General features: G+C 46.4%; 2 protein-coding genes across 9 annotated transcripts; one reads left to right on the forward strand and one right to left on the reverse strand.

Moving 5' to 3' along the window:
- Window positions 1–2410: 2410 nt before the first annotated feature.
- On the reverse strand, window positions 2411–40419 carry BRD9 (bromodomain containing 9). 7 transcript variants are annotated; one of them, XM_066585219.1, is made up of 17 exons: window positions 40278–40419; window positions 33621–33844; window positions 30874–31006; window positions 29039–29099; window positions 25648–25792; window positions 24122–24232; window positions 21660–21778; window positions 19476–19496; window positions 17789–17921; window positions 17619–17691; window positions 15807–15902; window positions 12981–13113; window positions 11125–11236; window positions 7436–7538; window positions 7125–7292; window positions 4766–4857; window positions 2411–2729 (listed from the first exon to the last, which is right to left on the reverse strand). In XM_066585219.1, the coding sequence occupies exons 1-16, from the start codon at window positions 40360–40362 to the stop codon at window positions 4769–4771; spliced, it is 1806 nt and encodes a 601-aa protein (XP_066441316.1). In that variant the 5' UTR covers window positions 40363–40419; the 3' UTR covers window positions 2411–2729; window positions 4766–4768. The 7 variants fall into 7 exon arrangements, with proteins under 7 accessions (XP_066441316.1, XP_066441319.1, XP_066441318.1 ...); XM_066585222.1 differs by having other exon boundaries at window positions 2411–4857; window positions 21660–21775; window positions 29039–29096; XM_066585221.1 differs by having other exon boundaries at window positions 2411–4857; window positions 29039–29096.
- Window positions 40420–40479: 60 nt separating this feature from the next.
- Window positions 40480–84813, forward strand: TRIP13 (thyroid hormone receptor interactor 13). Of its 2 annotated transcripts, none has more exons than XM_066584624.1 (14): window positions 40480–40503; window positions 49175–49286; window positions 50979–51144; window positions 53004–53133; window positions 54836–54891; window positions 55628–55718; window positions 58835–58907; window positions 62447–62510; window positions 68304–68390; window positions 70487–70593; window positions 79284–79437; window positions 79517–79629; window positions 81789–81858; window positions 84449–84813. In XM_066584624.1, exons 2-14 carry the CDS (start codon window positions 49195–49197, stop codon window positions 84542–84544), a joined length of 1299 nt encoding a protein of 432 aa, XP_066440721.1. In that variant the 5' UTR covers window positions 40480–40503; window positions 49175–49194; the 3' UTR covers window positions 84545–84813. The 2 variants fall into 2 exon arrangements, with proteins under 2 accessions (XP_066440721.1, XP_066440722.1); XM_066584625.1 differs by lacking the exon at window positions 40480–40503 and adding an exon at window positions 40528–40546.
- Window positions 84814–144179: the final 59366 nt, after the last annotated feature.

The raw sequence follows: 144179 nt of genomic DNA on the forward strand, positions 1-144179 counted from the left end.
AGATAATGAGATAGTGAGAGGGGGAGTAACATGACTATCGGGGGGGGGGAACATAGGGATGTCCCCACTGCCGTATACCACAAGCATGCATGGGCTAAAGATACTGGAACGCAACGTGCGCTCTGCCATGTCATGTGACTCACCCCCCTCTCCCCATAAAACAGTCGTAAAACTTTATTATGGAACACAGAGGAACAAATAGATAAATCTAAAAGACTAAACATCGACATAATTGAACTCTCTGATCCCAACACTGACGGAAGACACATTTCAAGATGTATTAGAATCTCCTTTGTCTCGCCCTCAGTGCTACCTCACCCTGGCGAGACTGCATAGGATGGGCAGGAACCCATCTACATACTGTATCCGATGCACATGCATATATGCTGATTTCTGGCACATGATCTGGGACTGTCCAGCGAGCCAGTCGTACTGGGGTGACAAACCTGCTGTCTGTAATCCTTAACGTCCCGGTTCCCGCTACCCCAGAAATCTGTCTTTTCGGTATCCTCAATGAACAATGGCAACACTACGATAGAGTTTTCCAACGAGAGGTCCTGTTTCTAGCTAGGAAGGTTATTGCACTGCGCTGGATGGATCCGAGGCGCCCGTCCTTGATGTGGAGAAAGCTCACTAACTCAACCATACCCTACAACAACCTGGTCTATAAGGCAAGCAAGTGCCCGGACAAATTCCATAAAGTGTGGGGTCAATGGTGCAACTCATCACTTACCCTGTTCCCTCCGTGACCACTCACCTCAGCCATATCAGCGCTACAAAAGGCTACATCCGTAATCAGAGAATATTGAAGATGAGTTAAGGGATCTTATTTCCACCCTTGGTTGTCTCATATGTGTTACTTTGGTCAGAGTATCCTGACAACTTTGCTTCTCATCATGCTTTGTTCCATATATACACATACATTTTATTTAATATATATATATACACACACACACACACACACATACACACACTTTATATATTAATTACATATACACACATATATGGTATACAATTTCTATTTTGCACCCTATTGCTGCTTCTTTTCTTCTCTCCCCTTCTTACTTATGACCTGTACTGTACTCCTTAGACACGGCGAGACATGTGGCTGGTCGATCTCCAATATCCATACATGACTTTATACTGCAAATGTTTTGGCATGTAGCTTATCTTTCAATAAAAAGTTTAAAAAAAAAACCCCAAAAAACAAAATCGACATGATTGATTGATTGACATTGTTATTAATTAATATAATAATCATATTACGACCAGTGCAAAATTTTGTGGCTTGGTTACTGGGTGTCTGCTCTCCTCTCCCGATTGAGTACTTTCCTACTCTATATGTTTGGAGCGCAACTTGTGTTCTACTTTCTGGTGATTTTCTGACCTTGATGGAGGGTTTATCATTTTCTAATACTGCAGCTCTCCACGGAGTGGATCGCATATGGTCTGGAATTGGCTCTCCTCGATATTACTTCTGTTGGATTTGGACCTACAGCACATTTTCTCTTCCCAAGGCGCTGTCCCGTTTCTTCTTCAGATCGTGGTATAATGTAATACTGGGGCATTACATCATACTGCAGGATCGATCAACAAAACATAGCAAGTTCTTATCCCCTAGAGGGACTTAAAAGAACTGTAAAAAGTTTTAAAGTTAAAAAAAACAAAAACAAAAAAAACACCTTTTTCCATATTAATAATAAAGAATCTCAATGGGAAAAAAAAAATCACATACTTTGTATTGCTGGGTCTGTAAAAGTCTGATCAAAGTAATGCATTATTTACCCACACAGTAAACGGTGTCAGAAAAGAAAAAAATACCAGAATTAAACTTTTTTGGTCATTCTGTCTCCAAGAAAAAATGTAATTAAAAAAGCGATCAAAAAGCAGTGTGTACTATAAAGTAGTAACAATAGAAACTACAGGATTTGACACAAAAAGCGAACCCTCAGTCATCCATGTCAACAGAAAAATTAAAAAAATTATGGCAGTCAGAAGATGGCGGCAGAATATAGCGTAAAAAAAAAACCAAAAACAAAAAACCTCTGGAAACGAAAAATAAAAGTACAGCAAAAAACCTCCACAAAACACAAACCCTGTACAAATGTGGTGTTGTAGTAATCGTACTGAGCCATAGAATAAAAAGTTATCAGGACATGTTTGTTGCAGTGTGTATGCCATAGAAAGAAGATACACCCCAAGATGGCGGGATTTTGTTGTTTTTTTTCCATTTCACTCCAAGTGTTTTGATACATTATATAGTAATATTGAAAAGTACAACATCACGCGAAACACAAGCCCTCAGACATCCACGCTGGGGGTTAAATAAAAGTTAGCATTTCTTAAAAGGGATGGGGGGGGTTACCTGGATAGAAGAAAATGTAATTAAAAAAAAAACTAGTTGAGTAGCTTTCAGAAAAAACAAAGTTTATTGTGCTGTCCAGTTATTATTGCGGATACAAACACGGGAACAATCAGAATCATCCAATATAAAAAAAATAGCTGTTCCACAACACATACAAAACAACGCGTAATTGTCAGGAGACGTTTTCTATAAATCATTTGCAAAGTAGAAAACTAGCAGCTTCCAGCGGCATCCGGAGAGGCAGCGGCCGCACAACCACTCTTCCCGTAAGGACTATGACGAGGCCTGTGATCGTACAGACTCGCAGTGAAACATAAAACTGCAGCAGTCACATGATGAGCATTCCGGGGGTTTGGGAAGTTGACTGCCGGAGAAAGTAAAGGAATCTCTTAAGATGATGAAATTCCCTTTAAATTGCTCTGAACTAATACAAATCCCTAATGATGTGGATCCGCACTGAAGATCTTCAGCTCCCTAATCTATAGTTGTGGGCTCCCAGGAGCCTAGCCGCCCAGCAAGGTGACGCTTGCAGCCCTTTTACACAGGGTGATAAATTAGTTGCGATCGCGCATCCAGCTGGAATCTGAACGATCAGCGTGGAGTGTAAATGCTGCACCGACCGAACGACCAACGAGAATTTGTCTGCTTATCGTTCGTTGCTCAGGCTTCTGCATGCATAAAACTGAAGGGATCAGCCGTGTAAGCAGGCGGTATTGCTTATGAAGGACAACCTGCTTACTGTGGAGGCGGGCGGACTGATCCCAGGCTCGCTGCGCCTCCATTCACTATGGAGGATTGTTCCTGCGTAAAAGCACAGGTCTGATTATTGCTGGGACGAGCATCTGCGACAAAAACTGGTATGCAGCGCAACTTTCTGAAAGAACACGAAGAGTAAACCTAACTTCTCTTTTAGGGCTCCTGCACACTGGTGAGAGTGATATCAGGAGGTGATTGACACCCCAATATCGCCTTGCGATCCTTCTAAAGCCCTGGATGCGAGGCGTTGATGCAGGGAAACAGCCTCCCATCCCTGCAGGGCTGAAGGAATCCCCTGCTGCAGTGGTCGCAGCCACGGCAGGGGATAGTGATTTTCTCCCATTGATTTCAATGGTGCCAGTGGCAGCAGCGCCAGCTCCATTGGAATCAATGGGACATGATTGTGATCATCTGCCACTGCTGTGACAGCAGAGCAGGGGACTCTCGATGGTAATGCTGAGCGCTGCCTCCGATTGGTCACGGCTCTCAGCCAATTAGTGGCAGTGCTTTCAGGAGGTGGGGATTTTCAATCCCTGGCCAGAAGAGCAGCAGAAGAGTGCTGGGACCTGCAAGAAGATGCGCCAGAGATGACAGCGCTTCCCAGGTGATGTATTCTTATTTTTTTTTCTACAGTTAATTATTTTTAGAAGGGAGTTCTATTTCAAGCCCTCCTCAAAAAATTCCTTGTCGTGGAGAGTCCCCCCCCCTGCCACTGCTGTCACATAGGATTGATGTCAATGGGGCTCGCGCTGCTGCCGCCCCTGCCGGAAGCAATGGGGGGAAAAAAAAAAAAAAATAGACATGCCACGATTTTGTTTTAACACTGTATCACAAGCGTTAAAACCGCAAATGTGCATGGAGCCACTGGCTTCATAATTTTGTGATTTATCGCAGCACTGGGAAATCGTGTGATTCCCTCGCAAGTGTGAAGCCGCCCTCAGGCTAATTTCACACAGGTGAGTGAAAGCTTTTAAAGGAATCTTTTCAACAACAATGAATTTTCCTGAATGAATCAAAGGTTTTATGTCCATTTAAAAAGCCTTTGAAGGTTCTTCTCCGGTGCGAAGTCCGTGACGCTCCATCTGACCGCTGTACATAGGGATTCAGATTTATATCCATCTTTAGATTTCCCTTGTGTTTCTTGCCGTTTCCCCTTCTTCCTTCCCTACTTTGTCTTCTATACAATCCACATGTTTCACGTATGTTGTAGGTATCTGTGTTCCTCCCAGAATTACGGATGAAGGGGCTTGTTGCCTCAAAACACCTCTATTGCTTATATTCATAAGCTTCCTGTCTGTTTCCACTGGAAAGATGCGCCAAATAGTAGTTTTTGTCTCCCACCATCATAAGCGCACCCACTGCCCGTTATCCTGGATTGGCAGCACTTCTGTAAACACTCACAGCCATCCTCCCATTTGGCCTTTTGGGCCGGCACTACTCATTTCGAGGGGAGCTCCACCCTACATTTTTCGCCTGCACCACTTCTAATCTGACTGTAGGATTCATAATCCGGAGTTTCCTAGACAACTGTAGGACTGTCGGCCGGGAAGCGGGCGAGTTGCAGGAAGGCAAGAATGGGCCACTTTCTAAATATATTAATATCATGGACATAAAAATAAGATCAATAAATACAACTTAAGAAACTTTTTAATTATTCTCGGGCTCCGGAGACTGCAGGAACTCATAGGGGTCCGGAATGTCTTGCTGTTCTCCAACACTGAGACGAGAGGGGCTACCTGTAGTTAAAATAAAACAGATTTAAACTGAATGCATACCAAAGGCTGCATGTTGTTCTGTAATGGCTGACATGGCCACTTCTATCCTGATACATTTATGTGGAGGTCACATATAAGACTTTGTGGCGAGTTTTCCATTTTAGCAATGACGTTACACTTGCCATCCACAAGAGGGCAGTAAGCTGCATGCAACTCAATGAGGCTTCTCAAAACTATACAAGAGAAACTGCCAGTTGCCCTACAAACCAATCACAGCTCAGCTTTCATTGAACCACAGCAATTTAGAAAATAAAAGCTGCACTGTGATTGGTTGCCAGTTGGTCTTTTGACAAATCTGCCTCCATCTATTTCTGTGGTCGGCAGCTGTAATGAGATAATCTGACCACAAAGCTTGTGTGCGCAGCCTCCGCCCACGGCCACTCGCATGCTGAGTATTTAGCATCAAGTGAAAATTAGAAATGGAACACACGCAGTCCAAATGTAATGGAGAGACTAGTGCCGTCCGTGCGTCGGACCCACTCTAAGGTGCCAACAGATACTGCTGCGTGAAAATGGCCCCAGAGTGCAGACAGCGCCTCGGCTGCGGGCGGCACATGCTTCACCACTAATTGTTGGGTGGCACCTGCAAGGTAAACAGGAAATACAGGTGCAGCCCAACATGCGAGCCGGGTAGTCTGCGACTTCATCATTTTTGTCAGGCAGACATGCAGCTGTTCCCTATTTTTTACCTTTCTCACAATCTGCGCAATTCTCTTAACCCCTTAAGGACCAGGCTGTTTTGTACCTTAAGGACCAGGCACTATTTAGGGATTTTACCCATGTGGCGGTTTTACTGCTCCATTTTTTTTTTCCTTTAGCTACCAAAATAATTTGTGCTGCGTTTTTTTTCCCGTGACATATAGGACTATTTTTTAAATATCTTTTTCACTGACTTTTTTTCCTGTTTTTTTAGTTTTATTGGTGGTAAAAAAGCTTTAAAAAAATCATTTTTTAAACATTTATAGTTTTTTTAAAAATTTTTATATTTACACTAAAATAAAGCACAGGAACGGGTTCCTCTATTTGTTTCGGACGTTTTGATATATAGTATGTATAGTTTTGGTTTACAGGGCGCTTATAGCAGCGTTTTTGGTTGGTGTCGGTTTTGGGTTACTTTCTTTCTTATGTATATATTATTGTTTTATTCTGTAATTTTGTTTTACTGATGTCTGTAATTGTGTTTTTTTACTATCTATGTCCCCCATGATGTCATATAAGACCTCTGGGGGACATATATATATATATATATATATATATATATATATATATATATATAAATTTTATTTATTTATTTTCTTTATTTGACACTTTCCCACTGTAGCTGGGGCGTCCATACGAGCCCTAGTTACAGGGGAAAGCAACCCCTGTGGTGACAGTCACCTGCAGAGCTGCCAGGGTCTAGTCTGACCCTCCAGCTCTGCAGTAGCAGGGAATCCCGGGAGGTCACATGACCCCCGAGGCTCCCGTAGTGAAAGTACATGTTACTTTCACTTTCCCCACTGTATAATCGGGGAAGCAGAAGGCGGAAGGGTTAAAAACCCCTCCTGCCTTCTGCTCTGGGTTATCAGCTGTCACTAACAGCTGATAACCCGTTCCTGCCCTCTGACTGATGGCAGAGCAGGAGACTTAAAGTACCGCCGTAATTTTACTATCGGCGGTGCTCTAAGCCCAGGACCAGCCGCCGTAAATTTACTATGGCTGGTCCTAAACAGGTTAATTAACTTACTAGCACAAATACACATAACTAAATCTTCATCTTTTATCTGTAGTCGTTGTATAGCTTCCATATTCTTCCTCCACCAAGTTACAGATACTGCTAATTACTAAATTACCATTTAAAGGAAACTCTGAAATAACGACATTCTATATGGTGATATTTAATATCTACAAGCTTGTGCTAGAGAGGACCTGCCAGGCCGACAAGCAGGGAGGCCTTACATCCGTAGCAACGACGGTTCATCTGATGCCTTCATCACTCTTGTGGACTCCCGTACTGCCTGTTCCCCCACCTTGCCCTTATCTCTCCAGACCTCTCCAGACAGCAGGACCTGCCCTATGCGCACCAAGACTTGGGTTATGGGGTGATGATAAGTGAGGACAGGTTGCCTTGAAGAATAAGTAATGGCAGAAGTAGGCCTACAATATCAGGTATCAAGTTTTTTTTCATTTCAGTCAGCAAAAGCAGAAATTCACATTGAGAGAATGAAATAAGAAGGCATAAAGCTAACCAAGATGATGATGATCTCTTTCCGAGTTGTTGGATAAAGAACTTATATTGGAAGACGGTCTAGATCCAACTCTGTCATTGTGTACGTCATGAAAGTCGTGCAGGAGTTTAGCTGCGTCATCTAAGTTAAGATGACCATCATCGTGGTCAAGCTCCTTCTTCACTTTTCCTAATGGTTTACATAGAAAGGAAAAAAAAAAAAGAAGTTCCTTTAATATCAAACATGGACAAAGCCTCACAGTTCATGGAGACTCAAGAACTGATCAGAAAGAGTTCTAGAGAAACGTAACCCTGTAAATGTGTAATACATACCCAACGAGTTCAGCATCGACATTTCAAGGGACACGTCCGAATAGGACTTCATGGACATAAAATCAAGAACAGAATTGCTGCCATCACCCACAGAGTCTCCAATCTACAAGTAGCAAAAAGGTAAATCCGTTTTACAAGCAGAAGACACTAAATAACAGCCATAATACAAAGGCTTATTCTGGGTTTACGTAAGTAATCCTCCATCATCGTTTCCTTTCCAAACCATTTAAAGACACCCGTTTGCATCCAATAAATAAAGTCCCTCCATTTTATCCCACCTGTGATGACTGGGGTTATCTGGGGTGGGAAGCCATGACATATCGTATCACATACTAGGTGTTATTGTGTCTGAGAGCTAATGTGGGAATGGGCCTTCCTAATGTAACTGCATACAATCATGTCTCATACATTGCGAATTATAGATTGGTGTAGAGGGGGGGGGGGGGGGGGGGATAATAAGCAGTGGGTCCCCCGTCAGCAAACGTTTACTGGATATCCCCCTGGCAGCATGGCCTTGGGTAATTGACATTAAATCCGATCTTAGGTCTGACCCTGAACGTTGCATCCCGTGTGCTGCCCAGATCGGACATCTGACCGAAACGGTCTCCAATTTCAGGAAACCCAGCTTTTCCCCCGGGATTGGAGTGTGGCCTATTCCGGAACTGCACCCATGAATAACAGGTTTAGAGCCCAGTGGGGTTGGGTTTCTTTTCACTTTTTGGCCAAAGTAAATTATCCCCGTGCACCAACGACACGGTAAATCCTCTAACCATCACTTCCTGTCCTCTCCTCCTTCATTAAGCTTTAAAAGCACAATTGGACGCAATTTGAACACCTGTTAGAAGCCGGGACCATCCTACATGCTCTCTCAAGTCTATTATGGGCTATTGACTTTAACCCCTTCCCAAACAGATCTGATCAGAAAAGGGACTTAACGGGTGGCTTTTTCAGAAGATCAGAAAGCCCGTATCTACACAATGACTCATAGTGGCGCGCAAATGTTAACACTAAGTAATCTCTTATAGGTTGAATATCATTATGAGAATTTTTAACTATTGGAAGTGGACATCAACTGACTGTGTGCAACATGGAAGGGAGAGCAGCCATATGGTGAGCTACAATGTGTGCTACATGTTTACAGACCGACCAGAGGAAAAGCCAAACTTCACCGGCCAGAAATGTCAGTTTGTGTCTCTACTGGAGGAAAAGGTGCAACATCTTCAGGAGAGAATAGCTATATTATATAGAATATTTTGACCTTAGTAAAGCATTTGACAAAGTATCTCATACCATACTTATTGAAAAAAATGACCAAATCTGGGATTGACAAGACAACTGTTAGGTGGATTCACAACTCACTGAGTAATCGTACTCAAAGAGTGGTCACAAATGGCTGCACATCCAAGTGGAAGAATGTATCAAGTGGGGACCACAAGGCTCTGTCCTAAGCCCAGGGTTGGTCAACATTTTTATAAATGATCTGGAGGAGGGAATTGATGGGAAACTGATCAAATTTGCAAACGGCACGAAGCTGGGTAGGATAGCTAACACTAGGGAAGAGAGAGTATTCAAAAAGATCAAGAAAAGCTTGAACAGTGGGCAGCGACTAACAGGAAAAAAATGGAAGGTCCTTAATCTGGGCAAGAGAAATGGAAAATGCACATACAGAATGGCTGAAATGGCAGCAATAGAGGTGAAATAGACTTGGGTATACTAATAGATCATAGACTGAACATGAGTCAACAATGTGATGCAGCAGCCAAAAAGGCAAACACAATTCTGGAATGTATTAAGAGAAGCATAGAGTCTAGATCACATAAGGTCATTATCCTCCTCTACTCTTCCTTAGTCAGACCTCATCTGGAATACTGTGTTCAGTTCTGGGCACCACACTTTAAAAAAGACAAACAAAGTTCAGAGAAGAGTTACCAAGATGGTGAGCGGTCTGCAAATCATGTCCTATGAGGAACGGTTAAAGGATCTGGGAATGTTTAGTTTGCAGAAGAGAAGGCTGAGAGGAGACTTAATAGCTGTCTACAAATATCTGAAGGGCTGTCACAGTGCAGAGGGATCAGCCCTATTCTCATCTGCACAAGGAAAGACTAGAAGCAATGGGATGAAACTGAAAGGGAGGAGACACAGATTAGATATTAACAGTGAGGGGGATCAATGAGTGGAACAGGTTACCACGGGAGGTGGGGAGTTCTCCTTCAATAGAAGTGTTCAAACCAAGGCTGGACAGACATCTGTCTGGGATGATTTAGTGATCCTGCACTGAGCAGGGGGTCGGACCCGATGACCCCGGAGGTCCCTTCCAACTCTACCATTCTATAAATCAAGTATCTGTATTCTTTACAGCTCTACCAAATGTAGCACCGACCGTGAGCATATAGCTTTGGCATAAGGTTGTCGCCCAGTTAGCAAACTATTGGCCTGGCAACTAATTACTACTTGAGCCAGTAATTAATTTTTACCAACAATATTTATTACCAGTAAAAGAAAAAATAATTACTGCCTTATGGCACGAGGTCACATGACCCAACCCTACTGCTGCCTCGCTGGGATCCGCTCCCCAATGTCTGGCCAGGCAGCAATATTTTCACAAGCGCCTCTTACTCACGCTGTCACAAGTTCTGGTTGTCACACCATTCTATAGGGATAATATTGTTTCTTCTACCCATAGAGCAGACCATAGCTTCAGAAACCTCTGACAGCGCGAGTCCGGAGAAGGTGCTTGTAAAAATCTTGCTACCAGGCGAGAGGTTCAGTGAGTTTGAGGACGATTACTAAATTGGGGCAGAGGGCACGAATACTAATTAGGGGCACTGGGTGCAATTACTAAATGTGGCCAGAGGGGGCCGTGATGTTATTAAATGAGACAACAGAGACCCCCTTCAATGGAAGTCTTCAGAGGCCGGACAGACATCTGTCTGGGATGATTTAGTGATCCTGCACTGAGCAGGGGGTTGGACCCGATGACCCTGGAGGACCCGATGACCCCGGAGGACCCGATGACCCCGGAGGTCCCTTCCAAATGTATGATTCATGGGATTTCTACTGCTAGTAGAGCTCAGCAAGCAGGATATACGGTTCTCTCCCTCTATATTGCATCTTCTGATGCCCAGTTTCCCCTTTGTGTTGAAGATGCGGACAAGAAGAGGGCACGTTATTAGACTGCCCTTGGTTGGCAAGCTTTTGGTCAGAGGTGCGGCACTTATCTTCTAAATTTACAGATTTTCTTCTACTGAAACCCCCCGCTGTCTTTACGCTCCCTCTCTGTAATACCCCCATACGCTCTGTGCTACATCACTTCGTTAATGTCGCCCGGGTTCCCATTCCAGCCCGGTGTCTGGGTAGTTAAACTACAGGAGGAAACTATGAAGATGGAGGATCTCGCCGCAGCTCGTTAAGGCACTGTGAGAGGAGCAGCTCTGCAAAGTGTGATAAGGGGCTTCCATCTCGCTGTCCACTGGAGTTTTCTACACACCGCACTTTATCTTCCTTTTTTGCCTGTCAGTTACATGTGAACAGACCCTAAACCAATGGGTCGGCTGCACTTCCCTGCCGTGTGGCTGTAAGCACTAAGGGGAGCGGTGGCTTATTCATGCTCAGCATGGGTTGGGGTCCCAGATATCGATCTAACAGATATACCATGAGTACCCCTTACAAGGAGTATAGAAGAACCCCACCTGTTTTAGTTGATACAGGATTTTGGAATGATCCCCTTCGGTTATCTGATCCAGCATGTCGTTAACCATTTTCTTTGCATAACCCCCGCAGTCCTTAACGAACTCCTGAAGGCTAAAATAGAAATGCAAAACCAAATATAAAGCAAACCGTGTATAATGCTTATTCCTCTGAGAAGTAGGCGACATGCTGGTTCCGATGGGTGCTTGCTAATCCCTCTGCTAGTTCTCCCTGCGCCCCCCCGATGGGCGCCTGTTGGGTTACGAGCACTACCAGTCGTTGCCAGCAGGTGGTGGAGACAACTTACAAGTAATAGGCTCTGGATCCATCAGTGAGGACCTGGCGGTAAAGAGGTGCGCAGCAGCTACACCTTACAGAAGAGTCCATCAGTAGTAGAGGAGAGGGGTAATATTAAACTAATAAAGTGCACATGATGATGGACGAGGACCCCGCTGGAGACATTAATGTTATTCGGAACAAATGTGACTATTGGTTGACACTATCCAGTCCTCAGAACGGTCCCGCGGCAACGGTGGACACGCATGTACACCACTGGTTATTAAAGGGGTCTCCTCACAAGTATATGAAAGCTTTCCAGCAGCTGGGCCAGTTCTAAAAAAAACCCCAAAACATATGATACCTGCCTCTCCTCGGACCTCCGAAGAGGAGCTGAGCGGCTCACGTTGCCCCGGCTTCTGGGTAGATGGCCGAGCGGAAGAACATGACTGCTGCGGCAAGTCTGAGGTCGCAGCGTTGCCACTTACCCTGCTGGCATCAGCGCTCATATCCTGGACGGCATGGTACTGGGAGTTTCGGGACGTGATGCTGCAGCCTCTGATTGGCCACAGCGGTCACGTGCCTCCACCCAGCCATTTATGCAAAAGCCGAGGCAGTGTGAGCAGCTTCAGGGGGCCGAGGAGAGGAGAGTATTAGGTTTATTTTCAAAAAACGGGCAGAGCTGCTGAACAAATTTCTATAATCCTGAGAAAACCCATCGAAACAAGAACCGCGACTCCGGATTATCTTCGTGTCTGCCACTCAGGCCAGCTTCACACTGGTGCTAAAAATTGCACAATTTTTTGCAATGCAAAAGTGAAAACGCAGGATTATAAAACCAATGATTGTCAATAGTTTCATTCTCATTTGTGATGTTTTCACTCAAGCCAAGCTGGGATAAAAAGAAAGCTGCGCTATCGGCCATTGTTTTTAACAGGGGTGGAGGCAGCAGCGCCGGCCCCACTGAAATCAATGGGAGAACATCGCCATCCTCTGCCGCGGCTGGAACAGCTGCAGAAGGGGATTCCTTCAGCCCCGCAGGGATGCAAGACTGTTTCCATGTGAAACCGCCTCACATCCAGGGGATTTCAGAAGGATGGCGAGGGCGATATCAGGCCGGGAATCATGTGAAGCCGGCCTCAGGCGCATACATCAGCAAGAGGCCATTTGGAGCCTCTGGGTACAAAATCCCAGATGCAATGCCGCAGTACACTGCGCCACTTTGTCCCAGGCGGCACGCTAGGGGCATGAATGAGGAACTGAACTACAGAAAAATTAGCAAAGATATTGACAAAGCCTGAGGTTAACGTGTCCTGCAGGAGTCGTCACCCTCCTTTTCCTGTATTGTTTCATTACAACCTGGAATTGCATTGGATTTCGGGGGAATTGTACCGTGTAATACCCACAACATGCTGCCAGGATAAATGTGGGTCATTGGGTGCTGTAAACTCTCTGCCCGCGTTATGGGGGCCCATGGTGGTCAGCCTAATCCGTACACCGCAGACCTCCTATACACTCACTAAGAGATTACGGCTTAAGTCAGCCATATGAAGACCCGACGACATGTTAGCCAACGTCTCACCTAAGAGCGCACTGGATCCCCGTGTCATCGCCGTACGCCGCATACATTAATTCCATTTCATCCGGCTTCAGATCAGTGAAGAGTGTGTTGTTTTGTAGGGACAAGGCGGTGCTGGTACTATTAAGAAATGTGACTACAAGACAAACATGAAGTCAGACAAGTGCTGCAGAATCAGTCACAATACACAAACACACAATTATAGGGGTTTCCGGCCTTACAAAGTAACAGGCTAAGAATTGTGTAAAAGCGGCTCCCTGTCGAGCGATGGAGCCCCCATAACCGCCGCTCAGAGCCCAGAAGCATCAGGCTGGTGGTCATGCGCCATTCCCTGCGCCCATGACCAGACAATGCCAGTGGCTACGGAAGAAAAAAAATAAAAAAATCACTGCTAAAGCGCGAGATGGCCTGAACATTCATGTGCACAGGGAGCGGCATGCGACAGCTTGTTCCGGGTTCAGAGCGTGGGGCTCCAGAGCTGGACGGGGGCTGCTCAGACAGGTGAATGTCATTTTTACTCCTTTTAGATGAAAAAAATTGGCCGTCTTTAAATTAAGTTCCTGAAGCCCCTGTAGGAGAAGTACGTATGTCATCAGGACATGCAGTGCCATTCAAGGGGGTTGTGCCATGATTGAACGTTACCCTCCAATCACATTGAACAATTTATCGGCCCGTGTACAAGAGCCCTTAGTTGGGTTTTCCCTTCCCTGGTTGAGGGCGGATCAGATAACATTTGTCCAACATTAGCCAGGAATGAGCCCAGATTGTTTAATTCCATCAGGATCTGTTATATTGGCCATGAGAGTGAATGGGTATTGGGGGGGGGGGGGGGGGGCCCTCCTTATTCTAATGCCCCAGAAAATGATAAGATCTTCTTTGATCTTTAGCAGGAGCGACGTCAGGCCACGGTCTGCACCAGAAGGGTTTCGACAAGGCATAGCCCAACTGCAAGATATCATTTTTGGCGACAATGACCCCGTGTCCTGGAAATCTATCAAACAAGGATATTGGCTTAATAACAGACGTGATGGAGAATCAGATAGGAATGTAAGGACGTTGTCAAATAATGCAAGTTTTACTTCTCCCCCCACCTGAACTCCTTTGTATAGGTAGAGAGTCATCAAAATATCTAGCGAGGATTTCTGAAGCAAGATTGAGCAACACAGGGGATTATGGACACCGCTGTCCAAGTTACTTTGTGTAAGGTACATGGGGCAGATAAACTTGGGTGTGTATTTGAACTGTGAGATTATGGAAATCTTCTGACAATAGATTATGGACGTGCCTTCCACTCCCATCCCGTCCGGTATCAACTGCAGCCAGCCTCATTGTACATCAATACAATTGGGCAATAGTCTAGCTGGGGCTGGTATTGAACCCCTTCCAATACAGATAAAACTTCACAGATGTTGGCCACCACTAATCTACCCTTAACAAACCAACCTGGGTGGCCCCAACAAGATCCGGCATCATCAAGGCCTATGTTGACCCTGATTTTATACGGACCCAGAGGCGACCTCCATTGAATAACGCATTGCACATGTGCTATTTTCCAGTGCGATGCACAGCAATACCGGAGGCCACTGATGGACGGGTCACGTCACACCATCTGTGATCATGTTCTGCATGGGACCTCCGTGCTTACAGCGAGTCAGCCGCTAAAGGGGCGGCGCTCCACAAGTGAGAACTACTCGGCCGTGCTGGTAAATCCCATTTACTCTGCTTACCAATATGGACTTGTTCCTGCAGGTCTGTGAAAATGAGTATAAAGATGAATGATTCTCGTTAGGCTTTCAGTCATTGGCTCGCACTTAGACCCAACGATTCTTCACTTCCGTTCATTTGAATGATAATCGTTCCGTCTAAAATCCCCTTTAGTCAATCTCGGTAGCAATGTGCCCGCTGTACTCCTGTACTAGAACAGTCCTACACAACTGCTCTCCGATCCACTACCCCATTTTCATGAGATTGAGGGGAGACCATCTGAAACGCAGTACAGGCAGCCGGTTTGTGTTTCAGTGATGTTGGGTACCACTAGTAGGCGACCTCTTCCAGTCATAGGTGTGGTCCAGTATATATTAGTGTGGCTCTGGTAATAGGAACAGGGTTCTTCAGTGCATGTCCCAGTATGAACCAGTCAGGCCAGTGCATTCCCAATTCCCATCAGGACGCTGCAGTCCAGCCAAAGTCTCTTCAGCCTCCTTCAAAAACTAGGAAATCCTTGGGGTGGCAATTTCACAAACAAGGACTGCTGAATACAGTGACGGTCCCCGTTCAGGAGGTTATCGATAGTCTTCATGTATTGCATTGATCCTGTGATCGTACAATGCCGGAGAGCCTTTACTATCCATTGGTGGAGCGGACGACCAGAAGTGCATTTATAGGTGAGCAAGGATCGGCAGTGTGGCAGCCTGTCGGCGACGGGCAGCTCACACACCTTCTACAACCCTCTTCTGTGGCGCAGTCCTCTAACTGTGCATCTATACTCCATGTTTTCCTTGACTATGGCAAGACCTAACAGGCTTATACCTATGGCAGACCTGGGTGCCCATATTAAGCCCCCTGTTGCCATCAGTACACCCCTGAGACGTTGGGCGCTGACAGGCAGAGGGAGCCCTTCTGTCGAGCTCATAACACATCCTGTTATTCCTGTAGGTACTACGCCACCGATATTATCTACTTGGGGGTCATTCGGTTAATTCGCTTTGCTTAAGAATCTTCATAACAAACCAAAAACTTCAATAAACGATTGTCAATGTAGAAAAATAATCCCAGCAAATGTGGAAGCCGGAATAAGTACAACCGGTAACGGTCCCGCGGGTCGCTTACCTTTATGTCTGCGATCGTCTTTAAAGCCCAGCGTAGTAAAGCTAGGTAGAAGTTTACTCGACAGCGAACTTAAATCCACTGAATGCGTCTCTTCCTCTAGAAAAACAGAAATGATGATGAGGGTTATAATGTTTAAACACGATTCAGAGAGCAGCCTGTGGGGTACGGCCAGATTAAGGACATATTTTGGGCTCAAACATGTATCTGCTGCTGTAAAGGTGATGGGGTGGTACGGGAACTCCGATGCGCCAGTAGCGATCATGTGACAACAGAATGGAGTTCTTCCGTTGGCCTGATGAGATAAGGAATAATCAGACCTGCTGAGTGTCGCATGGAGCTTGGTCTTCCCCTTCTACAGCAATATGTCTATGGACTTAAGAGCACAAGGAGGGAGGGGGACGTATTGTGCAGCCGCTCACACGATACTGTAGCAGGAATCTGAGTACCGCACCGGTGACCCACAGCTTCAGCCTTCAAGTAGAGCCTTTTTGCAAGACTTGTCCAGATGTGGGCAAGAGCTGGTCATTACCACCGACGACTAATGATCTGCAGACACGGACGTGGTCGCCACGGAAAACGCTGCATCTGATGACACGCACGAGAACCCACCACATTACAGGTACAGCAGCAGCTACATCAACCTCGAGAAGTCTTTTAAATAACGTGTCCCATTATAGTCGCTCATATATTGATGCAATTATCTGTATTTTTAACCACAGGCACAAGATCCCTCAGAAATTGCAGAAGACCGAAAAACACTTGAGCCTAGGTGAAGATGAAACCATCAGTGGACCCATCCTAAGCGCCCCTGTTACTTTTGAGTCTTAAGTTCAAACTATTAAGAAACTGTTTTCTGAACCTGTACAGGTACCAGGGGCGGACAGGAGAAACTAACCCATATATCACCATTCTGTGCCGCAGATGGAGGACAGATCCAGAAAGAAGAGCCGAGAGGTTATGACCCCTAGTGGAGACTTTGCTTAATGCAGCTTCAATAGCCTGGCGGGTCAGAAACTAGACTGCAGCTGAAGTTCAGAAAGTGATGGTAGATGAAGGGAAGGTTGGATGAGAGGCAAGTCGGAAAGGGACATGCTGTGCAAGGACTTCAAGGCAAACAGAAGTAAAACTGGGGCAAGAGCCGGACAAACAACGCTCAAGGGATTGCTGCAGGAGGATGGTTGTGAGGATCACACACTTAAAAGGCTTGTACAAGACCCACATGTCAGCCGCTGTATCCTTAGGGGACCGGGAAAAAAAAAAAATCAGTTGATACATCTAAACCGAAGGCGATTAGACGCACAGGGACGTAGAACGCCTCGCCGCCAGAGGACATAAAGGTACAAGAATGTGACGGGTCACCAGTGTGCCAGGTGGAGCCGCGGCATTTAGTTGCCTACTAGTAGAGACATTTCCACATCCTGTGGACGGGGCGTCCTACAACAGGAATAATGAGATCACATACTGGAGGATTAGAACTTTATGGAGGGGAAATAATCCAGCATCTCCTAAGACAAGATGGAAGAATATTACATTCTATTAGAAGACAGGATTCTCCCCTCATCGAGACTTGGTTGAGTTATCCATGACATGCTCCGCCAACAGAAACATGGAGGACATCAGGGTAATTAGAGTAACTACTACAAGAGGCGGCATAATGGATACATTATATAACAGTGGTAGCCCACCCTGTAAAGTGATGTAAGACTATGGGACTTCGGTCCATCCCTCACCGGTACGGCAGCAATCCCGGCCACCGGGACGTAGAGGGAACGGCAGTCGCTTCCACATCATACAGTAGAACCAATAGCTTACCCTCTGCCTCCGGGTCGGCGTTCACTACGGTGTAGATTAAACTGCCATCCACGGTCTTCTTTAGGTAGCCGATCTGAAGCAAACACAGTAACCGTGATAGAACCGGACACTTATGTCACCTACTAAAGACAATCAGAAACACCACTTCCCATATGGATTAAGGGATATACCTTGCAATTTGGAAAGTATCTGTTGACCTTGTCTCTGGCTTCATCTGCGGCGTGTTCTACGAGCGCCAGGACGTGTTCTTCCGCAGTGCTGTCCGTTAAACTGCATGCATTGCCTTCTGGCTCAAAAATACAGCTAAAGAATAGAAATAAATGGGCATCAGACCTGGAGACCGCTCATACAGACAACATTCAAACATGTTTTAGGGAAAAAAGCAACACCCCGCAGTCAGGGGTCACGTTATAGTCTAGAAGAAAAAATTTAATAAATTTAAAAAAAAAAGTCTACAAAAAAAAAATGCATTTTTGCTTCAATGGCATTTTTGTCAAAAGGGCGCACGCTCTCGGCATTGCGTTTTTCTAACATTTTTTTTCTACATAGGTTTCTGTATGGACTGTATAAAAACACCAGAAATAATGCAAGTGCGACAAGATGTAAGAAACACAACAGTAAAGAAACGACTGGAAAGTGAGAAATCTGTATTTGCATGAAGGACTTTTGAAGTGCATCTTCCATAGGAGTACAGAAAACAAAGGTCAGCCTTAAAGAAAACTTCAAAATGACAGAATCCTAGTGGATGTTTTATTGTAGACTTCTCCTTATATATTGCAAAAGTGTGAAATCCGCTGCTTTTCCTTAAAGAAGCTCTCCAGGTTGTTTTTTTTTACATTTTGCAGAAACCCATCCCAGTATCACCAAGCTCCGCTGTGAAGAATCCAGCCCTGCAGCCGGTGTATTCTGCACGGTTCCCCTGGGTCACATGACCAGCACTCTGACAACACTCTGGGTCCTGCTGTTAAAGGGTGAGCTTTAGGTCAACCAAGAAAGAAAACACCACAAAACTGTCTTCTTGCCCATAACAACCAATCACAATGCAGCTTTCATCTTGTACTCCTTTTTCTTTGTGGTAGTTAACAAAGATGCCCCATTAACTGCAGGACAACAGAGTCAGAGTGCTGGTCATGTGACCGGAAGGCCAGAAGTAAGGAGGGGACGAGCTACAGAACTGGATGCTTCACAGGGGAGGTCACGGATATTGTGAGGATTGGTGCGGATATGAAGAACCCGCTTCCTCACTGATGCATTTCCATTACATGTATGTGGGTCAGGCTTAGAACACCCCATCCACACGTCTAGTACTGGAAATTGTTCCAGATTTTCAGTATGGTTTACACCCCCAATATCTGTAAGCATAACCTCACTCGGTGCTACGGCTTATACTTGGCCCCACCACGATCTCCTCCCCTGTGGTTTAATAATCAAGCATTCCTATCTGGAAATTGCAATTAAAATGTACAACGTATCTCAGCTTTTTCCTTCCTCCCCCCCCCTTTGGAAGCTGGACCCAAGTACTTGGCAACTAAATTCACTTACTTTTCCGTACAATATCGGGAGTCACAGCAATATATGGGAAATTCAGGAAAAGGTATTGCTGATACAACCTTACCCCAAGGAATCTTAAAGGGTTGTATCTAGAATCCTCAATTCTAAAGACCCCTTTAAGACATCCTAAGTCTACAGAAGCCCCAGATTGCAGAGCTCATCTTAGCCAGCGCAGAGTGCGGCTACAAGGAGTCTCTCTAGGAGGGGATACTCCTGGGATATCGGACGAGAGGTGGGAACAGAAGCCAACACGGCCCGTGGACAGGCGGCCTCATACAGCACATATTTAACTAATGAAGTGCCTACCTCTGATCATCTTCAATGACCCTGCAAAAGTAGGGAAAAAACAAAATGTCAAATATCTTAACATATAGAATGGAAATCAATGCAGAATTGGGGACTTATTTACGTAGAAGAAAAAAATAACAAAAAACTTAAGTGAATGTAAAACCTGCAATTTCTGTAGCAATGAAAGCCAGATAGTGTGAAACATCCCAATTTACAATTAGTTTTCACTTTGTTTCTACATTTATCCATTCTCTGTACATGACCTTGGGGGCGGCCATCTTGTCTGAGCTGCACTTTACAGCATTTACAGACTTGCTCTACAGCACAACTCATGAGCCATAGACACAATAGACAGGAGAGGACTCAATAAGCTCTATGGGAGATCTGCACACGTCACATAGTATGCCTAGAACATGGGTCAACATGCATGGGGAGGAAGTAGATAATATGCGAGTTATGAACCCTGGACCTTGTGTCATATGGGTGTAATCTTCATTGTAATCCTGCCGTTGATAAGGAGATGACTGCTGAACACGAAACCTCAGAATATTATTAAGTTTAGCAGTTAGTGAAAACAGCAGAATTTTTCTTACGATATAGTGTGACATTGAAAATTTAAAAAAAAAAAAACACCACACCAAAAATTCTTAATAAAATATGCTTATACATAAAAACTTGATCATTTAGGTCGTTTTCTGATGGCACATTCCATTTAAAGTGACCCCACTGCCAGAGGCTCAAAAGTAATATGCGAGTCATTACCTACGGGGAATGACAAACTTTGAAAATTCCTGGAGAACAAGAGAATTCCCAGAAAATTGGAGAAGGGCAAATGTCCCTATCTTCAAAAAAGGGAAGAAGGTGGATCCTGGAAACTACAGGCTTGTGAGCCTGACTTCTATACCGGGAAAGATCTTATTAAACAAATTATTAAACAACATGTATGCAAGTACTTTTGGATAAAAATGGAGTAATTAACCAGAGCCAGCATGGGTTTGTAACAAACAAGTCATGCCAGATGATTCTAATTTCCTTCTATGACAGAATCACCGACTGGGTTATCAGGGAAATGCAGTAGATAAAGTATATCTTGACTTTAGTAAAGCATGTGACAAAGTATCTCATACCATACTTACTGAAAAAAATGACCAAATATGGGATTGACAAGGCAACTGTTAGGTGGATTCAGAACTGGCTGAGTAATCGAACTCAAAGAGTGGTCATAAATGGCTGCACATCCAAGTGGAAGAATGTATCAAGTGGGGAACCACAAGGCTCTGTCCTGGGCCCAGTGTTGGTCAACATTTTTATTAATGATCTGGGGGAGGGAATTGAGGGAGGGAATTTGTAACAATTTGTTGATAACAAAAGCTAGGGGGGATAGCTAACACTAGAAAAAAAAGGAGTATTCAAAAAGATTTAGAAAAACTTGAACAGCGGGCGGCGACTAACAGAATGGTATTTAACAAGGAGAAATGCACAGTCCTACATCTGGACAAGAAAAATGAAAAAAAAACACATACAGAATGGGAGGAATTGGGCTAAGCAGCAGCACATGTGAAAGACTTGAGTATACTAATACATCACAGACTGAACATGAGTCAACAATGTGATGCAGCAGCAAACAAGGCAAATACAATTCTGGAATCTATTAAGTGAAGCATAGAGTAGCTTAAACGGTTAAAGGATCTGGGAATGTTTAGCTTGCAAAAAAGAACGCTGAGAGGAGACTTAATAGCGGTCTACAAATATCTGAAGGGCTATCACAGTGCAGAGGGATCAGCCCTATTCTCATCTGCACAAGGAAAGACTAGAAGCAATGGGATGAAACTGAAAGGGAGGAAACACAGATTAGATATTAGACAGTGAGGGGGATCAATGAGTGGAACAGGCTGCCACGGGAGGTGGGGAGTTCTCCTACAATCAAAGTGTTCAAACAAAGGCTGGCCAAATATCAGTCTGGGATGATTTAGTGATCCTGCCTTGAGCAGGGGGTTGGACCCGATGAACCCGGAAGACCTTACCAACTCTACTATTCTATGAGGTCTTGAAGCACATAGCAAAATAAAATAGCAACAAACTGGTAAATAAGTGAAAACAGCAAGAAAAGAAATGATGCAATCTACAGTATTACAGAAGAGATTTTTGATTAGACGTAAATACATGTAATTATCCAAAGACAGGAGACTAGTGATATTTTACCTAATCACTTCCTTGCTTGGCTTTTTAGATTTCTTTGTAATTTCTACAGGAGCTGGAAGAGCAACTTCTGGTACAGGTTCTTCCACTGTGGTGTCTTCATCCCCCAATATAGCAGCCTGCTGAGAAAAATCCATGTCCTGCATAAACGACATACTGCGCTTCAAAGCTAAAAGCCGTTCCTAGAATCAAAAAGGACAGAGCAGCAGGAGCTTTACACTTCCCTTCATAGCAAGAGGTGCTATGATGGATGAATGGATGGGATGGAGATGGTGGGACCTCAAGTCCTAAATGTTACTCTTCAATGTCCATGTAGCATGATTGTGTCATGACCATTAACACTAACATGGCAGGCAGACCAACTCAATGCTTCCAAATGAAAAGCGCAAACTAAGAGGTAAGCCGCACATGCGAAACAGAAATACGGAAATAGGAAAATATATATATATATATATATTGGAGAAAAAGGAAGGCTGTCGGACCTAACATTGCTTAGACACAAAAAGTGTTGGGACACTGATAAAAGGAATCTCGCAGCGATTACGTGTTGGGGAAAGCGGTAGGCAGGCTTCAGAAATACGTTCCTGGCCCGAATGTCATACTTGTCAGTGTACCTCCATCATAAAACAGGCATGTGCCGTCCAGGAATACCGTATGATGCAAGAGTAACAGCGGCTGGCCGCCACATGACCATCTGTAGTGTACACTGAGAGGACAAGACGACTATGTGTTTGGGTGGTTTGCTCTTGGAATCCGCCTTCCTTAAGGCCGTTTATACCGCACAGTCATCATGCAAACTGCTCGTTAGATCAAGCGATTTACAGAATAATCGTTAGGTGTGAGTGGGTGCAGTAAAAGAACGATCAGCGATAAAACCACTGAGCTGATCTTTCAAGCAGACCCAGAAATAGTCATTGGTCTGCAGTTTCATATAAACAGGCAGTCATTCATCTACGAAGGATCGCCTGTTTACTGTGATTGGAGGCGGGTGGTCCGGGACGATCCCCTACCCGATGTGAGAAAGCACAGGAGTGACCATCCCTGGACAGTTGTCCCATGTAAAAGGGACCTTAAAGACAGTTAAACCCAAGTGTTCTTGATGGATCGTCGTTTCCCCATGGACTTCAATAGGACTCGGCCTGCGGTATCAGCCCGGCCGCTGTGCGACGTACGGAGTGGTCGGCTTCATACAGCAACATTTTTTTTTCTTGAACTAAATAAAACCAAATAGTTAAACTTATTCCACTCTTCTAATCTGTTTTTCTATTCTATTGTCTCTACGTGACTAAAGGGGCTGCCATCTTCTGCGAGCTGCAGAGATATGCTTTACAGCATCTTCATGGGCCACACAATAGGCAGGAGCGGACCCTTTGACTTCTATTGGAGAGTTTTGTGGGCATGGGAGGTCACTGGGCAGGGAGGGGGAGCAGATAACCCGTGAGGATCTTCTATTTGAATGGTGAATCCTAGGTCATCTCCCTCTACATACATGACCGCTGAAAAGTTCTCAATACTGAATAAAGTTTGTGCTTGAGGAGAGCTCCAGTTTGGCATGGGGGGGGGGGGGGGGGGGGGGTCATATAGGTCATGGAAATCCTCCCTTTGAAAAAGGTATGCAAAATAGAGGATGAAAGTACCTCCAGAGCATGACCTAGAAGGCGATATCCCTATAAGCTGGCCTTCAATAGGCCTTGGCAACATGACCAAGGATAAAACAGTTATGGCGTCCATCTTCCGAGACGACTCTAGTCTGGCTTATACCCTTGTGCATCTTTTACACGGGACGACTGCGGCTAAACCACTGCAGGAGCGGGTGATGTCACTGCTGGTTGTTGGCGTTCTGACAGGCAGATCACCGCTGACTTCTCGCACTTTACACACAGGGATAAGCCAGCGGTCCAGCGATGATTTTATGCTAGTGAAAGTGATCGAAAAACGAAAAATAAGTGAACAGTAAACGATGGCTTTACGTTCATTAAAATGAATCTTGTGCGATAATCGGCCCGTGTAAACGGCCCTTTACCCATGTTGACAACGCCTGTTGAAAAGCCAACTGTTCACTGACAGGGATGCGACTTTCCACTATGTGGTGCTGTGGAGGTACTTTGCCGCCCCCTATTGGCACTCTAGAGAATAGGAAGTATCAGACTATTCAGCTCAGTGGTTCGTGTAACTGGAGAATTTTAGGAGGTCTTTGAATATAGAAGCGGGACATCGAAAATGAGAAGAAAACTAAGAATAGTTCAAAAGTTGTTAACACAAATGTTTAACATGAAAGTGCTTTATCCAATCGGTGGTTCTCGGACGACACAATCCCTTTAAGAAAATGCTTCAATATAACTGATAAAAATGTGTTCTTTATTGCTTCCTAAATTTGCTAATGACAAACTAACCGAATGAAGAATGAGAAAAAGAGAAAGAAAATCAGAAATATGCCGATGCTTTGGATTAGCGTAAACTCTTACCTTACTCATCATCTTGAAGCCCGTGTGCAGCAGCTTCTTGGCCAACTTATAGTAGACCGTCTCGGGGCGGTTGTAGGTCATGGCATTATCACACATCAGCTTAAAGTCGGCCTGTGAACACAGTAATATCACCAGTAAGGTCGCTGGCAGAGAGCGGTCGGGGTCGCTGCTGCCTGACAGACAAACTTAGTTTTGGAAAGCAATGAGCACTTTCTCCCGGCATCATTCTGCGAGCGGCGTGGGCGCACCAACCGGAGACTCCCCGTCCTACAGGGACAACCATTTAAGGAACCCCTCTAAGGGTATTACAGCTTCAGCAGGTCAGGCTGCCTTACTGAACACAAGGTCATTTCACTTCCAAAAGATTGTCTGAATTCCTTGTTTCTGCAGCCATCACATGACCCAGACGGATCCTCACAGCCCTGACGTTACGGCTGACAACACGGCCTGAAATTAAAATCTCTTTTTTTGAGGATAATGACAATTGTTCATTTTAAATCATTACTTTTTTGTGTTAAACAAGCTGAAAGAATAGGGAGTTATGATTTAAGAAAAAACAAAAACAGAGTTTTACGTAAAGCAATGGCTTAATACAATTTATGGATGTATCATTATGGGGCAACCAGACAAGTATGAAGATGTATCCACCGTCAGTCATTGTGCTTCTTTACTAACCTGTTCTACTCCCTACACGAGGATTATGAAGGAGTTTACCATTAGGCGTTGTGAGCGGATTCCTGCAGCATTTCCCTCCTCCCATAAACCACAATGCAGATAGGCTCTGGCATGGGGCCTGAGAATATCCCACATAGCAGGGTATATTATATATAAATAAATGGGAAAGCCCTCACTGACTGACTCACTCACTGACCGACTGAGTGACTCGCCACTAATTCTCTAACTCCCCGATGTCGTACAAACATCACATTTGGCATGACCATTCTTTAGGTCCTAAATAGGAAAAGTAAAGGAGTCACAACTTGATTATTCAATGCTAATCACAAAAGTAATTGCACCCATATATTTTGTAACTTCCTGGTGTCATACAAGCGTGAAATCTGGCACTACAATCTAACTGACCTCTGTGTGTATATACTGAGGAGAATATAACAGACCTCTGTATATACCGAAAGGCTGTAAAGTACATAAGGGAAGTGGCCATGGACTGCAGGGATGGAGTATTTAAGGCTAAGAAGGGACAGCAACCTCCAGTTTAGGGGTAAGTTTGAATAAAAGGAGCGTTACCTTAAGGGTCTAAAGTGAGGAGAGTGGGAGGGGTGGCACATTCTGCAGAGGGACATTGGTACATGCAGTCTGAGGAGAATCTAACGCTTCTCTATATGTATACATATTTTATTCCTCGGTTCCTCTGAATAAACTTGACTTCATGAAAATTCTCCATGCGAACATTAACTCTCCTTATATAATGCAGTTCTATGGTTTTAGAGGTACCCATGTCTTGTTACACTGGCCGATATATGAGCAATATTAAATGTACACATATCAGTGACCGCTGGCGCATATACCTTAAATTCTGTGATGGATTTGTATTCATTTGCAGCTATTTTGTCTTTCATGGTACTGAAGTCCATGGGATGCTTTATGATCATGAAGTAACCGGGGGCAATCTGATCCGTGACCGGAAAAGCAAAGAACCCGTGAGGGTCCTTCCTGAAAGGCAGAAAAGCAGGACCGTCAGCAATACCCAGAACCCACCAAGGCGGCACACGCAAGCGGGATGTAATTGTGATGTCGTGCGCATAACACGCGGTGAACGGACTCACTGACCGTACGATGATATTGATCCATTCACGCTTGTGCATATTCACTGTGTATTATACGCGCGTAAAGAGAGCGCCGCACGGTCTATTTTACAAAGAGAGCGCAGCACGGTCTATTTTACAACGAGAGCGCCGCGCGGTCTATTTTACAACGAGAGCGCCGCGCGGTCTATTTTACAACGAGAGCGCCGCGCGGTCTATTTTACAACGAGAGCGCCGCGCGGTCTATTTTACAACGAGAGCGCCGCGCGGTCTATTTTACAACGAGAGCGCCGCACGGTCTATTTTACAACGAGAGCGCCGCACGGTCTATTTTACAACGAGAGCGCCGCACGGTCTATTTTACAACGAGAGCGCCGCACGGTCTATTTTACAACGAGAGCGCCGCACGGTCTATTTTACAAAGAGAGCGCAGCACGGTCTATTTTACCACATATTATGCATGCTAGAGCCCTACTGTTCTCTAGAGGTGCGTATGAAGACGCTGTAGATACACAATCACATTGCTCATGTACGGCGTTTTATACGCATGTTGCTAGGAAAGAGGAGGGGAAAGCTTGGGAAAAAAAAAAACAGGCAGCCGATACAGGATGACGGCGTGCGTGAGATGCACTGTCAAGGGCAGACATAACGCTTCGTTTTATACCATACAGCTGTGAGAGCGGACTTAAAGTGAAACAGATTTCACAGTTCAAAAAGAAGCAGTGCCGGGGCCGTCCCACAGCCAGCCCCCCCACCCCGGGGCCATCCCACGGCCAGCACAGCCAATCATTATAAGTGTTCTGGCAGGCACAGACAGCAGTCCCGATAGTTTACGCTAAGGCCTCCCTCACACAGGGCGATTACAGAAACGCAGCGTTTTTCAACGCTGCGTTTTCTGCAGATTTCGCCCGGTTTCAGCAGCGCTGGCATACTTTATGCCAAAACGCAGCCAAGAAAAAAAAAAAAAAAAAAAGAGTAATACTCACCTAGCCGCTGCGGTCCGGGTTGCGGCCGCTGGTCCAGGCTTCCTCTGCACTCCCAAGTCTATTGCCGTAGGCCAGGTTTGAGAACCCCGCCTCCAGCAATAGAGTGCTGTGATTGGTTGTCGCCGCTGGCTCGATGCCCAATTACAGCCCTTCATTGACTAGCTCCGCCAATCAGAGCTTGCCGGTGTTGATTGGCTGAGACAGTCAATGAAGGACTGCGATTGGTTGTCGGCGCGCTCGATGCCCAATCACAGCACTCTATTGCTGGAGGTGGGGTTCTCAAACCTGGCCTACGGCAATAGACTTGGGAGTGTTGGAGAAGCCCGGATCAGCGGCAGAGACCAGCGGCCGCGACCCGGACTGCAGCGGCTAGGTGAGTATTACTTTCCTCTAGCCTAGCTGGGACTGATTTTCGGGGTAGGGCTTCTATTGCAAGCCCTCACCCCAATAATCGGCAAGCGGTTAAAGCCGCCAAAAACGCGGCACCAAGTGTTGCTGCGTTTTTAGCAGTGCTGAAACCGCTGCCCATTCATTTCAATGGGCGACGCAGGGCTGAAAACGCCCCAAAACAGAACATGCATCACTGTTAAAGCGCAGCGTTGCAAGGCGCTGCGTTTTCAGCCCTGTGTGAGCAGCCCCATTGAAATGAATGGGAGTCTTGTACAGCGTTTAGCGCTGGGCTGAAAAGACAGCGCTAAACGCTGTACAAAACGCCCTGTGGGAGGGAGGCCTTAGGGCTCCCACCCACTGGCGATATTTTCTCCACTGCGATGCTATTCTAAAGTTAAAGTCTCGCATCGCAGTGCGAGGAAAAAAAAAAAAGGAAAAAAAGCGCATGACAGGATATCGGCATCACGCCAACATATCGCCAGTCTTTTCAATGGGGCCAGTGACAGCAGCGCTAGCCCCGTTGAAAAGAGATTGAGAATGCCGGGGACTTCTGCCACAGCTGTGGCAGGAGTTTCCTTCATCCCCGCAGGGACCACGGGGATGAAGAAATCCTCTGCCACATCTGTGACAGCTGTGGCAGAAGTCCCCGGCATTCTAGCCCATTGCTTTCAATGGGATCGGCACTGCTGAAAGAGCTTAATAGCAGTGCCAGGGAGCCAGCAGGAGGACGCGGCTGACAGCAGGAGAGGTGAGTAATAATTAAAAAAAAAAATTTTTTTTAAAACACACTTATTGATGATTATCGGGGAAGGGCTTATATTTCAAGCTCTTCCCCGATAATCATTCTGCGGGGCTTGGCTGAAGCCATTGATTTCAATGGGATCGGCAGCAGTGCCGATCCCATTGAAAGCAATAGAATAGCATGCCGCGGACTTCTTCCACAGCTGTGACAGCTGTGGCAGAGGATTCCTTCATCCCCTTGGTCCCCGCAGGGATGAGGGAAGCTCCTGCCACAGCTGTCACAGCTGTGGCAGAAGTCCGCGGCATTCTCCCTATGCTTTCAATGGGGCTAGCGCTGCTGTCGCTAGCCCAATTGAAACCACTTGTGATATGCTGGTTCTATACCGGCCTCTTTCTTGCACTGCGATGCGAGATTTTTCTCGTGCTCTCGCAGCGCAAGAAAGAAAATATCGCCAGTGGGTGGGAGCCCTTATTGTATCGCTCCTGCGTACACAAAAAAAAGACGTACATGTTCTCTCTAAGGCCTTGGTCACACCTACAATGAACGCTCTGCTCAGAGCCTCCAGCGCAGATCTGGAACGAAATTGTCAGCATGCTGCACTACTTCAAGTGGGGAAAAAACGATGGACGGGACAACGACCGAAAAATAAGACATAGGACCCAGTCATTGGATTGTGCGCACAGGCTTGTTTTCTTTTGCTTTTTAAGCTACGACTGATAGTCTGAGCAAAAAAAACCTTGCAGCCGGTATTATCTTTGTCAACATGCGGCATTCAGCACACGGATGGGATGTCCAAGTGCTGTCCGGTGAGATCTGCGCCCGGGAATCTCAGGGGACAACTTTTATATCGCTGGTGTGAAAGCAGTCCAACACTGATGTGAACTCCGTCTTAAGTTCTGTTCACATCACCACCGTTGCTTCTGCTTGTTATGATCAATCAACTATTCTTGCCACAAGTGAATGAAACCCCCATAGAATTCCCAACGGAGGCTCGGCACAAACCAGTTCAACGCTCCCTCCCACCCCATGATCTTACCGCTGGAGCTGGCGGAGGAAATATTCCAGAAGCTGCTGGATTGGGGTACTCTCATTTTCTGCTGCAAGACAGAACAACATCCTTATCATCGGAAAAGGGGCTGTTTAATTAAAGTCGTTGGCATTTAGCAGTGACTGCACAGCACCGTAGGACTTAACGGGGTTTTCCAGGCACAAATACTATTGATGACCTGTGTACCCCGTGTAGTGGTGGTGCTTGTAACTGCAGGTGCTATCATCATTCAAATCCATGAGGCCCCAGCCTGCAGTTACAAGCACTGGCCACTACGCAGGGGTGGTAGCAGCAGCTTCCGCGCCGACCGGTGTATACCCACCCTGCCAACATGAGCTTGCTTAGCTGATCAGCCAGGTTCTTGAGCAGCAGACTCCTGCAGGTCAAGTATGACATAGCCTGAGGATAGATCATCAATTGTATTTGCGCTGGGAAACCCCTTCAAGTGCAGCCTCTGTCCCACATTGTAACCCAGGGTCATGTGATACTACTGACCTGACCTACTGACTGCAATCCCTGCTAGCCATCATAAACCGCTCCTGCAGTCATACTGTTTCTGCCGTCACACGGCTTATGTCTGACCATGTGTATAGCATCCCTCACTCTCCACCTCGCCATACCGGGCACATCTCCAGCCCGCCATACTGTGCACATCTCCAGCCCTTTACCTTCTGTATCACCCCATTACTTGTAGTATGTAAGCTCGTTGGAGCAGGACCCTCACCCCTGCTGTTTTCACCAACTGATTTCTATGTAACCGTGATTCTGTAATGTTTGTACTTTTGTCTTTCTGTATCCCCCCTGTCTATGTAAGCGCTGCAGAATATACAAATAAAGATTATTATATGATGCCAAGACTGCATGGCACCTCAATGTCTGCCTGCTGATCATGTGATCTTCTCACCTGCCCGCCCTACCACTCCAAAGGGATGAGACAGCAGTACAGACAAACTGCCGTCAGCGGTCACGTACCGTCTAATGCCTCTCTCACACAGGCGTTTAACGCTCTACAAGGCTCCTATTCATTTCAATGGGGCGGCTCACACAAGGCTTTAAATGCAGGGTTACCAATGCTGCGCTTTGAAAGCGTTGCAGTTCTGTTCTTGGTCGTTTCCAGCCATGTGTCTCCCATTGAAATGAATGGGCTACGTTTTCAGCACTGCTGCAGCGCGGCACAAGTCTGTACAGCGTTAAACGCAGGTTGCTGTGCCAGTTGGCTCAGTTGTGGCATTTCCATCTTTCTTGGCTACGTCTTCAGATGTGCTGAAAACACAGCCAAAACGCATGCCAGCGCTGCTGAAAATACAGTAAATGCAGCATTTTGGCAATCTCCTGTGTGAGGGGCGCCATACTGAAGAGCGCAGTTGGGAAGAAGACAGAATTGGCAGAGACGTCCCGACACAAACACTGATCCCCACACTCTTTGGCGCACATGACCCTGCGATACAATGGGGGTCAGACTGCACTAAAGATAAAAGGTCATTGCTAAGGTACCTATAATCACTGCCCCATATTTGTTTTTTCCCCATTAAAGCAGACAACCCCTTTAATTACTTAAGGACATGGCATCGGGTCATTTATCAGCCGCTGTCAGAATTGACGGTGGCATTTAAAGGGTAAACGGCCACGATCAGTTCAGCATTGACTGCGTCTGTTTTCGGTGGGTGTGAACTGTGGGGAAGAGCAGACGCCCACATTGTATGCAGTAGGATCGGCTCGCGATCCCCCTCCATATAAATCCCCCAGACCCAGGAAGTGACTGTACGCCCCGCAGCGTTAAGGAGTGAAGGAGCATTCACTACAATCAGCAGGACTGGCCTGACCTGGATGCGTTCTGCACGCTCTGACCGGACGGTCGGTGGGGGTTTCAACTTCCACTTTTTTCTCCGGTTCAAAGTACTCGGCCTCCTCATCGGAGTCGCACTGCTCCTTCTCACGCTTCCGCTTTTTCTCCTCCTAAGAGAAAAACAAAACGGAGTTTTCAAAATAAACAAAACCATAATAACTACATACGAACGATGGGATCTCCAAAGCTGCGGCAGCACAGACCCTCGCTCACCTGTACCGCAACATAAGCAAACCTGAAGTCACTATTATTACTGCAGGACGGCGGTTTATTATAGTTCTTCTAAAATTATTAAAAAGTGCATAAAACTCAAGAAGCTCTTTACCACCATCTATTATACCCAGGACTGTAACAAGGGGGCGCTCTAATAACTATATATAGATATATCAGGTCAGTACAGAGATCTCTCCCATCATCTATTATACCAGGACTGTAACAAGGGGGCGCTCTAATAACTATATATAGATATATCAGGGGTCAGTACAGAGATCTCTCCCATCATCTATTACACCCCGGGCTGTAACAAGGGGGCGCTCTAATAACTATATATAGATATATTAGGGGTCAGTACAGAGATCTCTGCCATCATCTATTATACCCAGGACTGTAACAAAGGGGCACTCTAATAACTATGTATAGATATATCAGGTCAGTACAGAGATCTCTCCCACCATCTATTATACCCAGGACTGTAACAAGGAGGCGCTCTAATAACTATGTATAGATATATCAGGGGTCAGTACAGAGATCTCTCCATCATCTATTATACCCAGGACTGTAACAAGGGGGCGCTCTAATAACTATATATAGATATATCAGAGGTCAGTACAGAGATCTCTCCCATAATCTATTATACCCCGGACTGTAACAAGAGGGCGCTCTAATAACTATGTATAATATATCAGGGGTTAGTACAGAGATCTCTCCCATCATCTATTATACCCAGGACTGTAACAAGGGGGTGCTCTAATAACTATGTATAGATATATTAGGGGACAGTACAGAGATCTCTCCCATCATCTATTATACCCAGGACTGTAACAAGGGGGCGCTCTAATAACTATGTATAATATATCAGGGGTCAGTACAGAGATCTCTCCCATCATCTATTATACCCCGGACTGTAACAAGGGGGCGCTCTAATAACTGTGTATAATATATCAGAGGTCAGTACAGAGATCTCTCCCATCATCTATTATACCCAGGACTGTAACAAGGGGGTGCTCTAATAACTACGTATAATTAGGGGACAATACAGAGATCTCTCCCATCATCTATTATACCCCGGACTGTAACAAGGGGGCGCTCTAATAACTGTGTATAATATATCAGACGTCAGTACAGAGATCTCTACCACCATCTATTATACCTTGGACTGTAACAAGGGGGCGCTCTAATAACTATGTGTATATATCAGGGGTGAGTACAGAGATCTCTCCCATCATCTATTATACCCAGGACTGTAACAAGAGGGCGCTCTAACGCAGGGGAGGTTCCATTGCAGATGTAGAACCACCCAAACTCAATGGAAACAGTAACCAACCTCCAGTTTGCACCCTGTAGCGGCTGTATTTAGCAATGTATTTAGAGTATTACAGAACAGGAGTATAATCAGGCCTGGCCTGACCCAGCAAGGAACGGCAAATTCCCCTTTGGTAAGCTCATAGGGAGGGTGAGCACCTAGGAACTGCTAGTCCAATACTGAGTCCGACCCCCTTAGGCCCCCCTCACACAGGCGTTTTCGTATAGCGTTTTGCTCTGCGCTAAACGCTGTACAATGCGCCATTCATTTCAATAAGGCTGCTCACACAAGGCTTAAAACGCAGCATTTCCAACGCTGCGTTTTGAAAGCGTTACATGTTCTATTCTCGGCTGGGAGTCTCCCATTAAATGAATGGGCTGCGGTCTCAGCACTGCTGAAGAAAGGGGAACGTTCTTTTGCACCCATGTGGCAGCGAGAGCTTCTGCTGTAGCTTTCAGCACCACTAGTTGGGGACTGCAGATTGGTAATGATCAGCCCCTTCGGAGGGTTGGAGTAGCTAATTCTGCCATGTCTACATTTCCTGTTTGCACCGGCGGTGTGGGGGTCTCCTTGTGGGACGGTTTGGTTACAATACAAGTTTATGGAGTTTTCAGCACTTACTATTTCTGTGCAATCATTTGTTTGTTTTCGTGTTCCCGTCTTTAGAGCCAGAGGTGTCTGCTTCTGTCAGTGGAGCGGTGTGAATTACATTGGCTCCTGGGACGTCTCCAGGGTTATATGCATAAGAGGAGGACGCGGTCAGTAGCCACCAGCCATGTGGCTAATACTGTGTGAGAGATGTCCGCTCCAAAGCAACAAATCGCCGGCGCTGTAATGTGCCGCTGTCTCTAACGAGATCACAGTACAGACACATGCGATACATCAGCCAGATTGGTGAGTGGGGCCGCACGCACCGCCAAGGGCGCGGAGCCGCACAGCTCCGCTGTGCTGGTCACCAGCACCAACATAAACCAGGACAATCGTGAGCTAACAAGTAGCATCCAGGCGCAGTAGACAGTGGGCGCCGGGGGAGATTCATCAACTGTCTACACCAATCACTGCACAGCTTCCATGCCCTATAGTGCTGTAGTAACATGAAAGCTGCCCTGTGATTGGCTGCGAGGGCCGACAAGGACACTTCTATCTCTGCTCCTCGCCACAGATCCCATTAGCAGCAGTGCTGTAGGTGCGCAGTGACTAACCTTTCTCCGCCTCCGCTCCTCGTCATCTACGTGCTTATCCTTCTCTTTCTCCGACTTCTTTTTTTTCTTCTTCTTCTTTTCCTTATGGCGCTCGCGCTGCTCGTGATCCGACCGGTCATCGTAGTAACTGGAATCATGTCCCGATCCGGACAGCTCAGTCACCTCACTTCCTCCGACCTTAAGAACCAACTTCAAAGGCTTTTCTGAAGGTTTACCCACATAATCTGTAATAGTAAAAATATATTAGCAGAGCGGCCAGTGACCGCTGAGTGCGGCTGCAGCTATGTGACCCCTGGAGCAGCGCTCACCCAGTGACAGCTATATGGAGAGTAGCAGGGCTCTGCCTCCGGGGTCCTACGTCACGTATGAAGCAATCAAAGACTAAACATGGGAGGTCTAATAATTTTGTGGGCGCTACTAAGGAGTAATCCTCGTACCCAACGTCACAAATAACTAGAAGAATGGCGAGCCGACCTTCTACTGGCGCCAGCAACACGTGTTCGCCTGAGCCGAGCGCACATTTATGTCACCGGTGAGAGCAGCGCTTATGTCTCGCTTACATGAAGACTCCAACATGTCTAACCTGCGTCTCCCCGAGAGTCAGGACGCCCCAAACACACCGGTGAATTACGGCCCATTTACAGCTAAGAATTGGTGCTCAAAATTCACAAAGGAACGAACGTGCGCGATAATTGTCAGATCTAAACGGCGGTCATCGCGCACTTTTCGCTCAGTTTCAGCCTGCATAAAAACCCTCTCCAGCTCGCTCCTCGTCACGTCCGCACGCTCCCACCTGTTCACATAGGATCGTGAGCGCTGAACGAGATGTGAGCGATTCTCAGCGATGATCTGCCTGTGTAAACACTCCGCACGGCGCCAACAACTGTGAACGGATTAGCGGAGACGCCACTCGCTTGTTCAAATGAGAATGGTCCCGTGTAAAAGGGGTGTTGGGCGATCTCTTCTAACTACCTGATCAGCGGGGGCCTGACTGCTAGGGCCCTCACTGATGACTAGAACGGGGGGTCCCATGTCCCCATGTGCAACTGGAAATTAATAGAGCCGCCGTGCGCACGCCAGTCCACAACTTCATGCATTTCAATGAGACTGCTGGAGTGGGACAGGGGAACCTATAACCAACAGTGGGGTCCGGGCACTGAACGAAGTATAGGGAATAACGAGATATTAGTGGAATATCCCTTTAAGGCCGTATTCACACGGGCAACCATATCAGGCCAACAAACTTGGCCCAATACTGCGCTTGCCAAAGTGCGTTCTTCACACCGATGTGAGGCCTTTTTCATTCAAAGATGCCTCATACCGCCTCTGTGCGATTGTGATCCTCGGGTCCGTGCTTCACGTGTGTCAGAGGAGCGGCAAGTATTTCCCAAGGATTTCAATGGCACTTGCAGGTACGTCACACGGCACGTGATGTCTTAACCCTTTGCAATCCAATTTTGGATTCAGGGTTTCCTAGGGGGCTTTCTCTTCCTGCCATTATACAATGGCGCCATCTGCTGGTTAGAGCCAGTACTGCGGTATGGGACAGGCTGGAGAGGCCCCCCCGACAACCGAGCGGCCAGTAATATACAGTAAGAATACCCTGCGGACGTCTTCCGACATCAGAGCTGTACAGCCTTCAATCAGAATGTCTTCAGACATTGGAAAGGGTTAAAGGTCCCATTGAAAACAACAGGCAAGGCGTTCCAAGGGAAGAACCAAAGACAGAACACGCTGCCGGGAACATCGAAGGTAAAACCATGAGTTGGATAAGCCCCACGCCCTCGCTACACCCCGACTACAACCCCTTTTTGATTGGGGTGAACCACAGTAAAATAAATTTCCCAGGGTGCCCAAAGGCTGAAAAGGTTGAATGTAACCAGATCTTCACCCCCGGGTTCCAGAACTACTAGTGCTGCAGGGCCCAGTCAGGTCCTGTGAGCACAGAACGGGCGCTGCGTTGGGCGGACTCATCTCTACTGTCACTGCTGATAGGACAGCAAAAGAACTGGCAGCCGGGGAAGTATAAAACGCCCCCCAACCCCGCGCCAGCTGTACTGCGTGCCCATAAACCTCATCGCTGGTGCCCGTAGAACAAGACCGATTCCATTAAACTTCTGACATCCCCTACCCAACACAATCGCTAACAATCCCTGAAGGAAGGAAGGAATGAGAAGCATTTAAAGAGACCAGCATGGATGAACACAGGACTTACTTGAATGATTGGTCAGAGTGCTCAGCCAATCAGAGGCAGCGCTTTCAGAGTTATGGTTTATTTTCGAGGTAGGGCTAATATTTCATCCCCCCCCCCCTCCCCCCCAAAAAAACCTCACTGCAGGGAGTCCCCTGACATTGTTGTCACAGCAGTGGCAGAGGATTGCGATCATCTCCCATTGATTTCAAGATGCCGCTGGTCCCAATAGGGGAAGATCACATCTCCTGCTGCAGGGATAGGAGGTTGTTCCCCTGCAGAAACGCCCCACATCCAGGCCTTCAGAAGGACTGTGAGAGCGATATTGGGGTGCCAATCACATCCCCATACCGCTCATCAGTGGGGCCTGAAAACCACAGAGCAAGTTCAGAGAAGAGTTACCAAGATGGTGAGCGGTCTGCAGATCATGTCCGATGAGGAACGGTTAAAGGATCTGGGAATGTTCAGCTTGCAGAAGAGAAGGCTGAGAGGAGACTTAAAGGGGTTGTCCCGCGGCAGCAAGTGGGGGTAAGCACTTCTGTATGGCCATATTATTGCACTTTGTAATATACATCGTGCATTAAATATGAGCCATACAGAAGTTATTCACTTACCTGCTCCGTTGCTAGCGTCCCCGTCTCCATGGCTCCGTCTAATTTCGCTGGCTTCTTGCTTTTTTAGACGCGCTTGCGCTGTGCGGTCTTCTCCCTGGTGAATGGGGCCGCTCGTGCCGGAGAGCTGGTCCTCGTAGCTCCGCCCCGTCACGTGTGCCGATTCCCAGCCCAATCAGGAGGCTGGAATCGGCAATGGACCGCACAGAGCCCACGGTGCACCATGGGAGAAGACCCGCGGTGCATCGTGGGTGAAGATCCCGGCGGCCATCTTGGTGAAGGAAGAAAGAAGTCGTCGCAGAGCGGGGATTCGGTTAATATATATATATATTTTTTTAACACATCCCTTGGGGTTGTCCTGCGCCAAACGGGGGGCCTTTGGAAAAAAAAAACCCGTTTCGGAACGAGACAACCCCTTTAATAGCGGTCTACAAATATCTGAAGGGCTGTCACAGTGCAGAGGGATCAGCCCTATTCTCATCTGTACAAGGAAAGACTAGAAGCAATGGGATGAAACTGCAAGGGAGGAGGACACAGATTAGATATTAGACAGTGAGGGGGATCAATGAGTGGAACAGGTTACCACAGGAGGTGGGGAGTTCTCCCTCAATAGAAGTGTTCAGAGGCTGGACAGACATCTGTCTGGGATGATTTAGTGATCCTGCACTGAGCAGGGGGTTGGACCAGATGACCCTGGAGGTCCCTTCCAACTCTTCCAGTCTATGATGGATGTCACTCTCTCACCTGTGACTGTCGGGGGAGCTCATCCCTCCGCTGCCGTGTACATTATCTTACACATATGTGTATTCTGCGTGGAGGGAACGATGCTTGAATATTGGGGCACAATGTACAGCCCCGGTGGCCCGGCACGTGTCACTGAAGGTATTCGGCCCTCCACATGATTGTATGGGGCCCTCTACGTTTTCCACAGGACGCGGCCAGCTGTTGGCAGAGGGGGCGGTACTAGCACAAATGGGCACCCTCTATAGTCCCGTACAGACACCCCCCCCCCTTATAGTCCCGCACAGACCCGACGTCCCCCCCCCCATAGTCCCGCACAGACCCGACGTCCCCCCCCCATAGTCCCGCACAGACCCGACGTCCCCCCCCATAGTCCCGCACAGGACCCGACGTCCCCCCCCCCATAGTCCCCGCACAGACCCGACGTCCCCCCCCCCATAGTCCCGCACAGACCCGACGTCCCCCCCCCCCATAGTCCCCGCACAGACCCGACGTCCCCCCCCCCATAGTCCCGCACAGACCCGACGTCCCCCCCCCCATAGTCCCGCACAGACCCGACGTCCCCCCCCCCATAGTCCCCGCACAGACCCGACGTCCCCCCCCCCATAGTCCCGCACAGACCCGACGTCCCCCCCCCCCATAGTCCCCGCACAGGACCCGACGTCCCCCCCCCCATAGTCCCCGCACAGGACCCGACGTCCCCCCCCCATAGTCCCGCACAGACCCGACGTCCCCCCCCCATAGTCCCGCACAGACCCGACGTCCCCCCCCCCATAGTCCCCGCACAGACCCGACGTCCCCCCCCCATAGTCCCGCACAGACCCGACATCCCCCCCCCCATAGTCCCCGCACAGACCCCGACGCCCCCCCCCCCACCCATAGTCCCGCACAGACCCGACGTCCCCCCCCCATAGTCCCCGCACAGACCCGACGTCCCCCCCCATAGTCCCGAACAGACCCGACGTCCCCCCCCATAGTCCCCGCACAGACCCGACGTCCCACCCATAGTCCCGCACAGACCCGACGTCCCCCCCATAGTCCCGCACAGACCCGACGTCCCCCCCCATAGTCCCGCACAGACCCGACGTCCCCCCCCATAGTCCCGCACAGACCCGACGTCCCCCCCCATAGTCCCGCACAGACCCGACGTCCCCCCCCCCCATAGTCCCGCACAGACCCGACGTCCCCCCCCCATAGTCCCGCACAGACCCGACGTCCCCCCCCCATAGTCCCGCACAGACCCGACATCCCCCCCCCATAGTCCCGCACAGACCCGACGTCCCCCCCCATAGTCCCGCACAGACCCGACGTCCCCCCCCCATAATCCCGCACAGACCCGACGTCCCCCCCCCATAGTCCCGCACAGACCCGACGTCCCCCCCCCATAGTCCCGCACAGACCCGACGTCCCCCCCCATAGTCCCGCACAGACCCGACGTCCCCCCCCATAGTCCCGCACAGACCCGACGTCCCCCCCCATAGTCCCGCACAGACCCGACGCCCCCCCCCCCCCCATAGTCCCGACGCCCCCCCCCCATAGTCCCGCACAGACCCGACGTCCCCCCCCCCCATAGTCCCGCACAGACCCGACGTCCCCCCCCCCATAGTCCCGCACAGACCGGACGTCCCCCCCCCCATAGTCCCGCACAGACCCGACGTCCCCCCCCCCATAGTCCCGTACAGACCGGACGCCCCCCCCCCCATAGTCCCGTACAGACCGGACGCCCCCCCCCCCATAGTCCCGTACAGACCGGACGCCCCCCCCCCCATAGTCCCGTACAGACCGGACGCCCCCCCCCCCATAGTCCCGTACAGACCGGACGCCCCCCCCCCCCATAGTCCCGTACAGACCCGACGTCCCCCCCCCATAGTCCCGCACAGACCCGACGCCCCCCCCATAGTCCCGCACAGACCCGACGCCCCCCCCCATAGTCCCGCACAGACCCGACGCCCCCCCCCCCATAGTCCCGCACAGACCCGACGCCCCCCCCCCCATAGTCCCGTACAGACCCGACGCCCCCCCCCCCATAGTCCCGTACAGACCCGACGCCCCCCCCCCCCCCATAGTCCCGTACAGACCGGACGCCCCCCCCCCAGTCCCGTACAGACCGGACGCCCCCCCCCCCCAGTCCCGTACAGACCGGACGCCCCCCCCCCCATAGTCCCGTACAGACCGGACGCCCCCCCCCCTCATAGTCCCGTACAGACCGGACGCCCCCCCCCCCCCCCTATAGTCCCGTACAGACCGGACGCCCCCCCCCCCCTATAGTCCCGTACAGACCGGACGCCCCCCCCCCCTATAGTCCCGTACAGACCGGACGCCCCCCCCCCTATAGTCCCGTACAGACCGGACGCCCCCCCCCCCCTATAGTCCCGTACAGACCGGACGCCCCCCCCCCCCTATAGTCCCGTACAGACCGGACGCCCCCCCCCCCCCCTATAGTCCCGTACAGACCGGACGCCCCCCCCCCTATAGTCCCGTACAGACCGGACGCCCCCCCCCTATAGTCCCGTACAGACCGGACGCCCCCCCCCCCTATAGTCCCGTACAGACCGGACGCCCCCCCCCCCTATAGTCCCGTACAGACCGGACGCCCCCCCCCCCCCTATAGTCCCGTACAGACCGGACGCCCCCCCCCCCCTATAGTCCCGTACAGACCGGACGCCCCCCCCCCCCATATAGTCCCGTACAGACCGGACGCCCCCCCCCCCTATAGTCCCGTACAGACCGGACGCCCGATTTTCAATGGCAGCCGTCCCTGCAGGATCCGTGGCAAAATGAAGCATGCGATTTGTTTTACGGACGACAAGATCCGCATGCTATAATTCGGGCCGCGGCGCCCATGATTTTCTATACGCGGCTTGAACCGTGGATCCCCGGCGCAGGTACACCTGGGGGCACGAGCGCTGCAGGTAAACTCACACGGCAGAACGCACTGCGCAATAATCCACATGAAGTCTGCCTAGTAACGGGCATGTCCTCGGCCGGCGCGGTTCTGTTGCGGATTCTGCATCGCTTCTTCACGTATCAGAACTCTGCAAGCGTAGCGCTGTCCGCAGATTGTGCGTCAGATGTCCGAGGACACTCCGCGGTAAGTACCCGGGGCGCACTCACACTGAGACTGGTCCGGCGGGGAGCTCAGGTCTCCGGCGTCGTACGACCTCCACTCCGACCGGTGCTTCTTGTGTTTCTTCCCCATCGTCGGGCCGTCCGAGGGGGAGCCGCTCCCGTCCGCTGGAGGCCGCGCTACTGCGGGAGAAGAGGGCGCCGACAAAATGGCCGCCGCGCGTCTTCCGGGACGTCTGACGTCTGACGCAGGCACTTCCGGTTACATACAAAGGTGAGCGCGGGCTGCGGAGTGCGGGCGCCGGGGCAGGAGGCGGGTTAGTTAGCGAGCCGGTGAGGAGTCCCCAGAGGAGAGGGTGCCGGCCGCCCTCAGCAGCAGCTCCCTGGGGGTTTGCCCTGTGAATTCTCCCATGAGCCTTACAATCCGCATCTCTTCACAGACGTCTTGGTGTACTGGCACAGCCTGGGCAGCGGCCGCCCGGTTGCCGGCGGTGGTTCGGTGGGCGCCGGGGCTCTCCTTCTCCTTGTTAACTCTGGGGGTCAAGTGGGGAAAAGGGAACCGCCACAGGTGTAAAAGTAGCCTAACGACCCCGAGGCAGCGCCGTCATGTGACCACCGGAGAACCCCCAACAACGGGCAATGGCTTCTGTGTCCTGCCGTGTCCGGTGTAACTGTACACCCCGGGGGTCCCGTCCGCAGCGGGGGGAATATTGGGGTGTTCAGGGAATGTTTAACCCCTCGGTGACCGCTGCGCCTTCTTACGGCGGTCACTGCTGGACCTTATGCTGATGCTTGCACCTCTGCAGCGTCCATCAGAATACGGAGACCCCACGGGGGCGGCCAGCTCATAACAGCGGGGACTGCAGAAACCGCCAAGCCCCGCTGTTCAACCCCTTAGGTGCCGCGCTCAGGTAAAAGCCTGACATGGAGGGGCTGCCACCCACCGGACCCCCCACCATGTGACCACGGGGTCCCCATGTGACGCTATGGCACCCGGAGGATAGAATATGGCCTAGAACAGGCCAATCAATGAAAGCCCAAACCTGCAATTTCTGTCCCCCTCCCTCCCCCTTGCCAAAAAAAACCAAAAACCCTTAAACCGCCCCGTTGGGGAAATAATGCTGGAGGGCGGTGATTGGCGACCAAACGGGAAAGGAGGAGGAAGATTAAAAAAAAAAACAGTATGTTTGGTATTGGTGTAATGGTGCTGATCCACTGAGGTAATTCACCACCATGCCTGCCGCACGGGGAGCGGCGGTAATAAACCTGCGCCGGAGATGTGTGTGGGGCCTATAAAAGTGATGGACATGTTGCATGAAGAGGGAGCTCGTCGGTCCGGCGGTGGGGACATGTGCTGGCTCTTGGGGGGTCCGCTGGTGGCATAGAAGACAATATGGTCGGTCCGGCGGTGGGGACATGTGCTGGCTCTTAGGGGGCCGCTGGTGGCACAGAAGACAATATGGTCGGGTCCGGTGGTGGGGACATGTGCTGGCTCTTGGGGGGCCGCCGGTGGCATAGAAGACAATATGGTCGGTCCGGCGGTGGGGACATGTGCTGGCTCTTGGGGGGCCGCCGGTGGCACAGAAGACAATATGGTCGGTCTGGTGGTGGGGACATGTGCTGGCTCTTGGGGGCCGCTGGTGGCACAGAAGACAATATGGTCGGTCCGGCGGTGGGGACATGTGCTGGCTCTTGGGGGGCGGTCGGTGGGCACAGAAGACAATATGCGGTCGGTCCGGCGGTGGGGACATGTGCTGGCTCTTGGGGGGGGCCGCCGGTGGCACAGAAGACAATATGGTCGGTCCGGCGGTGGGGACATGTGCTGGCTCTTGGGGGGCGGTCGGTGGCACAGAAGACAATATGGTCGGTCCGGCGGTGGGGACATGTGCTGGCTCTTGGGGGGCCGCCGGTGGCACAGAAGACAATATGGTCGGTCCGGCGGTGGGGACATGTGCTGGCTCTTGGGGGCGCGGTCGGTGGCACAGAAGACAATATGGTCGGGTCCGGCGGTGGGGGACATGTGCTGGCTCTTGGGGGGCTGCCGGTGGCACAGAAGACAATATGGTCGGTCCGGTGGTGGGGACATGTGCTGGCTCTTGGGGGGCTGCCGGTGGCACAGAAGGACAATATGGTCGGTCCGGTGGTGGGGACATGTGCTGGCTCTTGGGGGGCCGCCGGTGGCACAGAAGACAATATGGTCGGTCCGGCGGTGGGGACATGTGCTGGCTCTTTGGGGGCCGCCGGTGGCACAGAAGACAATATGGTCGGTCCGGTGGTGGGGACATGTGCTGGCTCTTTGGGGGCCGCCGGTGGCACAGAAGACAATATGGTCGGTCCGGTGGTGGGGACATGTGCTGGCTCTTGGGGGGCCGCCGGTGGCACAGAAGACAATATGGTCGGTCCGGCGGTGGGGACATGTGCTGGCTCTTGGGGGGCTGCCGGTGGCACAGAAGACAATATGGTCGGTCCGGTGGTGGGGACATGTGCTGGCTCTTGGGGGGCTGCCGGTGGCACAGAAGACAATATGGTCGGTCCGGTGGTGGGGACATGTGCTGGCTCTTGGGGGGCCGCCGGTGGCACAGAAGACAATATGGTCGGTCCGGCGGTGGGGACATGTGCTGGCTCTTTGGGGGCCGCCGGTGGCACAGAAGACAATATGGTCGGTCCGGTGGTGGGGACATGTGCTGGCTCTTTGGGGGCCGCCGGTGGCACAGAAGACAATATGGTCGGTCCGGTGGTGGGGACATGTGCTGGCTCTCTGGGGGCGGCCTAGACAACCGGGGGGACAAAAATATCCCACTGAGACAGGAAGACCAGACACATAATCTGCCCCCCCCCCCTGGAATCTGGAGCCGTTCCATCCGATATATATATACATATACACATACATATATACAGACCCAGTACCGTAGAGGACATCTACAATCACTTGTGCCCACGGCCGTTGCCTCACCCCATGTGACTGTTTTGCACGGATGTGTCATACGTGGTGGATGGAGGCACCGGATTGATTCAGGTGCGGGTCGATGCGCAGGAGACATAACTGCCACACACGCTGTTTCTCGGCGTACCGCGCGGCACACTGGTATACGCTGTATACACACACTACGTTGTTGTCATACACATCCTCGCCCTGAACAGGGCGCGAAATGTAAAAAAAAACCCCGCGCTGCATGAGATACGCGCCCAGCCAATCGCAGCCGTACGTGGTCTCCGCCGGCAGACCCGCTAGTTACAAACAACAGTAAACCGCTGCAGGGAGACCCGACATGGACACGAGGCCAGAGGTACAACCAACGGCCCCGATAACTACTAGTATAGTGCAGATGACAAGTATCGGGGCTCCCCATTCTACGTGCTGCCGGCAGACCCCGTGTATGGCGCTGCGCATGCCCACGGATCTCACGGACGGCGCGGTGTGACCTTTATCCTCTTAATTCCCTGCTGTGAGAGCGAGGATGTGTATGAAAACAGCGTATTGTGTGCGGGCAGCGTATCACACGCAGCGTATACAAGGGTAGAGCGCTCACGCCGAGAAACCGGGCTGCCATCTACTTCTCATGCGTATCAATAAACTGTCCGCACGCCGGTGTGCTGCATCAATGTAAGGGCATTGCCCCCATTGGCCGTGTATCGTGCGTCCGTGCAACGCACACGTAATACATGGTGAACACACGGGCGTGAGCCCCAAAGATCACAGCAGATAATAACAAAATATCACACCCAATATCCACAAAGGAATCTACTGGACCTCATCCAAACCCCGTGGTAAGGCGAGAGAATACAGCGGGCCGGGACCCCGCGTATCGCTCTCCTGGGGGGGCTGCAGTGTATGGTGGGATGAATGGGGCTGACCGGCTAAAGAGGCTTGGAAAGCCAGCAGTGCAGAGGTCCCAGCAGGGGCTGAATAACCAGATCGACTGAAAGTGCGAATAAACGGAAGCGCAAATGTTGTTCTGGTACAATTAACCTCAATCACATTCTGTCCAAAGACGTCTGACCGCGCACCATGTATAACACAGAACTGTAAGTGATGGCGGCATAAAGGGCCCGTTCCTCCCGCCGCATGCCTGGGCATTGGCGAGTATTTGATTTGTATTAACCCTTTAAGGACCAGACACTTTGTAGGGATTTTACCCACGTGGGGGTCTTACTGCACTTTATTTTTGTCCTCTGTTATTTTTGCTGCAGTTTCCCCCGTGACAGACGGCTGTTTTATTATAACTTTTTTCACTGACTTTTTAAAAGTCAGTAACTGTGCACCTAAGTGAAGTACAGGGACGGCTCCTCGTTGGGTTTTGGTATATAATATTTGGTGACGCATACGGCGTCGGCTTTGGGTCATTTTCTTTTTATGTATATATTTTTCTTTTATTCTGTAATTTTTTTTTACTTATTTTTGTAAGTTTTTTTACCATCTCTGTCCCCCAGGGAGTCAGATAAGATCTTTGGGGGTCCTTCACATTGTCTATTTCACCCTTTTCCCCTGTAGCAGGGGCATCCATAGGAGCCGCATCCATAGGAGCCCTAGTTACAGGGGAAACATCCCCCTGTAGTTACAATAGTCACTGGCAGAGCTGATCAGGGAGTGCGAGGACCCCGCAGGTCTGCCGTAACGGGAAAAATTCACAGAGGCAGAGGGAACTTATCGCGTAGTACATTCACAGAAGAGAACCCTAAAATTATATATTCTTTATTACAAAACAATTAAAAAGTCCAAGGACAAAAGCTAGTAGGACAAAACAAACATATGAAGACCTAACCCAGCTGTGTGATAAGAAGCGTATCCCACTCAGTAGTATATGGACTCCCTTACTGCATGCTCACACCAATCACTGGATACTTAGGTAATAGCTAGAGATGAGCGAGCGTACTCGGAAAAGCACTACTCGCTCGAGTAATTTGCTTTATCCGAGTATCGCTGTGCTCGTCCCTGAAGATTCGGGTGCCGGCACGGAGCGGGGAGCTGCAGGGGAGAGCGGGGAGGAACGGAGGGGAGATCTTTCTCTCCTTCTCTCCCGCCCGCTCTCCCCTGCTCCCCGCTGCGACTCACCTGTCAGCCGCACCCGAATCTTCAGGGACGAGCACAGCGATACTTGGATAAAGCAAATTACTCGAGCGAGTAGTGCTTTTCCGAGTACGCTCGCTCATCTCTAGTAATAGCCCTACTGTACAGGGTCCCCCAATATACTAAGATACCCGTACAGAGACTTGTAGCCCTTATAGGTAGGCCTACATACCATAGAGCTGAACACCAACAACCTGATGCATATAAGCTTGTGAATCCTAGGCTCGATGGGCTCACCCCGTTTGGATGACACTTCGTATGTTAGCCAATTTGGTTCTGGTTCAATGCATTTCAGTTGGCCCCAGCAACTCTTCAGGAATCGGGGGGTCAAGTTACAAAGAGTTTAGAAGGAAGCGGCCAATCTGGTCCCTACATCTTCAATATACAACACGTGTTACGTGACCCTGCGTTGTGGAGAATTCGGTGAGCAGTCAAAACTGTCAACCCAATTAGATTATTTAGTGGTCGTTACAGCAGGTTAGCTGATGGCGGACTTATTCTTGCTTCAGTGGATCAGCGGTCCACTTTGTTGAGGAGGGGTACACACATGCCGACGTCTGATATTGATTCACCCTACCCTTGGAGGAGTCCCCTACTCAATTACAAAGGTACACTTGTGCCACTGTATGCCAGGGTGATCTGTATGTGCCAATATATGTGGTAAATATGGCACCAGAGTTGTCCCCTGATAGGTTGCTCACTCGTACGGCTAAAAAAAGCCTCAAAGAGGTCTAAGATGGACACAACCTCAAGGCTATCACATGGCTACCAAGAAGGGGCAACAAAACCAGATGGTGTAGATGATGTTTCCACGCTATCTATAGGTGACTAGTGGTTAGATCAGCCCTACATCGTGGGGGGTGCAGCTGTTGTTTCCATATCTGTATAGTTTTCTTTTCAGCCCGCTGTGGCAACCAGACTGCCTCCACTTGCGGCCTCCCAACTGCTAAGTACTAGCAAGGGACGATCAATCCCCTCCTATTGTAGTTCACAAGATAAAGGACAGCACCCCAACCCGTGTCCCATTGTAGCGAGAAATCAAAAATAAATGATAAATAGGAGCAAGACCGCCAGCCCTGATGGTGGAGAGGCGGACGTATGTCTGCAAGGCTGTTTGTCCGCTCTTAAATAGCCCATAATGCACCAGGTCCGGCCCCAGGGCGTATGCATCCCTCCCCCTTCATAGCCAATGGAAAGCTGTTCCCATGGTTACCAAGAAGTTTATCATCTCTGCCTGCTCATCGGATTGTAGATCCAAATGATTACTTGAAGATCCGAGGGTAATCATTATACCTGAACCAAGCGGGCGATAAGTCCTTCAGATCCATGATGTAATCAGCAAATAATACATTGTGTTCCAGAGAGAGAGCCCTTATTTATCTGGAATCCATTGAAGCAAGAATAAGTCCGCCATCAGCTAACCTGCTGTAACGACCACTAAATAATCTAATTGGGTTGACAGTTTTGACTGCTCACCGAATTCTCCCCAACGCAGCGTCACGTAACACATGTTGTATATTGAAGATATAGGGACCAGATTGGCCGCTTCCTCCTAAACTCTTTGTAACTTGACCCCCCGGTTCCTGAAGAGTTGCTGGGGCCTACTGAAATGCATTGAACCCGAACCAAATGAACTAAATTGGCTGTATTTAACATACGAAGAGTGTCATCCAAACGGGGTGAGCCCATCGAGCCTAGGATTCACAAGCTTATATGGATCAGGTTGTTGGTGTTCAGCTCTATGGTATGTAGGCCTACCTATAAAGGCTACAAGTCTCTGTACGGGTATCTTAGTATATTGGGGGACCCTGTACAGTAGGGCTATTACCTAAGTATCCAGTGATTGGTGTGAGCATGCAATAAGGGAGTCCATATACTATTGAGTGGGATACCCTTCTTATCACACAGCTGGGTTAGGTCTTCATATGTGTTTGTTTTGTCTTACTATTCCTTTGCTGTAACAGGGGATCCCGGCTCTCACGTGATCACCGGGTCACTTAGTGGAAGTAATACTCTCGCAGTGGTGCCTTGGGTTGAGGGTTCCGTGACGAAGCTCTTAACCAAAAACACTCATATGTCAAAACCATTTTCCTCATTGAAATGAATGGAAACGGAATTAATCTGTTCTGCCATTCCTTTTAATGGTGCTGCCGCTGACAGCCCTGCAGTGATTTTTCAGGGAAGGGCTTTAAATATAAGCCCTTCCCTGAAAAATTACCCATAGCTGGTGTAAAAAATAACAAAAATATATAGTCACCTCTCCGCCGCTGCCGGGGCTCAGGCGCGTCCAGCCGCGACTTCTCCCTGCACTGTAATTAAGTTCTTTCAGCCAGCGGGTATTTAAAATCCTTGCCTCCTGAAAGAGCTGTATCTGATTGGCTGAGCGCTCAGCCAATCACAAGCAGTGCTCAGCCATTCATTGAATGACAGCTGCCTGTGATTGGTCACAGCGCTCAGCCAATCGTTGACTTTAATAGTTATGACTCCTGCAATGTGATGACAGCAAAACCTAAAGAATTGGTTGGCCGTTAGAGCATAAAATGGTCACTAAGGAGTTAAAGGGGCCCTTCGGTTCCAGAAGTGGCGAAGTTATATTACCTGCCATCTCTTGTCCCTTGGGTCCTCTGGCAGCCTAGACAGTTTTGAGTCTGCCAAGATGGCTGCTATAATCTTGTGACTACCTAATGCACACACCGGTAGTCCGAGGCACCTCAGGCTGCTCTTTGGCCAATCGGAGAGCTGGTGTCGTCCCTTAGTAGTCTGCATTAGCTGGTCAGCGCTCTTGGAAGACAGTGGACGGCCAGTGACATAACGACCCCTCCGCTCCCTGCATGGAGGTCGGCCTGCAAGGTGCTTTAAAGGGGTTGTCCCGCAGAAGCAAGTGGGGGTATACACTTCTGTATGGCCATATTAATGCACTTTGTAATATACATCGTGCATTAATTATTGGCCATACAGAAGTTATACACTTACCCCTCCGGTGTTGGCGTCCCCGTCTCCATGGCGCCGACTAAAGCTGCCTTCTGCCGGGATTAGACATGCTTGCGCTGTCTGCTCTCTTCTGTCCGGCTCCGGTGTGCTCGCGCTGCAGAGGTCTTCTGCGCATGCACCGGGGGGGTAAGTGAATAACTTCTGTATGGCTCATATTTAATGCACGATGTACATTACAAAGTGCATTAATATGGCCATACAGAAGTGTATAACCCCACTTGCTGCCGCGGGACAACCCCTTTAAATCACTTTTTATTTTTTAAACCTTTTTCATTGTAAAAGATGGGACTGCCTGAAGGCTCCTTTCCTGCCCCCGTCTAGGTACCCGGCAGACATTACCTGCCAGGGCTGGGGGGACCTAAAGTCTGAGAAGCACTTGCATTGTACCTACGTTACTGTTCCATCACCTTGTACTGGTGGCTGTAGTAGCGGCCATGTCTGCCACGTTGGGTTTGTGGGAATCTTCCATACTAGCACACGCTGCCTGGGCGCTACAGAAATGCGTGCGCACGCCGCCGACTCGTCTTCACTTGGCGGCATAATATTTGGGTTCCCGGTTGCAGAGCGTCTGCTGCTTGCGGAGTTCACGCAGGGGAAGACAACATTCTTCTGCATGAACTCTGCCTCTAAAACCGTGGAAGAGTCTCATGTTTCGTCTCCCAGACTTGCATGCAGATTTGGCCCCGCGAGAGATGTCACTTCTTAATGTGAAATCGCATCAGAAGTTCTTCATGCGGATTTTGCTCATTCGCAGGGCTAAAGGACGCACGGATTTGCGGTGATAGCGGACTTCTGCTGCAGTTCTGGAGGTGGACGCCGTCCCGTGAGCCTCCAGCGAGACTAGATAACTCCTAACACTTTTCCATCTTATGTTTTACCCGTTTAGTCGGAATCTCCGGAAGGAGAATGGATGAAGCTGCCGGGGAGCTCAAGCAGGCCCTTCCCAACCTACTGGATCCTCTTCAGGTTCACGTAGAAGTACATCAGAAGTCCTGCAGGTTTGTAACGGATGCCTACTCACTGTCTACTGGATGGCGACGGCGGCCGCAATGTGTGACTAATCTGCCGGGTCATGGGGGCGGTCAGACCAATCAGTGACTAACGTGTTGTACATCATAGTGTAGACGTGCGTTTCTTTACAAGGGCTCATTCACACCAACACGTCATCACCGTGTATTAGCTGCAGATGGAGTCGGTGACAGCACACTGATCCTCACTTTTTGGTTTTATTGGGTATAACACATGCATAAAAAGGAACGCAGCATGTTGTATTTTACCGCGTATTGCGTGTGTACCGCCCTATTGTTCTCTGTGAGTGGCGTATTAAGTGCTGTACATACATAGCACATCGCATATATGCAGCGTTTAATGCGCAACGCCGTTAGGAGACAGAAACTAGTCGCACAGCATGATAACGTGCGCGGGAGATGCTGTCATGCGCAGAGCACAATCGCTGCCCTGCGCAGCAGTAGCCGGCTCACACAACAGTAAGATACCGTGGTTTACGCATACGGCTGTGTGAACGAGCCCTTAGGTGTGCAGCTATGTCCTCGCTTAGTGTACTACATCAAGAGATGTGGCACAAGACGAAGCATGTGATGAATGTCGCCCGCCCACGACCGCACTGCCCGTTTGTTGGGGCGGCATCACACCCTCCAGGTTTTGTGCATTTCTGAACGGTATCAAAAATCTGCATGTGCGCTGAAAACAAACTGCGTTTGTGAACATCCACATGCAGTTTCCAGGAAGCAGGCGGGTCCTGATACATGTGCCTAGTTAGCGAGACTTGCATTTAACACAAAAAAAAGCAGTTTTTTTAATGCATTTTTGTGCTGCGGCTCAGAAGCCTCAAAATTGTCGCAGAGAAGATATTGCAGCCTGAAAAAGAAAAGTGTTTGGCGCCCGTTGCCTGAGAGACGCCTCCAGGGGGTTCTTATGTTGAATGTAACATAAACCTGTAACTTCCCTGTGTCCCACTGATCTGCCCCCTGGCACAGAGTAGGGAGAAGCTGTTTTCTGCTGATGACAGCTTCTCCCCCAGACCCCTCGCACAGTCAGCGTCTCGCTGTATCAGGCACTACTACTATTAGCAGACATGTTAACAGTTGTCTACCCCTTGGCCTTCTCTAGACTCCCCTGTATAGTCTCACTTTAGCTGTGATCTCATCTCTGGGTGTTTGGTAATTGCACCGCCCATCCTACTCATTGGCCGGGTCTGGTTGGTCTTTGGTTTTTGAATTTTGTTGAAAAATATTTAGTGTTGTCCAACTTCACACTATTGAGATCTACCCTCGGGATCGACCAGCCCGGACCCCCCCCCCCCCAGTGATCCGCGGTTTGACGGACCAGCAGGCTTCTGCATGCTGTGTTGAGCAAACACGCGGTTCAGATACAACTGTGGTGGTCCCTGTTGATATTTGCTGGCGTAGCTGCTATTAATTCAAAGGCAGCTTTGCCTGCAATACCAGCCCAAGCCACTGCAAGGGGTCAGTGCTGTGTATTTCTGACAGCGCTGTTGCTCTGTGCAGTAGGCACCAGCGAATAGCTGATTGCCGGGGGTCCCGAGCTGCAAAACCCCAAAATCTTTTTTTGCTGATGGTCTATCCGCAGGATAATAGTGGAAACCTGGACAACCCCGTCAATAAACAAGATTATAAATAATATACTAGTTTTATGTTTTCACGCTTCAGCTCAGCGAAGAAGGAAGATGTAACGGCCCACGCGATGCAGCTATTAAGTAGGCACTGCGTGGTGTTTGGCGATTACACCTGGACAGAATTTGATGACCCTTTTTTGGTGAAGAATGTGAACTCAGTGGCGGTTGTAGATACAGAGCTAAAACTAAAGGACAGAAAGGTAAGAAAGTGTTCAAAGACCCGTCTGTTACCAATAAGAAGCTACTGAGAGTACGAGGGAGATTTATTAAAGGGGTTGTCTCGCGAAAGCAAGTGGGGTTATACACTTCTGTATGGCCATATTAATGCACTTTGTAATGTACATTGTGCATTAATTATGAGCCATACAGAAGTTATTCACTTACCTGTTCCGTTGCTAGCGTCCTCGTCTCCATGGTGCCGTCTAATTTCAGCGTCTAATCTCCCGATTAGACGCGCTTGCGCAGTCCGGTCTTCTCCCTTCCGAATGGGGCCGCTCGTGCCGGAGAGCTGCTCCTTGTAGCTCCGCCCCGTCACGTGTGCCGATTCCAGCCAATCAGGAGGCTGGAATCGGCAATGGAGCGCACAGAGCCCACGGTGCACCATGGGAGAAGACCCGCGGTGCATCGTGGGTGAAGATCCCAGCGGCCATCTTACTAAGGTAAGTAAGAAGTCGCGGGAGCGCGGGGATTCGGGTAAGTACTGGACGGTTTTTTTATTTTTACCCCTGCATCGGGTTTGTCTCGCGCCGAACGGGGGGGCTATTGAAAAAAAAAAAAAAACCCGTTTCGGCGCGGGACAACCCCTTTAAGGCTGTAAGACGAGGTGAAGCCGTTGGCCATTGTGATCCGTCCAGGTCTGCTGTGGTTTTCTTAAGGACGGCTCACACAAGTGGATTTCATTTGCACTTTACGCGCATGATGTACGGCAATTCAAACAGTGGTTTTCGCTGTTCCACTCACACTAGTGTTTATTCATTGAGTGTACAAAAAGCGTGCAGCATGTTCTATCTCACCCATTACTGCGCCCGTTAGACCCCTAGTGTTCTCATTGGGTGTGTAGTAAATGCTGGACATCCGTCTCCACTGGAAATGGAATCCATTGTGTTCCTTGTTGCAACTGCACCACTTCTTACACCAGTTTTTGAATCCCTCCTTATTGCTTAGACTTGGGGTCCTTTTAGATGCCCCCGTTCTCGTTTGAAGGAGTGACATCACTGCTGGCTCGTTCGCTCTCGTGCGGCCCCTTTAGACAGGCAGATATATCGTTGGCTCCTGCTCATGAGAATTTTCCAGTCCTTCACATTCGCTGTATAAGTGACAGGGGGGACGGAACGAGCGCTGCTTAAACCAAACGGTAGGTGAACGAGCGACAATGGGGTTTACGTCTGCATAACAGGAACGATGAGCGAAAAGGGAACAATGTTCATTCGTTGCTGGCTGCGTTTAGACCGAGCGATTCATCATTCACTTTCGCTCGTTTGAACCATAATCGTTCCATCTAAAAGCACCTTTAGTTATTCATGGACATTAGACTGAAAGATTCTAATCTCTGTGGGGACGGCCGCCGGACATCTGCCAGGGGGTACGGAAATCCCTCCAACCCTTCTAAGTCCCAGCGATCCAATCTTTCCCCTACCCGGTAGATAACAGTCCCCCAACTACTGGACGGTCTCTTTAATCTTTGGGTCGCTGTCCAGTTGTTTTGAGGGTGTGGACTCTAAACACGGAGTAGAAGATTGGCAATCCTGTTGGGATGAAATTCTTCCATTAATTACAAAATGTGGCTGATGTTTCATGTAACATCTCATTAGACGAAGTCTGGCCGTCCTGCTTGGCTTGTGACGGCCAGTAGGGAGCGATCTGCCCTCACTGGGGATTAGGATCACTCATGTTGTTTTGTGGGTAAACTTTGTTTCAAGATAAATTTTTTGTTCTGAATTTAGTTGGCTTCTCTCGCCTACATCATTGTGAAGTGAGTATCTTCTAATGCAGGCCTCTGTGATTGCTGCTGCTGTAGTTGCTATTCCTGACTTCTCCTCTCTGTTTTTTTGTATTTCAGCCCTTTGACCTTGGGAAGTGCAGTATACGTGTTCACGTATTTCAACTGAATGAAGAAGGACCGAGCACGGAGAACTTGGAAGAGGAGAACGAGGAGCTTGTGGCAGCCAGTCACTGGCTGCTGCCTGCTGGTAAGAACTTTATTTTGGTAAAAATATCATTTTTCTTGCCTGCACCTTACAAAACCAGATGCATAGATTTCAGATTCATTATATATAGTAGTGCTGTAATATCGTTATAACTTTTTGTCCTCAGCCCATTCCTCCTTTGAATACCAATTGCCGAGTGAATTCAATTCAAAATCTTAAAGGGTAATTCTGGCAAAAACACACTTTTCCATCTCTGCCCCCCTCACCTGACTGCTCGTCATACACTAGAGGTCTCCTTTGTATATAGCAAAAGGAGAGTCCCACAGCACACCTCCGTATGCACAAAAAAGTGCAGAGGCCACGGTAGATACATGAGGCAACAGCCACTTAAGGGACCACGGATCCTTAGTCCCCAGCGTAGTACATCCAGTAGAGAAGCAAATGACAGCATCAATGGTGTAGCAAAACAATATAAAGTTTTATTGCTCCATACAGCAGGCAACGACTTTAGCTGGCTTTATCAAGCCTCAGGCTGGATAAAGACTGCTAAAGTCGAAACGTTGCCTGCTGTATGGAGCAATACAACTTTATATTCTTTTGCTACTCCATTGATGCTGCCATTTGCTTCTCTACTGGATGTACTACTTTGTATATGGCAGTCACTTCCATACAGTACAGACCCCTCTCTAATGCTTGTCAGGCACCATTGTGATGCTGATATATAATATATATAATTTTTTTTTGTTTTACTTTTTCACTCCCCACCCATAATGCATTAGCCGAGGCTATACAATTTTTGCCTGCTGAGGGGAACCGTTTAATTATCATTAGCTTCTATTTTCACCTATATAAGCTACAGTCCATAAGTATACAGTCAGGAGGATGAGCTGTGATCTCCTCTCTTATAACTGCGTGACAGGAACTGTGTGATCATCGTAGGTAACTATAAGAGGAGTATCTGTCTGCCTCTGTAGGCAGGTTCTGTGGTAGCTTCAAGTAACTGCATCACACTGACTGTGAATCTGACAATTTAAGAACACAGAAAGTGAAGCAGATCTGAGACGGTCAGAACTGAGATCACATGATATCCGTCTTTTCCTCTCTAAGAGCCAGGATAAGATGTCATCGCCACATAATTAGAGAGGGAAAGACGGAATCACCTGTGGCAAAACATTTTTCTAGTCATGGACAAAACATGGAACAGGTGAGAGTTATACTGAAGGGGAACTTCAAGTCGCAGAAGAATTAGGGAGTACAAATTTATGGCCATTTTTTGATAACCTCAAGAATGGAATGAACATCGGAGCGGGGTTATTGCATCAGTGGAGAATATGAAAGGTCTGAAGGAGGTCAAGAGGGGTGTCTTTAGGGAGAGCACCCAGGGGGTGTGTAGAGACACCTGGGGGGGGAATGGGTCGGGGGATGGCATTGTCTCTCCCCAAGGAGAGTACCCAGAAGGGATGCTATTCCCAATCATGGTTTTACAGACTTGGTAAAAAGTCATACATTGATTTGAAGGAATGCTGCGATCCAATAGGTGGCGCTGCAGACGTATTGTTTCATCTTCCATATTTCGCAGAGGAGCATGGATGGCCTTATAAGTCTCCTCACTCACCTTATAGGTGCTCTCCTTAATGACAGATGATACCTTTGACTGAAGCAGACGTGCCAAGAGCAGTGGCCGGTCTTCAGCTCTCAAAGATGTATGTCATTGCTGTTTTCATTCTGAGTTTTGTCTTTCCAGCTGAGTTTCATAGACTGTGGGAGAGTCTGATCTATGACAGCAAAATAAAGTCTAACGTAAGTATTTTTAGGAAATGTACTAGGAAAAAAGTGAGAGCAACATGGTGGCTTAAAAATGCCCAGAAGTCACATTTGGCTTCTGTTGTTTCCCAGTTGACTGTTCTCGGCTCCTTCCAGCAGATGGCGCTGTATGGGGCCGTCTTCAGCTGCCAGAAGGACCCCAGAACAGCCGACGGAGCAGGCGCCCCCGTAGGTGAGAGTGCAGGTACTCTGTAAGAAGTGATCACCTTGGGAATGCCTTAGGTTGCATGTAGTCTGTGCTGAGTAATAGGGGTCTTGTAGGACGTGTAGCTGTGTGTTCCTCGGACGCTCCCGCTGTGTGTTCCTCGGACGCTCCCGCTGTGTGTTCCTCGGACGCTCCCGCTGTGTGTTCCTCGGACGCTCCCGCTGTGTGTTCCTCGGACGCTCCCGCTGTGTGTTCCTCGGACGCTCCCGCTGTGTGTTCCTCGGACGCTCCCGCTGTGTGTTCCTCGGACGCTCCCGCTGTGTGTTCCTCGGACGCTCCCGCTGTGTGTTCCTCGGACGCTCCCGCTGTGTGTTCCTCGGACGCTCCCGCTGTGTGTTCCTCGGACGCTCCCGCTGTGTGTTCCTCGGACGCTCCCGCTGTGTGTTCCTCGGACGCTCCCGCTGTGTGTTCCTCGGACGCTCCCGCTGTGTGTTCCTCGGACGCTCCCGCTGTGTGTTCCTCGGACGCTCCCGATCTGCATCGTATCACTGACATCTTCTCTTTCAGCTTTTAGATTACGTTACGACGACGCTGCTGTTCTCTGACAGAAATGTAGACAGCAATTTGATTGCATGGAACAGAGTGGTCCTTCTGCATGGTGAGTCCTTACCGGATTGTGATCCCTAGTACCGGTCTGTAATGGGATGTATATATTGGGCACAAGAAACAAGTAGGGCTACTGTGGGCTATTTAACCCATTCACTCCCAAGCCATTTCATCCCAGCCTTCCAAGAGCTGTAAGTCTTTTATTCTTCCATCAGCCTCGCCATAAGAGGGCTTGTTTTTGTGGGCCAAGTTGTGCTGGGCTGAAAAACGTACAAATTCTTACGTTGGGTGAAATGGGAAAAATGTAATCGCTTCATTGTTCTTTAGGTTTTGTTTTTGCAGCGTGATGGTGCGGTCACAATGTTCGGAGTGTGTGTGAGTGTGTGTATATATATATATATATAATAGGATGTATGTGTGTATGTGCAGCCAGAACTCATGAACGCCTGGAGCAATTTCAACCAAACTTGGTACATATCTAACTCATCCCATGGGAACAAATTTAGGGGGGGATAAGACAGCCCCACTACCCCTGGAAGGGAGAGTGGGGAATGCTGGAATTGCACTTTAGCAGATGGTTTTTATTTCACAGTCTTATCTAACACAGACGACCTCTTCCTCAAATACTACTCTATTACACAGACCTCCAGCTCCTAAGATAATATCTTACACAGACAACTTCCCCCTCTTATATACTAATATATTACACAGACGACCTCCTCATATACTAATATATTACACAAACGACCTCCTCATATACTAATATATTACACAGATGACCACCTCCTCATGTAGTAATATATTACACAGACGACGTCCTCCTCAAATACTAATATATTACACGGACGACCTCCTCCTCATATACTAATATATTACACAGACGACCTCCTCCTCATGCAGTAAGATATTACACAGATGACCACCTCCTCATATACCAATATATTACACAGGTGACCTCCTCCTCATATACCAATATATTACACAGGTGACCTCCTCCTCATATACCAATATATTACACAGATAACCTCCTCCTCATATACTAATATATTACACAGACGACGACCTCCTCATATACTAATATATTACACAGACGACCTCCTCCTCATGCAGTAAGATATTACACAGACGACCTCCTCCTCATATACCAATATATTACACAGATAACCTCCTCCACATATACTAATATATTACACAGACGACCTCCTCCTCATATACGAATATGTTACACAGACAACCTACTCCTCATATATTAATATATTACACAGGCGACCTCCTCCTCATATACTAATATATTACACAGGCGACCTCCTCCTCATATACTAATATATTACACAGACGACCTCCTCCTCATATACTAATATATTACACAGACGACCTCCTCCTCATATACTAATATATTACACAGACGACCTCCTCCTCATATACTAATATATTACACAGACGACCTCCTCCTCATATACTAATATATTACACAGACGACCTCCTCCTCATATACTAATATATTACACAGACGACCTCCTCCTCATATACTAATATATTACACAGACGACCTCCTCCTCATATACTAATATATTACACAGACGACCTCCTCCTGATGCAGTAATATATTACACAGACGACGTCCTCCTCAAATACTAATATATTACACAGACGACCTCCTCCTCATATACTAATATATTACACAGACGACCTCCTCTACATATACTAATATATTACACAGACAACCTCCTCATATACTAATATATTACACAGACAACCTCCTCCTCATATACTAATATATTACACAGACAACCTCCTCCTCATATACTAATATATTACACAGACAACCTCCTCCTCATATACTAATATATTATACAGACAACCTCCTCCTCATATACTAATATATTACACAGATAACCTCCTCCTCATATACTAATATATTACACAGACGACCTCCTACTCATGCAGTAAGATATTACACAGACGACCTCCTCCTCATATACTAATATTTTACACAGATGACCTCCTCCTCATATACTAATATATTACACAGACGACCTCCTCTACATATACTAATATATTACACAGATAACCTCCTCCTCATATACCAATATATTATACAGACGACCTCCTCCTCAAATACTAATATATTAAAACAGTACACACACACACACACATTTAAATTCTTTTCGTGTCTAAAAATAAAATACACGGACAACGCCTGATAATCAGCTAGTATATTATAATAGAAAGTTGTATTTAATTATTGAGTTTTTTACAACTTAGAAAAAAGTGTTTGTTTTTCTTCTTCAAGCAAAATTGCTTTTTGTCCTCATATTCTGAGCCCCACAACATTTTTAAAAAATGTTCTTCTCTATTCCTCATAGGGGGCTTGAGTTTACAGTTGTTTGCTTTTATGAAATACTGCAATACTTCTGTATTTCAGTATATGGTACCTTTCAATGTAATCCTATTAAAGGGGTTTACCAAGATTTTTTTGCATGCCATAAAACAGTAATCATGTATTCTCCGCTGTGTCCGGCGCCGCTGCTCAGTCCTGCTCCTGCTGTTTGTTTACAGGCTGTTCCCCTGCCCGGTCTACGAAATGTCACAGGAGTTGCAGCCAATGATAGAGCTGATAAATCAATCACTGAGCTCTATCATTGGCTGTAAAGTTCCATAAACAGGCTGGTGAAGCCTCTAAATGTGACACCAGAGGGGAGACCCGGTGCAGGAAGCCGCAGGGAGAAGTGAGGATTTTTTTGGCAGGAGTAGCTGGGTTTTATGTAAAAAAAAAAAAAAAAAAGAAAACCCTTTTAAGTCCTACCTTAGGCAGGGCTTAATAGACCTGTTTCCATGGCAAGTGCGGGAGCCTTTACCAGGCCAAGGGTTGCCATGGCAATTATCGGCATACCTGCAATCATGTCGTCTCCTCCCATCTATTGGCTTAGATGCCGCAGTCAGTATTAGCCGTGTTGACTGGTCATAATCAAGTCTAGCTGCAATTGCTGCCATTGCCAGCAGGTGTCATCTGTTTAACATAGCTGTCGCCTGCCGGGTATGGAGCCACTTTAGCTACTTGGCCACCCCCCCTTGCGCTGAATGATTCAGACACCGGCCCGACTTACGAGAATAACATGTAAATCTGCCATTGTGTCACATTCCCTGTTTTTTCATGCCTTCTGCTAGGACCGCCTGGTACCGGGAAAACATCCCTCTGCAAAGCATTGGCTCAGAAGCTGTCAATCCGACTGTCAAGCAGGTATTGCTATTTGTAATATAAAGCCGGGCTTCTCAAGCTTTGATTTTCTCTCCAGTGCCCCCCACCTCAATGTGCATGGCAATATGTATAAACCCTGACTTTTTTATCTCTTGAAGCCAATATGGCACGTGGTTAGGATGCTGAGACCTATTGCTGCAGCTAGAAGGAGCACTGTGTAGCTTATCACCACAGTTCTGCCTTCCCTGCCAACCCACTAGGGGGCGCCTTCCTTGTACAAGGAGACTTATCACATGAAAAATGCCATTCACTCTGCAGGCAGCCTGTTAATTGGAGCTGGAGGCAGAATGATATTCAGCTTAACTTGTAATTTATTGATGTAAATCTCTGCTCTTTCTGCCCGCAGGAGCACCGTAGGTGGCTCTTGGTGACAGTTCAAGGGACCCTCCAGCCCTGCGCAAGCCAAGATGGCCGCTCGCTTCTCTGTATATACATCATTGGTCTAAGACAATGCAGGCTAATCTGACTGCTCCACACGGGTCAGTAACAGCATGTAGTGTCTCAGACTAACGCGGAGTGCACCAGGTGTAAGCGGTCGCCGTCTCCGGAGCGGCGCTTTAAGATGAATACATTACAAGTTATATTGGATCTTTTTTCACAAAACAGAGTATTAAACCCTTCAAGTCTCCCCCTCCACAACCCGCTGCCTGCAGAATAGACTATTTCCAGCATGACGGTTCTCTCCAAGTCAGACGCACATTGTGAAAGGTACTAAGTTAATATAGAATATTATTGTAAATGCTGAGATGTTTGTTTACAGATACAATGTTTGTCAGCCGACTAGTATGTAGATACAGGTTATCTGGCCCGCAGTCTCCCCTGTGAATACGGGATGTGCCGCCCGCACTTCTGGAAAGGAACAGCCGCATGAAGAATCACTTGTGTGGCTGCTCTTCCATCAACAATCGCTTGGTGTATAACTGCCTTTATCTTTCCATTCAAGCACATTGCTTTATTGCCACATTCCCTGTTCTCTTTACACAGTATCAGGCAGAAGTTTGGACACACCTTTTCATTCCAAGGGTTTTCTTATAGATAGTTTTTCTGCATTGTAGATTCATATTGAAGACCTATAAACTATGAAGGAGCACATATAAAATTAAAAGGTTTTTCCAGGCAGTACCCACTGTCAGCAGGGATGGCCATGGTGAGAGCAGAAGCGGCTGCTCCGACCTCTGTGCAGTGGCTGGAGCTCATAATTTCAGGTGCAGCTCTCATTGAAATCAATACGAGCCGCACCTGCATTTACGAGCGCCGGCCACTGCACAGAGGTCGGAGCAGCGGCTTTCGCTCTGACCGCAGTGTGCCCTGGCCGTGGGAAACTCCATTTTAAGTACTAAACAAGAAGTGTTAATGTTTTTTTGCTGTATTTTAGATTCTTTGACTTGGATGACAGCTTTGCATGCTCTTGGTATTTTCTTAGTCAGCTTCTTGATTTGCTCGCATGGAAGGCTCGTACAACAGTCTTGAAGGAGTTCCCAGAGGTCCTGAGCACTTAATAACTTCACTCTGCGGTCCAACTCCTCCCAAACCATCTCAGTTGGGTTTAGGTTGGGTGAGTGTGGACGCTGTCAGCTTCACTGCCACTCGCCGCCTCAGTAAAATACTACTTACATAGCCTGAGGGTGCATAGAAATACAAAAGATGGCCCCACTAAGTGCCAACCAGGTGGGATGGCATGTCGTTGCAGAATACTTCTAGTAGTCATGACCCCAACAGTGTCACCAACACGCACCCCCACATCATAACCCCTCCACCATGCTTCACGATGGGAATCACACATGTAGACATCATCTGGTCGCCTCTTCTGTGTCTCACAAAGACATGGCAGTTGGAACCAGAAATCTCTCATTTTGATTCATCAGACCAAAGTACAGATTTCCACGGGGCTAATGTCCATTCCTTGAGTTCTTGGCCTAAGTGGTTCTCACCAGTATTGGCTACTTTCACCATAAAGACCTGATTCTTGCAGTCTCCTCTGAACAGTTGATGTTGAGATGTGTCTGGTACTAGATCTCTGTGCAGCATTCATCTGAAGAGCTGTTAATTTGCTGTTCCTGAGGCTGGTAACGCTAAGGAACTTATTGTCTGCAGCAACTCTTGGTCTTCTTCTCCTGGGACAGACCTCATTAGTGCCAGATTAATCATCATGTTTCATGGTATCCTCAAGTACATTCATAAAAACCATCAAAGTTCCTAAAGGTTTCTGGACTTGCAAACCTTCATGTCTTTAAGTGAGGATAGATGTTGTTTCTTTTAGTTGGGGGGTTCTTGCCATAATGTGGGTTAGAACAGTAGTAGAATAGGGCTAAGCACTGAATATGCCAACCCAACCTCTGCACAACACAACTGATGGTCTAAAACACATTGAGAAGGCAGGACATTCCACAAATTAGCTCTTGACAGGGCAGACCTGTTAAAACCATTCCAGGTGACGACCGCAGGAAGGGCATTGAAGGAATGTGTTCAAAGCTGAAGCTGCCATCAAAGCTAAAGGGGGCTACAATGAAAAGTCTAAAATATAAAAGATTCTGGGTTGATGAACGCTTTTTTCTTTACTACTTCATTCCTTATGGTTTCCTTCAGGTGTTCTTGGCTTCAGTACGAATCTACAATGTAAAAAATGAAAGGAAGAAGAAAAAACAGGGGATTGGTTCTGTATAAAAAAGGTTATACAAGAAATGATGTATAGTTGCCGTTACCACACTGCAGAATGCAGATACCCTGTTTATACCCAACACTGTCCATCACTCATGGCAAGCGCGAACTTATGTTTCTTTTTAAAATGTACCATTAACCAAAAAAATCCTTAAAGGGAACCTGTCACTGTGAAAATGCGAGGGGAGCGTGTTATAGAGCAGAAGGAGCTGACCAGATCTATATAAACTTATGTGGGAAAAGATTGGGTAGAGCTGGTAATCAATTTATTCATTCAGACCTCAGGGTGTTGTCGGCATCGGCCGCACTGACATACACCTGATTATGTTACCCATAACTCCCTATATTACTCATCAGCCCCCTATACACCTTCCTCATGTCACATTTAGGAAACGGTTCTCTAAAGCTAGCTTGGACAATCCTACAAGGCCCTTGCCATTATGAGAGAAGGGTGGTCCCCGATGTGTCACTTTTTTTTACCTTCGGTTAAATCGGATCCCACACGGGGTTAGTCTTGAATGATACGGGATTTGCATATTTAGAATGCATCTACCCCAAGTCATGCACTAGTTTGTGTGGCCTTGTATCTGCCCATAGACTTCTCCAGCCAGCACAGAACCATTCTATTTTTCTCTACACCCTGCCTTACAAGCATAACTATCTTCTAACTCCGGCTAAGCAAATGTGGGCGGCTTTGTGTTTCCTTTCTGTAATCTTCCCTGGAGGTTAATAAAGCGACTCGCCCCTCTTACAATATACACATGTAAGCAGCCCTGGTGTGTTGGGGAGGGGGGGGGGTGTCTGCATATAAGATTGTAATATCTTGTGTCTGGCTAATTAACGTATCACATGTTATTTCCTAGGTATAGATGTGGCCAGCTCATAGAAATCAATAGCCACAGTCTGTTCTCAAAATGGTTTTCAGAGGTAAGACTCTTAGAAGTAAAGCCGGTGACTGCGGTGGGTGGAGTGACTGTGGGGGAGACAAGTAATGTCTTGAAAATGTTACATAGAATTCAAAAACAGTGTGAAATCAGAGTAAAGCTGGTCAGCTGGTCATACATCATACTGTAGCTGTTGCTTAGTTGGTCGATGACTACTTCCACCCCCGACTTCCCAAAGCATGCATGTTGCAATTGCAAGAATAAGTAAGTGAAGCATTTGGAATTATCTGGACTTCTGCATTGATTACTAATAAAAGGTAGTCTGATTGCTCCCGAATTAACAATTACAGACATACACAGTCTAACTAAGCTAATAACGTGAAAACACTGAATAAATGTGTACAGTGCAGGGAGAACACAATAGGGGAACCCTTGAATCTGTAGATCTGCACCCCTTCTTGGCAACAATCACTTCAACCAAATGTCTCCTGATACTGCAAATAGGCCCCCTGCTAATGTGTTTCAGTTCATCACTATTTCTTGGTTGCCCTCTCCAGGCCATGCCACAGCATCTCAATAGGGTTAAGGTGAAGACTCTGACTTGGCCATTCCAAAACACATCGTCTTCTTCCATCAAGCACTCTTTCGCTGATTTGCTTGTGTGTTTTGGGTCATTGTCTTCTATCAGCCCGATGTCTTTTCGGCTTGGGGTTGGGCTGCTGACATTCTTCTGTAAAATGTTTGTACACCTTGTCTCTCCAGGCCCCAAGGTGGCAAAGCAGTCTCCAACCACAATGCCCCCGTTGTCATGCCTCACAGGTGGAAGGAGGCTTTGATGTTGATTTGTATCCCGGAAAAGGAAATATAAAAATAAACACTGAAAACGGCCATATACTTACTGACACAGGAGGGCAAACATGTGCACCACCTCAGCATGCAGGCAGCCAAACTACCACATGAGGGAGCCAGTTACACCTGTGGAGGACACCGATGAGACAGCTACTCACACAAACCTCCTATATAGAGGGAGTGGCTGCTTGGTGTATACTCCTGCACAATGTAGATACAAAGTGTCAGACCATCCTGATACATGTAGTGCACCATGCAGACTAGCAACCTATTAATGACGCCATAATAGTTCGATGAGCTGCCCTGCACCTCAAAAAGTTAACCATATTGGCACTGCCACCCTGGGCTCCCCGGTGTTTAAAAGCCGCACTGCATGTGAATAATACATAATAAATGCGAGGTATTAGTTGGATTTTGGCCAAAATACTTGAGCTCACAAGCCAATTGTCAAGGCTTCTTGCGTTTTGTGAGTCCCTACACTAATATAAATGTCTCACAGAAAGGGAAATACGAGGGGCTGCTGCTAAGTCTTTGGCTTTGTGTTCTTTTTTCATTTCTATGGTAACGAATGTTACATCACATGAAAGCCTTATGTGTCTAATATATGTGTTTGTAGCTTATGGCAACAGTGATCTTGGCACGTGGGAAAACAAAAAAAAAAGATATCTGCAAAGTGAGTCCCCAAATGTTTGACAGCAGATCAGAAAAGCATGCGAGTGAAAACTTCCCGGTCCATTTGTCAGAGTTTCCGGACTGATGAGAACTTCCTGGATCGACTGGTCACTATGGATGAGACCTGGATTTATTTGTATGACCCTGAAACCAAGAAGCAGTCAAAAGAGTGGAGGCACTGTGGTTCTCCTCGCCCAAAGACGTTCAGCCGCTAAGGTGATGGCGTCTGTGTTCTGGGACAAAGAGGGCGTGCTGCTAGTGGACTTCCATCTGGTTGACCACCCACCTTATTCACCAGATCTAGCTCCCTCCGACTATCATCTGTTTCCAAACCTGAAGAAACACCTCAAGGGGACCAAATTTCACACCATTTCTGATGCCATGGCTGCTATGGATGACTGGTTTGAGGCACAACCAAAATCCTTCTTTCTGCAAGGCTTACAGAGCTTGGAATTCCGATGTAAGAAGTGTCTTGGCATCAGTGGAGAGGATGTGGAATAAATGAAAAGTTTCATCTTCCTATCTCGTTTCTTTCTGGGTAAAGACAAAGACTTATCAGCAGCCCCTCGTATATTGATTTGTAATGTTCTTTTCCCTCCAAACTCAGCATTGTGCATTTGTGCTAAAAAGTTCCACTTTTGTCTCAACTGTCCATAGAACATTCCCCAGAAGCACTTTGAAATGTCCAGCTGATGTTGGACAAACTTGAGATGGGCCATAATATCTCTTTTTTTCCCTTAGGTGGCAGCGATTTCCCTCCATTAACACCCTTCCTATTCAGTGTTTAATAGTGGACACATGAAGAGGTTTTTGCAGTTTGCAGCGTCTTCTGTTCATGTCTTGCTGTTAACCCTTGGGTGCTCTCTAACCGGTTTCAGCCTTGCTGTTAAGATCACTTGGTACTCCTAGAGAGAGTAGTACCAGTCAAGAACTTTCTTTATTTGTAGATAATTTGAGGCTGCATTCACACTTGACACTTTTGGTACATTTCTGAACTACAGCAAAATAGAAAATCCAACAAAAACCGCCTGCCTGCGTTGGTTCAGAACAGATTTGTCAGTAACCAGGTTTTGTATGCTTTTATTTAATGGGCAAACCATGTGTGAAACCCACATCTCCAATTCATCTCATTAACTGAAACATTTATTGCTGGTTAGCTGCTGCAGAAGTCATTAACACAGAGGTTCACTTACTTTTCTCCCTGCACTATGCATGCTCAATAAGACATGAACACTGTAACGGAGTTGTTTAAATTGTTCTCCATCTTACAATTATAGACAAACACAATCAGATCAATGTTATAAGTAATCAACGCATAAATCCAGGTAATTCCAAGGGGTTCACTTACTTTGTCTTCCAAGTTTATTGACTAGGAGAGAGAGGCCAGCTGATGCCAGACATTTCTGGTCTTGTGTAATTATCTGGCAGAACAAAGGATTGGGGTTTTGTGAACTCCGGCATGCCCATCCTGTTGGGACGTAAGGCGGGAGGCGCTGGTAGTATAGGTATAGTGTAAGCACAAGGCTCAGGTACAAGTTATTAGCCCGGAACATATCTATCCCTAAAAGGTAACCTGGATTGTGGGTTTTACTGTATTTGCTGATCCTTGATTAGTCTATTGAGAAGAGTGAGACACAGACAGCGTGTGGGAGATGCTGGGTGCGTGCGTAAGACACGGACGACGTGCAGGAGATGCTGGATGCGTGTGCGCGTGAGACACGGAGGGTGTGCAGGACATGCTGGGTACGTGCGTGCGTGAGACACGGACGACGTGCAGGAGATGCTGGATGCGTGTGCGCGTGAGACACGGAGGGTGTGCAGGACATGCTGGGTGCGTGCGTGCGTGAGACACGGACGACGTGCAGGAGATGCTGGATGCGTGTGCGCGTGAGACACGGAGGGTGTGCAGGAGATGCTGGGTACGTGCGTGCATGAGACACGGACGACGTGCAGGAGATGCTGGGTACGTGTGCGCGTGAGACACGGACGACGGGCAGGAGATGCTGGGTGCGTGTGAGACACGGAGGGTGTGCAGGAGATGCTGGATGCGTGTGCGCGTGAGACAAGGACGACGTGCAGGAGATGCTGGGTGCGTGTGAGACACGGAGGGTGTGCAGGAGATGCTGGGTGCGTGCGTAAGACACGGACAGCGTGCAGGAGATGCTGGGTGTGTGCGTAAGACACGGACAGCGTGCAGGAGATGCTGGGTGCGTGCGTAAGACACGGACGGCGTGCAGGAGATGCTGGGTGCGTGCGTAAGACACAGACAACGTGCAGGAGATGCTGGGTGCGTGCGTAAGACACGGACGGCGTGCAGGAGATGCTGGGTGCGTGCGTAAGACACGGACGGCGTGCAGGAGATGCTGGGTGCGTGCGTAAGACACGGACAACGTGCAGGAGATGCTGGGTGCGTGCGTAAGACACGGACAACGTGCAGGAGATGCTGGGTGCGTGCGTAAGACACGGACGGCGTGCAGGAGATGCTGGGTGTGTGCGTAAGACACGGACGGCGTGCAGGAGATGCTGGGTGCGTGCGTAAGACACGGACGGCGTGCAGGAGATGCTGGGTGCGTGCGTAAGACACGGACGGCGTGCAGGAGATGCTGGGTGCGTGCGTAAGACACGGACGGCGTGCAGGAGATGCTGGGTGTGTGCGTAAGACACGGACGGCGTGCAGGAGATGCTGGGTGCGTGCGTAAGACACGGACAACGTGCAGGAGATGCTGGGTGCGTGCGTAAGACACGGACAACGTGCAGGAGATGCTGGGTGCGTGCGTAAGACACGGACGGCGTGCAGGAGATGCTGGGTGCGTGCGTAAGACACGGACGGCGTGCAGGAGATGCTGGGTGCGTGCGTAAGACACGGACGGCGTGCAGGAGATGCTGGGTGCGTGCGTAAGACACGGACAACGTGCAGGAGATGCTGGGTGCGTGCGTAAGACACGGACAACGTGCAGGAGATGCTGGGTGCGTGCGTAAGACACGGACAACGTGCAGGAGATGCTGGGTGCGTGCGTAAGACACGGACAACGTGCAGGAGATGCTGGGTGCGTGCGTAAGACACGGACGGCGTGCAGGAGATGCTGGGTGCGTGCGTAAGACACGGACAACGTGCAGGAGATGCTGGGTGCGTGCGTAAGACACGGACAACGTGCAGGAGATGCTGGGTGCGTGCGTAAGACACGGACGGCGTGCAGGAGATGCTGGGTGCGTGCGTAAGACACGGACGGCGTGCAGGAGATGCTGGGTGCGTGCGTAAGACACGGACGGCGTGCAGGAGATGCTGGGTGCGTGCGTAAGACACGGACGGCGTGCAGGAGATGCTGGGTGTGTGCGTAAGACACGGACAACGTGCAGGAGATGCTGGGTGCGTGCGTAAGACACGGACGGCGTGCAGGAGATGCTGGGTGCGTGCGTAAGACACGGACAACGTGCAGGAGATGCTGGGTGCGTGCGTAAGACACGGACAACGTGCAGGAGATGCTGGGTGCGTGCGTAAGACACGGACAACGTGCAGGAGATGCTGGGTGCGTGCGTAAGACACGGACGGCGTGCAGGAGATGCTGGGTGCGTGCGTAAGACACGGACGGCGTGCAGGAGATGCTGGGTGCGTGCGTAAGACACGGACAACGTGCAGGAGATGCTGGGTGCGTGCGTAAGACACGGACAACGTGCAGGAGATGCTGGGTGCGTGCGTAAGACACGGACAATGTGCAGGAGATGCTGGGTGCGTGTGCGCGTGAGACACGGAGGGTGTGCAGGAGATGCTTGTGTGTGTGTGAGACACGGAGGGCGTGCAGGAGATGCTGGGTGCGTGCGTAAGACACGGACAACGTGCAGGAGATGCTGGGTGCGTGCGTAAGACACGGACAACGTGCAGGAGATGCTGGGTGCGTGTGCGCGTGAGACACGGAGGGTGTGCAGGAGATGCTTGTGTGTGTGTGAGACACGGAGGGCGTGCAGGAGATGCTGGGTACGTGCGTGCGTGAGACACGGACAGCGTGCAGGAGATGCTGGGTACGTACGTGCGTGAGAGACAGACAGCGTGCAGGAGATGCTGGGTATGTACGTGCGTGCGTGCGACACGGACTGCGTGCAGGAGATGCTGGGTACGTGCGTGTGTGAGACGCTCTCATGTGCATGCAAAAGGTGCTGCAATACGTGGCAATACTCTGCTCCACACGGCGGTATAACAATGTGTTACCATATGTTGGCGGACCCCGGCCTCGGTGTAGGTTCACAGCTGGAGGCGGTTTCCGCTCGGTAGCCGCACATGTATATAATGCACTTTTTTTTCTATCTCTGGTGTTTTCAGAGTGGCAAGTTGGTAACAAAGATGTTTCAGAAGATTCACGAACTCATCGATGACAAGGAGGCTCTGGTGTTTGTCCTCATCGATGAGGTAAGTGGTCTTCAGGTTGTGTGTTGGCTTCAGGAACTCTACAGCCAATAAGCAGAATTATCTCACATGTAGCAATGCAAATGGAAAAAGCCCTATTTGCCCCCCGGTTGCTAAACTAATTTGTTTTCAATTATTGGTGCGCATTTTAAAACGAGAAAAGCAGCGGTACTTACCTGTCCTGGCGCATGGCCGGGGCGATGTGTAGGCAAAGATAGGTGCCCGCCTGCAGTGCCACCTCTGCCAGGCTGGGCACATGTTTAATGGGGAAAAAAATTAAACCAGCTGAACGTTATCAATAAAGTTCTGCACTGTTTGGCGCGGTCTGTCCCACATTAGTCCTGCACCCCCCCCCAGCCCTGACATACAGGTATTATATCAGGGGCTTACCTCTCTGCCCCCCAGCCGTCCAGAGCTTCAGGGGTCACTTACCTGTAATATCAGCGATGTCTGTCCCCTCACAAGCAGTCACCTACCTGCGATGTGAGTACAGGGGTTATGCAGTGTGTATGGCAGGGTACATGGCATTTGTCTGCCCATACATTCTCTTACCTTTGAGTGACCGGGCTCAGCTGCGCTCACATTGGTGTTGGAGAATGCTGTGCGGAACCCGATTGGACCCCATTATAGGTATTGGGGTCTGCTCAGCGCCAATCTTTTCCATTGTAAGATGGATCCGTTAACTCGATGGAGCAAGAAAGCGGAATACAAAATGCTGTGAACCCCGCCTAATTTTGGCATTTATGATATTTTTAGTAATTGCGTATTCGGAGATTATACATGATTTGTGTTTATTAAACAAGAACTGGAATATTTTATCTTTTGTCACTGGTATTTTGAATAGATTTTTCATGTCCGGGGGAGGGGCGAGAGGTGCAACTTGATGTATATGCCTAGGACACCAAATGCCTTATCCCAGCGATCCAGCACTGCAGCCTCACGGTTCTCCCACTCTTTGTAGTGGAACAGCTACCACCTGACCACTGCAGCCAATCAGAGGCCGCAGCGATTATATGCTGTTCTCCGGGCATCACTGCTCAGAGATGGGAGCCATGCCGCCAGGAGACTGGCACATGACCGCTGCGATCTCTGATTGGCTGCAGCAGTCAGGTGGTAGGCGTTCCACAACTAAGGCTGGGAGAGGACTGCAGTGCTTGATCACCAGGGTAGAGGCAGGTAAGTACAAATGGGCACCTATAATTAGAAAAAAATCATCCTGCAACTGGATTTTAAGGTGCCTTTAAGTTTTGTTCTCAACCGGCCTCTCATGGTTGGGGGTTTTATTAAGAAAATATTTAACTGGAACTAGCCTGTCTGAGGTCTCCGGCACGAGGCGTTCACTTTCGGCAGCGGCTGACGGCGGAGTTTAGCATACGTCATCATAGATGAGGTGCACTCAACAGCCAAAATAGAACAGACTCGAAAATTGCAGCGCAGCCGAGTGTCTGTCTGAGAGGCTCAGATGAAAACTATGGGACTGTTTTACCACAATTGGCGCAGCACTGAAAACGCTGCGCTAATCGCAGAAAACAGCGACTGTGTGAGGGGGGCCTGACCCGGGGGGCAGCTCTTATTATTTTTGGATATAAAACAATCTTTGATTTCGAATTCCACAAGTCACATTGAAAATCCAGATTTTGTTATGGAAAGGCTTTTTAAAAACCTGTCGGGAGCGTTCACACAGAACCGCAGGCCGCGATCCAGAGGCGGGTTCATGCAGACGGAAAGTCATTGGTAAAAGAATAGGGAGCAGTGTTTATTTATTTTTTATGCATTTACCCGGCACGGTTATCGCTGGCTTGCACTAATTTAGAGCAATAATCGTCCCGTGTGAATGGCCCATTAGTGTTCCTCAGCTGTGTCATTACCTGGAGGAACGGGGCTCGTTACTGCCCCTGCTGGATGGTCGCAAACATGATCTACTTACAATTTGCAATTTGATGACCATGTAATGAAGTATCCGAGAAGCAATAAGATGTTAGCAGCAGTTCATTCTAACGTCTTCACTGGGGGTCGGAGGGTAAAGCAGATGCCGGGACTGACTTACATGGGTCTAACTTTATATCATTCGCAGAACTAAATCTCTTGCTCACATTTAGGTGGAAAGCCTGACTGCAGCACGGAGCGCCTCCAGAGCCGGCACCGAACCATCTGATGCTATTCGCGTCGTCAACGCCGTTCTTACTCAGATAGATCAGATTAGAAGGTTTGTTTTCTCAGCATTTTTTGCTTTAAACATTAAATTCTACTTTCTTGGTACATTACTGTAACCTGGCAGCAGATCCCCAGTATGAACAGGTACTGAGGCTCCATCCAGGCTTTCGGGCCGGTGTCTGCAAGTAGGTGGAGCGTAAGTTATGGGCCTGGATCTAAACCTGGTGAATCGGAGTCAAGGATCAAGCCTGGTGCAGCGTGCACTAAATCCCAAGTGCAAAGGAACGGCACTGGCACTTCAAACTTCATTTACAGTGGTAAAACCAAAAAACTTCATGAAAGTGTATTACAGGATTGATGGTGCAGCTACTACATGAGCATGAGTGCTCTGAAACGTTGGTGTACTTTTAAACTTTTTTATGGACACCATAACACGACCTTGGCCTAGACAGCATGCCCAGTTCTGGGGTCGGGGAATAACAAGTAGTGTGGCTATGCCAATTGCTCCTTTCGACTTTTGTACAGTATCGCTGAGTAGCCATACTTCTGTCAGAAGGAGTAACCGCTTCCATCAGTGCAAGGTCCAAGCATCTGAACATCTATGTACAAGTCTGTCACTGTCCGCCATTAGGTAACATCAGACTCGGGTATTGGTTTGTCAGTGATGACTGAAGAAAGTCTAATCTCCTGCCTCAGTCAACAGTACGCTTGATGTCTCAGGGCTTTTGTTCCTATTGTGGACCCTCTACAACCCCCTTCGTTAACCCGTCCCTGCTGATGGTGCGGATGATAGATATGTAACATTTCACATTCGTCTTACTGTAATACATGCACACGTGATTTGATCCTTTCATCTTCAGTGCAGACTTAGAAGAATAATGATTCACGGCATGTCTTGTGCAGGAGTCTTATCCTGATTAATGGGCCTCCAGAGCAGTAATCACTGGTGCTCTACTGGCACTGCCTAGCATGTAGTTGCATCTCTATGTGCTAGATGGGAGTCAAGACCTTTATTACACGACATCCTTGGGATAAGTCATCAATAGTTTAGTCCTGGAAACTCTTTTAACCCTTTGACTGTTGACTAGTGCGGTCCTTTTATGCGCAGGGGATACCGAGCCTTCCATACTAGTGTTCAGCCCTCTGACTGCTGGAGAACATTGCGTGTGTTGGGACTCTCCCCGGCTCAGAGTATCTGTGGTGTGTAGATCGTCGGGGTGTCCTTTATGATCAGTTTTCAGCCTGGGAGGAAGGGTACAGTTTGAACGCAACATTGAGCGAGTGGAAATAAATTAACCCCTTGCAGTCGGACCATGTCCCTTTCTGGGAGATGTGTATATGACCCTTTCATGACCATTTTATATACAAGGCAAAGGAAACTGAGGAAACCCAAACTCTTATCTGAGGTACATCTTTACCTCCTCCATGCTCCCACAGGCCTTTGCCACAGCCTGTCTTATCTAGACTGGAGGCCTTGTGTAATGAGCTCAGCCATTTCTTAGGCTAATTTCACACGGGCAAGCGCAATATCGGTCCGTGCAATGTGTTTTCCGGCCCCATTAAAAACAATGGGCGAGGCGTTCCGAGGGAACACCCAAAGATAGGACATGCCATGATTTTTTTTCCCGCACCGCAATGTGACAAAAGAGCACTTGTGTATATGACCCCATTCAAAAGAATGGGGTTCAGATTTGTGTGAGATTTCATGTTTATATTGCAGGCGCTTACATGCAGTGCAGCCTCCTGTCTGATGCTTATCAGGCACCATCTTGACGTTGAGATTTATCCCTGCTTTCTCTTTTATTATTCTATGCTGGCAGTCCCATGATGCATCAGCACATCACATGAGCAGCTGGAGTCTGTACCATCTCTGCCTGCTGAGAGGATACTATGATTATCATTACTCATCACTGCACCAGCTGAGGCTATACTATTTTTGCTTGCTGGGGGAATTTTAATTATCGTTATCTTCGGTATTCATTTAAATAAAATACAGACCATAAGTCTACGCTCAGGAGGCTGAACTATCATCTCCTTCATTATAACCGTGTGACAAGAGACTCTAATCATCACCAGTAACTGTGATAGGAGTTTCCGTGGCCCCCTCTTAAGAGTTGTTTAGTAGGGTCCGTCACACAGGAATTATGCTAACTTAAAAACTGACTTATTGAGAGGAACATAAAGCCAAGTAAATCACAGCTAGCCGGAATGAGATCCTATGAGCCAGCTGAAGACGAGGACTCCAGGGAAAGTCACCAGTCTAATGCTAGCCGACTTCTAGATAAGGGGGTGGGGGGCTAACTACATAATGAACAGCTCCTTAAGCTCAATATTTGATATCCGGGGCCGTCACAGATATAGAAAATTAAAAAATAACTTTATTGGAGATCAACTTAAAATCAAGGCCAACAAGAAAGACAATCAGGACAAACATATAGTGACAGGACAGACAAACAGGTTGTGAGAAAGAACTACAACAAATGGGGGAAAGGGAGCCTCGGTCAGAGGTTTCCACCCAATCTTGACGGCCCCTGATATCAAATATTGAGCTTAAGGAGCTGTTCATTATGTAGTTAGCCCCCAACCCCCTTATCTAGAAGTCGGCTAGCATTAGACTGGTGACTTTCCCTGGAGTCCTCGTCTTCAGCTGGCTCATAGGATCTCATTCCGGCTAGCTGGGATTTACTTGGCTTTATGTTCCTCTCAATAAGTCAGTTTTTAAGTTAGCATAATTCCTGTGTGACGGGAGCCTCGATCAGAGGTTTCCACCCAATCTTGACTCGGGTCCCCAAGAGTCGATTTACAGTCTTCCCAATGGGGGAGAGATTAATACCCCAATTGGAGGGAATATGCTTGATGAAATCTAATGTGCTGTTTGATGATATATACTCCAAGTGAGATTGTTATTTGCAGTGGAGGTATAGATTTGCTGTTGTCACCTAATTCAGGCAACACAAGACTCTTGTTTTTAGGGACACTTGTAGAACTTTTTAATATATTACAATATAGTGTTTAGTATTGCCCAGTTTGTAGATGTTCCCATCTTTTAGTGCTCACTCATTGGAGTACAGAGTGATGGATTATTACTCTACGTTGCTGAAAATTTTAATTATGTATTTTTTTGCTCGTGTTGTTTTGCTCGACGCGTTTCCCTATCGGTATGACCGATAGTTCCTCAGGAGCAGGGCATTGATAAGGCCCCAAATGATGTGAGCAATATTTGAATAGTTCGATGATTGGCTAAAATACGCCTGTCACTAGTTGAAGTATGGAGATCACCAAGGTTGCCTGCATTAGGAGATTTCCGCTAAAACCCTAATGTTCATATGAGTCACAGGTATGGCTACTGGTTGTCAATGTATACAGGGTACCTACGGTACGTATTTAGTGAATAATCACGTTACGCAGTTGTGGAGAGAAAGGGACTGCGCACTAAACACGTCACGTGGACCCTGGAAAGACTAGACTCAAGTTCAGTTCCTACTTCTGCTACCACAAATGACCTGGGTGGTACCATGGTCACCTGTTACACACTTAGTCAGGATATGCCATGCTTAGATAGGATGGGTAGCCTAAAACTTCATGGCTCCCAGGGTAAATGGCTTGACCTAATACTAAGAGGCGTAGCGTTCCAGGGACAATGCCCCAATTTAGAACTAAGCACCAGAAAAAGTTGCCACAATAGCAATAAATTGTCTAAGAGACTTGAGTCAGCAAAACAGGGTTAGCTCATTCGGAGGGCAATGCTCCAGTTAGACCTCTAATCTAATAGTAGCTGCCACAATGGCAAAAAGCATTTCTTAAGCTATCTAAAAGATTTAGGTTCGTAGGTCAGAGGTCGCTGTAATGTCAAGAATAAAGCAAGGCAATCCTAGTGCTAGGAGAGAACTCCAGCAGCGCCTGCGGCTCTAGTGGTGAGCTGCGGGCATCTAAGGTCTGTGTGTGTAGGTGCAGGTTATAAACGTATATAGCTCCTCCCAGATGGGATGGCTAGGTGGATTAGCCAATCCTGGAGCTCCTAGGGAGGGGCTTGCATAGGTGAGAGCTTATTGCAGTTACAACATGCAAGGAGCAAAACTTCAATGGGTCCCTTATATCACTATAATGGCCCTATGCCTAGCAAGGACCATCCATAACACGATCTTGCTTTCCGATCGTTATAATATATACCTCCCATGGTATGTGTGTATACGGAACGGGAGGACTTCCGCGGGTGGAACGCAAGCGTGTCGCGTCATCAGGCTGCGTCACCCACGTAACAATAACGATGTTATGGATGAATTCTCCGTTGTTGACGGTATTATGGCGTGGGGCGCGGCCGCATGACGCTGTCGTGATCCCGTCGTCACGGCACCCAGGATTTACTACACCACAGTTCCACTGTGCTCATGTAGCGCAGCGGAGCTCATCATAGGGGGGGCGTGACCCGGAGGAGTGCCCAGGTGACGCTATGTCTCGGTACCATCGCGCTCACAAAGCAGAATGGAGGGGCGTGACTTAGGGGCGTATCCAGATGACGCTATGTCTCGGTACTGCTATGCTTACAGAACGTAGCGGGGCTCGTCATAGGGGGGCGTGACTCGGGGGCGTTTCCCGGTCACGTCGATGGCATCAACACAGAGTCCCTTCTTGTGAGAATACACATAACACAGGGGCAATCGCAGTATGGCAGGATACTTAAGGGGTAAGTATGGCTGAAGAGCATATTGTATGTATCTTTGCATGATGTTGCTAGATCCATTAACCCATTCCTTCAGGATGGATAGCAGTCATTTGTCCCTATAGCCGACATTCAAGTACAATACGCCCTTATGGAAGCATAGCGTACCGCATTACACCATAAGTTAGGGCTTACTTGAGTAGTATGAATGTCAGTGTATCATGGAAGTGTGTGTTGAAGATGTCTACCCTGAAGACAGTTCGTTTACCATAAACATACTGCTAATGTCAGGGGCCCAAATTACACAAGGAAACCAACATGCGGAGATGTCCAGAAAGAACCCGGGAGGGATGGTGTATTAATGGGGTAAAAAATACTGTAATAAGACAGAAGAAAAATATATTTTTTCTTTTTGCTCACCTTCAAATTACTATTCAATGTGCGAGTTATTGCAGCTTATTGGATTATTCATAGCGCACCTGATAGTGAAGTGTCTTAGTTGTTGGTTATCAATGTTCGATGTCGGCTATAGGTGTTTAAGTATAAAGATGCATGATGCAGGCATAGCTCGTGTGTGTCCCGTGATTTTTGATTGATACAGCATTGGATCGTCAGGCGTGTAGAAATACAGCACCCTTATTTCAATATAGTAAGGATGGTTATGATGCGTGTATAAATCAGAGAGACGAAGGGTTTCAGATCCTCCTGGATATCAAGGCGAAGATGAATGAACGCCTATTATTGTATTCAGCCAGGTTTATAGATATTAAAGAAAGCTGTTGAAGTTTAGGGTGGCGTTTAGACCTTTTGGGGGTCAATGTGTCTAGACGAAAAATCCAAGATGCTTCCTTCTGTAGGAGTTTTTTGTCGATGTGACCTCGTCTTATGTCTGTCCGTATCACTTCGATCCCTTGAAATTTTATAGCATTTTCATCTCCTCCATGGACCGTCTTAATGTGATCTGCCGGGGGCGTTGATTCCCCCCGGCGGATGTTTCCTATATGGCCTAATATGCGTCTCTGAAATTGTTGTAGCGTCTTGCCGATATAATTCATCGGGCAAGTACAGGAGGCCATATACACTACATTTTTTGATCGACAGTTAATGAAGCATCTGTTTTCGTAGCTTTTTTTCGTACTTGCACTTACAAAGGTCTGGCTCCTAAAGATGAAGGGGCATGCAGCGCAGCCTTGACATTTGAAAGTTCCAAGAGGTCTATTATTAGTCAGCCAATTTGGTTGTGTTGGTGAAGGTGCCAAATGGCTTTTCACTAGGTGGTCTCGTAAGTTATGACCCCGTCGGTACGTGATCGCTGGTTGGAGTGGAACCACATCTGTAAGGTCGGGATCTTTTATAACAATGTTCCAGTAGTGTCCGAGGATACTTCTTACTTGATTGCAGCCCGTATCATAGGTCCCAATAATTCGGGAGATGTTCGACATTTCGCGTTGGCGTGGGACCAAAAGAGTGTCCCTCGGTTGTTTGTCGGCATATAAGTATGCTTTTTCGATCACCTCCAATGGGTAATCCCTACTCATAAATCGTTGTTTTAATTTCAGACTTTCCTGCTGGAAGTCTTGTTTGTCAGAACAATTCCTTTTCAATCTAAGGAATTGTCCTTTCGGGATACCTTGTTTTAGGGCCAAAGGATGGAAACTGTCCCATTTAAGCAAGCTGTTTGTTGCTGTAGTTTTTCTATATAAGGTTGACATAATCGATCCATCCTCTTTCTTGACGATGCGTAAATCTAAGAAGTTTATTGTTTTTTCGTCAATTTCAGAGGTTACTTTCAGGTTAAGGTCATTGGTATTCAGCACATCGACGAATTCTTGGAATAATTCCTTGGTTCCTTTCCAAAGGATTAGGATATCGTCAATGTACCTTAACCATAGAATGATGTTATCAGACCATTGATCGTTATTGTAAATGTGTTTTTCCTCCCACCAGCCCAGGTATAGATTGGCATACGATGGGGCACACGAGGTCCCCATCGCCGTACCCCTGAGCTGCTGGAAATACTTTGAGTCAAATAGAAAAAAAGTTATGGGACAGAATGAATCGTAAGAAGTCTAAGGTACACCGGTTATGTGAGTCAAAATGGGAACCCCTTTGTCCAAGAAAGAATCCTGTAGCCCTGATTCCGCCATCATGCGGGATCGAGCTGTAGAGCGATTCGATGTCAAGGGTACACAGCATCGTATCAGGGCTGACCGAGATGCCCTCCAAAAGTCTGAGGACATCCATCGTATCGCGTACGAAAGATCTTAATGACATGACGAACGGTCTCAGAATTTGATCGACATATATGCTCATATTTTGAGTCAAGTTGTTAACCCCAGAGACAATGGGTCTTCCGCGGAGTGGGTTCACCCCTTTATGCACTTTGGGTAGTGCATAAAAGGTTGCGGTCGTGGGGTGAGATGGAAATATGAAATTGAATTCTTTCTTGGTGATACAATCGGTTTCAAGTGCTTTACAAAGGAGTTCTCTCATTTTGCGCTGGAACTGGATGGTTGGATCTGATGTGAGAGTTCTATATGTTGCTGTATCACAGAGTAGTTGCTCGCACATCCCTTTGTATTGATCCCTTGTCATGAGTACTATATTGCCGCCTTTATCGGCTGGTTTAATCACCTAAAAAATTTTCATCCTCCAGGGCTTGTAGGGTGTCCAATCCAGCGAGATCAGAGACCTCAAGGCCCAGTTCTATTGCTCTTTCACGATTTTTTATGGCAAAATATTTATGCCACCGGAGTTTGCGCGTGAAGAGGGAGATGTCCTTCGCCCACACGAACGGGTCATATTGGCGAATTTTTTAGATCAACCGATTTCTCATTACTTCCTTCGAGGGAGACGAGATCAGCAAGGGCCGCTATAAACAATACAAAAAACACAACAAGTCGGTCATCACCTTATGCCCCATCAGCTATGAGTTCCGATGTGGGGACTATTATGGATGACAAGTTACAAGTGGTCAATCTATCAGACCACACTCTTACCAATGAGGAGCGCCGCGTGTTGGAGAGGGAGAGGGGGCTGTCCTTCGTCCCCACGACCCAATATGACCCGTTTTATTCACTAAATACGTACCGTAGGTACCCTGTATACATTGGCAACCAGTAGCCATACCTGTGACTCATATGAACATTAGGGTTTTAGTGGAAATCTCCTAATGCAGGCAACCTTGGTGATCTCCATACTTCAACTAGTGACAGGCGTATTTTAGCCAATCATCGAACTATTCAAATATTGCTCACATCATTTGGGGCCTTATCAATGCCCTGCTCCTGAGGAACTAGCGGTCATTCCGATAGGGAAACGCGTCGAGCAAAACAACACGAGCAAAAAAATACATAATTAAAATTTTCAGCAACGTAGAGTAATAATCCATCACTCTGTACTCCAATGAGTGAGCACTAAAAGATTGGAACATCTACAAACTGGGCAATACTAAACACTATATTTTAATATATTAAAAAGTTCTACAAGTGTCCCTAAAAACAAGAGTCTTGTGTTGCTTGAATTAGGTGACAACAGCAAATATAAACCTCCACTGCAAATAACAATCTCACTTGGAGTATATATCATCTAACAACACATTAGATTTCATCAAGCATATTCCCTCCAATTGGGGTATTAATCTCTCCCCCATTGGGAAGACTGTAAATCGACTCTTGGGGACCCGAGTCAAGATTGGGTGGAAACCCCTGATCGAGGCTCCCTTTCCCCCATTTGTTGCAGTTCTTTCTCACAACCTGTTTGTCTGTCCTGTCACTATATGTTTGTCGTGATTGTCTTTCTTGTTGGCCTTGATTTTAAGTTTATCTCCAATAAAGTTATTTTTTAATTTTCTATATCTGTGACGGCCCCTACTTTAACTATATAGATTTCTCATACCACTGTGATTTGCAATATTTGATATCAGGTTCCAGATTTTAAACAGAAGTTCCTTTGAAATTCTAAAAGTTTTCATACTTATCGGAAAACCATCATTTTGACCTGATTGCATCAAAATCACAAAGTTTTTAGTAATGAAACCGTGTGAAATGGTGTAATGTGTTGTGTCTTTTTTTCTTTTCTAGGTACCCGAATGTGGTTATCTTGACAACTTCAAACATTACTGAGAAGATAGATATGGCCTTTGTGGATAGAGCAGATATAAAGCAGTACATTGGCCTGCCGTCTCCGGCCGCCATCTTTAACATTTACATTTCCTGCATAGAAGAACTCATGAAGGTACGGCTCGCTGGTAATGGGTGGCTTTACTGCAGATTTGGCGGAGGGAGGTTTCATCTTGGTGTCTTCTCCTTTGTAGTGTCAGATAATATATCCCAGGCAGCAGCTACTCACCTTAAGGGACTTGGAGATGATTGGTTTTGTGGAGAACAATGTATCCAAGCTCAGCTTGTTGCTGAATGACATTTCCAGGTAAGCTGTCCATATTAAGTAGACTGACCCGTCACTCCGCCAACATAACATCTTTAGAGGAACGCTTGTAAATGTCTTAGGAAACTGATTAAGGACTTTAGGATAAACCACATTTTCAGTGTATCCATCTGAGCGCACCCCTTGAACTGTTGGCCGTCCACGGCTCGGTCTTCCATGCTTTGGGGACATGGCAACAGTCAGACTGGTAAGCACTAGACATGAACGTCGCCTGACTCTCCCCAGCGGCGCGGATGGTTAAAGCACAACCGCGCCGCTAGAGTTAACATAGGACCTTTGCCCTGGCCTGACAGGTCACTTAATGCATCAAACTCAAATTTTACGGTGGTGGTGAGGATGTCACAAATCTAATGACCCTAAAATCATCCACCAAAGGTCACGGAGGGGGTTAAAGGGTGGTGCAAGAACAAGTCTGCAGACTTCCTTATATTAGATGGGTGACTGCACATCAGTTCTGCTACACCTACCATGTAGATTCTTCTTTCATCACATCTTTTTCTAAGGTCGCCTGCACACTTTTCAGTTTGCGTCCTTTTAGCCCCCGTTGGGTTGTTGCCTCTCTGCCATATGGAATAGTGCAGCGGTCGGTGCTGTTTAATACCTCGGCGTCCGGTAAACGTGTTCACTGTGTAGTAAACGTTGCTGTAACATAGTAGCGTGTGAGCAGCAAACGGCGCGGTCATCAGTTAAGCGTATATATCTGAGCTTTCCATCATGTAATCCTCCCAATGGAAACCTCAAATGAAGACTGCAGGACTGAAGGCGAAAGCCGGTTATGCTGCACAGCTGCCGCTTAACCCCTTAAGGACACGGCCTATTTTGGCCATGAGGACGCAACGATTTAGGGGGATTTTCATCTCCACTTTATAAGAGCCATAACTTTTTTTTTTTCTTTCTGCCCACGCAGCCGTATGAGGGCTTGTTTTTTACGTGGCAAACTGTAGCTTTTATTGGCACTATTTTTGGGGGTATTTAATGTATTGTGCAATTTTTATTTACCTTTTTTTTGAGAGCAGAGAGAGAAAACGCCTCAATTCTGCCCTTGTGGTTTTCTTTTTACAGCATAAATGACACAATACATTTTTTTTGTGGGTCGGTACAAATACAATACCAAAAATATAATTTTTTTTACGTTTTTCCACTTTTGCACAATAAAAGGTTTTTTTTGTGTTTACATGGGGTTTTTTGGACTATTTTTATTCATTTTTTTTTTACACTTTTTATATCCCTGTAGGGGACCTGAACCGTATCAGCTCTGATCCCTGTGGTAATGCATTGTAGGACTTCTGTACTATAACGCCTTATCGCTTACAATAACGATGCTAGGCAATGGCAGGCCGGGACGCCAATACCTAAGAGGTTGTATCCTGCGCGCTCAGTTTGTTTTCACGTAACTGTCAGTAACTTATTTTTTAATTTTGAAGCAATAGATCCTCAGGCCCGGTCACACGACCGTATGGTAATGTTTTGAGCAGAAATCACCATGTTTTATTGGCATAGGGACCTGCATATCGTTGTGTTTTTTACTCCTGTACGTCTGCTCGTGTACAGAGGATTTTCTGGTTTCTTCAGTTTCCTTTTCGTTTCTCCAAGCAAGATGTGTAAAAAAAAAATAAATGCCACAAATACACAATGTAATCGAGTATGCACTGCGCCCATAGAGAACAATAGGGCTCTTATGTGTGTAATACGTGGTAAAATAGAAAATGGCGCATTATTTTTTACGCCCGTAACATGTGCAATTAATATAAGCAAGTGGGAATGGAATAATAAAAATCCATGTATTTGTCATTGACCCCATTTACTGCGTGTTACCATTCAGGTAGCCGGCTCAGGGTTGACTCAGCCTTCCATCCGTCCGAGGTCAGTAAAAAGAGTACCCAGCTTGGTGGGGGGTAAAGAGGACTGGTGTAGGCAATGGCAAAAACAGTCTGCCAAGAAAACGTCACGATGTGCCGTCACCCTAGGAGTCGGTCATGACTCGGTGTTTGCACCAGGGGGCTTTACCTTCACCATGTGCGCCTAATATGCAGTGCTAGTACGTACATGCGGGCCTTATCTTGTGGTCATTGGTATAAGTTGCTCTTTGTTTTGCAGGCGCATCTTTGGTGGCATTAATAATTGATTTAATTTTTTTGCAGAAAAAGTGAAGGTCTGAGCGGCCGAGTTCTAAGGAAACTTCCATTTTTGGCACATGCACTTTTTATACAAGTAGGTACCAATATTTTTTACATTCACAAATCCTTTTAGTGCGTGTCTGGCAGTAGAGATATACAGTTTCCATAATCCTCTGTGAACCCTGCGTATGCCAGAGCGAGGGCTTTCTATTTACTGTTATACATAACTGTCCTGGAAAGAACTTAAACTTTTCCAGCACACAGGAATATTATTAAGCTGCTCTCACATATGCCTTTACAAAATACTGTGTTCACAGTGTTCAGTGATGAGGGGATTCCCCGCGGGGATGAAGGAATCCCCTGCTGCTGCTGTCACAGTGTTCAGTGATGAGCAGATTCCCCGCAGGGAAGAAGGAATCCCCTGCTGCTGCTGTCACAGTGTTCAGTGATCAGGGGACTCTCCACAGGGATTAAGGAATTCCGTGCCGCTGCTGTCACAGTGTTCAGTGATGAGGGGACTCCCCGCGAAGATGATGGAATCCCCTGTTGCTGCTGTCACAGTGTTTAGTGATGAGGGGACTCTCCACAGGGATGAAGGAATCCTGTGCCGCTGCTGTCACAGTAATGAGGGGACTCCCCGCAGGGATGAAGGAATCCCCTGCTGCTGTTGTCACAGTGTTCAATGATGAGGGGACTCCCTGCGGGAATGAAGGAGTGTCCTGCTGCTGCTGTCACAGTGTTCAGTGATGAGGGGACTCTCCACAGGGATGAAGGAATCCCATGCCGCTGCTGTGACAGCAGCGGCAGGAGATTGCGATGTTATACCTTTGTTTTCATTGGTAATGGCGCTGCTGCTGCTGGCCCCATTGAAAACAAGGTGAAACCCCTAGATTTGACTGAAGGAATCCCCTGCTGAAGCTCTCACTGCTGCAGCAAGAGATTGTGATGTTCTCCTATTGCTTTCAATGGGGCCAGCGCTGCTGCCACCGGCCCCATTGAAAACGATGTGCAATATTTCGAAAAAGAACATGCTGCAATTTTTTTTTTTTCTCGCAGCATCTCCGGAATGAAAACATTGTAAATGAGAATGAAAGCATTGAAATTCATCGGTTTCATAACCATGTGTTTGCACTCACTCTCGCATCGCAAGAAAATCGCCAGATTTTCTCGCCAGTGTGAAGGAGCCCTTACGGACATCTTGCGAAGTTGTACTCGCAGATTTCTAACATACAGGAGATTATATTCCGCAGACAATTCCATCCTGTGTGAAAGGCCCTTTGGTAGCACGAACGGACCACTCACAACTTTCTAAGGGTGATGAGAGGACTCATTTGGTGTGTAGCATCCAATGTAACTACGTCTGTATCCAATCAGTGGAAGCAGATCTGCAGAGAGGACTTTATATGATATAGACTTTCACACACTTTAAGAAATGTCTATATCTAAAAATAACACATTCACTAATTGGTATATTGCATCTTCTCTGCTTAAAAGACACGAGGCGTGGCAATCACCTCAAATAAAAATCTGCCGTTCCAATTTTTAAATGTCCAACCAGACCCAGAGGGACGCTAGATATTCCTCAAAGGCACGATCCATGATGAAACCTATACATTTGCCAACATCTCCGCCCCAAATAACAACCAAGTAAGCTTCTTCCTCAAAATCTTTGACCAGCTAGAAAAATGTAAAGAGGGTCATTTAATAATAGGGGAAGATTTCAATGTATCGTTACAACCCTGGATTGGTACGTCTAATGGTACATCCTCAATATCCTAGCTTCACCTAAAGAAAATGTAACAACTATTCTCTGAGCTAAATCTTCAAGAGACACTTGGTTATCTCAGCTAAATGAAAGGGATTGTGATGCAACTGCGGAATCGATATCTCCTTCCCAAACTGATATTCTTAATACAAATCATGACTTGCTTATCCATAGGATATTTGAGAAAGGCTTCCCCGTTAAGGGAATCATTTCCAAATGATATCATGCACTAACACATGATAATTAATGCCTCTCATATATCACCAGCTTAAATCTCAGTACTGTATGTTCACAAAACGAAATTAAGACCATCTTAAAGAACTCAATTCAAGATCAATCAGATACCAAGAGTTAAGTTCTAAGATTATCTCCAGATGGAACCAAACCCCGATCCAAAATATCCCTCGGCTTGCTGGAGATGTCTTAAAGAAGACGGTACACTATCACATATCTGGTTCTCTCGCCCGTCTTTATGTCCGTTCTGGCGCGAAGTACAAAAGATATTAAAGCATATCTTGAAACATGAAGTAATACTCGCACCAAAACGTCTGCTACTCCATATATCCCCCTTGACCAACATGAGAAAAAGGAACACACTGCTCCCATTCCTTGTAGGTGCAGCTAAAATCTGAAGGCCCATTTACACAGGACGAGTGTCAGGAAAACGATGCCCGACACATGTCCCCATGTTCCTGCACAGGAGCTAGCAGAGCGGGCTCGCACACGGAGCGGCCAGCAGGGGGCGGGGCAGTACAGGAGACTTCTCTCCTCTCACTCCCCCGCCCCTCTCCATTGAGATACACAGCGGCCGTTCACTGTGGAATAGATGTTGTTTAAACTGCACTATGAGCGATGAGCTTTATGCAGCATATTTTGAGTTTTTCTCAACATTAGAGGATTTATATTGTTTTCTTTTAAGTCTCCTACAGTTACAATTGAAAAATTCCTGGAAGCTCTTTCCCTGGCGGTGGATAGGCAGCTTGAAGAAAGGAGAACTCTGAAGGAGAGCGTGTAAGGCTATTGGAAGAATCCAGAAGACACAAGATATATTTTTAAAACTGTCATTTGTAAGATTTGTTCTTTGCTCTATGAGTTGTGCCAGGCTGATCGCACGGACAAGGGACCATTGTGTTACGGGTTAGTAGTTGCAGAACCATATGAGATACTGTGTTAACTAAAGTGCAGCACGGGAAGTGCTGTCCTGTTTTCTCGTAATCCCTCAGACCTGTCTCAGGCTTACGGCACGTTTTGGTTTTTGTTTATTAATAAATTGAATACACCCGATAGATTGTAAAGTTCTGTGTTCTTTAATAGAGATGAGCGAGCACCAAAATGCTCGGGTGCTCGTTACTCGAGACGAAATTTCCACGATGCTCGAGGGTTCGTTTCAAGTAACGAACCCCATTGAAGTCAATGGGTGACCCGAGCATTTTTGTATATCGCCGATGCTCACTAAGGTTTCCATTTGTGAAAATCTGGACAATTCAAGAAAGTGATGGGAACGACACAGCAACGGATAGGGCAGGCGAGGGACTACATGTTGGGCTGCATCTCAAGTTCCCAGGTCTCACTATTAAGCCACAATAGCGGCAAGAGTGGGCCCCCCCTCTCCCAACAATTTTTACATCTGAAAAGCCCTCATTAGCAATGCATACCTTAGCTAAGCACCACACTACCTCCAACAAAGCACAATCACTGCCTGCATGACACTGCGCTGCCACTTCTCCTGGGTTACATGCTGCCCAACCCCCCCCCCCGCACGACCCAGTGTCCACAGCGCACACCAAAGTGTCCCTGCGCAGCCTTCAGCTGCCCTCATGTCACACCACCCTCATGTCTATTTATAAGTGCGTCTGCCATGAGGAGGAACCGCAGGCACACACTGCAGAGGGTTGGCACGGCTAGGCAGCGACCCTCTTTAAAAGGGGCGAGGCGATAGCCCACAATGCTGTACAGAAGCAATGAGAAATCCAATCCTGTGCAACCTCCATCAGGAGCTGCACATGTGGGCATAGCAATGGGGAACCTATGTGCCACACACTATTCATTCTGTGAAGGTGTCTGCATGCCCCAGTCAGACCGCGGTTTTTTATAAATAGTCACAGGCAGGTACAACTCCGCAATGGGAATTCCGTGTGCACCCATAGCATGGGTGGCTCCCTGGAACCCACCGGCTGTACATAAATGTATCCCATTGCAGTGCCCTGGACAGCAGAGCTAACGTCAGATTAAATGCAGGTGGGCTTCGGCCCACACTGCATGCCCCAACCTGACCGGGGTTTTTAATTCATAGACACAGGCAGGTACAACTCCCTATTGTGAAGTCCCTGTGGACCGACAGCATGGGTGGGTGCCAGGAAGCCACCGGCGGTACATAAATATATCCCATTGCATTGCCCATCACAGCTGAGGTAATGTCATGTTTAATGCAGGTGGGCTTCGGCCCACACTGCATGCCCCAGTCAGACTGGGGTTCTTTAGAAGTGGACACATGCAGTTACAACTCCGTGTGGACCGACAGCATGGGTGGGTGCCAGGAAGCCACCGGCGGTACATAAATATATCCCATTGCAGTGCCCAGCACAGCTGAGGTAATGTCATGTTTAATGCAGGTGGGTTTCGGCCCACACTGCATGCCCCAGTCAGACTGGGGTTCTTTAGAAGTGGACACATGCAGTTACAACTCCGTGTGGACCGACAGCATGGGTGGCTCCCTGGAACCCACCGGCGGTACATAAATATATCCCATTGCATTGCCCATCACAGCTGAGGTAAAGTCAGGTTTAATGCAGGTGGGCTTCGGCCCACACTGCATGCCCCAGTCAGACTGGGGTTCTTTAGAAGTAGACACATGCAGTTACAACTCCCTGTGGACCCACAGCATGGGTGGCTCCCTGGAACCCACCGGCGGTACATAAATATATCCCATTGCACTGCCCAGCACAGCTGATGTAACGTCAGCTTTAATGCAGGTGGGCAAAAAATTAATTGGATTACACTGTAGGCGAGGGCCCAAAAAAATTGGTGTACCAACAGTACTAATGTACCTCAGAAAAATTGCCCATGCCCAACCAAGAGAGCAGATGAAACCCATTAATCGCTTTGGTTAATGTGGCTTAATTTGTAACTAGGCCTGGAGGCAGCCCAGTTAAAATAAAAATTGGTGGAGGTGAAAGTTTCAACGCTTTAATGAGCATTGAAACGTATAAAAATTGTTTACAAAAATTATATGACTGAGCCTTGTGGGCCTAAGAAAAATTGCCCGTTCGGCGTGATTACGTGAGGTTTCAGGAGGAGGAGGATGAATATAATACACAGATTGATGAAGCTAAAAGGTCCCCGTTTTTGATGGTGATAGAGAACGATGCTTCCATCCGCGGGTGCAGCCTACGTATTGTTTAGGTACCGCTGCTGTCCGCTGGTGCAGCCTACGTATTGTTTAGGTATCGCTGCTGTCCTCTGGTGGAGAAGAAAAGTCTGGGGAAATCCAGGCTTTGTTCATCTTTATGAGTGTAAGCCTGTCGGCGCTGTCGGTTGACAGGCGGGTACGCTTATCCGTGATGATTCCCCCAGCCGCACTAAACACCCTCTCTGACAAGACGCTAGCCGCAGGACAAGCAAGCACCTCCAGGGCATACAGCGCGAGTTTAGGCCACGTGTCCAGCTTCGACACCCAGTAGTTGTAGGGGGCAGAGGCGTCACGGAGGACGGTCGTGCGATCGGCTACGTACTCCCTCACCATCCTTTTACAGTGCTCCCGCCGACTCAGCCTTGACTGGGGAGCGGTGACAGAGTCTTGCTGGGGAGCCAGAAAGCTGTCAAAGGCCTTAGAGAGTGTTCCCCTGCCTGCGCTGTACATGCTGCCTGATCTCCGCGCCTCCCCTGCTACCTGGCCCTCGGAACTGCGCCTTCTGCCACTAGCGCTGTCGGATGGGAATTTTACCATCAGCTTGTCCGCCAGGGTCCTGTGGTATAGCAACACTCTCGAACCCCTTTCCTCTTCGGGTATGAGTGGAAAGGTTCTCCTTACACCGTGGGTCGAGCAGTGTGTACACCCAGTAATCCGTAGTGGCCAGAATGCGTGTAACGCGAGGGTCACGAGAAAGGCATCCTAACATGAAGTCAGCCATGTGTGCCAGGGTACCTGTACGCAACACATGGCTGTCCTCACTAGGAAGATCACTTTCAGGATCCTCCTCCTCCTCAGGCCATACACGCTGAAAGGATGACAGGCAAGCAGCATGGGTACCCTCAGCAGTGGGCCAAGCTGTCTCTTCCCCCTCCTCCTCATCCTCCTCCCCCTCCTCCTCCTCCTCCTCAACGCGCTGAGATATAGACAGGAGGTTGCTCTGACAGCGACATACTGTCTTCCCCCGCCTCTGTTTCCGAGCGCAAAGCGTCTGCCTTTATGCTTTGCAGGGAACTTCTCAAGAGGCATAGCAGAGGAATGGTGACGCTAATGATTGCAGCATCACCGCTCACCATCTGGGTAGACTCCTCAAAGTTTCCAAGGACCTGGCAGATGTCTGCCAACCAGGCCCACTCTTCTGTAAAGAATTGAGGAGGCTGACTCCCACTGCGCCGCCCATGTTGGAGTTGGTATTCCACTATAGCTCTACGCTGCTCATAGAGCCTGGCCAACATGTGGAGCGTAGAGTTCCACCGTGTGGGCACGTCGCACAGCAGTCGGTGCACTGGCAGATTAAACCGATGTTGCAGGGTGGCAGTGTCCGTGTGGGACTTGCGGAAATGTGCGCAGAGTCGGCACACCTTTCCGAGCAGGTCTGACAAGCGTGGGTAGCTTTTCAGAAAGCACTGAACCACCAAATTAAAGACGTGGGCCAGGCATGGCACGTGCGTGAGGCTGCCGAGCTGCAGAGCCGCCACCAGGTTACGGTCGTTGTCACACACGACCATGCCCGGTTGGAGGCTCAGCGGCGCAAGCCAGCGGTCGGTCTGCTCTGTCAGACCCTGCAGCAGCTCGTGGGCCGTGTGCCTCTTCTCTCCTAAGCTGAGTAGTTTCAGCACGGCCTGCTGACGCTTGCCCACCTCTGTGCTGCCATGCCGCGCGACACCGACTGCTGGCGACGTGCTGCTGCTGACACATCTTGATTGTGAGACAGAGGTTGCGGAGGAGGAGGAGGAGGAGAGTGGTTTAGTGGAGGAAGCATACACCGCCGCAGATACTACCACCGAGCTGGGGCCCGCAATTCTGGGGGTGGGTAGGACGTGAGCGGTCCCAGGCTCTGACTCTGTCCCAGCCTCCACTAAATTCACCCTATGTGCTGTCAGGGACATATAGTGGCCCTGCCCGCCTGTGCTTGTCCACGGGTCCGTTGTTAAGTGGACCTTGGCAGTAACCGCGTTGGTGAGGGCGCGTACAATGTTGCGGGAGACGTGGTGCAGGGCTGGGGCGGCACATCGGGAAAAGTAGTGGCGACTGGGAACTGAGTAGCGCGGGGCCGCGGCCGCCATCATACCTTTGAAAGCCTCCGTTTCCACAACCCTATACGGCAGCATTTCCAGGCTGATAAATTTGGCTATGTGCACGTTTAACGCTTGAGCGTGCGGGTGCGTGGCGGCGTATTTGCGCTTGCGCTCCAACACTTGCGCTAGCGACGGCTGGACGGTGCGCTGAGAGACATTGGTGGATGGGGCCGAGGTCAGCGGAGTTGAGGGTGTGGGTGAAGGCCAGGAGACGGTAGTGCCTGTGTCCTCAGAGGGGGGTTGGATCTCAGTGGCAGGTTGGGGCACAGGGGAAGAGGCAGCGGTGCAAACCGTAGGCGGTGAACGGCCTTCGTCCCACTTTGTGGGGTGCTTGGCCATCATATATCTGCGCATGCTGGTGGTGGTGAGGCTGGTGGTGGTGGCTCCCCGGCTGATCTTGGCGCGACAAAGGTTGCACACCACTGTTCGTCGGTCGTCTGCACTCTCAGTGAAAAACTGCCAGACCTTTGAGCACCTCGGCCTCTGCAGGGTGGCATGGCGCGAGGGGGTGCTTTGGGAAACAGTTGGTGGATTATTCGGTCTGGCCCTGCCCCTACCCCTGGCCACCGCACTGCCTCTTCCAACCTGCCCTGCTGCTGCCCTTGCCTCCCCCTCTGAAGACCTGTCCTCAGTAGGCGTAGCAAACCAGGTGGGGTCAGTCACCTCATCGTCCTGCTGCTCTTCCTCCGAATCCTCTGTGCGCTCCTTCCTCGGACTTACTCCAATTACTACTACCTGAGTGATAGACAACTGTGTCTCATCGTCATCGTCCTTCTCACCCACTGAAAGCTCTTGAGACAGTTGCTGGAAGTCCCCAGCCTCATCCCCCGGACCCCGGGAACTTTCCAAAGGTTGGGCATCGGTCACGACAAACTCCTCCGGTGGGAGAGGAACCATTGCTGGCCATTCTGGGCAGGGGCCCAGGAACAGTTCCTGGGAGTCTGCCTGCTCCTCAGAATGTGTCATTGTAATAGAGTGAGGAGGCTGGGAGGAAGGAGGAGCAGCAGCAGCCAGAGGATTCAGAGTTGCAGCAGTGGACGGCGCAGAATTCTGGGTGGTCGATAGATTGCTGGACGCACTTTCTGCCATCCACGACAGGACCTGCTCACACTGCTCATTTTCTAATAAAGGTCTACCGCGTGGACCCATTAATTGTGAGATGAATGTGGGGACGCCAGAAACGTGCCTCTCTCTTAATCCCGCAGCAGTCGGCTGCGTTACACCTGGATCAGGAACTCGGCCTGTGTCCACACCCTGACTTGGGCCTCCGCGTCCTTGCCCGCATCCACGTCCTCTAGGCCTACCCCTACCCCTCAGCATGCTGTATTACCAGTAGTGCAGAAACAGAACGCTGTAAATAAATGTGCCGCTTATTGGCCTGTGGTTGGAGGCTGACTTCCCTTACGGAACGCACAGCAGAGCCAGGAAACAATTTTGCACACGCCTGTAGTGAGACGTAGGTGTGTATGACTGAGTTAGTGGAATTCACAGCGTAGAAGCAGTCAAGTGGCCAAAGGCCACTAGTAGGCCTTAAGTATTTTGCTTCTATTTTTTTTAAATGCTGAGCTGATACAGCAGACAGATACTGTAGGCAGCGTATAATATTATGTATACTGTTTTTTTTTAAATGCTGAGCTGATACAGCAGACAGATACTGTAGGCAGCGTATAATATTATGTATACTGTTTCCCTCTGGCGGGATGACGGCGGTGATGTAACAGAGACAGCAGACCCAGGAAACAATTTTGCGCAAGCCTGCTGAAACGCTTAGCTGCATATTAATTAGGACTACTACCCCCAGCAGACAGATACTGTAGGCAGCGTATAATATTATGTATACTGTTTCCCTCTGGCGGGATGACGGCGCTGCTGTAACAGAGACAGCAGACCCAGGAAACAATTTTGCGCAAGCCTGCTGTAACGCTTAGCTGCGTATAAATTAGGACTACTACCCCCAGCAGACAGATACTGTAGGCAGCGTATAATATTATGTATACTGTTTCCCTCTGGCGGGATGACGGCGGTGATGTAACAGAGACAGCAGACCCAGGAAACAATTTTGCGCAAGCCTGCTGTAACGCTTAGCTGCGTATTAATTAGGACTACTACCCCCAGCAGACACGCAGTAAACTGAAGACGGTCACAGGCAGCCCAAAAATAGTATTTTTCCCCAATTTTTTTGAAAAAGCCCACTGCCTATATAACCTGGATATCTCTTTCCCTGCCTCACCACTACTGGCCCTATACTCTGTACAATGACTGCAGACTGAGGACGCAATGCTCTGCACGCCCGATATACAAAAAAAAAAAATTGTGCAACACTGCTAAAAGCAGCCTCAACAGTACTGTACACGGTCAGATGTGGCCCTAAGAAGGACCGTTGGGGTTCTTGAAGCCTAAAATCACTCCTAACGCTCTCCCTATAGCAGCTCCGGCATCAGCAGCACTTTCCCTGATCTCTGTCAGAATGCATCTGTGGCGAGCCGCGAGAGGGGCCGATTTATATACTCGGGTGACACCTGATCTCGCCAGCCACTCACTGCAGGGGGGTGGTATAGGGCTTGAACGTCACAGGAGGAAGTTGTAATGCCTTCCCTGTCTTTCTATTGGCCAGAAAAGCGCGCTAACGTCTCAGAGATGAAAGTGAAAGTAACTCGAACATCGCGTGGTGCTCGCCTCTAGTAACGAGCATCTCGAACACGCTAATACTCGAACGAGTATCAAGCTCGGACGAGTACGTTCGCTCATCTCTATTCTTTAACTTTTTAGTTTTTTACTGCTTCTCCAAATACTTGCTTTTCTGCAAGTCGATGGGAAAATGCCTGATGGGAAAAAAGCCACACCTAGAGAATGCTGTGTTTGAAGGAAAAAAAAGTCAACCTGAATGAGGAAAAAGGCAGGAAACAAAAACAGAGGGGAAAATTCTACTGATACTGCTAATAGTTAGACCATGCAAACTAAAGGCCCATTTAGACACAGAATTTATCACTCAAAAGCCGTCTTTTGAGCAATAATCGTTGCATGTAAATGTGGCTATCTTTTAGTTTTTTGCCGAAGGACGGACTTCACTTCAGCTTGCAATATGCTGTTCAGCAGAACAGCTGATAGGACGGCCCGCACGCTGTGCTCTGCCTGGGGACCGCTGATAACAGCTGATTGCATTGTCTCAGCTGTGAGCCCCACCGGCAGAACAAAGAGAATTTATTCAGAGAACAGCGGGTGGTCCTCTGAATAATTTCAGTTCCTGGCAGCTCACAGGCTACTAATTGGTACTAATAGGCTTTAGTACCAACTAGTAGTTTATGCAAAATGATCGCCCAAAAGCCATCTTTTGAGCAACCATCTTTGTGTCTAAACGCACTTTTAGATTAGATGATCTTAAAAACGTGCCTGATTTATCACAGAAAGTAGTATAGCCACCAACCCACCATCTATACTTAGCCTAATGGGGTATTGTCCCCCTCCTAGCGTCGTTGCTCAGCTCAGATAGTGCAATAATTTGGTCACGTTAACTGACCTAGGTCTCAGCTAGATGTATTATCAAGTAGACTAGACCTATATTTGCTATATAGTGACAGGGTATGCAAGTTTAGCTCGAGACAACCATCTCCATACCAGCTTGGAGAGAGCTATAGATGTGAGATCAGGCAGGGAATATATGCCGCTCTAAATAAATATCATTGTGAGAGTACTACCCTCCACTATACTCCCAAATATCTACCCTGTCTCAATACACGGGTTTTGAGAAGCAATTATCTGAACGCTAGAAATTATATGTCCACTACCATTTAGATACTTACAGCTCCATCTAGGAGTGGGAAGATACACACCAGGTCTCTACCTAGATGTCTAGGAGTGGGTGTAAATACACCAGACCCCTTCCTAGCCATTTCTGAAACTTTTGACCACCTGGTTCTAGAAAAGTTCTAGGTCCAACTGAAATGCATTGAACCTTAATTCCATCAATTTTTCTATCCTAACCAGTAGATCTCAACGTGGGAGACTACAGTTTATTGTATCACACTGACATTAATAAATGTTAGGGCATAACTTATTTGCTTATTTAGGCTAATCTTTCATAAGAGTAGAGTTAGTCTATCCAGTAAATCAACCTAGAGGGGGAAGAAGCAGTAGATTGAATTATATTATATCAACATTCAATCATAATAGTCAATATCTAGAGATGAGCGAACGTACTCGGATAAGCACTACTCGTCCGAGTAATGTGCTTTATCCGAGTACCTCTCCGCTCGTCCTGAAAGATTCGGGACGCGCCGCGGAGCGGGGAGCTGCAGGGGAGAGCGGGGAGGAACGGAGGGGAGATCTTTCTCTCCTTCTCTCCCGCCCGCTCTGCCCCGCTCCCCGCTGCGACTCACCTGTCAGCAGCGGAGCGCCCCGAATCTTTCAGGACGAGCGGAGAGATACTCGGATAAAGCACATTACTCGGACGAGTAGTGCTTATCCGAGTACGTTCGCTCATTTCTATCAATATCCCATATATCTCCTAGGTTTGAATTTAGACACTGCAGACTCTCTAATCTCTTATTTTTTAGTTGTTTCCTATGGGAGGTCCGTACAGAAATGAAAATTATCCTCAAACATAACGTATATCAGAAACCAACGAATAGAGTCCTGTATTGAACGCCCATACTGGAATACTGTGTTATGTAAGAGCACATGCGTCTTGTCTGTCTCTTTGTGTTTTGTCTTCACTAATTGTGGATTGTTCTAAGCCCAACGTTTTTATCGTATATTAATAAAGAATATTATTTTAGGGTTCTTCTGTGATTAGGGCTTTATAAAGTAGTTCCCTCTGCCTCCGTGATTTCCAAACCTATTAAATAGTTTCTTTTCAAGCGTATTCATACACAAAAAAGAAATGCCACATGAGATGCAGGGGAATAAAATGAACCCCTCGCAAACTATGTCATACCTAACGCAGGAGGAAGTGCAGAACCGATTAAAGAAGATTAAAATTGATAAATCGCCAGGCCCAGATGGAATACACCCAAGGGTACTAAGGGAACTAAGTGATGTGATAGCTAGGCCACTATATCTAATATTTGTGGATACTATCAAGACCGGGGTTGTACCACTGGATTGGCCAGTAAGTCTCACTTCAGTAACTGAAAAAATATTCGAGGGGTTTCTGAGAGACGCCATCGATGAGTAGCTCAAGGAGAACAACGGAATAACTCCTCACCAGCATGGATTCATGAAGGGTCGATCATGTCGGACCAATCTGATCAGCTTCTACGATGAAGTAAGCTCTAGGCTGGACCTGGGAGAGACTATTGATCTCTTATATCTGGACTTCTCTAAAGCATTTGACACCGTGCCGCATAATAGGCTAATATACAAAATCAGACAGCTCGGATTGGGTGAAAACGTGTGTAATTAGGTAAAGAACTGGCTCAGAGATAGAAAGCAGAGGGGGGTAATAAATGGTTCATACTCTGATTGGGCCACCGTTGCTAGTGGGGTGCCACAGGGTTCAGTATAAGGCCCCATTCTGTTCAACATATTTATCAACGACCTGATAGAGGGGCTGCACAGCAAAATATCAATATTTGCAGATGACACAAAATTATACAAGATAATCAATGCAATGGAGGACAATGTGCGGCTACAAACGGACCGAGATAAGCTGGGGGCTTGGGCAGAAAAATGGCAAAGGAAGTTCAATGTTGAAAAATGTAAGGTTCTGCACACGGGCAGGAGAAACGGATGTCACCAATCTACACTAAATGGGGTACCGCTAGGGAAAAGTGATATAGAAAAAGACCTGGGGGGACTAGTGGATTGTAGACTAAACTGGAGCAATCAATGCCAAGCAGCTGCAGCAAAAGCTAATAAAGTCTTGGGGTGCATTAAAAGAGGTATAGGGGCGAAGGACGAGAACATTATCCTCCCACTATATAAGGCACTTGTCAGGCCTCACATGGAATACTGCGCACAGTTCTGGTCACCGATGCTCAGGAAAGATGTTACAGTGCTTGAAAAGGTTCAAAGAAGGGCAACTAAACTAATACATGGAATGAAGGGACTGGAATACTCAGAGAGGCATCAAAATTGGGATTATTCACCCTGGAAAAAAAGACGGCTAAGGGGTGACCAAATAACCATGTATAAGTACATGAGGGGACAATACAAGGATCTCTCATCTTTCCCATGATCTGTTTATACCCAGGACTACGACGGTAACAAGAGGGCATCTGCTACGTCTAGAAGAAAGCAAGTTTCATCACCAACACAGAAAGGGGTTCTTTACTGTAAGAGCAGTGAGACTGTGGAACTCTCTGCCTGAGGATGTGGTTATGGCAAAATCCATAGAGGAGTTTAGAAGGGGACTTGATGTCTTTCTAGAGCGGAAGGATATTACAGGTTATAAATCTTAGGTTAATTGTTAATCCGGGTATACAGGCAGGTAGGAACTATTAGGGGTTGATCCAGGGATTAGTCTGATTGCCATTAGGGAGCCGGGAAGGAATTTTTCCCCCAAAAGGGCTAATTGACTCCTGCCTCTTGGAATTTTTTGCCTTCCTCTGGATCAACAACACAGGAGGATAAACAGGCTGAACTAGATGGACATTGTCTTCATTCGGCCTTACGATCTATGTTACTATGTATTGTGGCTAGAACCACAATTTCATTTTTTTCATCTACTGACAATGAGCAGTAGGCACAGCCAACTTGACTGAATACATGCGCTGGCCTGCATATCTAATAGGAACTGGTGCCGGAGGATGTAGATGTAGGAGGATGTAGCTTCCAAAGAAAAACTGCGATAAAGTCAGCCGAGATGTGACTGCAAAACTATGCTGTATTCCCAGATGATCAGAGCATGTGATAAATCATCCTTAAACAGAAGTTTAGTGGGCTCCGTCTCCACTTTCACCACTTCACATAGCAAAGTTGTGCAAATACATCTTCTAATTGCAGAAAAGTATGCAGTCCATTTGGCTTAGATTTGCATAATTCTACCACAGTTTATCAAAAGAAAAAAAAATAGAACTAAATATATGCATGCTTTTTTTTCTTGTTCCAATTAGCTGACCTTGGTAAATAACAGTTTATTAGATCATTTATATCAACCAGCATTAATGTCACTTTAGTAAGCACTATAAATTCTAAAGTTGTATTAATGTGACATTAAATTAGTTTTACTTCACATTAACTGCCTTAATTAAGCGAATCTTGCACTGTAAGTCATCATGACGCTCAATTGCATTATTAACAAATGCCAGATGCGAACAAAGTTGGCAGGAAAAAAAAGCATTTATAATGTACAGTCACTGCGGAGCCAAATTCTCTGCAGCATTTTGTTTGGGTAATAAGGAATTGCTGTATAAATTATCCTCTCAATCAGTAGTCAAAACCCACCTCAACCGCTTTTATGCTGATGAGGCTATGGCTCCTGCCCCTAATACCCTGCCTCCTCCTGACATCCGTTTTACAATGCAGGTGGGCTAGCCAGCATGTAGCTAAAGGTTCCTCAAGAAGAGGCTACTGCCTATGTTTCTTTATACATAAAGGATATTACATAAAGACTATCCCCTACCCCTTTCCTGTTTTTAGAGTCCTGTTTGAACAGACTGTAACCCTGTAAGATCACCGCCTAGTCACAGCTTTCATCTAGACAGGTCTCCGTTATTTCCACTATGTCGTATTTCTCCTCGGACATTATTAGTTCCAGTTCATCAAACTTCTAGCATTAGGCACCATACAGTTTAGAAGGTTTTGGTTAGTTTTTATTTTAAGTGTATCTCTATCAAGTATTCTACCTTCCACTGCTCTACCTCCATTTCCATTACTTAGTCCCGGGTCACTGTCTACACTATCTTCTCTTCTATCTTTCTGGTTGACCTCCCCCCCCCCCCCCCCACTCACTAGTTTAAACACTCTTCCAACCTTCTAGCCATCTTCTCCCACAGCAAAGCTGCACCCTCCCCATTGAGATGCAGTCCTTCGATAGAACATGTAGCCAACAGCAAAGTCAGCCCAGTTCTCCAGGAACACAAACCCCTCCTTCCTACAGCAACTCTTGAGACACTTGTTTACCTCCCCAATCTCTCACTGCCTTTCTGGTAAAGTACATGGTAGACATAGTGTTTCAGAAAATATTACTTTGGAGGCACTTGCCCTAACCTTATATCCTAGTCCCCTGCAATCGTTTTTAAGGACCTTCCACCTACCTCTAACTTTGTCATTGATGTAAATGTGTACCGTAACAGCTGGATCCTCACTAGCCCCTGTCAGTAATCTGTCAACCCGCTCTGCAACGTATCAAGCTCAAGCACCAGGAAGACAACACACCGTTTGACAATGGCAGTCCTTGTGTCAGTTTGCCCTGTCTGTCCCCCTAATAATGGAGTCCCCCACTACCAGGACCTGTTTAGCCTCCCTTGTGCTCCTATTTGCCTCCTATTTCCCTGGTGGTCATGCTCATGTTGCAGCGATGCTTATCTTGTAATAGTATCCCCCTTTGCAAACTTGTTGGGGTATGGTAGTACAGAACCTCCCTGGATATCTTGCCTCTACCCCCCTAACTGTCACCCAGCTAGCTGCCTGAGTATCCTGTACTCCCGAACTACTATCCACCGCCACATATGCCCCAGCGAGTGCCTGCTCAGTGAGCAGCAAACTCCTTTCCAGGTTACCAGTGGATTTCAGTGTTGCAAGCTGCTCATTGAGATCCAGGATCTGGGCTTCAAAATTCACAACAAAAAATGCACGCTAGAATGGCTGTTCAAGGACTGAATATATGGCGCAAGATGTACACTTGTCAATGATGGAACACATTCTAAACTGGGATCATGCAGATAGATTAGATAAAAAGTAATTTATGTAAAAAATTTATATAGATAAGCTGAAATTAAATGCAAGTGACTATTCCAAAGACCCTGAATGCTAAGTCACACACTAATCCCAAGTCACACCCCTAAGACACAGTACATGCAGAATACAGCATGCACACTTACTTGTGTTTTGATTTATATAGCTCCTATTTGTAGTACCTCTGATCCTTCTCTGTTTGGAAAAAGGAGAAACTCTCTCAGGCAAAAGTAATGGATCCAACAAATTCTTATCCGCTCTTGCTGACAACTTTATCTTCCAAAAGGAGAAGAGAAAACAAGGGGGCTGATATCTTGGACCTAATTCTTACCAACAGAGAGGGAATGGTTGAGGAAGTACGGGTGGCTGGGACCTTAGGAGGCAGTGATCATGATATCATTGGATGTTGGATAAGAAGGGGAGGAAGACCTGAGAAGACTCAGACCTCAAGGTTAGATTTCAAAAAGGCAGATTTCAATGAACTTAGAAAAATGATAGGAAGAATCCAATGGTTGGATGTTCTTAAGGACAGAAATGTCCAAGAAGGTTGGGAAATATTGCGAAATGAGATTCTCAAAGCACAATCTGTAACAATCCCTAAAAGAAGGAAGAATGGGAAGCATTTAAAGAGACCAGGATGGATGAACACAGAACTTCCACACATGTTAAATAGAAAGAAAAATATGTTTATCAAATGGAAAAAGGAGGGAATATCTAAAGAAGAATATAATGCCGTCTGCAGAAACTGTAGGGCAAGTGTCAGAAAAGCTAAAGCTAATAATGAACTGAGGCTTGGAAAAGAGGCAAAAAGCTGTAAAAAAATGATGTTGGGGTATGTCAAAAGCAAAGCCAAAGACACTGTAGGATGTTTACAGGATGAAAATGGTGAATTGGTTAAAACTGATATTGAGAAGGACGAACTTTTAAATTCCTATTTTGTATCTGTTTTCTCTCAGAAAGTAGATGGAACATCAGCTGATCTTCCCTGTGCTATTGGGGGGATAAAAGAATGCAGGATATGTATAAGCAGAGATATGGTGAGGGAACACTTAACTAACCTACAGGATTTCAAGTCTCCAGGTCCAGATGAAATACCTCTGTAGCACCAGAAGTAATTGCTGAACCTCTTTCTGTAATCCTTGAAAATTCCTGGAGAACAGGAGGAGAAGTGAAAATGTCCCTATCTTCAAAAAAGGGAAGAAGGTAGATCCAGGAAACTACAGGCCTGTGAGCCTGACTTCTATACTGGGAAAGATGTTTGAACACATTATTAAACAGCATGTATGCAAGTACTTGGATGAGAATGGAGTACTTAACCAGAGCCAGCATGGGTTTGTAACAAACAAGTTATGCCAATCTAATTTATTCAGCACAGTAGATTTCAATAAAAAAAAGGCATTGGAAAATGCTAAAATTGTCTTCTTCTGTTCATCTCACTTCTCCATAAAACAGAAATAAAAAATTATGAAAACGTCATATATAATTTCAGAAACATTAATATGCTCTTGTCCGGGTGACACCTAAAAATTAGTTTTTTTCTTTGTGCAGAAGTAGTAAAATATTATAAAACCTCTATTAATGTGTGTCATATTGATACGTAGAATAACAGTTAACATAATTTTTATGCTATGCTAAATGCTGTAAAAATAATTTCCAAATAACGATGGTGATATTGCTTTTTTCCCATTGCCCCACAGAAAAAAAATCAATAAAAGTTATTCAGTACATTATAAAACTCGTCAGGAAAAATACAAAATCTCATACAGTTAAATTGACAAAAAAAAATTAAAAAGCCATGACCGCTGGAACACAAACAGGGAAGCGATTTAGTGGTACTCAGGGCTAGAAAAGGGTTAAAAATATACTTAAGGCAACTTTTTGTTCTGTGCTAAATATATTTACATGAGACAAATTCAAAATCTATAAAAACAAGCAACGTTTTCAGGAGAGTTTTAACAAAATGAATATGACTGTTGAAGTTAAGACAAAACAGGTAATTTAATATTAAAACTAATAAAATTAACCCTTACTGTTCAAATAACTTTAACCCACAATATTTATTGAATTACCAGTGAATTAGTATATAGCATACAGGTAATTTCACTACAGTTATCCCCAATGGTAATGAAGAAGAAAACTTTTCTTTCCATTTGTCTGTTACTTCTATCAGAAAAGATAAACAATAAAAGTGAGTATGTATTGGGCTAACAAGTATTTAACCCCTTAGTGACCAAGCCTGTTTGCGCCTTAATGACCAGGCCAAATTTTGACAATCTGCCATGTGTCACTTTAACATAGAATACCTCCATAAAGTTTTTACATATCCAACTGATTCTGACATTGTTTTTTCGCCACACGTTGTACCTCATTTAGGTGGTAAAAATAGACCGATAGAATTTGTGCATATTTATTAAAAGCATCAAAATTGGTAAAATTTTGAAAAAAATCGGCATTTTTTCACATTTTCAACTACAGTATCTCAAATATGTGCAAACATAATATGGAATTTTTTTTGATAAGATATATATTTCCATCTGTTTACTTTATTCTGGATGCACGTTTGAAAAACTTTCTTTTTTTTTTAACCATTTAGGAGTTGTACAAATGTTACATTAATTATTAACATTTTGAGGAACACTTTGTTCTCCTGCACCAAGCCAAGATTGTAAAGGCTCATAAGTGTCAGAATGATAGATCCCCCCACAAATGACCCCATTTTAAAAACTACACCCCTTAATCTATTCACTGAGGGGGTCAGGAGTATTTTGATGTCACCGTTTTTTTCAGGAGTTAATGCAATTCAGAAGAGAAAAAATAGAATTTCATATTTTTGCAAATATGTCATTTTAAAGACAGGATTTTCTTCTATAATGCAGATGAAAATGAGGATTTTCACCCCAAAATAGATAACCCTGTTTGTCCCGTGTTTAGAAAAATACATGTTGTGGCCCTAATCTTCTGTTTGTATGCACAACGGGGCCCAAACCGTGAGTAGCCGGGGGCTTTCTAAACCAAAATTTTGCTTGAAGGTGTTTCAGGCCCCATTGCCCACTTGTAGAGCCCTTGAGCTTCCAAAATGATGAATACCCCCCACAAATGACCCCATTGTGAAAAGTAGACCCCTTAACAAATTCATCTAGGGGTGTACTGCGTATTTTGATACCACAGTTTTTGAATGAATCTATGCAAAGTAGAAGGAAAAAATTCCGATTTGGGCCTTTAGCATGCACTTAAAGAAGATAAAGTTGAAACAAACTAAAACTGTTTCCAGTATCTACGCAGAAACGCCTTGGTTCATAGAAGTGATAAATTAATTAAGTTCATACAATAACTCCATCCAGAATAAACTGGCCATGTCAGTATAAAATAATGCAGTTCACAGCAGTAGGCAGTATTACATAGGGAGTCAGTTTTAAAAATTGGAAATCTTTCAGTCCCGAACCTTTTTATTTTATTACTTTTCAGCATCCCTTCATCAAATTAAAGGAGATGTCCCGCGCCGAAACGGGTTTTTTTTTTTTTCAACCCCCCCCCCCGTTCGGCGCGAGACAACCCCGATGCAGGGAGGTAAAGAAAGCTCACCGGAGCGCTTACCTTAATCCCCGCGCTCCGGTGACTTCTCTACTCACCGCTGAAGATGGCCTCTTCCTCCGTGGACCGCAGCTCTTCTGTGCGGTCCACTGCCGATTCCAGCCTCCTGATTGGCTGGAATCGGCACGTGACGGGGCGGAGCTACACGGAGCTACACGGAGCCCCATAGAAGACTGCAGAAGACCCGGACTGCGCAAGCGCGGCTAATTTGGCCATCGGAGGGCGAAAATTAGTCGGCACCATGGAGACGAGGACGCCAGCAACGGAGCAGGTAAGTATAAAACTTTTTATAACTTCTGCATGGCTCATAATTAATGCACAATGTACATTACAAAGTGCATTATTATGGCCATGCAGAAGTGTATAGACCCACTTGCTGCCTCGGGACAACCCCTTTAATAAAACTACAAAGTAGCAAATATCACACTTTAATTCTTTCAGACCAAAGGTTATGGATTTATGGAAACATGGATCCAGTGGACCAACCAACCTGGCTGAGGCCAGTCCTGGAGTGGTTAGTAGCTGACTTCTCAGATAGACAGACTATAGACAGATATTCAGAATGCACTCAGATTCAGGAATACAAGCAGAACTGAGAAGGCAGCGACAGAACTCAGAACCAAAAGACGGACTACATACTAGCGGACAGGCAGAGAAATGACAGACACCAAACACCCAGAACACTCACCAGCATACCCGCATGATTAACCAGATGGAACTGCTATAAAAGCACGAGGAATTAGTACATAAATTGGCCAAGTCACTAAAGCCGTGAGCCCAACTTCAAGGGTCCTCGTATTCTCATGGTCTCTACTCTAACGAGACAAATAACTCCAGGATACCTGCCTGCAAGCAGGGCAATCGCCCTGATAAGGGCAGCCCTGCGCTGGAACCTAAGGGCATAACTAGCCCTAGATGGTAAATGAACCTGGCAGCGCAGGTATACACGCGCACATATACGGATATAGAAACAGAACTAGCGACAACACCAGCACAGACAGAACAGAAGGCCTGAAACAGACCCAACACAGAGAGGCAGACAAGCCCCAGATCAGACAGAACTCAGACTGCAAACACAGAACTAAGATGGAACAGAGTGACCAAAGAAAACTAAGTGTCAGGAACTAACAAACACCAATTCTGAGGCCACAGGAAGTGCATCAGCTCAACTTAAATATGGGAGTAATGCCTAATTAAAGGGGTTGTCCCGCGAAACAAAGTGGGTCTATACACTTCTGTATGGCCATATTAATGCACTTTGTAATGTACATTGTGCATTAATTATGAGCCATACAGAAGTTATCAGAAATTTTTCACTTACCTGCTCCGTTGCTAGTGTCCTCGTTTCCATGGAGCCATCTAATTTTCAGCGTCTAATCGCCAGATTAGACGCGCTTGCGCAGTCCGGTCTTCTTCTTTTCTCAATGGGGCTCCGTGTAGCTCCGCCCCGTCACGTGCCGATTCCAGCCAATCAGGAGGCTGGAATCGGCAATGGACCGCACAGAAGAGCTGCGGTCCACGGAGGGAGAAGATCCCAGCAGCCATCTTCAACCGGTAAGTAAGAAGTCACCGGAGCGCGGGGATTCAGGTAAACGCTGTGCGGATTTTCTTTTAGGTCCCTGCATCGGGGTTGTCTCGTGCCGAACGGGGGGGCTGTTGAAAAAAAAAAAAACCTGTTTCGGCGCGGGACAACCCCTTTAACCCCTCATGTGAGCTGAGAGGTAGAGCGCTGGTTAACCCTCTCAGTGCTGGTTAACCCTCTCAGTACTGGACGAAAGCAGACAGGTAGAGCAGAGGGATGCTAGCAGCTGCCCAGAACCGCATGAGGCTGGCAAACATGAGCAACGACCTTACACCAACGCTTAATTTAGGTGATACTTAACGGGTATGGCAGCCTTATCAATCAGGTAATTATTATTACTAGGTGTCAGAGAAGAAAACATTGAAATAATCAGGTGATGTTTCAAGCTCTTCCTCTGACGCCCCCTCAGCATCCAATCAGCATTAATCACCATTTCACAGCAAACCATAATAAGGTTATGGTTATCATTTTGGTCTAGGGGGTTTATAGTTTTATAAATTCATAATAGGAGCAGGAATTTTCCTTTCCGCCATGGCCTCTACTGTACCAGTAATAATATGCATGAGTAGGGGTAGTAGGCAAGGCAATAGGAGACATACTACCAAAATAAGCAATACCAGACCTACTAAGGTCTTAAACCCCCCCAAAAGCTGAAAACTACCCATCAAACAAATCATCAGGGTTACATCCATTCCAGGTCTGAACCAGGACATGTGCTCTTTTACATTCTATGTGTAACTTCTTCAATAACTTTCCCTTCATCATCAATCTGGAGGCAGCAATTTGTAAGGTTAAATCTTCAACATACATCTCCTCCAGATGCTAACAGATAGTCTAAACCCAAGCGATTCTGATCATTCGGAGGCTATCTGATCATTCTGTTTTGCAAGCATATTCAAAGGTTTTGCAGTTTCATTGGTTATAATTTCTACCATTGCCTGCAACCTGATTATATGATTCTGAATATATATACAGGAGTCCTATATCCCAATGGGCCATCTTCGGCCAGGCAAGCCGGATCATTTATCAGTTTTCCAACTCCTTATTATTAAGTCCCTTTTGTCCATATGGAGTTGATCTGTAAACACTGGTACTCCCAGTGATTCTCCCTGTATCAGAGGTAGGAGACAGAATGAAGGCCTTATAGCACCCAAGACACATGAGCCCTGCCTTGGCAGTATGGTGTATGCCTTTCTTCTGCATACTCATAAGAATCCTGGGGGAGCTTCCCAAACTGCATCCACCGATATGTCTGACTAGGCTCTCGCTAATTTTGTGAAATTCTGGAAAGGGCTAAGGGTGGTTCAGTTTTTAGAGCGCTCTGTCTGTCCTTTCCAGAGAAGAGAACATTACTGAATTCTTTGGTGGTACAGTATCTGGAGTGAGATTTCGTTCATGCCTCACGTTGCAGCAAAATTAGTTAGCATAAAACTTATGCTCCAGACACTGGTGTATCGCTAGGGGTCACAATTGCAACCCGACCCCTTAGGGAACGGGGCCCCGCTGGCCCCCATCATATGCCAGTTCATCATCAAGGCTTACATTTGCTCCATGTGCTAATACATTAGGGTTGATATCTCCACTGTCACTTTCATAGTTTTTGCATGATCATTAGTACTACTATTTTTATATCAATAATTTAGGTAGGGCTTTCTGGTCCCTTGTAGCCCCGTGACTCCATTGTGTTAGGGCCTGTACTCTGATCTACAGTAAAATTGCTAGTGAGCTTAGCCATTTGACCTAGCCGCGTACTTTTTTATGCAGGCTGTGGCTTTCTACTGCAGTCACAATTGATTTAAGTTGTATGATTTCCTTCTCTGTATATTGGGCTCTTGATGAATCGGGATCCTCCCGATGAAACAGGTTGAGTTGAACCGAACCTGAACCTATCTTTTTTCGCATTTACTTTCAAGCTCTGATTCCTCAGTCGAGCTTTGAACCAAACCAAATCGAGACTAATGTATTTCTTATTGTATTATCAAGCTCTGAATTCTCATTTGAGCTCTGTATCTATAATCGTGCCCTTTATTATGAATAGTGAGTTCTAGACATCTGACTCTACACGCTTCCTAGTGAGCATATTGGACCTTTGTGTCCCATTTTTAGTGCACCCAATCATCTTGGTTATGCATATTCTTTAGGGGATACTGGTGATCTGGGTGTGGATGCTGCTCTTGGATCCAATGCAGACGTCACACTCGCTGAGTGTGTATGCCCTTGGAGACTGGCTGATCTGACCTTACATCCCATCCTTTATATCTGTATTTGGGTTGCTCCTCTAACAGTTCATTCTGCTTGTTGCTCTTTTGGCCCTATCAGTGTTAAAGCAGTCCAGGATGTGGAACAAGTACAACCTGGTCCTCTAATGAGTAAAACTCTAATAAACCCAACTGTTGGTGAAATGTTTGTTCCGTCTTGGGCTCCTCATCCTAGCCGAGTATTTTCCACCAGTTACGTCATTGGGTTTTGCGGTTTGCACTCTTGTATGTTTACATGTTATCAGTTATGTAGCCCCAAATTTCAATTTCTATATCAATAAAAATTGTTTTTTGAAGTCGTACTTTCTGTGAAGAGTTTTCCACAATAAATGACCCTTTTCCTCGGATATTGTAACCGCCTACTTATATCAACATTACAATCACAGAGAGAAAGTTTCATTCCGACAACTTCTAGGAGAGGGATTTTTACAATGAGTGTATATTAAAGCAAATAGAATTAAACATTCTCTGTACACCAGACCTTTAGAATATGGCGATACTCTCCAGTACAGTCTGGCTATATAACAATAAGAACCCTTTGTCAGTAATCTAGTATCTATAACTTGTAATATTATTACATTGAAGAAGGCTATTCAGGCCATTTTTAAAAACGTTTTTGCTGAATTTACCATCACCACCGTAACAGAACCCCCTTCTATATTGGTGTACAAACCTTTTTAACTGTAGATGTAGAGGATGCCACCTTCTTACAGTCCTGGGAATTATTAGATCATCAGTTTCATCCCATTTCTTCTAGTCTTTGCTTGTACAGATGAGAATAGGGCTGATCCTTCTGCACTCCCATGTAAAACCTTACATTTATCAGTGTTAAATCTCATTTACCACTTTTCTGTGCAAGCCTCCAACTTATCCAGATCCATCTGTATAAGTATACGGTCCTTTTTTGTGTTAAGTACTTTACACACTTCAGTATATTCTGAAAAAAATGATATTTTACTGTACAATGCACCCACAATGTTGTTACTACTACTACCCTCTGTGGTACCCACTGGTAACGGTGAGCCCCCCAATACTGACCCCTGTCGTACACCACTAGTAACGGTGAACCCCCCCAATACTGACCCCTGTGGTACAGCACTAGTAAAGGTGACCCAATCAGAGTATGTACCATTAATAACCCCCCTCTGCTTTCTATCACTGACCAGTTACTTACGCACCTACACGCATTTTCCCTTTATGTAACAACCTTTTATGTTTCACTGTCTAAAATGATTTGGAAGGATCAAGATGTCTGACATCCAATGATAACTCAGGTCCAGTCTGGTATTTACTTCATCATAAAGGCTTATCAGATTAGTTTGAGAGGACCAATACCTAATGAACTCATCCTGATGTGGAGATATACATTTATTGTTATTGTGATCCTTTGGCTACCATCTCTCAGAAACACTTAAACCTATAGACCTATAAATTCTAGGTTCACTTTTTGACCCCTTTTTAAATATTGTCAACACATTTGCTATGCACCAGTCCTAAGAAACAAATCCTGCCCCTTTAGAATCATTAAATAGTTCCTAACTTTTCAGGAGACTTTTTAGAATAAGCTACTGTGTGTACATGAGGAGTAATGGTGATTCTGGCAATTATATGACTTGTATATTTCATTTTCCTCCAGTTTATTTACTCTGCACCTCTAAATCTCAGTTTATGCTGAGTTGGTGGGTGTAGACTAGTTACTATAATGTCACCCCTACACTGCACACAGAGAAGAACAGATCCTGCTCCCCTATCTCTTTGTAGCACACACTTTAGAAGCAGCAACAGCATGGAAGACATTACACAGCAGTACTGAGTTGTGAATCCATTACTGAGGTGAGATGGAACAATAGAAGCCGCAGCAACATCTCTGTGTGAGTCTCACTGCCTCTTTCTCCCTCTCCTCTCCATAGATATTATGGCAACACGAGACAGCAACAAGCAAAGCTCCACCCCCATTTCTTGTAATCTGCCTTGGTGTCTGTGCTCCTAGAGACAGAATTCACATGACAGAAGGCAGTAGGCACAAAATAAGACACCCCCCCTCCCCTAGTGGCCAGCAATTGAGAGTAATTTTCAGCTCAAAAACATTTTGGCAAATAAAGTGATCTGAAGAAAGGGGATGGGTGTAGGGTTAGGGGCTTTGCCCTCTTGTGTTAGATCCATTTTATTTCGACAGGGCTTTATTAAGCATCTCTCATTGAACAAGGTCTCCTCTTACACCCAGGACATGTACTGAGGGGTACATCTGTATGCGGAGCTCTACACAATTATTGCATTATGGGGTAGTGTATTATATCTTTCATCAAAATAACTGCCGCTTCTTTCCAGAATTCTTCTTTTCTTTTCCTTTGGTGTACACGAGAAGGGGCAAAGGGATCAAGGAGTCGAGGGAGGGAGAGAAAAACATATCTAGGGGTCGTACTTCTCAACCCCCTACAGCAACATCTTTAAAGATAAACAGTTTTTACACCTGTCAACTTAGTAAATCAATTTCTTACGGATTTCCTCCTCCATGAATGTCCAGCCTGGTCTGGTTGTATCTCCCATATAGAGACATACATATTTTGTATCCTGACCCCTAAGATATCCCCCATGTCAAGTCAAGTCCCGCTAACTGGGGGGTCTCCAGATATAGATCTCTCCATACACCATATGGTTGTTTTAAGAGATTCCTCGATTGCCCTACTTCATTACTTTTTAAAAGGCGAACACTTTCCATTTTAACCTTTTTACTAGTGATAGAATTGAAGAATATTTTAGGATTAGTTTCCCTCTCTTTGGTGCTGCTTTTAATTGTTTTTCCATCATTTATTTATTTTTTCTTCTATAGCTTTTTAGTGCTTCTTCGCAGCCTTCTTGTTTTAGTAGATAAAATGTTTTTTTTGTGGTTTATTACCCCTTTATATCTTTATTTAGCCATATCGGTTTTCTTGTGTCTCTAACCCTTTATTTCAGGAAGGTCTGTGCATTTCACAATGAATATATGAAATGTTTTTTAATATATCCCATTTACAGTCTGTACTCTTATTTTTAAGGACATTGTCCCAGTTAATGAGCTTAAAGTAATCTCTAAGCTTATTGATCTCTGCCTTCCTAAACTTCAGTGTTTTTCGTTTCCCTCAATTAAATATCTTATCATAGGAACAGCACCATCATATAACAAAGATAATTCTTCATTCCGCGGACAAACCAAACAATTCTATCTGTGGTATATTCTTGTGGACATTACATACTATACTGAAGTTCCTAACTGTAATTGCCCTATTTTCTACTTTTAAAGCTACTTCGATCTGCTGTTTTCGGGTTCACTCCCACTAGTTTGCACTATTTATAGATGTTGATAAATGAGACTAAAATTACATTTACAGGTTGACTACACCTGCTTTTCCTGCCTGAGTTGTATTTTCTTATTTTGAGCTAGTTTCAGAGTAAGTCCGCCTGCACACAGGCGGAAATCCCGCGGCGGTATTTCGGCCACTGAAAGCCTGCATAGGAGTGCATTACAATACGCACTCCTATGCAGACGGCCGCGGTTTGGCCGCGCGAAATGTTGCGCGGCAAACAAACCGTGGGCGTCACTCACCCCGCCGCCGGCTCCAGTCTGCGCATGCGCCGGCTGCCCGGCAGCCGGCACGTAAAAGAGCCGGGGCCGCCAGGCGCGGGTGAGTACGCGTTCGTCCCTGCAGGCTCTTGGGTCGTTTCCCGCAGCAAGAATTCTCGCCACCGGATCCGACCCGCTCATCTGCAGGCGGCCTATGGAAAAAAAAAACACCTTGAAAATGTCGGCAAAACAAACAAATGTAGCAAAATAGTAGTGACAGCTGTGATAAAAACGGGAAAAAAATACATAATTTCAACTCTGCTACTATCAAGGTTATCTGTGTAGCAACATGTCCATGCAATCTGAATTATGATGGCTTAAGGTCGTATGCCCACGGACGGATTATCGCTGTGGAATTCGCGGTCAGACACCCGTCGCGAAATCCGCAGCAATGTCCATCCATTGACATGCAATCTTAAACGATTTTCCCCTGCCCATGAGCAGAAATCAACTGCGATTTTTTGCTCGTGGGGGAGAGTCGCAGCATGTTATATTCTGTGCAGGTAATTGCACAGACGGCTTCCATTGCAGTCAATGGAAGCCGTTTGTCCCGCAATACTTCTGCAGTGAGCACTGCAGAAGTACCCCGAGAATCCACGTCCCAGCCCAGCACCGGCACATTATGCACTGCCCTGCGCATTCGCTTTGGCTTACCAGCCGAGACACCGCAGCGGATCTGGAGAGTCGAGCATAGTTTCTCTGGGGGGGCGCCAGGTCTGATTCCGCTGTGATATTTTGCCGGCAGAATCCGACCCGGCCGTGGGCATGAGGCCTAAAGTCTACAGAATTTTGAAAACACCTGAACATGTTTTCCATATTGAGGCTGCATCCCAACTGATACTAGTGCATCTAAATTGGAGAGCATTTTACAGCACTTCACATAATATTATGCATGTGACCGCAGTGTTTTCATAATTAGGGGTATTGATCGAGAATTAATTCTAGGGGGTTATTTACTTGGGATAAAGGTTTGTCAGGCAGACAGACGTGGATCCATCTTGCCAAACATTGGCTTGGCGTTGGGCTACCTGAGGTGGCCGCACCTGGGGAACCTCAGTTTTCACACTTAACTCCTTCATATGGCACACTGGCTTTGCTGCAGTGAGAAACGGAGGAGAGTCAGCTGTGTTAGAGAGTAGAGGAGAGAACAAGGGAATAACTCCTCACCAGCATGGATTCATGAAGGGTCGATCATGTCAGACCAATCTGATCAGCTTCTACGATGAAGTAAGTTCTAGGCTGGACCTGGGAGAGTCTATTGATCTCGTATATCTGGACTTCTGTAAAGCATTTGACACCGTGCCACATAATAGGCTGATATATAAAATGAGACAGCTCGGATTGGGTGAAAACGTGTGTATCTGGGTAAGGAACTGGCTCAGAGATAGAAAGCAGAGGGTGGTAATAAATGGTTCATACTCTGATTAGGCCGCCGTCGCTAATGGGGGCCACAGGGTTTAGTATTAGGCCCCATTCTGTTCAATGTATTTATCAATGACCTGATAGAGGGGCTGCACAGCAAAATGTCAATATTTGCAGATGATACAAAATTATACAATATAATCAATGCAACGGAGGACAATGTGCGGCTACAAACGGACCTGGATAAGCTGGGGGCTTGGGGAGAGAAATGGCAAATGAAGTTCAATGTTGATAAATGTAAGGTTACACACATGGGCAGGAGAAACGGATGTCACCAATATACACTAAATGGGGCACTGTCAGGGAAAAGTGATATGGAGAAAGACCTGGGGGTACTAGTGGATTGTAGACTAAACTGGAGTAACCAATGCCAGTCAGCTGCTGCAAAAGCTAATAGAGTCTTGGGGTGCATTAAAAGAGGTATAGGGGCGAGAGACGAGAACATTATCCTCCCACTATATAAGGCACTTGTCAGGCCTCACATGGAATACTGCGTACAGTTCTGGTCACCGGAGCTCAGGAAAGATGTTACAGTGCTGGAGGGGGTTCAAAGAAGGTCAACTAAACTGGGATTATTTGCTCTAGAAAAAAGACGGTTAAGAGGTGACCAAATAACTATGTATAAATACATGAGGGGACAATACAAGGATCTCTCCCACGATCTGTTTACACCCAGGACTGCGACGGTAACGAGAGGGCATCTTCTACATCTAGAAGAAAGCAGGTTTCATCACCAACACCGAAGGGGGTTCTTTACTGTAAGAGCAGTGAGACTGTGGAACTCTCTGCCTGAGGACGTGGTGATGGCAGGATCCATAGAGGAGTTTAAGAGGGACTAGATGTCTTTCTAGAGCGGAAGGATATTAGAGGATGTAAATTTTAAGCAACCAGCGGGTTGTTGATCCGGGTCTTACAGACAGGTAGGAACTATTAGAGGTTGATTCAGGGATTAGTCTGACTGCCATTAGGGAGTCGGGAAGGATTTTTTCCCCCACATGGGCTAATTGGATTCTGCCTCTTGGGGTTTTTTGCTTTCCTCTGGATCAATAAGGAGGTTAAATAGGCTGGACTAGATGGACATTGTCTTCATTCGGCCTTACATACTATGTTACTATGAGATAAGAGAGAGAGAGCTGAGATGAAGAGAGGGATATAGAGATGTAAATATGAAGAGGGATGGAGATAAGAAATTCAAAGTAAGTATACAATTGTATATATATATATATATATATATATATATATATATATATATATGAGAACCCAATGGCAATAATAAATAATACAAACATGTCAGCCTGCCCAATGCACATTATACCACTGCAGTACTGCCCTGGTGGGTCTAAAAACCCACATAATTAGAATAATGACTGTGATGCATCACAACACTGGCTCATGTGCTATCCTTAACCACAAATGGCCTGATGGCCATATCACAAGCTGGAATATACCAGAGACTCAGTGTTTAAGCAGCACGGTACAGAGCATGCGCAGAACTGAAGAGATGTGCAGCAGCGCCATACTAGAGAAGGGAAGGGAGCAGAGAAAGATTGTGATACGTGAACACTGTGATTGTAAGAGTGGGACTGTGAAAGAATGAAGAGGAGGGGAAATACCTATCAGAGTTACCTCTTAAAGGGGTTGTCCCACGGCAGCAAGTGGGTCTATACACTTCTGTATGGCCATAATAATGCACTTTGTAATATACATTGTGCATTAATTATGAGCCATACAGAAGTTATAAAAAGTTTTTTACTTACCTGCTCCGTTGTTAGCGTCCTCGTTCCCATGGAGCCGACTAATTTTCGCCCTCCGATGGCCAAATTAGCCGCGCTTGCGCAGTCCGGGTCTTCTGCAGTCTTCTATGGAGCCGCTCGTGCAGAATGCAGGCTCCGTGTAGCTCCGCCCCGTCACGTGCCGATTCCAGCCAATCAGGAGGCTGGAATCGGCAATGGACCGCACAGAAGAGCTGCGGTCCACGGAGACAGAGGATCCCGGCGGCCATCTTCAGCGGTAAGTATTGAAGTCACCGGAGCGCGGGGATTAAGGTAAGCGCTCCGGTAAGCTTTCTTTACCTCCCTGCATCGGGGTTGTCTCGCGCCGACCGGGGGGGGGGGGTTGAAAAAAAAAAAACCCGTTTCGGCGCGGGACAACCCCTTTAATGTCTACATTTAAGGAGTGCCATGTATAAACGACATGACAGAGCATGAAAGCAATAACACTAAATATAATGAACATGATAAAATGGGTAGACACATACGAATTACATAAAGATTTTATTAGAAGTATGAATCTAATATTGCACACATCAGTATGTAAATCCATGTTATATACATAGGCAGTGTTATTCCCTTACGTCTGTCTCTTCTATTTTATAGCTCCTATCACAGTTGTTACTAATAAAGATGCTACTATTTTTATACATTTGTTGTTTGTTTTGTGGAAATCCCTCCCCTAGAAGTTGTCGGGATGAAACTTTCTCTGTGTGATTGTAACGTAAGTGATGACAATATCAGAGCAAAAGGAGAACCGACCCCTTGTAGTTGGGAACTAGTACCCTGTTGTGTAGTTGGGAACTAGTACCCTGTTGTACTGCTTCTAGCTTGGATACAAGATGTGATACGGGCGGGCATGGAGGCTCTAGTACCCTGTTGTACCGCCTCTAGCTTGGATACAAGATGTGATACGGCCGGCATGGAGGCTCTAGTACCCTGTTGTACCGCCTCTAGCTTGGATACAAGATGTGATACAGGCAGGCATGGAGGCTCTAGTACCCTGTTGTACCGCCTCTAGCTTGGATACAAGATGTGATACGGGCGGGCATGGAGGCTCTAGTACCCGATTGTACTGTGTCTAGCATGGATACAAGATGCTATATGGGTGGGCATGGAGGCTCTAGTACCCTGTTTTACCCCCTTTAGATTGGATGCAAGATGTGATACAGGGGGGCATGGAGGCTCTAGTATCCTGTTGTACCACCTCCAGCTTGGATACATGATTTGATATGGGTGGGCATGGAAGCATACAGGTTCCATTTGGTATCCTATGACATATTGCTCCACATTTGCTGTAACCAAACCTCTAAATTGCGCACACTCATAGGATCTCAAAGTTGGCGTCCCAGATGGTCCTATGCATGTTTTACTGGCAATAAATCTGGCAAATGAACACCCACGGAAGTGTGATAATGTTGTAGGAACATTCCTGTGTCCCCCTTGTGTGTGAGGCCAATCATTATCCTGCTGCCTTTTGGAAACCGCCATGAGAAGAACACATGTGGCTGCAGGATGTCCTGAACATATCACTGATCTGTCATTGTCCCTTGTACTACTATTAGGGGTGACCGACTGTCGGATGAGATGGCCCCCCCAGACCATCACACCAGCAGGGGCAGTTCGCCGCTCCACAGCAAAGGCAGGATTGAGGCGCTCACCCTGAAGTCTCCAGACATGAACACGTCCATCTTTAGCGCCCAAACTAAACCTGGAGTAATCACTGAAGGCAACCTGGTTCCACTCCGTAGCATTTAGTTTTATCATTCATGACACCACTGCAAACAGAGAAGATGATGGATCTCAAAGGCCATTCATGTAATGGGCTCTGTGAAACCAAATGTCCTTGAGTCAAGTGACTGGAAATGGTTCAGAAAGTCACAGGCCTTAAACAATGGCGCCACCTGTCTCTGGATAGCGGGCAACAAAACAGTTAGAGCTGCTCATGCTTGTTGGATAATCAGACGATCCTCTCTACTTGTGGTCTGTCAAGGGTGTCCTGAGTCCAGTCGACTTGTGTGCCCCTCACTCAGTCACTGGTCCCAACACCCCCTAACAGTCTGGTCAGAACGGCTTGGTGGGGACAACTCATCGATACGACCATCCAGCTTCTCACATCCCAATGATGCGCCCCTCTCAGACTCTGGTTACGGGGTCTCTTATCTGCGATGTAAAGGGCGTCTAGTGGTCAACAAGCTCTACACAAGCAGAAGAAGTGGTCACTACACACAAGGAGCCTCCGAGAGCCTTTAATGGGCCAAGAGGGGAACCACTGCGCCTCCGGTGACAAGACCGTTCATCTAATCACACCACAACTCTCAACATTTGCAGATCTGCTGGAGATGGAACTACATGCCAACTACTGCAGAAAAATGACAACTTCTAGGTGCAGAATTTTTTTTGACAATGAGATGGCGGATTGTCCACAGCGATCGTGTCTGTGTCACATGATCAGATAACTCAGAAGTCCCACAGTGGGGACAGTGAAGCTGACTACAGCTGTGGGGAGGTGAATATGGACTATTTTATTAATCAGAATTTAAAATTAAGATCCAGGGAGCCTGACCCAGCGGCCCCCTTCCCTACCAGGGACCGTGTGCACTGGGGGACCCCCAGATACACTGGACCCTAGCACCTGCCTGAGTTTGCTGGGTGCTGGCCCTGGGTATAATCCCACATACTGGGCATTGGGCATCAATCGCGCAGTTCTAATGAGGCCACAAAACGCAGACATACTAATTATTGGCGCTAATGTACAGCTGCTCATAGCAGGCATACAACGAAATTCAAACAATTCCAAACGCATTGGATTTATTATGGGGCCTACTTCTCACCAGCTATCCTCTGTATGGGCACAAGATGCACCATTACTAACGTGGGCAATAACATGGGCTTTTCTAGTTGAAGACTAAATAGCTGTAGAACGTTTCCGAACCTATGAATGTAGTGTGGTCGGAGCTGCACTAGGTGTCGCCAGCGCTCTATCTGCAATGCAGCACTTTGTTGGAGAAAAAGAAATCAGGTTACAGGATGATTGAGAAAAACACGTCGGCCTGAGATCTCTATTCCTCGCAGGGTGAATTGTATTGCAATAAAAATATCTCATTGCTTTTCTTACTTTGCTAGAAGTGTGATCGCACTTAGCGTACGAGTTCCTCTGTTTACTGCCGAGGCACAACTTGTTTTCTCTCACTTGGTCTTAACAATAAACTACACATGTAGCAAATACACTACCACTAATTGATTAATTACATGATTGTAACAAGTGACTGCATTATAATATGGCAATAATAAGATATTGTTAATATGCCGTTACGAGGCTCCATTCACTGCGGTAAAAATACAATATTATTTTGTCGTAAGAAGAGACATAACACATGGACGTATATGAGTGAACCGATTGTAATGATAGCTGAGGAATTACTATGGGACATAACTGTCTGTCTCTGTGTTGCCATTGGAAGCTGGACTCGCAGTGTTTTTCACTCATTGTATTGTGTGTGTGTGTGTGATGCTTGGTGCTACTTTCAATAGCCGACGATCGTCTGCTATTGAAAGTGCTGCTAGAGATCACGATCTGCACCTACTGCTCTGACAGCTGTTACCAGCAAGAGATTCCTTCATCTCCCCAGCATGTCCCCTCATCACTGGACACTGGGACACTGTTGTCCCAGTGTCCAGTGATGAGGTGACATGCCGGGGAGATGAAGGAAACTCTTGCTACTGCTGTCAGAGCAGATCGCACTGCTCTCCCTGCCCTCTCATTACTTTGAATGGGGCCGGCCGGCTGTTGGCTCCATTCAAAGCAGTGAAGCGTGCATGATGCCGTTCCTCCAGTCATGTGACCGGTGTCATCGGGAGCGCGCACTGAGGAGAGAGAGGCAGCAGTGCATCATGGGAACTACCCAGCGGCAGCCATCTTTGAAAAATCATTCAGGCAAACTTTATAAGGGGAAGAAAAGGAATAAAAAGGTGAGGAAAATATTGTTTTTCATGGTTAAAGCTGTAATGTGTGATGCTTCTCCACTACAGGGCATTCATGGGGGAAAAAAAAAATCAGTTTCGGCGGCGGACAACCCCTTTAACTGTCATTTTAGTTTTGACTGCTGTTGTAGCATCTTACCAGCACTAAGTAGGAGCCGCGGGTGTAGTAGCCATGCGGGACTGGAGAGTAGTCAGGAGCAAGCTGGAGGTCGTCAGCAGGCATTCACATTTGCAGTACAAATGGATGAGGCAGAAAGCCTAGCGAGATGGAAGCCAGGAGTGGTCAGCAGGTAGTCACGATAGCAGAACAAATGTGCAGTGTCCAAGGAGCGGGCTAGCAGCCGAGGAGATAGCGGGTTGATAAGGCCCTTTCAAAAGGCTCTAGCATCTCCTCCCCTGGGGGTAGCATAGGACCAGTCCAAGTTATCGCTGGGGAAACTTTCACGGGGGTAACCGAAGATGCGTAGATTACCTTGAAAGTCCTGTCACAAGTGACACCACTATTCCTTTCTCTGCAGTGAAGCCAGATGGGGAAAAAGTGGTCCACACGTTTATGGAGCAAAGCCGGGAATGGTCGGCAGTGCTCGCTTACTTGAGATATTATATACAGTCCAAAACAGTAGATAGATACGCTAGCAGGGAATGGTGCAGAACACAAAGTGGTGCAACAGGGAGGAAATCATAGGATAGCAGAAGAATCCACAGTGCAAAGTTATCTGCAGGGTTCTGTTACCGGTCACTCTTCTCTACTCTCTCCAGCACTCAACTGGCCAACACCCATTCTTGGAAGCAGAAAACACTCAGCGCTGCTTGGTGGTTCCTCTCTCTCTCTCTCTACTCACAGTGTTTTAGGGGTAACACTGGCATCTCCTGGGTAAAGCAGACCCAGGGAAGGCTGGTGAATATCTTTCACCCCCCTCCATTCCAGCCCACACAGAACAGTTGGTGTCTGTGTGGCTCACTTGCAGAACTCCAACCTCTCGTCTTGCAAGACCAGAACAGGACTCCACACTCTCCTCTCCTACTCCTCTTGGACAGCGCCTTGCATACACATATATACGAAGCATGATCACATGACAAACAACAAGATACATTTTCCAGACATCTCACATACCAGACAGTTAACCCATTCAGTGCTGCAGCTATGCGATACACATCATATTCATGCAACATGAAAGACACTGACAACACATAGGCACAGGACAAATGCATTCATCCATTATGGAGGGGCCCTGTTACTCTGTGCCACTACAAATAGATAAGGCATAAAGCCTAGGCAGAAGGAAGCTAGGAGTCGTCAGCAGGTAGTTACTGTTACCATGCAGGGCAGCGCAGGGTCCCGCGGTCAGCGCGCGCCACACCGGCGTTGGCTCCGGCGTCCTGCAGCCCTGACGTCGGAGCTCTACCGGCGACGTGGAATGGCTGGTGTGCGGCGGCGTGGGCGTGTCCGCCCGTAGGGCGCCGCCCGCACTCCTCCATCCCTCTTGTGCAGTAGTGGGGGAGCTGGCTCCTCCCACTCTCCACCCCGGGGCGGAGTCTTTCGTTTATAAGGCTGGCAGTGACCTGAGATCACTGCCAGTTATTGGTTCTATTAGCCTCTAGTCAGGTCTGTCTCAGTCTGCTCTAGTTGCCAGTCAGTTTCCTTCAGCCTGCCTATAGCTTGTTTGTTCTGTTGGTCTCTTCCATCTGCCTCTCTGTCGGCACTCTGTCCCCCCATCAGTTAGTTTCTCTTGTCAGTCGCCAGGTCCCTAGCCAGCGCAGGGACCGCCGTCCAGTTGTCCGCCTGGGATTAGCCAGGGCCGAGGCAAGTAGGCAGGGACAGTGGGGTGTGGGAAGTTCAGGGCACCCCACCTGGCGCTCGGGGTTCGGAGTGCCGTAACATAATAACCGGCCCTTTAAACTTTTTTTTTTCCATGGCGGCGATCAGCGCCCTCGCAAACCAGCTGCAAGACCTGGTGCCGGTGATCCGGGATTTATCAGCTCGCTTGGTGGCCCAGGAGCAGTGGGCGTTGTCGCAGGGGCGGGACGCCTCAACCAGTCCCGAACCCAAGTGCCCTCTTCCCGAGGTTTTCTCTGGGGAGAGGAACAAGTTCTTTGTTTTTCAATAGGCGTGTCGCCTGTTTTTTCGGATGCGTCCCCGTTCTTCCGGCTCAGAGGCCCAGAGGGTCGGGCTTATAATGTCCCTGCTGCGGGGCTCTGCCCAGACCTGGGCTTTTTCCATTCCCGAGGGTTCCTCCTCCCTGCAGTCGGTGGACTCCTTTTTTCAGGAACTCGGGGGTATCTTCGATGAACCGGACCGAGTGGGGTTGGCGGTTTCGCGGTTGCTGGCGCTGCATCAGGGGTCGCTTTGTGTGGAGGATTATTGCTCCAATTTCAGACGCTATGCGGGTGATACTGCATGGAACGATAGTGCCCTGAAAGACGTTTTTCTGCAAGGTCTCTCAGACGCGGTTAAAGAACTGTTGATGTCCCATCCCGTTCCCGGGTCCTTAAAGGAGGCTATGGAGCTAGCGGTGAAGGCAGATAGGAGGCTCAGGGCTGGGAAGCAAGATAGACGGGTCCGTAGAGTCAGCGAGGTCGTTTGTCCTGTTCCTTCCTCTTCCGTACCAGTCTCTGTTCCCGAGCCTATGGAAATGGACTCGCTGGACCCCAAGGAACGACGCCGGATTCGTTTATTGCATCATCTCTGCTTCTACTGCAGGAAAGCTGGACATCGGGTGATAACCTGCCCCCTGAGGCCTCAGCGCTCACAGTCTGAACCGGCGGAAGAGCTCCAAGTCCTAGGCGATTGCAGGGAGGATCGCCTAGGACTACAGGTACGTCCTAAACTTCTGATACCGTGCCAGGTTAGATTCCGGAACTTCTCCCGCCCAGGGCAGGCGTTTATTGATTCCGGAGCAACCGCCAACCTGATAAGCCTGCGTTTCGTTAGACCCCTGATGGCTGAATTTGTGGCGCTGAAGACGCCAATTCGTTTTGCTAGCATTGATGCTACCCCTCTTACTACGGGCTTGGTACGATGGAGGACCCCAGTGTTACAGTTCACGGTGGGGAGTTCCCACTCGGAAGAACTATCATTCCTGGTGATGGAGAAAATGTCGGTAGACATGGTACTAGGGATCCCGTGGTTGGCGCTGCACAACCCCCAATTCGATTGGGCCACTGGGGAGCTGACCCAGTGGGGACCATCCTGCCATAGCCATTTTGCTCCCCTTCCTCTCTGCTCAGTTGATACCACGCTCAGTCCCCGTGGTCTGACTTCCCTTCCCACCCCGTCTGCTGTTGATGTCGCCACCGATGTGCTGCAGGGGGGACGGAAGGAAGTGCAAAAGAATCTAGAAGTGGTGGGTCTCGTATGCAGTTGCGTAGTGGGAAGAGTCTGTCTGTATCGGAGCCATACAGGATGGGACAGAAGGTGCGCCGGTCCTCTGGAAATCCCAAAAGGAGGGTTCGCAGGGGGTTCCATAAGTCTTTATCGACTCTTTTCAACCCCACATAAAATCTATAGGCATGGAGAGCAGCATATGTGAAAAGGAGGAAACCCCCAAAGAACGGGGGTAACAAGTAAATTAGAGTATTACATATGTGCTCAAGAGGTGGTAACCAAAGAAAATATTTTGTAGTACTTACTGGAGCGGAGGAAATCCCCCTATGTCTGGAAATAGGGACGACCTCCTCCCTTAGGACCACAGAGGATTAGTAAATGGCTTCCAAAGGGTTGTATGAGTCTTCTCTTTATCTACACACAGGTTGAAAGGGGTTAACAGCAACGCGTTTCGGTGTAAAAAGCATGCCTTTTTCAAGCTTACAATGATATGAAAAACAAAGGCTTTTATATTATACATGGCAGTAAGCCTGACCTGAGTTGTGTTGTACAGACGAGTCGCCGGCTGTTTGGCCGTCGAGTGTTACTTGCGTCATTCCAGCATCTCATGTGACATCCTGGCGGAGGATTATCCACCCTATGGAACATATATGCATTCCATTCAGTAGTGATGCAGCTAATCACGCGCTGCCGCCGGTGGAGGTTAACTACTGACGTCCCTCCTAGCCAGCCAGCGTCACATAATTACATGTCAACGAGGTTTATTAACGAACACTGTAAACATGAAATGAGGGAATACGGGATATAGACAATTATATACAGCGTATATAGACAAATACTTAAATGAATGAGCAAAATTTAGCCTTACTGAAACCATAGTAGATATAAGACCTACCGTAGTTGGTATATAATATAGTACATAGAATATAATGTATTAACATCTTATATTGTGAAGTTGGGAGCTCGATTTTATGCTAGCCTATGTTATTCTATGTAACGTATGGATATTTATACTATATATATATATATATATATATATATATATATAGGTTGCTGGAAGTACATAATAAAATGATAAAAAATACATAGTAAAATTATATAATAAATAGGGATATCAAGTTTATGACATAAAATTCATGAATACTATAACATATATATATAAATGTATATCCATATATAGTGTATACAATTGTTATTGAATAATATGTATAATAAATGAGTGTATAACTGATCAATATATTAATATTAATGGCATAAAATTCCTATATGAATATGGATTAAGGGGACTATTTATATTGACATGCAGAAGTAGATTTCTATGGGTTAAATCAATGGATTCTGCTATCATAATTGTATTAAATGGGTCCCAGATGTCTATAGCTACTGGGTGTTCACATTAAAAATTAGATTTTTTTCTGGATTCTTTTACACTTTTCCCAAAACTTTGTTTCATCCTGTTGTGACCAATGTATTCAACCTGAATATCCATAACATCAAGAAATTGATTTGGGAAAATCTCGTTCCAGTGGCGTCTCTCGGATATTTGTCATATCGCTATCATGTTTTTCTAAAAAATCCCTCGAAACACTGTGTTTTGTGTAACCTTTTATGATTTTAATCTATGTTAATTACTCGAGATTCCAGCAAATTCACTGTTCGCCCGACGTATCACCAACCACACGGGCACTCTATTAGGCAGACGATTAATTAATAGGTTTCTGTTCATGGTCGATAATTTTTCCTCCCTGCTGTATAACTGTACAACATTTGCAACGTTCATGTCCACATTTGAAGACACCAACTCCTTTTTCTGGAGGTATCGTTGGGTAGTTTGTTATGCGGGCACGATGGGGCCAAAATGTTCCTTGTTTCTCCTGAAGATGACTCTCGGAGTTTCCTGGATTCTGTCCTTTAAGGATGGGTCTCTTTTTAAGATCCCCCAATGTTTGTTTAGGATTTCTTTGATGAGAAATCCTAAATCAGAAATACCTGGAAAACAGCCAAACTGGAGCAACAAAGATCAAGGGCACAAAGTTTCATTTATCACCAAGTACAGTTCACAACACTACCTCATCAAAGAAATCCCAATAATAGCGGTCTACAAATATCTGAAGGGCTGTCACCGTGCAGAGGGATCAGCCCTATTCTCATCTGTACAAGGAAAGACTAGAAGCAATGGGATGAAACTGAGAGGGAGGAGACACAGATTAGATATTAGACAGTGAGGGGGATCAATGAGTGGAACAGGCTGCCATGGGAGGTGGGGAGTTCTCCTTCAATGGGAGTGTTTACACAGAGGCTGGAAAAATATCTGTCTGGGATGACTTAGTGATCCTGCATTGATCAGGTGGTTTGACCTGATGACCCTGGAGGTCCCTTCCAACTCCACCATTCTATGATTCCTGACTGGATGCTTATGGCCTGTAGCTTATTCAGGTGAATATAGAATGTAATGGTAATTAAACTGTCCCTCAATAGGCAGAATGGTATAACCTTAGCTAATGCATTATGTTATTGATGTGTGAAACTGAAAGAAAAACAATACTCAGCATCAAGATGGTGCCTTATAAGCATCAGACAGGGACTGCATTGCATGGAAGTAACTTCAATATACAGAGGAGAAACACACAAAATATAGTTAGTTTACCCGTATATAATCCAGCAGGTTGCACCGACTCCTTGATGAACACCAAGCCAATAAAGATCCAATGAACATGTCTTCCAGCACCACAAAAATCTTACAATTACTTAATTTAATTCATTACATGGTCAGAAAAGACGATCAGCAAATGCCTGTGCTCATGTTACTCACCTTCTAACATATACATGCTCCTAATCATGTCCATTAAAAAGCCACGCCCATATCAGTCACATGATCATAGAATTTCATATGTTGACAAATGCATTCAATATAAATATAAGAGGTTTGTTTTGAAGTTTGAACCTCCTGGAAATTTTGTGTCCAACTTTAATATCCAAAACGCTATAACTGCCCTCTCTATCCCATAAAAGCTAAATGAGGACAGATTGCCATCATCATGACCTTTAAAGTGTTTTGCAGCCCCCGATACTCCTCTCTCCATTTTAGTCTGTATGTCTCCAATGTGCTCTTCTATTCTAAGCTTCAGTTTGCGCATTGTGTAGCCTACGTATTCTAAACCACTCGGATGTATACCACATGATCTGCACCGCAACTGATGTGACCCCTGTATCCATATCAACACTGAAACGTGACTTTTTAATGGAATATCTGCAAATATTGCATCTACTACTATTATCGACATACTGTATAGAATTCCCCACATAACTTGACTCCATTGTTGTAGTGCTATTTCCAACAAATATGCTTTGTGCCACAGTATTTGCTATGGTGTTTTTTCCTTCTAGCTACTAATTACAGCCTATTTTCAATTTCTATGCCAATACATCTTCCTGGTATAATATAGGTGACTTTTTTCATACTACCGTGTTTCCCCGAAAATAAGACAGTGTCTTATATTATTTTTTGTTCAAAAAGGTTTAACTTTTTTACATGTATAGCTGCCTGGACACTATTTAAATTGACTTTTTTAATTTACTGCTAGCAGGGCTTAATTTTGGAGTAGGGCTTATATTTCAAGCATCCTCAAAAAGCCCGAAAAATCATTTTGCATCCTCAAAAATTCTGGAAAATCATGTCATGTCTTATTTTCAGGGACACAGGGTATCAATATTACCTCCTTGTAATTTCCACTTGAGAATGTAAGCATTGTTTGCTTTCTGTCACTATTTTCACTCCTTATGTCCCTTTTGCCTTCCACAGATCACATCTATCCTCTCCTGCTAAAAAATCTGAGGCACAATCAAATGTGTATTTGGAACACCCCCTTACTCGTAACTAGAGATGAGCGAACGTACTCGTCCGAGCTTGATACTCGTTCGAGTATTAGCGTGTTCGAGATGCTCGTTACTAGAGGCGAGTACCACGCGGTGTTCGAGTTACTTTCACTTTCATCTCTGAGACGTTAGCGCGCTTTTCTGGCCAATTGAAAGACAGGGAAGGCATTACAACTTCCCCCTGCGACGTTCAAGCCCTATACCACCCCCCTGCTGTGAGTGGCTGGCGAGATCAGGTGTCACCCGAGTATAAAAATCGGCCCCTCCGGCGGCTCGCCACAGATGCGTTCTGACATAGAGGAGGGAAAGTGCTATCTTGGTGGAGCTGCTATAGGGAGAGTGTTAGGAGTATTTTTGGCTTCAAGAACCCCAAAGGTCCTTCTTAGGGCCACATCTAACCGTGTGCAGTACTGTGGAGGCTGCTTTTTGCAGTGTTGCACTTTTTTTTTTTTTTTTATATCGGCCGTGCAGAGCATTGCGCCCTGCAGTAATACTCCAGGGCCAGAAGTGGTGGTTAGGCAGGGACAGAAGACATATATTGTGAGGCAGGGACAGAACACATATATTGTGACGCAGGGACAGAAGATATATTTATTGAATATAGGCAGTGGGCCTTTGCAAAAACATTTCGGGAAAAAAATCTATTTGGGCTGCCTGTGACTGTCCTCAGTGTTCTGGGTCTGTGCTGGGTGTAGTAGTCCTTCTAATTCATACGCAGCCAGCTAAGTGTTACAGCAGGCTTGCGCAAAATTATTTCCTGGCTCTGTGTTGGCTGTTAAATCACCGCTGTATTCCAGTCCACAGTGCAACAGTCTGCAGTTATTTTACATACTCCAGGGCCAGTAGCGATGACGCAGAGAGAGAAGAGATATATTGATTGAATATAGGCAGTGGGCCTTTACAAAAACATTTGGGGAAAAAAATCTATTTGGGCTGCCTGTGACTGTCCTCAGTGTTCTGGGTCTGTGCTGGGTGTAGTAGTCCTCCTAATTCATACGCAGCCAGCTAAGTGTTACAGCAGGCTTGTGCAAAATTATTTCCTGCCGTTCCGTAAGCGAAGTCAGCCTCCAACCACAGGCCAATAAGTGGCACATTTAATTACAGCGTTCTGTTTCTGCACTACTGGTAATACACCATGCTGAGGGGTAGGGGTAGGCCTATAGGACGTGGACGCGGGCGAGGACGCGGAGGCCCAAGTCAGGGTGTGGGCACAGGCCGAGCCAGTGCGGTGGCCAGGGGTAGAGGCAGGGCCAGACTGAATAATCCACCAACTGTTTCCCAAAGCGCCCCCTCGCGCCATGCCACCCTGCAGAGGTTAAGGTGCTCTACGGTGTGGCAGTTTTTCACAGAGACGCCTGACGACCGACGAACAGTGGTGTGCAACCTTTGTGGCGCTAAGATCAGCTGGGGAGCCACCAGCATGCGCAGGCATATGATGGCCAAGCACCCCACAAGGTGGGACGAAGGCCGTTCACCGCCTCCGGTTTGCACCACTGCCTCTCCCCCTGTGCCCCAACCTGCCACTGAGATCCAACCCCCCTCTGAGGACACAGGCACTACCGTCTCCTGGCCTGCACCCTCACCCTCACCTCCGCTGTCCTCGGCCCCATCCAGCAATGTCTCTCAGCGCAGCGTCCAGACGTCGCTAGCGCCACTGTTTGAGCGCAAGTACGCCGCCACGCACCCGCACGCTCAAGCGTTAAACGTGCACATTGCCAAATTGATCAGCCTGCAGATGCTGCCGTATAGGCTTGTGGAAACGGTGGCTTTCAAAAGCATGATGGCGGCGGCGGCCCCGCGCTACTCGGTTCCCAGTTGCCACTACTTTTCCTGATGTGCCGTCCCAGCCCTGCACGACTACGTCTCCCGCAACATTGTACGCGCCCTCGCCAACGCAGTTACTGCCAAGGTCCACTTAACAACAGACACGTGGACAAGCACAGGCGGGCAGGGCCACTATATCTCCCTGACGGCACATTGGGTGAATTTAGTGGAGGCTGGGACAGAGTCAGAGCCTGGGACCGCTCACGTCCTACCCACCCCCCGAATTGCGTGCCCCAGCTCGGTGGTGGTATCTGCGGCGGTGTATGCTTCCTCCACTAAACCACCCTTCTCCTCCTCCTTCTCCTACGCAACCTCTGTCTCGCAATCAAGATGTGTCAGCAGCAGCACGTCGCCAGCAGTCGGTGTAACGCGGCACGGCAGCACAGTGGTGGGCAAGCGTCAGCAGGCCGTGCTGAAACTACTCAGCTTAGGAGAGAAGAGGCACACGGCCCACGAACTGCTGCAGGGTCTTACAGAGCAGACCGACCGCTGGCTTGCGCCGCTGAGCCTCCAACCGGGCATGGTCGTGTGTGACAACGGCCGTAATCTGGTGGAGACTCTGCAGCTCGGCAGCCTCACGCACGTGCCATGCCTGGCCCATGTCTTTAATTTGGTGGTTCTGAAAAGCTACCCACACTTGTTATACCTGCTCGGAAAGGTGCGCCGGGTCAGCGCACATTTCCGCAACTCCAAGACGGACGCTGCCACCCTGCGGACCCTGCAACATCGGTTTCATCTGCCAGTGCACCAATTGCTGTGCGACGTGCCCACACAGTGGAACTCTACGCTTCACATGTTGGCCAGGGTCTATGAGCAGCGTAGAGCTATTGCGGAATACCAACTCCAACATGGGCGGCGTAGTGGGAGTCAGCCTCCTCAATTATTTACAGAAGAGTGGGCCTGGTTGGCAGACATCTGCCAGGTCCTTGGAAACTTTGAGGAGTCTATCCAGATGCTGAGCGGGGATGCTGCAATCATTAGCGTCACCATTCCTCTGCTATGCCTCTTGAGAAGTTCCCTGCAAAGCATAAAGGCAGACGCTTTGCACTCGGAAACGGAGGCGGGGGAAGACAGTATGTCGCTGGATAGTCAGAGCACCCTCATGTCTATATCTCAGTGCGTTGAGGAGGAGGAGGAGGGGGAGGAGCATGAGGAGGAGGGGGAAGAGACAGCTTGGCCCACTGCTGAGGGTACACATGCTGCTTGCCTGTCATCCTTTCAGCGTGTATGGCCAGAGGAGGAGGAGGAGGAGGAGGAGGAGGAGGAGGAGGAGGAGGAGGATCCTGAAAGTGATTTTCCTAGTGAGGACAGCCATGTGTTGCGTACAGGTACCCTGGCACACATGGCTGACTTCATGTTAGGATGCCTTTCTCGTGACCCTCGCGTTACACGCATTCTGGCCACTACGGATTACTGGGTGTACACACTGCTCGACCCACGGTATAAGGAGGGCCTTTCCACTCTCATTCCCGAAGAGGAAAGGGGTTCGAGAATGATGCTATACCACAGTGCGCTGGTGGACAAACTGATGGTAAACTTCCCATCCGACAGCGCTAGTGGCCGAAGGCGCAGTTCCGAGGGCCAGGTAGCAGGGGAGGCGCAGAGATCAAGCAGCATGTACAGCACAGGCAGGGGACCATTATCCAAGGCCTTTGCCAGCTTTCTGGCTCCCCAGCAAGACTGTGTCACCGGTCCCCAGTCAAGGCTGAGTTGGCGGGAGCACTGTAAAAGGATGGTGAGGGAGTATGTAGCCGATCGCACGACCGTCTTCGGTGATGCCTCTGCCCCCTACAACTACTGGGTGTCGAAGCTGGACACGTGGCCTGAACTCGCGCTGTATGCCCTGGAGGTGCTTGCTTGTCCTGCGGCTAGCGTCTTGTCAGAGAGGGTGGCTAGTGCGGCTGGGGGAATCATCACGGATAAGCGTACCCACCTGTCAACCGACAGTGCCGACAGGCTTACACTCATCAAGATGAACAAAGCCTGGATTTCCCCACACTTCTCTTCTTCACCAGCAGACAGCAGCGATACCTAATCAATACGTAGGCTGCACCCGCGGATGGAAGCATCGTTCTCTATCACCATCCAAAACGGGGACCTTTTTGCTTCATCAATCTGTGTATAATATTCCTCCTCCTCCTCCTGCTCCTCCTCCTGAAACCTCACATAGTCACGCCGACGGGCAATTTTTCTTAGGTCCACAAGGCTCAGTCATATAATTTTTGTAAACAATTTTTATACGTTTCAATGCTCATTAAAGCGTTGAAACTTTCACCTGAACCAATTTTTATTTTAACTGGGCTGCCTCCAGGCCTAGTTACCAATTAAGCCACATTAACCAAAGCGATTAATGGGTTTCACCTGCCCTCTTGGTTGGGCATGGGCAATTTTTCCGAGGTACATTAGTACTGTTGGTACACCAATTTTTTGGGGCCCTCACCTACAGTGTAATCCAATTAATTTTTAGCCCACCTGCATTACAGCTGACGTTACATCAGCTGTGTTGGGCACTGCAATGGGATATATTTATGTACCGCCGGTGGCTTCCTGGCACCCACCCATGCTGTCAGTCCACACGGAGTTGTAACTGCATGTGTCCACTTCTAAAGAACCCCAGTCTGACTGGGGCATGCAGTGTGGGCCGAAGCCCACCTGCATTAAGCACGACATTACCTCAGCTGTGATGGGCAATGCAATGGGATATATCTATGTACCGCCGGTGGCTTCCTGGCACCCACCCATGCTGTCAGTCCACACGGAGTTGTAACTGCATGTGTCCACTTCTAAAGAACCCCAGTCTGACTGGGGCATGCAGTGTGGGCCGAAGCCCACCTGCATTAAGCACGACATTACCTCAGCTGTGATGGGCAATGCAATGGGATATATTTATGTACCGCCGGTGGGTTCCAGGGAGCTACCCATGCTGTGGGTGCACACAGAATACCCATTGCGGGGTTGTACCTGCCTGTGACTATTTATAAAAAACCGCGGTCTGACTGGGGCATGCAGACACCTTGACAAATGAATAGTGTGTGGCGCATAGGTTCCCCATTACTATGCCCACGTGTGCAGCTCCAGATGGAGGTGGCACAGGATTGGATTTCTCATTGCTTCTGTACAGCATTGTGGGCTATCGCCCCGCCCCTTTTAAAGAGGGTCGCTGCCTAGCCGTGCCAACCCTCTGCAGTGTGTGCCTGCGGTTCCTCCTCATGGCAGACGCACTTATAAATAGACATGAGTGTGGCGTGGCATGAGGGCAGCTGAAGGCTGGGCAGGGACAGTTTGGTGTGCGCTGTGGACACTGGGTCGTGCGGGGGGGGGGGGGGGTGGTTGGTCAGCATGTAACCCAGGAGAAGTGGCAGCGGGAATGTCATGCAGGCAGTGATTGTGCTTTGTTGGAGGTAGTGTGGTGCTTAGCTAAGGCATGCATTGCTAATGAGGGCTTTTCAAAAGTAAAAATTGTTGGGAGGGGGGGGGCCCACTCTTGCCGCTATTGTGGCTTAATAGTGGGACCTGGAAACTTGAGATGCAGCCCAACATGTAGCCCCTCGCCTGCCCTATCCGTTGCTGTGTCGTTCCCATCACTTTCTTGAATTGCCCAGATTTTCACAAATGAAAACCTTAGCGAGCATCGGCGATATACAAAAATGCTCGGGTCGCCCATTGACTTCAATGGGGTTCGTTACTCGAAACAAACCCTCGAGCATCACGATAATTTCGTCCCGAGTAACGAGCACCTGAGCATTTTGGTGCTCGCTCATCTCTACTCGTAACCTTTCTTTTGTAGCAACTTCATCCATACTGAGAATTCCCTCATGACAGTTTACAATACACCAATATATACATTAGGTAACCCCTATCCACAAGCAGATAAGACCTCACAACTTCCCAATCAGAACGATGTACATCTACCTGAAATTCCTTTAATTATTCTGTGTCTTTTTTAGATCTTCCTCCCTCCCTAACACCCAAAACATCAGCACTACCAGCTATGAATCTCAGGACACCACAACTTACCTAATTCTTTACTCCGAAGAGCCACAAAAGGAAACTACAATCAAAAAAAGAACCAAAAGAGGTAAAAGGGGCAAGAGGAAACATTCCACTCCCAAAAAGGAACAAACGAAAACAATAAAAAGTTTCAAACTTTCCAGTCCTATTCTCTCAGCTACAGGGAGAGACCTCCTCAATAAAGGACCCTTTTTCTGTCCGGACAATAAACTTGATGAATTTAATCTCTTTATAGATATCAACCAATTCACTAGAAAGCTCAGAAATTATTTTGCCATTCAGGACAGTTTGGGTATCATCAATCCCACAACCAATCTTGCTTATGACCCACAATCTCCCCTGGTGGACTCTAGCTCTTCCCCTGCTCCTTTCCATATGGATTTGAAACCCAAATTCACCTTTTACCCCATTCACCACAGGGTCAATTACATAGATATTTTCTCCACACTCATAAGCTGAGAATTCAGAAATATAAATAATATCCGCCCATTAAACCACAAACAAAGCCTTAATAAAGGAGAATTGCTAGCCCTCAAGTCCATCGCAGAGAACCAAGATATCATACTCCAAAGTGTGGATAAAGGAGGAGGCATTGTGCTTCAGGATCACTCTACATATATTGCAGAGACGATGCGGATCCTGTCTGATACAACATACTATAAACCTATCAATTAACCCTACAATCAACACATAGCAAGCTTTTACAAATCTCATCCAAGATGCATTTCAAGATCAAATTCTAACCAAAAAAAAACTGCCTCCCTATAGAGAATCCTCGTATGCCCATCTTTTACCAACTAACAAAATGCCGCAAAGATCATAAAATCCTCCGGGAAGACCTATAATTTCAGGCATGAATTTAGTGACCAGCAATCGGTCTCAATACATTGATATTCTCTTCCAAAAATATGTTATCAATTTGGATTCATATCTCAAGAATACCCCCAGCCTCATTAATCTGCTAAAAGCAGTTCCATGGCAGTCATCATACTCTTGGGCCACATTAGACATTCCATCCTTATATTCAAACATCCCACATGACAAATGCCTCCATGTTATCCACTCTATTCTGCAGTAAAATCCCACTACACCTACCAAACAGAAAGACTTCATTCTCAATAATATTGAATTTATCTTAAAATTTTTTCTTTCTTTTTTAACTCAAAGCTTTACATACAAGAAAAAGGTACTACGATGGGGACGAAATTTGCACCAAGTTTCGCTAACCTGTATGTTGGATTTTTTGAGAAAGAATACATCACTTCTAATTAGAGATGAGCGAGTATATTCGCTAAGGCACATTACTCGAGCGAGTAGTGCCTTAGCCGAGTATCTCCCCGCTCGTCTCTAAAGATTCGGGGGCCGCGGGGGTCGGGAAGCGGCGGGGGAGAGCGGGAAGGAACGGAGGGGAGATCTCTCTCTCTCCAGCCCACTCCCCCCGCAACTCACCTGTCACCCGCGCCGGCCCCCTAATCTTTAGAGACGTGCAGGTAGATACTCGGCTAAGGCACTACTCGCTGGAGTAATGTGCTTTAGTGAGTATACTCGCTCATCTCTACTTCTAATCATAAATGGTCAGAAAATATAAAGTTTTACAAGAGATATATAGATGACTTAATTTTGATATGGAATGGTCGAGAAGAGGATGTTAGCCTCTTTACTATGCATCTGAATACAAATGGGTTTAATCTTTTCTTTTCGGGCAAAAACCCAAGTAGACATATAGAATATGTAGACCTGATTTTATATCATGTAGATGATACCATTTTAACAAAAACCTTTCTTTTAAATCAACAGACACAAACAGTTATCTCATTTTTAAAAGTGCCCATTACAAAAAATGGAAAACCAACCTGCCATATGGTCAATTTAAAAGACTGAGACGTAACTGTACAAGAACCGAGGAATTTATGAAACAAAGCAATATTGTTAGAAATAGATTAAAAGACAAATGTTATTCTGCAGATCTAATATCCTCATCATTGAATAGAGCAAAACAAGAAACCCAGGAAGAAACATTAAAAAAGAGCACAAGAACTATACCAGAAGATCCACCCAACCAATACTTCAACCTTAACTCCATAACCACGTATAACCCGTCCTCACGCTTCATCATTAGGTCCACCCCTAACAAAATATTGGCCCATCCTTCAGCAAGACCCCTATCTTGCAAAAATCATTTCGCCTAAACCATTGATCACATTCAGATGGGCACGGATCCTTAACAACATTTTGGCACCCAGAAACCCCAAAAGTTTGTGATCATTTTCTATCCAAAAACCTGGGAAGTTTCAGGTGTAAGAAGCCAAAATGTAAATGCTGTTTGAACATGGAGAATAAGAAAATGGACTTTGTAAGCTCCGTCACAAAACAAACCTTCAAAATTCGCTCACGCATTGATTGTTCCTCAACCTTCATTATATACCTTCTTCAATGTACTTGAGGTCTCCAATATTTTGGCCTCACGACACAAGAACTAAGGTGTCAGATTAACAGCCACAGATGTAATTCTGTCCATGGCTTTCTCAAGCACAGCATATCCGCCACGTGAGTATTACCCACAACAAAGATTTCAGATCATTTTTGGTTACAGCTTTGGAACAATTCCCACTGATTAATCCGGATAGATTCGAGACACTGAGTAAGCGAGAAATGTTCTGGATCTTCAAACTAAACTCTGTCCCCCATGGGCCTAAATGAAGCATTTGAGAACATTCTGTGAGGGTCATTCTAGAATTGAACCTTTGTTCTTTCGCATGGCTACTTTTTATGTATTTTTTTATTTATTTATTTTAATTTTTTTTTTTTACATTTAATTTAATTTTTTTTTTGTTTGCTTGTTTGCCTTAGAAAAATATTCTTTTATTTCTAAAGTATCAATATACTTTCTCTCCCATTCCACATTTTGCCTCCCATCCCCTTCAAAACATCTGCTCTCCCCCCTTTTGGTCCTAACTAGGTTCAGTGTGTACATAAGACCATTCATACACACACAAACTCATTTAGACTAATACATCCACATCCACCCATAATCCAAATACCCACTGTTACAATTAACACACAGTACTTCATAGTCTCTATTTTCTTTTATTTTACACATTTTCATTTATTTTAACCCTTTCCAATCAACTGTCTGATGTCTTCAGACATTCTTATTGAAGGCTGTACAGCTCCGATGTCGGAAGACGTCCAGCAGGGTATTCTTACTGCATATTACTGGCCGCTCTGTTGTCTGAGGCCTCTAAGGCACGTCCCATACTGCAGTACTGGCTCTATCCAGCAGATGGCGCCATTGTATAATGCCAAAAAGAGAAAGCCCCCTAGGAAAACATGAATCCAAAATTGGATTGCAAAGGGTTAATTCATTCCCATCATAAGTCAATATACAAGTGGATACGTTTACCTTCATCCCACTACTTTCCCTTTCCCATCTTTACTCCCCTTCCTACAAAGTCCTGGGAGTCTCACACAGCTAAGAGACCATCTCTCTCTCTGAATGAGAGCAGCAGCATGTCTGTTAACTACTTACCTAAGCAGCTAACTGGAGGAGGACCCTCTCTGGCACCCCATCACCTTTCCCTCACAATGTGATCATGGGGTGCTGATGGGTCAGCCTAGTGAAAGCTTCAGGCTGTGATGCCAGATAATGAAGACTCCCATGGCTACCAGCTTTGGATGTCTATTCATCTCGATCTATGATCACAATTCAAGTCCCATAGTCAGACTAAATAAAAATGCAAAAAAAGTTTTAAAACATTTTTGAAAAATGTAAAAAATACAAAAAATGCAAAATATTCCAGTTTCCCATAACAAAAATCTAAATAATAAAAAAACCCTGCGGAATAAAGTTCACACGGCACTTTTGCTGTACATTACAAAAATTTTCAGGACATAAAAAATTTTTTAAAACAGGCTTAAATTGAAATAAAATTGAATACTCCCAGCTCCAGCTCCCTATCCAGCACGGCAGCCCTACCACGCGGAACCCAGCAGACGTGGCCATTCACTGTGCACTTGACCACTCAGCCACTCAATGAAACCCCCTTTTAAATAGTACAATAACAAATACAGCTTGTCTGGCTACAATGAAGCCTCTCAATGAAAAATTAAAATCTTACCGTTCTTGAAAAATGGAGATGAAAAACTGAAACTCAAAATTCAACGATTGCAGCCATTGAAGGGTTAAACTGTATGCTGCCAAAGTCTAAGCTTCCATGTTGCAGTAGTGTTTGATTGGAGCATGTTTTCCTATCCACAGCGATATGTGTGGCGGGCGCTCAGTAATGTTTTCTCATTATTCTCACACTTTGAGATTGATTCGCGGTTCCCGTCGGAGGTCACGTTGCTCACGAACGTCTTTCTCCCATTGTTTGCCTTTGTAGATTAAGCTATTAAAACTGTCATATTTGATAACGAGAGCCGGTCCTATTCTTATTGATTAGCGCTGTTTGATACTTATTTTGCAACCCTCCAGCTGCATATTTGTACAGGGTGCTGGGTTCCCCCTCCTTATTTTGTGTGGGGCTTGGGAAAGTCTATTTGTAACTTGCAAATGTTATTAACCCCTGATATACTCCTTCTTCTGTGTCTTTTGTATATCTTCGATAAGGGTTACTATATGCTTCTTTCTATTAGGGTGTGCATCAAGTTTACTTTATAGACTTTTAGCCCTTATTTTAATTTGTAAGTCTCCAGCCATGAGGTCAGCACAACTCTTTATATTAATCTTTGTGGTGACCATTTGTTTCAATTATAATGCTTTGTTATTTTCCAGTTTGCTGTTCGTAGCCGGTTGTTTCTGGATGGTGGCACACGGTTTTTATTAATACAACTGTTAGAGCACAGCAGAAGTGCTAAGGTATTTCTTACAGCTCCATATTATTAAGTCAAAGTACTAACGGCCACTTGTCTGTGAGTGACTGAGTGAGTTACATGCTCCGCCCCTGATCACATGACAGTGACATTTTCATAGGTCCTTCACTGAATGATTGAGTTAATGCTCCGTTCCTGATCACAACAGTGACGTCATCACAGGTTCTTCATCCCAGCAACAATTTAACCTTGGCGAGCAGCTGAATCACAGGAGCTCTGAGCTCCGCCCTGATAACATGATGGTAACATCATCACAGGTCCTTCAATATTTTGACTGCCTTGAGATCATTAACAAGTTCCCCCTGTGTAGTTTTAGCCTGATCTCTCACCTTCCTAATGATCAAGGGTACCCCACGAGGTGAGATTTTGCATGGAGCCCCAGATCGATGCCGATTGACAGTCATTTTGTATGTCTTCCATTTTCTCACCATTGCACCAACAGTTGTCTCCTTCTCACCCAGTTTCTTACTTATGCTTCTGTAGCCCATTCCAGCCTTGTGCAGGTCTATGATCCTGTCCCTGGCGTCCTTAGAAAGCTCTTTGGTCTTGCCCATATTGTAGAGGTTAGCTCTGACTGATTCATTGAGTCTGTGGACAGGAGTCTTTTATACGGGTGACCATTTAAGTCAGCTGTCTTTAATGCAGGTAACCAGTTGATTAGGAGCGTCTAACTGGTCTGGAGGAGCCGGACCTCTTAATGGTTGGTAGGGGATCAAATACTTGTTTCTCTGTGCAAAATGGAAATAAATATATATAATTTAGCAGTGATTTTCTGGATTTTTTTTGGATATTCTATCTCTCACTGTTAAAATTAAACTACCCTAAGGGCGCCCACCCACTGGCGATTTTTTTCCCTGCGAAATTCGCAGCATTTTTTTCTCTGCAGTGGTCTATGGGACTTGTAATGTTAAAATCGCGATCGCGCAAAATCGCAATTTACCGCGAAATCGCGATTTTGCGCGATCGCGATTTTAACATTACAAGTCCCATAGACCCCTGCAGAGAAAAAAATGCTGCGAATTTCGCAGGGGAAAAAATCGCCAGTGGGTGGGCGCCCTAAAAATTATAGACTGTTCATGTCTGACAGAGGGCAAACTTACAAAATCAGCAAGGGATCAAATACTTATTTCCTTCAGTGTATATATACAAGCAGCTTGGGGAGGCAACACACTACACAGTATCAGGTAATGATGAAGTTCCTGTTGTTTATTACATGCACCCAGGTTTTATAGACATTTGGGAAACAGGATACATGAGGCTCCCGACACGTGCAGTAATCATCTCCTGTATATATAAAAATATACATTTGCGCAGTTTTAAGTGCTAGCACACACAGAAAATAATATTGTTCATCAGCATCTTAGCAACTTGGTCAAAGGTGGTTTTGTTAATTGTTATGGCTCATAATGGGTCTTTTTATGTAAGAAGGGTCCAGCCACTTCTTCATTCTTCATTCAGCTACACTGAACCACAACCTGTAAGAGGCAGACAAAGCCAATGAACTTTGACATACATTTCAGCAATGCCATAATCCACTGTAATCACTGATTTATAAATGGATATGAAATGATAGATATAAGATATGAGACAGAAATATAGAGCAATTATTTGTTTGGCTATTGCTTGCTCTATCACGACTCTTCATGTATCACATTATATTTCGCATATTTGTAGACTCCGTTTTTTCCTTAATATGGACATTGAGGCTCAGAAGGCAACCAGGTTTCCTCTATTTTTGATAGTATCAATTGAGGAGGTCATGTGAGTATGGAATGTTCTAAACTCGCTGGTGATATTAGTGATGTGTACAAACTTATAACTAGACTGTGGTGGAACGTTCAGTGCCTGGAGGAATATTATAAAGCCTCTATTCTAGGTACAAATCTACCCAGCATGGGAGGTGGAAAATACATTCAAAACTCCATGGGGGAGTGGTCCGACACAGTGCTCACAAATGATTAATATGTTGTTGGAGCACGATAGGTCATTGCTTTTGCACAATAAGCAACACATTATATATTTAAAGGTTTTGATGCCAGTTTGGTACAACCTTTTAACAATTGTTTGAAAGTAGTTATCGACAACTATGGTATGAGATGTAAATTTGCAAAGGATCAGAAGGATTATGATAAGCGAGTGGCTTACAACAGGAAGCACAGGGGTAAGCAGTGAGTGCCAGGAGCTTTGGATATGAATAATGTGACATCAGACAACAGAGAGTTGAGTTCAAGTGATTTTTTTTTTTATTCTCCAGGGTAAGCAATACAGAAGGATGGCTAGGTGAGACACGGTAAATGCCAAACAGCAGGGTTCTAAACAATGGGGCACTACTAACCAGAGATGCGCAAGAGGAGATATCAACAGTGAACTGTAATAATTTACAGATCACCAATTTATCATCTTATGAACCACCGTACCTGAGAGGTCAGTCTTGGAAAAAGGTCTGACCATCTTCCCAACACAAACATTGGATACATTCGTCTTCACTAAAGATCTCTATCTTTTTTGTAGAAATCTTAGGTTAAGGCCTGTACATATCCAGCCATCAGCTCTCACTGGCATTCCAGGTGGTGACAAACAGATCCTTCTATTTGAACTTCTCCAGGAAAGATAATAGGCTTCAAATATGACCGAGATTCATGGGCTTACTCATTCTACAACCTCACCTTTTCCCGGAAATTAAAAAATTTTTTGACTTAGTGATGAAAGAATTTGAGGAACTCATATGTGATTCTACTGGTGGCCAAATTGTGACATGTGATGAAGGGAAAGCTTTACAAAAACTCCAGAATAATCGGGAATTTATGATTAAGGAGGTAGACAAAAGAAAAAATGTGATACTTTGGTCTACTCAATTACACTTGGAAGAAGCTAAGAGACAACTAAGTAATAACATTTATTATGGTAGACTTCTATTTGACCCTACCATGAATTTTAAGGTGAAGCTTGATAAGTTGTTGGAGTCAGCATATACTTTTTGTACCATCAATGCCCGAACATTGAAGTACATGACAGCGGACCATCCGGTGCCACCAACATTTTATATGCTTCCAAAACTCCACAAGAATTACAGTGCCCTCCTTCCAAGCCCATTATGGCTGGCATAGGTAGCTCATGTGAGAAACACTCAGGGTTTATATTGATTTTTTTCCTTCAGCCAGGAGCGTACCTAAGGGCTCAGGGGCCGGGGTGCAAAAGTTCAGCTCGGGGTCCCCCCCCCTGGGCTTCCACCCCACTCTCCCCCATACCCATATCTAGATCGTGTTGCAAACATGATCTAGGCCCTTGGCGCAATCTTTCCAAACATGACGCATTTCCTGCACATGAAAATTTGTTTGTAGCCCGGAAAGCCACTTTCACACACACCGCTCTTTACCGCTATTAGCGCGGTGTCCCGAGTGCTGTACTAACCGCAGTACAACACTCCCATTGATTTTAATGAGCTTACTCAAATCTGCGCTGGAACATGGTGTCCCTAACGCCGCGATTTTCGAGAGCTGTCTGTTCAATTTTTGCATTTTCGTGGTTTTTAACACACCAGCATTAAAAAGTGCTGTCAAACGCTGTAACCTGTGTTCAAAAGCGCTGCTCGAAATTCTGGTAAAAATGCCACGATTTCAAGCTGCGTTTTCTGAACACGTGTGTGAGAGCGGCCTCGGGGGGGGGGGGGTCATGTTTTTGTTGTACTTTATTAGGAAAAACACATAAAAAACTTGCATGCAGTATTTAAAGACCGCGTCCGTTATTAAAGGGGTTGTCTCACGCCGAAACGTTTTTTTTTTTATTCAATAGGCCCCCCATTCGGCGTGAGACAAACCCAAGGGATGGGTTAAAAAAAAAAAGTTTATTACTTACCCGAATCCCCGCGCTGCGGCGACTTCTTTCTTCCTTTACCAAGATGGCCGCCGGGATCTTCACCCACGATGCACCGCGGATCTTCTCCCATGGTGCACCGTGGGCTCTGTGCGGTCCATTGCCGATTCCAGCCTCCTGATTGGCTGGAATCGGCACACGTGACGGGGCGGAGCTCCGAGGACCAGCTCTCCGGCACGAGCGGCCCCATTCACCAGGGAGAAGACCGGACTGCGCAAGCGCGTCTAAAAACGCCAGAAGACAGCGAATTTAGACGGATCCATGGCGACGGGAACGCTAGCAACGGAGCAGGTAAGTGAATAACTTCTGTATGGCTCATATTTAATGCACGATGTATATTACAAAGTGCATTAATATGGCCATACAGAAGTACTTAACCCCACTTGATTTCACGAGACAACCCCTTTAAGGAGCTGCAGACACTATTAAAAACTGATAGATAGATAGATAGATAGATAGATAGATAGATAGATAGATAGGAGATAGATAGGAGATAGATAGATAGGAGATAGATGGATAGATAGATAGATAGATAGATAGGAGATAGATAGATAGATAGATATGAGATAGATAGATAGATAGATAGATAGATAGATAGATAGATAGATAGGAGATAGATAGGAGATAGATAGATAGGAGATAGATGGATAGATAGATAGATAGGAGATAGATAGATAGATAGATATGAGATAGATAGATAGATAGATAGATAGATAGATAGGAGATAGATAGATAAATAGATAGGAGATAGATAAATAGATAGATAGATAGATAGATAGATAGATAGATAGATATGGGATAGATAGATAGATAGATAGATAGATATGAGATAGATAGATAGATAGATAAATAGGAGATAGATAGATAGGAGATAGATAGATAGATAAGAGATAGGAGATAGATATGAGATAGTAGATAGATAGATAGATAAGAGATAGGAGATAGATAGATAAGATAGGAGATAGATAAATAGGAGATAGATAGATAGATAGGAGATAGATAGATAGATAGATAAGAGATAGGAGATAGATAAGAGATAGATAGATATAGGATAGATACATAGATAGATATGAGATAGATAGATAGGAGATAAATAGATAGATAGGAGATAGATAAATAGGAGATAGATAGGAGATAGATAGATAGATAGATAAGAGATAGGAGATAGATAAGCGATAGATAGATAGATAAATAGATAGGAGATAGATAGATATAGATAGATAGAGAGATAGGAGATAGAGAGATAGGAGATAGATAGATAGATAGATAGGAGATAGATAGATAGATAGATAGATAGATAGGAGATAGATAAATAGGAGATAGATAGATAGGAGATAGGAGATAGATAGATAGATAGATAGATAGATAGATAGATAGATAGATAGATAGGAGATAGATAAGAGATAATAGATAGATAGATAGATAGATAGATAGATAGATAGATAGATAGATAGATAGATAGATAGATAGGAGATAGATAGATAAGAGATAGGAGATAGATAGATAAGATAGGAGATAGATAAATAGGAGATAGATAGATAGGAGATAGATAGATAGATAGATAGATATGAGATAGATATGAGATAGATAGATAGATAGATAGATAGATAGATAGGAGATAGATAGATAGATAGATAGATAGATAGATAGATAGATAGATAGATAGATAGATAGATAGGAGATAGATAAATAGGAGATAGATAGGAGATAGGAGATAGATAGATAGATAGATAGATAGATAGATAGATAGATAGATAGATAGATAGATAGATAGATAGATAGGAGATAGATAAATAGGAGATAGATAGGAGATAGGAGATAGATAGATAGATAAGAGATAGGAGATAGATAAGAGATAGATAGATAGATAAATAGATAGGAGATAGATAGAGAGATAGGAGATAGAGAGATAGGAGATAGATAGATAGATAGGAGATAGATAGATATGAAATATGAGATAGATATGAGATACCTTGTTTCCCCCCCAAATAAGACAGTGTCTTATATTAATTTTTGCTTTTTTACATATATAGCTGCCTGGATACTATTTAAATTGACTTCTTTAAATTAACTGTAAGCAGGGCTTAATTTTGGAGTAGGGCTTATATTTCAAGCCTCCTCACAAATCCTTAAAAATCATTTTGCATCTGTAAAAATCCTGGAAAATTATGCTAGGTCTTATTTTCAGGGTATGTCTTATTTTCAGGGAAACAGGGTAGATAGATAGATAGATAGATAGATATGAGATAGAAGATAGATATATAGATACGAGATAGATAGATATGAGATAGATAGATATGACATACATAGATAGATAAATATGAGATAGAAGATAGATATGAGATAGAAGATAGATATGAGATAGAAGATAGATAGATAGATAGATATGAGATAGATAGATAGATAGATAGGAGCTAGAGAAGGCAGACAGACAGATACACACACATACACATATATACACCTACCCCGGGGTCCAGACAACTTCTCCATGTCACAGCAGCAGGAGAGGCAGATGCAGCAGTTTCCATTCAGCAGGAAGCAGGGGGCAGCACATGATCACATGATCACAATGCCCTGCCGGCCCATGTGACTTCCTCCCTCCTCCTTCCCCCTGCTCCTCCAGCCTTCCACTCAGGCTGGCTGTTCTGCCTGCAGCGTGATGGGAATCTTGCTGCAGACAGAACGGCCAGCCATTAATGCACTGAATGTGCATATGGGTATGGCGGAGGGCGGCCCCAGGGCCCCCTGAGCGCAGGGGCTGGGTTGCCATGGCGACCCCAGCAACCCCTGACACTACGCCTATGCCTTCAGCCCTTGTTATGGGCTTTACCATCTTACTTTAAAGACTCTGCACATCTTATCCAGGAGCTGAACGTATTGTCATTCATGACACAAATTTGTCTGGTTACATCTGATGCTGAATCACTTTAAACCAATATAACTCACAATTTGGGGCTACACGCATTAGTCTATTTTTTGAACGCACAAACATATGCTAATATGATGCAGGATTTCTTAACCTTGAATATTTTACATTTTGTACATCATCACAAATATTTTATGTTTGACCACATTTATAGTAGCCCAGTGTTGGGGACCGTAATGGGTGCCTGTTGTGCCCCCTCCTATGCGAACCTATTTTTGGGGTAGGAGGGGTAGGAGAAGACTGTGTACCAATCACGGTATCAGCAATATGTCATCAAATAGTATCGATATATTGACAATGTCTTATCCTTTGGATCAGGTGCTCATGTGAGTTGTATGGAATGTATCTCTATTTTAAGTGATACCGAACTGAATATTCATTTGACCTTTTCCATTTCAGATACTTTTAAGATAATTTTATAGGATCTGATGGAACAGCTTGGATATTCATTTAGAGTTTAATCTTTAACTCTTACAACATGCTTTAAGAATCATTGTTATCTTAGAAAGGTTATCTTGCAGGACTTCTTGAGGGCTAAGAAAGTGGAGAGAGACAGTCTCCTTATTACTCAAGAGCGATAATAGTTGGCATTATATTCTCTCCATTCTTACTAATCATTGGCATATCCTTCAATTGGATCCCAGAATAAAGGCAGTTTTGCCTAAGACTTTACCATCAACAGCCAAACAGGCAATGAATTTGAAGCAATATTTGACATGCAGTCATTTTGTTAGACTTTGAGGTTATGAATATCCAAGTGTTTTTTTTTTGTTAGACTGACACTCACTGTGGATAGAGGAGAAAATACACAGGTTTATATGCATGTGGTGGTAGCTCGGTAAGTGAATACATTGTCCTGCTGACCCAATTTCAGAACCCTTATGATAGTGTCATGTTTGAGTTGAGGGACAATGTAAATTGCAAAACACGTTTCACTATTTATTGTCTCATTTGTCCCTGTTCAAATCTCTATTAAGGGCAAACCAAACAGGAACTTCGTAAATGAGCGCAGAAGCATTTCCATTATTAATCTAGCAAAGAAGGATGAAGATCAAAGCAAGATGTTCACCACAGTGGCATTGCACTCTCTCATATTTCGTAGAAGTAGGATTTGGGGATTACAAGTGGTGGGATTGGAGAGGTAGGGGTAATCCATGTGGTGATAATCCTATCCCTAGACTCTTGCAAAGGGAGTCATGGTGGATATTCCAACTGAATTCGGTGGCACTGCAAGTCATTAATGAAAGTTTAATTTAATGTAATTTGTATGCATTTTACAAGCCTAATGTGAAGAGCTTAATCCCCATTGATTTGCACTGGGGTATTCAGACATGAAATATCCGCGCGCGTAAAGAAAATTGCAGCATGTCCAATTTTAGTCTGTATTATGGATCTAAATTGTCCAATAAAGTAAATGGGATTGTGTAAATAAATGTACCAAAACTGGTCCACTGAACAATTCCCAGGCTATGATTACACAGTGGAAGAAAGAACATAAACTAGCACAGGTAACGTGGAATAACAGATGGAGAGGGGAACCTTCCCTGTTTGACTTAGAATAAGAGACTGTACCTGCCTATAGTGGATGGCCCATCATAATAAGAATGCACTAGACCCATGTTCCTTGGCCACTCACTGTCCCTACCTGGTAAAGTAAACAACTAAGTAAGAACACAACTACCACCAGTAACCACAGTATTCAGCTTGAGATGAGCAGGGAAAAACAGGAGTCCAAGATCCAGCTCTGATTCCTATAACCATCAGATGAAGACTGAGAATAATTAGCACAGGTCCACAGCCAAGACAGGAATAAAAACCCTCCCTACTTGCTAGGCAGGTGCGACAGGTAGAAGAGCACTCCCATAGATACTTTCACCAGTGCAAGAGAAAGCTGAGAGGAAAATAATAACAGCACTAGCATAAACCAGACTTCTGTGAACGAAAACAAAAACCTGCCATAACATACACACAATACATGCATATTCCCTGCATATATATGCGTGAAGCAAGAGAAATATATATAATAATCAACCCCTTTACATTTCCTATTTAGGACCTAAAGAATGGTCGTGCCAAATTTTACGTTTGTGCGGTACAGATGTGTAATATTAGTAACATTACATAGGAAGTCACTTACTTTTGCACTTAGAATTTAATAATCCAGTTTCGGCCCCTTTACTTTTTCTATTTAGGACATAAAGAATGCTCGAACAAATTTCATGTTTCTATGACACCGGGAAGTTAGAGAATTAGTGGCAAGTTATTCAGCCAGTCAGTGAGGGCTTTTGCTTTATTTATATAGACTACCTGATATACCTGGCTTTGCCTGAGTTAATTTGATACAGGTGTTTACCTGTTGTTCGCACGGAAAATTTTATGTAGTCAAGGTTACTTTAGAGTAACTGAGGAATAAAATATGTATACACATAGAGGAGCATTAGATTCTCCTCAAGCTGCATGTACTGATGTCCCTCTGCAGAATGTGCTAGTCCTCCCACTCTCCTCATTTGGGACCTAAAGAATGCTCACGCCAAATTTCACACTTATACGAGACTGGGAAGTTACATTACATATGGTTGAACTTACTTTTGCAATTAACATTGAATAATTAAATTGTGACCCCCTTACTTTTTCTATTTAGGACCTAAAAATTGCCTGTGCCAAATTTCACTCTTGTACGACACCGGGAAGTTATATTACAAACGGATGCCAATACTTTTGCACTTAGCATTGAATAATCAAGTTGTGACTCCTTTACTTTTCCCATTTAGGACCTAAAGAATGATCATTCCAAATTTCATGTTTGTAGTACATCGGGAAGTTAGAGAACTAGATTTGGTACATTACACAGGATGCCAATATTTTTGCACTTAGCATGGAATAATCGAGTTGTGACTTTTCAACTTTTCCTATTTGGGATGTAAAGAATGGTTGTGCAAAAATTTCCTGTTTGTACGACACAGGAAAGTTAATGAATTAGATTAGGTACATTACATAGGAGTGCCAATACTTTTGCAATTAGCATTGAATTTTTGAGTTGTGATCCCTTTACTTTTCCTATTTAGGACCTAAAGAATGCTCCTGTCAAATTTCATGATTGTACAACAGCAGGAAGTTAGAGAATTAGTGGGAAGTCAGTAAGTCAGTCAGGGCTTTTACCTTTAAATATATATAGATACACATACATATAAAAAGGCACAGACATGGTGTGATTAACTGAAAACAATACCAGAACAGGATGAATAGATGAGTATATTCAGTCGTCATCACTAAGGTTGTCAGTGCTTGTGCAGAGTGTTTAGACTGAAGACATTGCTGGCTTCTCGCTCAGTGCTTTGCCTTCTAAATGAAGAGCTGATCGGGGAGCATTTACATGGAATAGAACCCCTGATCCAGCAATATTTTTTTGCTGAC

Source organism: Eleutherodactylus coqui, chromosome 12, assembly GCF_035609145.1.
Source record: "Eleutherodactylus coqui strain aEleCoq1 chromosome 12, aEleCoq1.hap1, whole genome shotgun sequence".
NCBI classification, from domain to species: domain Eukaryota; kingdom Metazoa; phylum Chordata; class Amphibia; order Anura; family Eleutherodactylidae; genus Eleutherodactylus; species Eleutherodactylus coqui.

What these genes read in the sequence shown, in the direction of transcription:
- BRD9 (XM_066585219.1), bottom strand. Translation starts at nt 40,362, where the DNA reads ATGGGGAAGAAACACAAGAAGCACCGGTCGGAGTGGAGGTCGTACGAC. An exon ending in TTCCTCCGCCAGCTCCAGCG is followed by an intron (nt 25,793 to 29,038) that starts GTAAGATCATGG and finishes TCTGCCTTTCAG; the next exon opens with GAAGGACCCTCACGGGTTCT. An exon ending in AATCCATCACAGAATTTAAG is followed by an intron (nt 24,233 to 25,647) that starts GTATATGCGCCA and finishes CTGTGTTCACAG; the next exon opens with GCCGACTTTAAGCTGATGTG.
- TRIP13 (XM_066584624.1), top strand. Translation starts at nt 49,195, where the DNA reads ATGGATGAAGCTGCCGGGGAGCTCAAGCAGGCCCTTCCCAACCTACTG. An exon ending in TAAAACTAAAGGACAGAAAG is followed by an intron (nt 51,145 to 53,003) that starts GTAAGAAAGTGT and finishes TTTGTATTTCAG; the next exon opens with CCCTTTGACCTTGGGAAGTG. An exon ending in TGTTTGTCCTCATCGATGAG is followed by an intron (nt 68,391 to 70,486) that starts GTAAGTGGTCTT and finishes GCTCACATTTAG; the next exon opens with GTGGAAAGCCTGACTGCAGC.